Source organism: Rhinolophus ferrumequinum, chromosome 14, assembly GCF_004115265.2.
Source record: "Rhinolophus ferrumequinum isolate MPI-CBG mRhiFer1 chromosome 14, mRhiFer1_v1.p, whole genome shotgun sequence".
NCBI lineage: Eukaryota > Metazoa > Chordata > Mammalia > Chiroptera > Rhinolophidae > Rhinolophus > Rhinolophus ferrumequinum.
The window spans coordinates 8,766,845-8,907,484 of NC_046297.1; the positions used below are offsets into that span (position 1 = coordinate 8,766,845).

The 140,640-nt window shown below is 39.9% G+C and overlaps 4 protein-coding genes, 1 long non-coding RNA gene and 1 pseudogene across 7 annotated transcripts; 3 read left to right on the top strand and 3 right to left on the bottom strand.

Annotated features, from left to right (window-relative positions):
• Window positions 1–17,816: 17,816 nt before the first annotated feature.
• Window positions 17,817–33,770, bottom strand: LY96 (lymphocyte antigen 96). 2 transcript variants are annotated; one of them, XM_033125747.1, is made up of 5 exons: window positions 33,551–33,766; window positions 30,013–30,102; window positions 25,506–25,634; window positions 18,685–18,737; window positions 17,817–17,945 (listed from the first exon to the last, which is right to left on the bottom strand). In XM_033125747.1, exons 1-5 carry the CDS (start codon window positions 33,660–33,662, stop codon window positions 17,847–17,849), a joined length of 483 nt encoding a protein of 160 aa, XP_032981638.1. In that variant the 5' UTR covers window positions 33,663–33,766; the 3' UTR covers window positions 17,817–17,846. The 2 variants fall into 2 exon arrangements, with proteins under 2 accessions (XP_032981638.1, XP_032981639.1); XM_033125748.1 differs by lacking the exon at window positions 30,013–30,102 and having other exon boundaries at window positions 33,551–33,770.
• A 5,267-nt stretch (window positions 33,771–39,037) lies between these two features.
• On the bottom strand, window positions 39,038–45,140 carry TMEM70 (transmembrane protein 70). Its single transcript, XM_033126925.1, has 3 exons — window positions 44,814–45,140; window positions 43,627–43,732; window positions 39,038–39,708 (listed from the first exon to the last, which is right to left on the bottom strand). Exons 1-3 carry the CDS (start codon window positions 45,021–45,023, stop codon window positions 39,251–39,253), a joined length of 774 nt encoding a protein of 257 aa, XP_032982816.1. The 5' UTR covers window positions 45,024–45,140; the 3' UTR covers window positions 39,038–39,250.
• Window positions 45,141–48,445: 3,305 nt separating this feature from the next.
• Window positions 48,446–65,878, top strand: ELOC (elongin C). Of its 2 annotated transcripts, none has more exons than XM_033126724.1 (4): window positions 48,446–49,684; window positions 57,721–57,775; window positions 60,231–60,374; window positions 64,644–65,878. In XM_033126724.1, the coding sequence occupies exons 2-4, from the start codon at window positions 57,772–57,774 to the stop codon at window positions 64,832–64,834; spliced, it is 339 nt and encodes a 112-aa protein (XP_032982615.1). In that variant the 5' UTR covers window positions 48,446–49,684; window positions 57,721–57,771; the 3' UTR covers window positions 64,835–65,878. The 2 variants fall into 2 exon arrangements, with proteins under 2 accessions (XP_032982615.1, XP_032982614.1); XM_033126723.1 differs by having other exon boundaries at window positions 49,682–49,860.
• LOC117034059 (uncharacterized) lies at window positions 57,442–77,893 on the bottom strand. Its single transcript, XR_004425004.1, has 3 exons — window positions 77,768–77,893; window positions 76,585–76,734; window positions 57,442–57,463 (listed from the first exon to the last, which is right to left on the bottom strand). It is a non-coding gene; the product is annotated as an uncharacterized LOC117034059 (long non-coding RNA).
• Window positions 64,390–64,486, top strand: LOC117034231 (uncharacterized; annotated as a pseudogene).
• A 145-nt stretch (window positions 77,894–78,038) lies between the features above and the next one.
• On the top strand, window positions 78,039–120,024 carry UBE2W (ubiquitin conjugating enzyme E2 W). Its single transcript, XM_033126722.1, has 6 exons — window positions 78,039–78,132; window positions 91,972–92,063; window positions 97,654–97,756; window positions 106,949–107,104; window positions 110,659–110,734; window positions 118,863–120,024. The coding sequence occupies exons 1-6, from the start codon at window positions 78,118–78,120 to the stop codon at window positions 118,874–118,876; spliced, it is 456 nt and encodes a 151-aa protein (XP_032982613.1). The 5' UTR covers window positions 78,039–78,117; the 3' UTR covers window positions 118,877–120,024.
• Window positions 120,025–140,640: the final 20,616 nt, after the last annotated feature.

The following is a 140,640-nucleotide window of genomic DNA, read 5'->3' on the forward strand; positions in this document are numbered from 1 at the left end:
TTGTAAGCCAAACATTCTCATTTTCACTCAGAGGAACCCCTGATCAACTGAAATCAAAGGAAATCCACGATCAATACAATCTATCTTAACATTGCCGCCTTATTTCCTTAAAAAACTAATCTATTTCGTACACATTTCTGTGAAATTGCTGGCATCACCAAAACAAGCCACACAGAGTCTAGCTTCCTAAAAAGACCATTGTCATATTTAAATTACAATAAAATCATCGATCCCCCTTTTACCCCTAACGTAGCCAAGGCCAACTTGAGCAACCAGAGGTTGTAGGGAAAACGGATGAATCAGAACTCAAAACCTGTCCTAGAGCACTTGGTCCTATGAGCAAAAAACTGGCTGACCCAAAGCTGTCCCGACTCCATCTCTGTGGATCAATGACTTCAGCAGCCACTCCCCCTCTGGAATTTCATTTCACTCACCTGTAAGTTAGAAATGATCACCGTCCAACTTCACAGGGCTGGGGTGAGGACTGAATGAGAGACGAGACGACCACGCCCCAGGGACGCTGTTGCACACCCACAGCTGGAAAGCCCTGCCTGCTCTCTCACACACGTATTGCTGATCTGCTGACACCTTGGAGGGAAACCGCAGCTGGCCCTGGACTGCCCCACCTCCACCTGCTCTTCTTCGGCCTCCCCCATCCTGCGCCAGGCTTGTGTGTTCAGGTCCTTGACAAATGTCCCAGGCTGCCACAGGAAGCCCATGCCGTCAAGGTCAGGGGCAAGGAGAACCAACGCGGCCTCAGTCTGTCCTGTGGTCTCTAGCTCATGCCTGTGGGGTCCAGCCTGCCCTTGTTTCCCCCGCTGTCCATTTATCTTCCATCCCTGACCGCCTGCCCCACAGATTGCACGCTGCAGCCTGAGGCGACACGGGGATAACAACCTTCCAGAGACCACTTAACCAGCTCTGTGACTCCCAAGGTCACATCCCTTTGATTACCTCTGCTAGTACTTCTGCCCCTCGGCTGGGTCCTGACTGATACACCCACACACTCACCTCCGAACTCACGGTGCTCCCCACCTTCGTCAGAAGAGCTGTCCAAAGCACAGCCTCATCTCCTTCCAGATTCTCCCAGGACCTCCCTACATCTTCGAGCTTTTCCTCTTTGACAGCAACTTTGCCGAAGGCAGTAAAGCTGCTTTGTGTGGATATACCATGATTTATTTATCCGTTTACCTGTTGGGGGCCACCTAGGTCGTTGTCAGTTCTTTTTTGCTATGGCGGACATTGCTAAACGTCTTTTCTTACGATTCCATGAATCTTCGAACATTTCTTTGTTTTTGAGCACTACAAAAAATGTCCCAGGCTCCCCTGGTATCTTTCCTGTACTGCCTGTTGAATCTGTTCTTTCTCCAAGGAGCCCAGGTTTCTTTCTGTGGGGAATGGTCCTAGAGACCAACGTCAGGATGCAAGTGATTTTTATTTTCTGAACAGCTTATGGATGCGTTTTTTTTGTTTTTTAATTTAAAAATATTTTATAAGGCATGTTTTCGGGTTTGTTTGCAGCAGAAGTGTTGTTCTGGGTATTTCGTGTACCATATTGCCAGAAATGAAAATTTCCTTACTGAATGTCCAGTGTCAAGCATTTTTCTACACAATGAAAGCATTTAATTCTCACCTCAGTGAAATATGGTGGGACTCTTACTATCAGCCCCATTTTAAAGATGACAGACAGGAGACTGAGACACTGAGTAACTTGCCCCGGGCCATACAGCAAGCATATGGTAGGGCGGGCGTGGAAGGCAGGCAGTTGGAGTCTGGAAGGTGGATTAACTCCCACTGTATTCTGATGCTATTCAGCTGCTCAGAAGTGTTACTCACGAGTTAATAAATTTTTGCTGTTCTAAGCTGCTCGGTTTAGGGGTCATGCATTAGGCAGTAATCGATAATACAGGAAGTTGTACGTTAGCAACGTAGCGACTGAGCACAAATGCTCAGCCAGACTGTCCGGCTTCAAATTCTGGCTTCACCGCTAATCAGGCCACTACGGGAAGAGACCAGCCATGGAAGTGCTTCAGCTTGATCCTCCGTAAAGTGGAGATAATAACAGACCCCATAGAACCACTGTGAAGATTGAGTTGATACGAGCAAAGTACCCAGAAGGGTATCTGGCACACAGGAGGAATTCGAGAAGTGGTTAGCGGCTGTTATTAATTTATGAATTAATGTAAAATTCAGTGTGCAACCTCCCTAGAAATTAGAGAAACACATTAGACCTATTTGTTCCCCGTAAGATTGGCAGGAAGCATAAACTCTTAGCGCAAGTGAGGCTAATAGGGGCATCCTCACTGTGTAAACCTTCACCAAGATGTGTATGTCTGGTATGTGTGCTTTTGTGTGTGCATGTTGCACTTCTATTGAAAAATTTTAAAAAATAACGCAACACACACAAAAAACCAATCCTTTCGCTCACTCTCCTCTTGCCCAGGAAACACTCCCGTCAATAGCAAGTATTAGCAAAGATATGGAACACAAAAGCTCTCCTTCCATCTTGCTGGTGGAAGCATAAATTGGTACAACGATTCTGGGAGCAATTTGGCAACATCAGCAACGCTGAAAATGCACAAGGTTTTACCTAAATGAAAAGACATAAACCTGCACTACCCATTTCTCTGTATCTTCTTTAAACACTCCTTTCTGTTGAGATGTTGAGGTGGGAGAGTGGGGAAAGCATACAACAACAACCCTAAAATTCTGTGACCCTGGACACGTTTACATTCTTAAAAAGTCTAACATGACAGGGAGGGGAGTGGGGGGCAGGGTGAAAAAGGCGAAGGGATTAAGAAAAACAAACTGGTAGTTCCTAAACAGTCATGGGGATGTAAAGTACAGCATACAGAATCTAGTCAATAATATGGTAATAACTATGTATAGTGCCAGCTGGGGACTAGGCTAGTCAGGGGGAATTACTTCCTAAATTATAGAAATGTCTAACCAGTATGCTGTACACCTGAAACTAATATGGACTGTCAACTGTTACTGAAAAAAACAAATAAATAATTTTTAAAATAAAAATAAAGGAATAAGTCTAACAGTGGAGAGACATGGTCATTTTGCGTACAGCCTCAGGGACACCATGTGAAACGTGCCTAGCTCGCTGAGAACGCTGTCTGTTCCTCTGAAAAGGAGACTTCCTAGATAAAACAGTAATCAGGACTTGAAAAAAGGCAGAAGGACTCAAAACCTGAAAAGGAATTAAGAATGAGTTCTATTAGGGGGAGCAAAGAGAATGGGAGAGGGCATTGTTTTACAATTAATCCAGCACTTTAAGAAAAGATTTTTTATTATTATTATGGTAAAATATATATAACAAAATTTGCCATTTTAATCATTTTTTCCGTGTACAGTTCAGCGGCATTAATTATATTCACAAAGTTGTGCCACCATCACCACTATCTATTTCCAAAACATTTTCATCACCCCAACTGAAACTCTTAGACAATAACCATTAAACGACGAATTTCACACACACACACACACACACACACACACACACACACACACACACACACACACACCGTCCCCAGCCTCTAGTACTTCTGTTCCACTTTCTGTCTCTACAAACTTGACTACTCTAAGTACCTCATATATGTGAAATCATATAATATCTGTCTTTTTGTGTCTGGTTTATTTCACTTTGCATAATATTTTCGAGGTTTATCCATGTCGTACCATGTATCAGAACTTAATCCCTCTTCATGATTGACTAACATTTCATTGTTTGTGTATACCACATTTTGTTTATCCACTCATCTGTTGACGGACTCTTGGGTTGTTTCCACCTGTGAGTAATGCTGCAATGGACATAGGTGGACAATAATCTGTGGAGTCCCTCTTTTTGATTCTTTGGAGTAAATACCTTGGAGTGGAATTGCTAGGTACCTCCACATTTAGTTTTGTGAGGAGAGGCCAAACTCTTTTATGTGGTGGCTGCACCATTTTTGTATTCCCACCGATGATGTACGAGGATTCCAACTTCTCCACATCCTTGCCAACACTTGTTATTTTCCATTGTTTCCATTATTATTATTATTGCATCCTAGTAGGTGTTAAGTGGTGTCTTATTGTGGTTTTGATTTGCATTTCCCTAATGATTAGTGATGCTGGTCATCTTTGCATGTGCTTGTTGGCCATTTGTGTATCTTCTTTGGAGAAATGTCTATTTAAATTCTTTGCCCATTTTTTAACTGGGTGACTTGTCTTTTTATTGTTTAGTTTTAGGAGTTCTTTAGATATTCTGACTATTAAACTCGTAGCATATAGATGACTTGCAAATATTTTCTCCCATTCTGTAGTTTGTCATTTCACTCTCTTGATAATGTCTTTAGATGCCTCCAGCCAGAAAAAGTCCTCTGCTTTTAAGGGAGCATGTCCAGGACCACTAATTTCCCCTATTTTAGGTCTGTCACCTGACTACACCTGTGAAGTCCCTTTTGCCATGAAATACAACTTTTTCACAGGCTGCAGGGATTCGAGTGTGGACATCTTTGGGGGGTGGGGCATTGGGGCCACCACACCTGATGTGTTTTATGCATGCGCCACTCACTGTCCTCAGTGCCTCAGGCAGATCAACTCATTTGATCCTCACAGAAATCAGATGATTTGGCACTTTGAATATCATAACCACCTTACAGGTGGGGAGCAAGGCAAATAGGTTAAATAACTTGCCCAGGGTCACACAGCTTGTAGGTGGCACTAGTGGACTTCAAACCCAGGGACTCTGGCCCCCAAGTCTGTGCTCTTTATCACAACACCACAAACCCTCTGTAGGGCTGCGTCTGCAGCCAAGAGCATGTGTTGTCATCACCAAATATTAGAGGGCCCCATGAACAGTTCAAATTGCCAGAATTATCCTGGACTGGACCAATATAAACTCCTGACACGTTTTTTTTATATTTAACAAGAGTATATTTTCCCTTGTTTTGTATGCCTGAAACTAATTTTTTTTAAAAAAAGTATATTTTCCCTAAAATCCTTCTTCATATAGTAGTTGTTTGACTAAATCTATACCAACCTTATATTTTCAAACAGCCAACTTCTCCAGAAAGGCATTTATTAAAAATTAAACAAGTAAACTAATCATTTTCTTAACTTTAAAAAAAAGAGCAATTTCCTGAGAAATATGTTTGGATGTACTGATTAGAAAGAAATTATAAAAATCTGGCTTTAAAACATATATAGTATGACTTTTTTTATTATTAAGAAATATGTTTCTAGTGTCCAGGAAAAACATAGCTAAGGCTTATATGTGGTGAAAAGAGATTACTGGATGGCATTTCAGTGGAATTCAGGTGTAGCTGACTGGTAGTTTTCTATTACTGAGTAACAAATGACCCCAAAACTTGGCAGCTTAAAAAAAGAAAGAAAAAAAAACATTTCCGTGGGTCAGGAATCCAGGAGAGCTCAGTCTCTCCTGAGGGTGAGGAGAGCCTGGGCTTCAGTGACCTGAAGACTGGGCTGGAGCTGCAGGATCATTTTCCAAGCTGGCTCATGGACAAGGCTATTGCAGGAGGCCCTTGTGCCCCCCATACATACCTCTCAGTAGCGCTGCTTGTGTGTCCTTACAGCCTGGTGCCTGGCTTCTCGCAGAGAGTGATCTGGGAGGGAGAGAATAAGGAAGAAGCTGCAGCTCTGTGAGAGAAGTATTATGTGACACCAATTATATGAAACATCCAGCGTAGGTACTTCTATACAGACAGAAAGTAGATTGGTGGTTGCTTAGGGCTGGGGGGTTGTGGGGAATAGGGAGCAACTGCTGATGGGTGCAGGGTTTCTTTTTAGGAGATGATGAAAAACAATTTTAACGATTGCACAGCTCTGTGAATATACTAAGAGCCACCATATTGAATACTTTAAATAGGTTAATTTTGTAGAATGTGTGAATTATAGAATTAGATCTACATACAGCTGTTATTTTAGAAAGAAGGAAGAAGAAGAGGAGGAGGGGTGGGGGAGAAGAAGGGAAAGAAGGTGAAGAAGGAAGCCGCAATGTCTTTTATGTCCTAATCTCAGAAATCACACACAATCACCATATTGTGGGTTAGAAGTGTGTCGCTAAATCCAGCCCACACTCACTGAGAGAGGAGTTAAGCCCCGCCTCTTGAAAGAAAGAGTGTCAAAGAATTGGTGGGCAAATTTAAAACACTACATGGACCCTCCCCACACTATCTGATTCTATCTGGTTGTCTATTTACTGACAGTAGAAATAAAAGTTAAGATGTAGAAAACTGATAGTAAGGCATGTGATCTTGTCTGTGGCGATGCAAACAAATTTTGTCCATAGAGATACAATTGATTTGCAACCTGTACAAACGATGGCCCAAATATTTCATTGTATCGACCTACATGATGTTAACCAGTTTTTCATTTGCTAGTAAACTCATTTGAGCATTCCTGATTGCCTACACATCTCTGTTCTTCAAATTCCCTTTGAACGGGCTATAACATCTTACTGGGTCTCTCATTAACTAATGAATTGGATCAAATCTTTGACCCACATTTATTTTCTATTTCCATGAAAATCGTGTTTTAAACCTTTTCAAAATCGTACTTTAGTATTATCGTTCATGTGCCTACACTGTTCTTTCTGTCAACGTTGACGGAAGGAGGGCCGTATTCAAATATTCTCAGCACGGTGTTACACAGCCAGTATAAAATGAAACTGGTGTCGTGACCTAGAGGTTACAAATTCCCAAACTCTTCTATTTCTAATCTCTGTATAATGCGTAGCACCTACCCAGAGCCATACACACTACTGGAGCTCATCAGATGTTTGGGGTGGTGTGAGTGACGGCGAACAAGCTATGATAGGGGCAGCCGGATGGCTCAGTCGGTTGGAGCTCTTAACAACAGGGTTGCTGGTTCGATGCCCACATGGGCCAGTGAGTTGCACCCTCCACAACTAGATTGAAGACAACGAGCTGCCGGAGGGGTGGCCGGATGGCTCAGTTTGTCAGAGCGCGGCTCTCAACAGCAAGGTTGCCGGTTCCATTCCTGCATGGGATGGTGGGCTGTGCCCCATGCAAGTAAGATTGAAAATGGCAGCTAGACTTGGAGCTGATGGGCCCTGGAGAAATACACTGTCCCCCAATATTCTGTTCCCCCAAAACAAGTTTTTTTTTAAAAAAAAAAAAAAAAAAAGCTATGATAACCACATCGGGGTCTCAAGTTCTGAGAGGAAAAGTGACTTACCAAAACTATTGTGTTCTCCACAATTTACTTTAAAGTGCTTCAGCATAAACACGGTAAAACATTAATGTGTATGAGTGTTAGTTTTCACCTACACTCAAGAAGCAATTGCTTGCCTTATTAGGCATATATACTCCAGGGCGGCAAACTTACTTTGAAGGAAAAGCATACGATGCAGTGTAGACACCACAAGAGCTTCTGCTGTAGTTTTCTCTCATCAATTGCAGAAGTTTGGCTTACCAGCAAAATGGGGTTACAAATGGCTTTTCAGTGGTGAAACTAGTAGTTCAAGAAGTAGGACCCAGGCTTTTCCATTGTTTTCGTGAACAGGACGTGAAAATCCAGCAAGCCCCAGTACCGGTACCTTTAGAAATGGTGCATGAGTCCTGAATAGTCCCAAGTGTAGCCATCGGTTCAGAAGACTTGGGGTCATCTGACTCCAATTAGCCAATGAACTGGGTCCGATCCCTCTGTTGTTGCATTTACCACAAGATGTTGTATGGACATCCGAAAGAACAAAGAGCAGAGCACAGAACCTATGGAATGACACTTTTGTGCCCACTTTATTCATGAAGGACTTAGTGTGCCCGATAAAAAGTGGTCTAAAACTTGCTGTCATTGTAAACTGACAGAAAAGTTGAAAGGAGACATAGAACCATCACCACCAGTAATTTTGGGAGGCTACTGCTATTTGTCAAAAAGAACCTAATCACCCTACCATCTTCCCACAAAAATAAGACAGGGTCTTATATTAAGTTTTGTTCCAAAAGACGCATTAGGGTTTATGTTCAGGGATTGTCATCCTGAAAAATCACGCTAGGGCTTATTTTCCAGTTAGGTCTCATTTTCAGGGAAACACGGTAGGTGAGATCGCATCTGTATGTGGTGAAAAAATCAAAACCATGTCCGTCTGACATCAAAGTCTATGCTCGCTTCTCTACCTTACACTGCCTCTCAGAATTGTTTTTAGCTGTTTTTATGACTGCCATTAGCTTTTATTAGCTATTGTTAATAAATATTTCTACATCACATAATTTGTATTTGGGGCACATTCAATATATGGAATCTGTGTTTTTTCCCCCCCCAAAAAAAAAAGGTATGTAGTAAGATTTTTTATTCTTCATTTTGCAGAAGGTGTAATAAGCCTTGATTTCTTTGAAAAGAAAGCTCTTTGGGTTCATTGAAAGTATGACTTAACTTATGACAAATTAATATACAAAGAACATGAGCAAAGACAAGGACGTGAGATGGAGGGGATGTTCAAGGAAGAATAAATAATCCAATGTGGCTGGAATGTACAGTTTATGTTGGGAAGTGCTGGAGGTGAGCCTGGAAAGGTAATTGTATTAGAATTATTTATACATAAAACTCACATGTGACTGTGCCTTATTAGGCGACATCTGCTTAGTCTCAGAAGTACCTAATCGAAAACACAGACACAAATCCAATTAAGAATGTATTGATGAGTAATGTAGAATTTTAAAAAAATACTTCATTGTTATAACTTAGATATTATAAAGGGCACATATCTTCATTGTAGAGCTCAAAAGATTTTAAAATGTTTATGTCTTTATAGCCATTACCTAGATCAAAATACAGATCAATTCAAACACCCCTAAAAGCTTCTTCATACACTCCAGTTAATATCCCCCCCAAAATGGGACCACTATTCAGATGTATTACCACAGATTACCACAGATTAAATTTTTTTGTTTGTTCTTGAGCTTCATATAAATAGAATCATACAGTATGCATTGTTGTTTTTTTAATTGGGGAAGGAGAATAGGACTTTATTGGGGAACAGTGTGTACTTCCAGGACTTTTTTTTTCCAAGTCAAGTTGTTGTCCTTTCAATCTTAGTTGTGGAGGGTGCAGCTCAGCTCCAAGTCCAGTTGCCGTTGCTAGTTGCTAGTTGCAGGGGGCAGAGCCCACCATCCCTTAGGGGACTCGAGGAATTGAACTGGCAGCCTTGTGGTTGAGAGCCCACTGGCCCATGTGGGAATCAAACTGGCAGCCTTTGGAGTTAGGAGCATGGAGCTCTAACTGTCTGAGCCACCAGGCCGGCCCCCCAGTATGCATTGTTTTGTGTCTTACTTCTTTTACTCACTTTTATGTCTGTGAGATCTATATTGTTGCAAGCAGCAGCAGCAGTATGTTTTTTATTGGTGTGTGGTACTCCATTGTGCTACACATACACACACACACACACACACTCACACACTCACATACACACACAAACACTCACATGGTACCCTCCTACTGGCCAAAACTACCCATCCACCAAAATCTTCTTCCCTTCTCCAATCATATTACCAAGTTGTTTTTCTTTTCTTTTTTCTTTTCTGCACATTCGGCCTCTCTAAATATCTATATGAGTAAATCTGACTCAGACAGCAGTTGAACTTAAGTACTCAGTAATCGGAATTGAGAAGTGAGTAACATTGAACCTATTAAGGACTTTGCATTCGGAGTGAGAAGCTTCCTATACTAGACTAGGTGATTCATAGGAAATACGTGTGCTTTGGGGCATCTACAGTCAAATGCATTTCTGAGCAGCCCCTGAACAGCATATCAAGAGGCTATTCTCAGCCAGGGCCATCTTATACCAAGAGCAAAACCACCGCGTCCCCAGTTGCTGGACTTGTGTTGATCCTAGGTTATCTGCACGGAGAAGCCTGGCGTGCACCTTTTGTCGGAAAGCATGCTGTTCTCATTAGCGGTAATATCCCTCGCAGGCCTGCTCGTGAACAGTAAGGAAGTGGAAGCTCTTCACTTCCTTGGCTTTGAATTATTGCTTCCTCTCTTGGCTTTCAGAATTATAATTAAGGCTTATACAGGAAACGGGTCTTCCGCACGCTGGCCACATACATACTTATATTTAGAACAGCCCCGCACCCCCTTTCTTTTCTCTATTTCCCATAATATCTTCTAGGTCTTGCGTATTTTTAAAAGGGCATTGCTAACAGAATTGTTTTTGGTGGTTGTCGTTTGGTGAACGTGATGGTAACATGATTAAACTTCATTAGCCACAATATTAAAGAAAACAATGTTAAAATAATAGTATCTCTAAATCCTACCACCATCACATGATCTATCCATTTTCTTTTTTCCATATAGCTCCATTCAGGGCATCTTTATTAGATATGTTACTGTGCATTTTTTATATTCTTATTATCACTTAATATGTGATAAGCCAAACATCTGTAGCTGGTGGTAGTTGGTGTGGCTGGGTGACTATAGGTGAGTTGGCCATCATTCACACCGAGTTTTAATTCAACTTCTTCATTTTTCAATACATTAATCTTTGCTGACTGCTAACGCTCATAGATATTTCTGTAAAGAGCCATTTAAAATACCATCTCTGATATGTATATTTTTTGTACACCAGCAAGCAATTAACTCAAGTCTCTGAGAACACAGACCCAGTACCCCACAAATTAAACTCGGTTCTGACACCATCTACCTGGAGATGGCATCAGATTCCACAGGGTAAGGGCTCAGAACCACAGGACTGTCCCCGCTTCAGATGTCAATTGCAAGTTCCGGTTGTTACCTGTGTTGCTGACCCACTGTCTAAAAGTCAGAAGCTCCCATGACCCCTTCCTCAGGTTCAGTTTATTTGCTAGGGTAGCTCACAGAACTCAGGAAACCAGTTTGCTTACTAGATGACCTGTTGATTACAAAGGATGGAAAGGATACGAATCAACAGCCAGATAAAGAGATGTAGGTGGAGGTTGTAAACAGAAGAGCTTCTGTCCCAGTGGAGTTTGGGGCCCAGCATGCAGACGCCTTCTGGTTCCCCATCCTGGAAGCTCTCCAATCCCGGTCCTTTTGGGTTTCTATGGAGGCTTCATTACACAGGCACGATTGATTAAATCATCGGCCTTTCGGTGATCAGTTCAGTCTCTCCCCTCCCCAGAGTCAAGGGGCGGAACTCAAAGTTCCAGCCCTCTGATCACACAGTTGGTTCCCCTGACAACCAGGCCTCATCCTTCAGGGATTTCCCTAAGTCACCTTACTAACATCAAATCAAGTGTGGGTGAAAGGGTGAAATTTCTACGACTATCAAGACACCGTCCTAGGTCTTCTCACTTAGGAAATTCCAAAGGTTTTAGGAGCTCTGCACCAGAAGTGAAGACCAATGACATATTTCTAATTATAAATCACATCACCACACCATCCCTCCAGATTCTAAACCCAGCATAGAACCGTTAACACTTTGTTTCCCAGCTCGCGTGGAAAGCGCAGGTTTGAGACGCTGCTCAGGTAGAATTGCCCAAACGCCTTCGTGCAAACACGACTCTATTCCACTCCTCACCAACCAAGTCCCTGAGGGCGCTGCCGAACTGTGATCTGATGGCTCTGACTGAAATCCACTCTGTTGAGCTCGTAGTGTAGCTCAAGGGACGTTGATAGGACTGGTGCCATCAGCTCTCAAAGCAAGAAACATAAATGGAAATATGTGAAATTTTGTATAATCTCAAAAGTCATCAAAGAAATTTAAACAGTGCGATGACTGTTTTTGTTTACCAGCTTAGCAAAATTTGTGTGTGTGTGTTTTTTTTATAATGAATGTGTTTTTTTGGATAATGAATACATTACTAGGCAACCACAAGTGGTCGGTTCTAGCTGGAGTATCAAGCAAGCATGAGACACGGAAAAGCAAGAGGTCATTAGAGACCCAATATATTCATTCCTACGCCCCACAAATACATAGTAAGGTCCTACTATCGGCCAGGCACTGGGACAGATAATGAAGCTACAATGGTGAGCAAAACAGATGTGGTCCCTGCGCTTGCAGAGATTACAGTCTAGTGGGGCAGGTAGGTACCATCAAAGAATCACACTAATTAATACATCATTGCAGTCGGGGTTGGCTGTTCTGCCACAGATACCGCTAGGTGTCTCTGTATCCTTTCACTGCATCTATAGATGTTCAGGTTTATTGCTATGCATATGGACCCCAACTAAAGGCTAGTTTTCCCAGCCTCCCTTACAGTTTGGTGTGGTCATGTGACCAAGCTCTGATCACTGAGAGGTGAGTAAAAGTAGTAAGTGCAGGGGTGGCCAGTTAGCTCAGTTGGTTAGAGCATGACGCTACTAACACCAAGGTTGCCGGTTCGATCCTCACATGGGCCACTGTGAGCTGCGCCCTCCTTAAAAAAAAAGTAGTAAGTACAATTCCAGTCATCCTCTTAGAAGGAGGGGATGTGCCGTCCCTTTCCTCTTTCTCCTTCCCACTGGCATATGGTGATGAGTCATCTCAGAGCATGCTGGGAAGGCAACAACCTAGAGACAACTATACCAAGGTAAAGGGATTCTGGGGTCCCAACCGCAAGCCCTGGGCTTAGGCACACACTGTACTGTGAGCAAGAAATAAACTTCTGTCTTATTAAAGTCCCCAGGGTCTCTGTTTCAGTGGCAGATCTATGTCCTAACTAAAAAGAAGAAAGTTCTATGAGAATATACAATAAGGGGTCATGACCTATGCTTCCCTGAGGAGTGGAGGCTAGAGTTCAGGTTGATGGCTGGGCGGATTTAACCATGTCGGAGGTTGGGCTGCAGTGTGTAGGAGTGGCCTGGAAGAGAATTATTTAGAGAACTGAAAGGCCACTGTAGCTGCAGAGCCTAGAGAAAGAACGGGTAGGAATAACAATGTGAGTGGACGCTGGCGTCATTCTGGCTTCATGTGAAGGGCTTGAAGGCTGTATCAGAGATGTGGATCTTTATTCTGGGAACAGTGGGAAATCATTGAAATGTTTTAAGCAGGGGGTAAGAGGATCAGATTTGTGTTTCGGATGCATTTCTCTAGCTGGGGTCAGGGTTCAGGTTAGTGTTGGGATAATATTGCAGGAGTCGAGAGAAAAACCACGGTGCATTTGCCTAGCCCTCGTGAGCAGCAGGGCGTACGTCGTACACAGCTGTTTGTGGTGGCATTGTTTGTAATAGAAAACATGAAGAAGCTACAACTGCTTGCAGCCACAGAATGAATGAGTCTCACAAACAGTGTGCTGGTCAAAGAGAAGACAGAGGTAAAAGAACATATACAGTCTAATTCCTTTCATATGCTTCGAAAACAAGTAAAGCTGTCATTTCTGGACTCACAAGCCCGTGCATGCCCCAAGGGCCAGGGGTATCTGTTTGTGCCCTCTGTGCCAAGCACAGCGCCTGGCGTGGAACTCCAGACCGACATGTTGAATGCATGGAGAATCACATCGACTTGTGTTTCCCCGCAAATAAGACCTAGCCAGACACTCAGCTTTAGTGCGTCTTATATTATATAAGACTCAGTCTTATATTGTAGTAAAATAAGAGCAGGTCTTAGATTAATTTTTGCTCCAAAAGACGCACTAGAGCTGATTGTCCGGCTAGGTCTTATTTTCGGGGTAACAGGGTATCTTGGGTTGTCAAGTTGAAGGATTTCTTTTTATATTCCTAATCATTCTCTATGAACAAAAATGTACTTCAAAATGGCAAATGAGAGTTTGGGTTCCTGCCTCGTCTTTGACTCACATTATACAACCTCTCTGACTCCACTGTGAGAGCCTGTCACCCCCAAGACAAAACGAGAAAGTAAGAGGATTCTTTGTGAGGGTCAATTCTGCTTTAGGTTTTTCTGGTTCCTCAAGCTACGGCCATTCGAGGTGATCCAGTCCAAGCCTTTCACTGGCAGATGAGGACGGTAAAGGCTGCGGTCCCATCGATGGTAGATCACTAGTCTGGGACCTGTGTCTCCTGGCTTCCAGCTGCAAACCAGCTATACAAGTGAGCACTCTGGGCACGTGGACTAGTCCACTGATAGAGAACGCTGCCCTCCTGGGCATTACCCAGCCATGCTTCTAAACCCTCACAGCGGCTGATGGGACTGGCCAAACCCTGGAGAATGACAGGTGGAGCTGGCACAGTGGCAGAAGCAGCAGTGATTGGTGACAGCCTGCAGCCACAGACATAAAGAAAAGGCCTGTTAGGCCAGGCCCTCATTTTTATTCTTAAGCACTGGACATTTCTATCTTTAAATAGTTTAACATAGAAAGAAAACATGGAAAGGAAGTCAGAGAAGGTCAATTTATGGGACACCTACCATATCCCAAGTCTCTCATCTTACCTGAGTGCTACCCTTTTGTTGGCGCTCTTGTATAAAGGGGCAGAAGTTTGAGTTCGTCCACATCTCAAATTCTGTTAGTGTGACTAGAAAGCTATAATGCCAGTGCCATTTCTTTTTTTCAAATTAATTTTTTTTATTTGTAGATCATTTTAAATAAATATTGAAATAATTGCAGATTTAGATAGTTTCAAACTTACAGAAAAGTTGCAAGAATCATTAAGCTCTCATATACCTAGATTAGCCAATTTTTAACATTGTGCTGCATTTGCTTTATAATTTTTTCTCTGTATATGTGTATATATGTATATATGTATATAATATATATTGAAATGCATATATAATATTTTCTTTCTTTTAAACAATTCAAGAGTAGATTTCATACACCATACACCTTTACCCCTTATAAATAAGGATATTCTCTTACGTAACCAAACTACAGTTACTGAAATCAGGAAACTTAATAAGAAATTTGAATTTTATCTAGAGTGAGTCCACGTTTCGTCTCATTAATTGTCCTAATAATTTCCTTTATAAGCAGTTTCTCTTTATTGAGTTCTGGGCCAGGACCCAATCCAGGATTGGTTTAGGATAGAGTTTAGCGCTATTTTCTACATCTATTCTATATCCTGCACTATACCTCTTACAGGAAAATGAGGAACTAAATTATGGTAGAGCCAAACAACAGAAATTCATGCAGCCATTAAAAATAATGAGATAGATCTATATGTGTTAACTTGGAAATATTTCCCAAATTCAAACGAGAAAAACACCATACAGTAATTTCATGTTGAGAAAGGTGCATGTATAGATACATGTATGTAAAAATAGCATTTATATAGTGTGATATACATATGAATGAAAAGTCACACCCCAAACTGTTAAAATAGTTTTGGAGGAGCAGTATTAAAAAAAAATGAAAAGCGGAATTTCACTTGTTGCTCTATGTACTCAGGCACTGTGTGAAATTGTTGTAATGAAATGCATTAATATTTATTATGTAAGAGGCCAGCAAAATTGTTTGTTTTTTTTTAAATCTAAGGAGAATTTCTAATTTTAAAAAGAAAAAGAACTTCAAATTACAGAACTGCTTTATAGATCTTTCCACCTGTCGTTGTTTAGAAGCTTAATGACACCATATGTAGAAGAATTTTAAATTAAAAATAGCAAATAGGTTATCTATAACCCTCCAGTTGTGTTCATCTTAAAGTAATTATCAGGAAAGGTTTTCATTAAAGCAGCTCTGTAGGACTTCTCGCCACCTCCTCCATCACCTTGTACCTGGATTATTTCAAAAGCGTCCCAATTTTCCCCTTCCTAATCTACCTAAATGACTGCAAAAAGTTCCCCAGTTTATTTCCCACACCTGAGCACATGGCTGCCAGAATAAGCCTTTTAAAAAAGTGAGCTGAGAGGCAGCCGGATGGCTCAGTTGGTTAGAGCCTGAGCTCTAAACAACAGGGTTGCCAGTTCAATTCCCACGTGGGCCAGTGAGCTGTGCCCTCCACAACTAGATTGAAGGACAACGACTTGGAGCTGATGGGTCCTGGTAAAACACACTTAAATAAATAAATGTTTAAAAAAAAAAAAAGTGAGCTGATGTCATTCTCCTACATGGAGCCCTGCAGTTTCCCTCTCACTTCATGGCCTACCCACCCCTACATCACGTGCCCACCCACCCCCCACACCCAACACACACCCCCTCGGACCTCATCTCCCCACACTCACATCACTGGAACAGCTCCCTGTTCTTGCTCAAACACACCAGACTCGTTCTAACCCCAGGGCCTTGACACCAGCTGCTCTCTAACCTGCAACGCCTCTACTCCCAGGAAGCCACATGGCTTGTTCTCTCAACTCCTTCAAATACCATCTTCTCAGTAGGCCTTTCACGACCACCCACAGCGGCAACCTTCACCACTTCCCCCAGTCCCTATCCCCGATCCCTGCTTTATTGTTCTACATATCACATATGTGGAAGCATATTTGCTTCTAAAGTACTCTACCGTTTCCTTTTTTTTTTTTTTTCAGTCTCTTCCCACAAAAACCTAAGTTCTGTAAGGGCAGCGTTTTTTTTTTCTTTTTTTATCTTAGTGGTTAAATTCTTCATAACCAGCTTCTAGAACAAGGCCTGACATACATACAACAGGGGCTCGATAAATATTAGTGGAACGATTACATGGATATTTTGCTTTCTACGGTTACATATTGTTTGAATATTTTACAAAAAGAAAATGCTCATTTATCTGTGCAACAAATATGGATGCAGGGCAAATTCAAGCCTACGTACTAGGCTAGGTGCTGGGTCAAGAGTGCTGAGCAAAACTGCACTGATTATGGGGCTCGTGGAGCTTAGTCTCATGACTAAGTGGTTGAAATAGTGATAAAATGAGGGCTACGTGCTGTGCGGAGGGGACACCGATCTATAAAAGCATATCACAAAGAAAGCGGGCCCCGCCTGGGTGAGATACAGGTGGGAGGAGAGAAAGGGCTCTGGGGGACCAAGAGAGCCACAGGAGCCTGGCCGCGAGACTCTGCAATAGGATTTCTCTATGACGTTAACCAGGCTGCCTCTGCCCACTGTTGAAATGTATGCAGTGTACTCCACACGGCCTGCTGGGAATTCCCGAAGTAGCACCTGAGCCAAGAAAGGTCCACACCCATTACAGAGGTGAAGGGGTGAGTGCCAGGTAGGGTGGAGGAGGGGAGCTGAGGCAGAGGGAGCTGTGTGGGCAAAGGCTCCGGAGTGGGAGGGAATATGGCACATTCTGGAACAGACAGAGCAAGGGGGAGGTGGCGGGGGAAGGGGCTGGAGAGGAAAAGGAGGGGCAGGGCCCAGCAGGCCGTCCAACAGAGACCAACGTGGTCCCAGAAGGAATCAAAAGCCACAGGAAGGGCCTTGTTCGCTCTTGTTTCATTTCGTGCCATTTGCATTGTGGTGACATGACTAGACTTGTATTTTGAAAGTGGTATTGAAACTGCCTGTGTGGAGAATACTTTACCTGAAGCACCTGCCCAGGTGCGGAAAGATCAGTCAGGACAGTGGAGAGGTCCGGGTAAGCAATGCTGGTAACCCGCCCAGAGGAGAGGCAGGAAATGAAGAAAGGTCAACCAGTTCTAGAGCTTTCATTACCTGTGTGTTATGGGCTGAATTGTGCCCCACCCCACCACCCCAAATTCATATGCTGAAGCCCTAACTTCTAGTACTTCAGAATGTGGCTGGATTTGGAGAGAGGGTCTTTAAAGACGGGTGTCCGTATAAGAAGAGGAGATGAGGACACACAGAGGGAGACCACGTGCAGACATAGGGAGAAGAAGGTTATCTACAAACTAAAGAGAGAGGCCTCGGAAGGAACCAAATCTGCCAGCACTTTGATCTCCAATTTCCAGCCTCCCGAACTGTGAGAAAATAAATTTCTGTTGTTCAGGCCACCCACTACACGGTATTTGTTATGGCAACCATAGGAAACTAATACACTGTGCAAAAGAAAATTAAGGGAAGACTAAAACCTTTGAAAAATAAAAATATATTCGATTTATTCTAATTGAAATTAGGGTGGTGTATGATTGTAAAATTCAAACAAAAGAGCATTTCTTCAGTATTCCCGGTGATGGCTTCTACAACACATCTGTACAGCCCCTAAAATGGAGAATAAGAAATACAAGGAATATAAAATATTAGGTGCTTCTATTTTGAAAGATTTTTATAAGAAGTTTTTCTTACTAAGAGGAAGTCATTTAAATTGGACTGGTTCTCATTTTCTCAGTTTTCTAATGAGATGAAATTGTGTATGCCTTTGAAGTCAGCAAACAGAAGACCCACTTACTGCCCAGTGATGAAAGGATGTCTTTTAACAATTTTTTTAAACTAGCCTGTGAGATTTTCAAACATCAGATGTCACTTGTAAACAAAATCAGTAAAGAATATACGTTGTTAAAGTTTGTTTTGAAATAGTCACCAAAAAGTGAAATGTGTGCAAAATGTCATTGCCAGGTGTCTGATGCAAGCATCTAACATTCTGGCGTTATTGTTCATGGAGACAATTACAGAGTTCCACACAGGGGTCGTGCAGCGCTTTCTCCCACACGTCATTCAATATGTCGGCAACAGGCATCTGTATTACCTTCAGCCATGTATGTTACTGGGAAAATAGGAAGTGAAAAAGAGCTTCCTTTTGTGTAACTTTTTAATACTTCCATATTCTTCAGAAGGAAGAAGTGGCCAAATATTGAAAATGAGATAAAACTTGAAAAAGGAATCTTGAACATGTGAATCCTGAGTCACAATTTTTAGAAGTTGTGAATTGCTTGCTTCAGATTCTTAACACATCTGTTACTGCAAAAGGTTAAGAAAGTACATAAGGACTCTTGAACAATACCTTAGAGAACAATATTCCCTTGAAGGAGAATGGTATGCTTGTATTCACAGTCTCTGCAAACAAAACACAGAAAGGTATCGGTCATCCCTGGGCGTTTTTTTTTTTTTTTTTTTTGGTAGTATGGCATGCACCTTTTACACTTTTATTACTGGCAGCAGTAGTCCCAAGCAAACTTGGAGAGAAATAATAAGTCTTATACTGGATACGATTCTCCTGTGGCTTGTCTACCATCCCAAGCCTCTCTCAGTGCCAGCCTGTAGCTCATTTCTTAGAGGCTGCAAACTTTAAGTCCCACTGGTCTCAATGATGACTAGGGTGATGAACAAGCTGGTGCTAATATGCTTCCTTTGAAGTTATATATGTGCATATTTAATATTGCTGCTCCTTTAGTAGGGTATAATACAGAAGGCTCTTCCTGAAGGTGGAAGGGAGATTGGGGAAGCAGACGGGAGCCCAAAGCTCCACCACAAGAAGCCTAAGTATTTAGTTACTGTTGAAATGCACAGCGGTGAGCCTGGCTCTGCAGAGCCTGTGGGTCAGTGAGGAAAAAACCACACACCACTGACCTACTCAGAAACAACAGAGGAGTGAACTTAACCAGGTTAAGGATTGAAAGACAGAAATGTTTTGAATCTCTAACAAAAATAATAGTGACCATAAATCTCTTTTTAAGTACACAGCCAAAGGCAAAACTGTAATGGTGCTTGTTCTCAGAACTGGCTAAAGACAATCTTTAATAGCAAATGAATAGATTATGTCTGCATAAGATCAGGTTTTATATTAATTTTTGCTCCAAAAGACGCATTAGATCTAATTGTCCGGTTAGGTCTTATTTTCGGGGAGACACGGTATATGCCTTCTAGTCTCAGACACAAGCATTTATTTGCTTTTGTTTGTATCCTTATTAAGGATGCTAATACACTGAGCTGTTGGTTCTTGAGCTTAGTAAAGTGATTCTGTCCTCATGATCTTATGATCTTTCATTCAAGGCCAACCCAGTTCAAATTTAATAGTTCAACAAGTATTCACTGAAAGCCTACTGTGTAGCAGGGACTGGAGAGAGGACAATTAGTACACACCGCCCTTCCCTCGAAGACTGAAAGTCCACTGGGGATAGAGACAGTGCAAAACTGCGACATGCAATGAAAAGGTGCCGAAAGGATAAAGGCGGTACCTCCTTTTTGATAACAGTGATGTGCCAGAACTGCTTGGATTTTGAAACCCAGCTCCTCTCCTTACCCAGTGGGCGACCTGGGGCAAGTCACTTCACTTCTCTGTGCCTCCGTGAAATGACTGTGGATCCAAGCGCCTACCGTAGAGGATTATTATGAGGGCTATCCGAGCTAATCCATGTAAGTGTCAGAACAACGCGTGGACATGGCACCCATTAAATATTAACAACATTAAAACCTCACTGGTTATAAGATGAAATGTTCCGCCTCCTTTCTAGACCCCCTTCCCATGGCATCTTGCGAATAATAGTGATAATGTTATTATTATGTAGTCATTGATACTATTATTGTTATCATAACAGTTGAACTGCCATAAAGGACAGGAAGGCGGGAGAGGGAACATTCCAGGTGGCAGGAAAATGAGGAACGAAGGCAGAACCGTGAAAATCAGTATGGCTAATGCATATACCTGCACGTGGCTCCGTGTCACTGAAGCAAAGAAGAAGCAAGAGTGCTTCTTAGTAAATCCCTAGATGTAAGTGTGAATGGGCTCAGGTTCTGCATTTAAGACAACGGCGGTGACCGAAAACCATCCGAGAGTGTGAAATGGCCTGATTTGCTTAGAGACATGAGTCCCGTGACTGTGAGGTGGATGGATTTAAGGGGGAGCTCAGAGTCAGGGAGACCAGTTAGAGGCCAGGGGGCCGTGCTGGCGGCGAAGAGAAGAGGAGGTACATCTTACCCATGATAACGTCTCTTGTGACGGTCTCGCTCATTCACCTGCTGCCTTCCTGAGAGTACTCATCACAAACTAAACCTTATTTCGTTATCTTTATCCTAGTTCATGACTTAGTTCTGATCTTGTTTCCTCCATGCATCTACAAGCTCCATGAGGACAGGGCTCATACCACTTCTGAATTTCCAGCTCCTAGTACCTGATTCCTGCATACCTGGCAGGGCCAGGTACAGAATTCACAAGGCCCAGTGCAAAATGGAAACGAGTGCCCCTTATTTAAAAAGCCAAGGAGACATCCCATGAAAGGTACTAAATGATAAAACTTTTCCTTCTTTCCACCATCTCTTTCTCTCTAGCCTGCCTACATTTTTTATTTGCCATTTAATATCATTCAAACGAAAACGAAATTTTAAGTTATTAACATGAATTTTACCATTCATCTTTATACTGCACAATGCCAGCTTTAAATGCCAATATCAGAGCAGAACCACTGAAATTACACAATTTGTATTTTGTGGTGGGAGATGGGCAGGACTTGAGAATTGAGAATAAAAAACCAAGAGCAACTCCTAGATTTCTATTTGGGGAGACTGACCAAATGCTCACCTGTCAGGGGGGAAGAAGGAGGAGCACAAACCCCTCTGCAGGGTGGGCCTCTTTTTCAATTGTTTTGTCTCTCTTGAAAAGTTCGTATCTTGCTCTTATCTCCCATTCTATTCTTATGGGAAGTGAGCTTGAAGCCTCTGCCCACATAGAAGAAGCCAAGTGAGAACCAAGGCAGGGACAGAGAAAAGGAAGACAGAACCTCTGCGTAGGCCCTTCTCTACTCTTCCCATGCAGCTCACGGGTGGTCCAGTCCCGTTGTCCTGGCCACCATGCAGGATGCAGGACCCAAGCCTCGCAGGGCACTATGGGTTGAATTGTGTCCCCCAAAAGATGTTGAAGTCCCACCCCGTGTTCCTGTGCACGTGGCCTTACAGTGGTACCTCGGTTTTCGAACGTCTCCGTGGACGAACATTTCGGTTTACGAAAGCCGTACATGTTATGGATCTATGGTATCATTAGATAGTAAAATTCACGCTAAATTGCTGTTTTAGGGGTTGGTTTTAAAGGTCTGGAACGGATTCATCCATTTTGCATTACTCTATGGGGAAACCGCACTTGGTTTTCGAACGTTTCGGAACTCGAACAGTCTTCCGGAACCGATTACGTTCGAAAGCGAGGTCCCACTGTTTTTGGAAATGACCATCTTTGCAGATGGTCACAGTGAGGTCATGAAGGGGGGCCCTACTCCAATATGACTGTGTCCTTATAAGAAGGGGACATATGTACACAGAGACAGGCATGCATAGAGGGAAGGTGGTAAAGGGCACAGGCAGAAGATGGCCATCCACAGGGTAAGGAGAGAGAACCTGGAGCATCACCTTCCCTAGCACCTCCAGAGGGAGCACAGCACTGCCAACACCTTAATCTTGGCCTTCCAGCCTCCAGGACTGCGAGACTACGAATTTCTGTTGTTCTAAGCCACCTCGTTTGTGGTGCTTTGTTACAGAAACCCTAGCAAGCTCCGGGAAACAGGACGAACAGCAGACTTAGGAAATTTAAGATGCCTTTGAAATATCCACGTATTTATTCATAAATGTGTTTTGGAAAGAAGGAAAGGTATGTGTGTGTAAGAAATGGTACAATAATGGGCAATTTTTCCTTTATGTTTGGCTTGCCCGTATTTTCTAAATAGCATATCCTAAAATATATATGACTTTTGGAATATAAAATATAAAAAGGAAAGTTATTTTAAAAGTAGGTATGTTTGATTCTTACTAATCTTATTCTCAAACTTTCAAGGGTCATCCGTGTGTCCTAAATCAGAATGTCCTGAGCTCTGGGCCCATAGAGTCATCTGCCAGAGGGACACGTTTATTTGAATGTTCCAAAAGTATCTTGAGCTCAACATGCCCATATCAGAACTCGTTATTTTTCTTTTTCAAAATCCGCTCCTTCTTTTGCATACATTTCAGATAATGGTGCTTCCATCCACCCAGTCACCACCCTTCAGGTGGTTCTTGATTTTGCCAAATCTTTGCCTGCCTCATCCAATCAGTCAGCACGTAGTGCCAGGTCTGGCTCCCAATATGCTCCTTTGCCTCCTCCCGCTGAGTCCCAGGGCCGCCGTCTTTCTTCAGCCCTTGCAGCCTCTCACTGCCTCCCAGCTGCTCGTCCATCCACCCAAGTTTCCTGCCTCTGCCAACGTCCATCTCCTTCCAGATGGACACTAGTTACCTGCAAAAATGGACATCTCAGTGGGGCAAGCCTATCCACTGATGACAAACAGCAGGACTTACCTGCCTGCTCCTGCCCCCTTTTCTATGCTCATCTCTGCAATACCCCACAAGCACATTCTGCTCCAGCTACAAAAAAAAAAAATTACTCTCCAAATAAGCCATATTTGTTCATGGTTAGATATGTCTGCATATGTTGTTTCCTCTCCAGGGAACAGCCTTCCTCCTCGCTCTCTTATAGATTCAAGACTCTAAGAAATTACTCTCTGAAGCCTTGTCTGAGTTTTTCTGTCACAGTGAACGGATAACTAGGTATGTAGTTAAACCTAAGACCATGTAATTCTATTCGTGTGTATGACATTTTGTTGTAATTTTGGTTCCCATGACTGTCTTTCCCAGAACTGACAGACCTTCTGAGGAGGAAGACCCTATCTTTCCACTTTGGATCACAAGAGCCTAAATCATGACTCGCTCCAATTAGGTGCAGCAGATATTTGTGGAAGAAAAGGAAGAGGGCAAAGAAGAAGAAGGAAGGTTGGACTGAGTCTGACGCTTCTCGGATCTCAAGAAAATGAAACTTCGAAAATTCAGATAAAACGTCCACATGATCCCATACAGATTATGTGAAGTAATTGTAAAACCGTGGTGTTGACAATCAGTATCCGCCAAGAGGATTTGTTTTCAGAGGGAAAGCATAGCACAGGGGAAGAGCAGGCCTTAACAGTCAGGCGGCTGCTCTGTGACTAGTTCTCCACATGGCCAGGGGCACGTTTCTGAGCCCCTGCAGGCATCGGCTTCCTCACTTGTAAAAATGACAAGACTGTGAAATCAGGAAAAAAGAAGGGTTCCTATTATCCACATGAATATTTATTATTGAATAACCATCATTCCTGAATTCTTACTCTGAGCACTGTACTAAGCTGTTTTACACACATTCTCTAATTCAATCCTTAAAACCATGTAAAACAAGTTTCACTGTCCCCATTTTACAGATGAGGAAAATGAGGCTGACAGAGGTGAAATAACACACCCAAGGTCACATTGCTAGTAGGTGGGACAGCTGGGACACTGACTCAGGTATTTGAGACTCTTTAGAAGCAATGCCAGCTGCATGACTTGTATGTGGCTTGCGGATGGCAGATAAATTAGAGATATGGAGAGATGGTTGGCTGAGAGACACACAGCAAGCACACTGATTTACTTAGAAACTATTTTCTTCATGACTGCTAGCAATTGTGTAATCTTACGATCAAACTGATGTTCCTGTCTAAGCAACTACAAACCTTTCTGTTATAAATTTTTATGTTACTCTCATTCCATTAATTCTCTACTCTTATTTTCCATTTTTGGTCCCATCTACATCTAATTTATGCTACGTTGTTAAATTTAATGTATACTTGTAAATCTTTTTTTAAACAAGTGAGGGCACAAGTTAATGGTAAATAATTACATGGGAAAACATTCAACTGCAATAAAAAAAGTTAATAAAACAATTAAGTATAAAGTTTTTTTTCCCTAATACAGTTTTTTTTAAAAAAAAAAAAAACTTTTTTAAAAAATGATAATACCCAATGTTAACAAGACAGAGATTAAACTGCTATACTTAAACATTGCTGGTAGTACAATGTATAAATTGGTACAATCCTTTAGAAAAGCAGTTTGGCCTCATGTAAGCAAAACCACAAATAACATTAAAACCATTTAAGCTTAGAAATCTCCCTGGAAGTTGTCCATAACTTCTCCTTCCAAACATGGGAATGTTTAAATCTAAAACATGAGAAAAACTATATACAGAAACATATTTATTATAATATTATTTATAATAGTACAAATATGAGAAGGGCACTAAATGTCCTATAGGAAAATGGTTACGTAAACCAGAGTGTACTCACTAAGGGAAATGTTGCACTGTGAAATGTTTGTACTCTGATGTGTGAACCACATGGGTGTGGTTATCTAGTCAAAGAATTAAATAAATTTTTTAAAAAATGTAGTAAGGTTAAAAAAAAATGTAGTAAGGTATACTTAAACTACATTAACAACATGCATAGATTAAAAGATGAGAAGGAACTACTCTAAAATGACTTTAGAAATACAATTCTTTGACTTCTTTATTGTTTATATTTTCCATTTTAGATAATGTGATAGTATGATATTTATAGTCTTTTAAACCATTTAAAATACTATTAATAGTTTAAAAATTATCAAGGAAAAATTCATGAGTTTGCAATAAGTGATCTTCATGTCTTAAACTCTGAAATTTTATGATTCTGTGAATAATTCTGGGGTGGAAAAAAGGGGCGGGGGAAGACTTTGAAGAAACTAATGTAGCTTCAAAGAAAAATCTAGTGAGTTTCTATGAACAATAATAAACGTAATGTTTAGAAAAAGAGATCCATAACCAAGGGTAAATGGGCAGTGTTAATCTGAACAAGGTAAAAATTGTAATATCCCTTCAAGTAAACATCACCTTAATAATAACTGAGTAACATAATTGTACAATGTTTACACTGCTAAAAGTAAAAAACTTTGAACGGAAATAAAGAATCATTATCGGAAAAGGAACTTCACATTTTCATGACATTCATAAAGTCTGAGATTCTATTCTGAGAGCACTGCAACTTGAACGCTTACCTCCCTTCAGAGTTCTGCAAAAAGAATAATAGGCATCAGATCCCCGGCAAACAAATTCCTTGCGCATTGGAAAATTCAAGGAGTTAAAAGATAAATATAGATTGAAATATAAATCTTCTGTGTCTCTTCCTTAAAAAGAAAAAAAATCCCATTAGTCCTCAAATAAGATATTATTTTATAAATAATAATTAACATTTATTATATACTTAAAATTTGCTCTGTGCTTTTCCGACATTATTTCATTCCGTCGTCAGGACTATCTATTGTGTGGATATTGTGGTCCTTGTTTTGGAGATGAAAAAACTGAAGTTCTGAGAGGGTAACTGGTAGAGTGTAATCATACAGAACAGTCCACAGCAAGAATTATCTGTGCTATGCCTAAAAATAGAGGAACCTGGTGTTTTTTTTTTTTTTGGGAAAACTATCAAATGAAGATACAAAATCTTCTGTTCTAGTTAAAATTCTTCCAGGAAGTTCAAAGAAAGGAAAGGGAGTAGCGCTAATCAATTCGTACCCCCTCTTTAGTAGTTTTGATGACAGATTTCTTGGAGACCAAAATTCAACCTTTTGATTAAAAAGTAGATGTAGGAGCTAATTTATTATTTCCTCATGATCTCCCTATTACCGATTAACATGGAAAAATCCAGCAAACAATGCATTTTGCTCAACTCTTCTAAGTTCTTCAGTTGGTCCAACTGGAAAAGATGTACAATCTTTTTCATAAGGAAAATAAATTATAGTAACAGCTACTTCCCTGAAAATACGTATTTCCCTAATAAGGTCCCCAGGACTCATTGTAGCCATAAGCAGAGGAAAACTTTCCCATCTTTAAATTGAACTTGACTGTGCTTAACAGAGCTGCGAGCTCCTTCCTCAAAACTCTCCCCTGCATTTGGCATTGGTTCTTTCTGGCTCTTCTGGTCGACCTCCAACCTCTCTGACTTACTCCTCTCATTGTAGTTCATGGACTCCTCCTTCTGAGGGCTCTATCCTCGGTTTTCCTCAATGTTTACTCTGCACACGCTCCCTGGCTTTATGAACTATCGCAGGGTGGTAATTCCCAGGTCATCGTCATCTTTAGTCTCAGCCTTTCTCCTGAGCACCTGCCTCACGTAGGCACTCAGCATCACTATTCAAATGTTGCTTGTCACCTCCCTCAACAGATCCAAAAATTTATTTCCTCATCGACATCTCCAAATCAGTACTAGAATTCCCCATCCAGTAAATCTTACTGGCCTCCTTCTCCTGCCCGGTACACGGGCTTAAGGCAGGCCCTCAATACGCTGAGCCTAACCTACCACCAAACTTCCTAATTTGTCTTCCCTTCCTCACTGTCAGGGTAAAATGCAGAGGAGAACATCGTAGGGGTCTGCTTCACACAGTGGTCCACGGCCCACTCCATGGACTTTGGCTTGAACCTCTCCGCAAGCAGGGATGTGTGCAGAAGGTGAAGAGCTGTTTTCACAAGCAAGTCCTTGAGAAATGGCCCGGGGCAGTCCTGCTGTGTGTCCAATGACCGTGCAGGACAAGGGACCTTCTTCCATTTTCGCATGGAACACAGCACAGTGTGTTCCCATGAAAGGAAGTGACTCCATGAAAGGAAGTGCCATTGTGGCCTCTCAGCTATTTACATCTTGAGATGCTTCTTGCCCTGGGACGTCACTGTGGTCACTGGGAACCTGAACCACCGTCAATGGGAAGTGCCACTTGCGTGACTCAGCAGTTCCACGTGTTAACCAGGGTTTTGGAGTGAGAGACAGAAACCTGGTGGCTGTCATGTGGTGACAAAGAAGACTGGTTTTGAGCTCACCTAAGAACTCCAGGAACTACCAGAAATAATTTTGAGGGAGGCTTATGGTCCAGCTTTATCTGTCAATCGGCTAGTGGTACACAAATAATTTACCAGCAAGGCCATAAAATCTCAAAATAAATATTTTCCATTCCCAAACTATTTTTGGTTCAAGGTTGTACTTTTAGCTCTATCTGAATATAAGCATAGACAGCACACCCTAAAAACAAGGTTGATTTCTATAATTTGGCCCCACACTTTACACAGACATTCTAGTATAATCTCAGGAAACTCGGGCCCTCATTGCACAGCACTATAAAAAATATGATTGAATAATTCTTTTGTTACTGAATTAACATGATGGTCTAGAAATGTCATATTTAGTGAATGATTAAAATATTTGTGGTAGCCATGGAAGTACGCTACTCAAACCTCCTTCCAAAGCACCTCCCGGGAGCAAGGTGGTTGGCAGACAGCCTCCAGCGGCTGCCCCTTCAGGTCCACCTCAGCCCACATCCAGGGACCAGACTCTCACAGGTCACTTCTCTAATAACTGAGCCCAGCAAGGACACTAGAGCCAGCCACGTCCTGCCTGTCATGGGACACCTGTGACAGCCAATCTTTGCTCTAGGGCTCCCCACTGACCAACTGAGAGGACCTCAGGGGTGCATTTTGGGCTAATGACCATCTCACCAAATTCTCGTTCTTTCCTTCTCTCATGGAATTCGTCTTGTCTAGAGAAACTTTTTAAACTTTTTGACCCTGGCTCTAGATAGGTGGTATAAGTGCATTATACCCTAGGATTCCTACAAAGGCAAACACACATACACACCTATGACAAACAAATAACAACATAATATCTCTCACTTTTACCAACTATTCTGCACTGATTTTTTTTTTTTCATTCTGTTCTACTTATCAGACCTATACCTCAGTCTGAATCCTCAGCTTGCCTGCTCTGGCTTCCTCTTCCCTTTATTGTTCATAAACATTTCCCTTGATTAAATCTCTTGTATGTCTAATTCCTTCTCGGTATCTGCTTTTCAGAGAACCCTGAGTGATACCACTTTGTATAATATTATTATGACTTGGGCCTGAAGGTACACAACTTGCTTCCTGTATGTAAAGGCAAGGGGTTTGCTTGAAAAGCAGGTCATTCGTTATGTAAATAATCACTTCTGCCAAATATCTAGGAGTAAAGCACAGCACACAGACCAGAAAACAAAACCTGAGAAAACAGGAAGAAACTGTAGAGCCTTAGCCAGGCAAATTTTTAGAAAAAAATTTATTTATTTTACGCTTGGCCACAAAAGTGGAGTGAACAGGGTTAATTGTTCTTTCCTACGTGCTACCACTACGCTTTACTGCTACCATTTCACTTATCATACCATATTATCTACAGGTCTGTCCCTCCTGAGAGATTCTTGAAGGCAAGAGATTGTCTTATTTATCAATGAATTCACACAGTACTTGAAACAATACTTGAAATATACTGTGAAATATACTAATGAATACATGCATTTTAATGAATAAAGGAATGCAGACACAAAGCGTCAAAATACAGGTTGAACAATGAAATTCAGGAACATTAAAACATGAGTTTATTGTCTATTATGTCTGGGTTCTCAGCTACCGTTTTTCTTATAAACTGGAGAACCAAAATCAGGGGGAAAACCTTTATTCAAGCTTATGTGTGTGAAAGTACTTTGTAAAGTATAAGCTACAAATATAAACTAGGATGTAGAGAAGACGGTGATGACGAAACCACCATAATGGTAACGAGGATACTTAGAATTGAGGCTTCCTGCGATCCTATGGCCTACACACAACAGAGATGAGTGATAAGAGAGGATAAAAGCTTTATGTATTTTCACAAACACTCAGATCCAGCCTTGTGCTATCACCAGCACCCAATTTCGTTGTTACTAAGCTGATGACAAGCAAAATCACAGAGAAGAAAAATGAGACAAACCATAAAATAAAAAACATTGTCTTCTTTCATCAGATTATCATCATTTTTATTTTTTTAGAAAGGTTATCTTCAGAAAAAAAATCCGGGCTTGCTCCTACACAGATCTTTAACTGGTGGAAACCCAACTTGACTTATCAGTTAAATAGCTAATGATTGACAAAGAATATACCTATTAGATTGTTAAAAGTCTCAAGTAATTTCCATTTTTATCCCCCTGCCATATGACATCCCCCTCCCCATGAGTATGAGCCTAGTGACTTGCTTCTAACACGTAGATACAGCAAAGTCGAGAGAGTGACACTTCCATGGTTAGCCTACATACGATTGTGATTTGCATCTTGTTAGCTGACTGTCCTCCTTGCTGGCTTTGCTGAAGCAAGAAGCCATGTTGAAAGGCCTACCATGCAAGGAACAGATTGCTGGCCAACAGCCTGACAGGAACTGAACATTGTTAACAGTCACATACGAATTAAAATGGATCCCTGTTTGAGCCTTCAGAAGAGATACCAGTCCTGGCAGATACCTTGAGTGTCACTTTGTAGAAGACACAGGTGAGCCATGCCCAGACTCCTGACACACACAGACTATGAGATAATAAATATATACTGTTTTGAGATAGTAAGACTGTGGTACTTTGTTACAGAACAATAGAAAACAAATACATGTACGTTTGGAGCACAATCATTTATCACTGATATTTCTTGAACCCTTTTAACTGATTTAAAACAAAAAAACTTTGGACTTACTTGGAATGTACGAAATATGCAAATATCCCTTGCTTCCCTTCACTTCTAAACAGGGGGTAACATTTATTGAAATAGGGATTTTCATGTTATCTAAATGGAATAGAGATAACATCAATAAATTATTAGAAATCATTTCCAATAAGTATTCTGATATGCAGCCCCCAAAAGATGCCTTTGGCATTAACATTGCATACTGAGAAAAATTAAGGGTGGTTAAAATATCTCCCTCCCCAGGGGAATGACGTCAGCAAGATGGCAGAGTCAGAAGTTAAGACCTTCTTCCCCCCATAAACACACAAATTCAGCAACAATTCTTGGACAGACTGCCTTTATGGAAATCAGGACACTCTCAACAGAGACCCTGCTCAATCAGAAAAAATTCCCCTAGCCTCCAGCTTCACTCAGGAGAGAAGAGGTTGGTTCATGCACCCAGACCCCCAAATTTTCCAAGGGAGATCCCCAAAGGACTGAAGAAATAGAAAGTTTGAGCGGACCTATCACTAGTATGGAGATTGAATAAGTGATCAAAAATTTCCCAACAAAAAAATAACCCAGGACCAGATTCCTTCACAGGTGAATTCTACCAAACATTTAAATAAGAATTAACCCCAACTCTTCTCAAATTCTTTCAAAAAATTGAAGAGGAGGAAACACTTCCAAACCCATTTCTTTAGCCCAGCATTACCTTGCCACCAAAGTCAGACAAAGACACAACCAGGAAAGAAAACTGCTGGCCAATATCCCTGATAAATATAGATGCAAAAATCCTAAACAAAATACTAACAAGATGAATTCAACAACACATTAAAATAATTATACACCGTGACCAAGTGGGATTTTTCCTTCAGACACAAGGAGAGTTCCACATATGAAAATCAATTAATGTGCATTAATAACATGAAGGATTAAAAAAAATAAAATCACATCCTCATCTCAATAGATGTAGAAAAAGTATTTGATGAAATTCAACACCCTTTTGTGATAAAAACAAGCCAGTCACATAAGGACAAATACTGCATGATTCCACTTACGTGACGTGTCTAAAATAGTCAAATTCATAGAGCCAGAGTGGAATGGTGGCTGCCAGGGGCTGGGGGGAGGGAAATGGGGAGTTGTCATCAATGGGCATAAAGTTTCAGTCAAGCAAGATGAATGAGCTCTAGAGATCTGCTGAATGGCCCTGCGCCTATCGTCAACAAATCTGTTATACACTTAGAAGTTGAAGAGGGTAGAGCTCATATAAGGGGTTCTTGCCCCAGCAAAGTAAAATAGAAAATGTTGTACGAATATCGAAAGGAAATCTCCCCCTCATGCAAATAGATGAGTGTTTTAATGTCCTTATATTGTTACAGTGGGTGTCGAAGGTACTAAATTACTTTAAACTGTGTTTGTGGGGGGGGGACTCCCCCAAATATATTTTTATAAAATCACTTGCCCCATTTTGGGACTTTTTAACTGATTCTTTTCTCTACTTTTCTAGTTCTATTGAGAAATAATTGACATACTTTACTATAAGTTTAAGGCGTACGGCATGGTGGTTTGATTTACGTACGCTTGTATATTATAAAATGATTACCACAACAGGTTCAGCTAATATCCATATACGGTCATGTATATTAGCTGAACCTGTTGCTGGGAGATATTAGCTGAACCTATTGTTGTGAGATATATATACTAGGTTGTTTAGGGATGACACAGAGAAAAGGCCATAGGAAGAGATGAAGACACAGCGAGCCAAGGAGAGAGGCCTCCGAAGGAAACCTAACCTGCTGACCCTTGATCTTGGACGTCCACCCTCCAGAACTGTGAGAAGTTAAGTTTCTGTTGTCCACGCTGCCCAGTCTGTAGTGTTTTGCTATGGCAGCCCTAGCAGGCTAATACACCGTACACCCAGTAGCTTGGCCAAGTGGAGTCATTCGCACAGAGAGGATTGAATCAGGGTTGGTTGTCGTCCACACCCTCACGACACTACCGAGTGGAATCAGTGCTTCCCGCGCAGCTGCTTTTTCCGCGAGGATTCCCTTAAGTGGAGAAGGGAGTGGCAGCAGGTAGAGCGGCACTGTAGTCTTGACAGCAGGTGGGCAGCAAGGAAGGACCACTGGATTTCTCAGCATTAGAAAGAGGCAAGATCCTCCCTCAACAATCAAATCAAGAGACACATCAAATTATTGTTACTAAGAGGTGAAACGCTAATAAGAATACACAGTGTTGCACAGCTGCAGGCCATCTGAAACCCAGCACAGAGAAGACATGTGGGGCAGAAGGGCGAAAGGAGAGGGGAGAAGTGGGGGCCGAGGGGACTGGGGAGCCTTCCTGGAAGGGAGCCATGGACAGCGATTTCGTAGGATGGAGACATTTCAGAGGTAAGCTGAGAGGGAATTCAGCACAATCCACGTATGTGAAAAAAGCCACGAGTGTGAGGTTGGCAATCACTCTAATTCTGCAGAAGTAACTTTCTATTTGCATTTGCCGGACTGTGTTGTTTCTCAGGACAGTCAACGCACACTCAAAACATAAAATGCAATACAATTGAAAATCTGGGGACTTAAATCGGTTTCTTCATTGCAGAACTCAGAACTCAAAAGTACATTTGTAAATTCCCCCCAAATGCGTAGACCGTACATCCCTTTCCCCAAAAGAATCTCAAAGAACTAATATTTTGGGAAGCGTCCCTTTAAACCTTGCTGCTAGCAGCAGTGGGCAGAAAAGGCCAGCCAGCCCAAGGCGAGCAAGGCAGGGGGAAGTACCAAACCAAAACAAACTGAAACAGTGGTCAAGCCCTGAAACTGTGCTTGGGGGGGAGGGGAGGTGGTGGAGTCGGGGTGGGTGGGCGGACAGCAATACAACCAGTTAATAGCATCATTAGGCTGATGTAAAAAAAAAAAAAAGAAGTACTCAGGACTGTTTCTATGCAGCTCTGTACTGAAAATGTTACGTCATCCCAATGCTTATAACATAGGTTCTAAAACCACTTTCATTTTACAGATTAAAAAAAACCTGGAGCACATGGAAGCTAAGTATTTTGCTCAAGGTCACACAGCTGTAAGGGATAGAACCAGGCTTATATCCAATTAGGGAGATGAAGCCTGAAACACATAGAGAGCACCCTTTATACACCCAACACTGTGCTGGAAAAACAAAACAAAACAAAACAAAACAAAAGTACAGTTTGGAGCACTCATCAATTCCAGGGGGCAGCGAGGATTGTTCCTCTGTGTCAAGAAGTAGCAAAAAAAGCTCAGAAGCAGACAGTTCCCCTGAAACTCGGAACAATCTGAAACTGGGCACAAGGCAGAGATAGCTGAGCATAGGGAACAACAGAGGCCCTTGCAGGTCAAGTACAAAATGGTTTTAGAGCTGGTGAGGTCTGTGAAGAATCGAAAAAACCCACACAGGGGTGTCCAGCCATCCGTCTTGCAGCCTGCTGGCAGCTGCAAGTAGTCATTTCCTGCTGCGTCCCAGCGACAGGAGAGTAAGGTTCCTGTGAAAAATCCCCCTCACAATAGCTGAAGCGAAGACTTGTTGCTGTTTTACTTACCACAGTAGGTGTACCACACACTCACATCAGAGGAGTTGCAGACCCAGTGTTGCTCCCCAGGGTCAGTAAATATGGAAGAAAACAGAGTGGAAAAGAGCATAAACGGGAACATGATTTACTATCTCCAAATCTTTAAAAAACAATGCAAGGACAGTCAGTAACTAAATCATCAGACTTCCTTTTCAGTAAGTAGAAAAGATTGAACTGAGTCATCAGTCACATGATTTCTACGTTCCGATCCAACTGTTTCCCCTTTTGCGTGTATTTATGTATGTGTGTGTGTGTGTGTGTGTGATATTTGAGCACTTCCTGCAAGAGGAAAACAAAATGATTTCAAAGACACTCTTTTCCAACACTTGATGCACATGAGAGACCAAGAGCTTTAACAATAAAACAAGGGATTTCCCAGTCAGCAGTAACAAAATCAGCGTGTAGGTCTGTTTCAGAATCCCACCCGACTGGCACCGCTTTTCCATCTGCATTGCTATTCTCTCTCACAGGCTCTTTCCACAGTTTCTCATGGCCCAGAGAGCTGGATGTGTAGATCTGCACTGAATAGTTGTATGCAAACCACAGGTTCAGCCACGGGGCAGAGCCGGGCTGGACGACACCCCAGACATGGGACGCTAACTGCGGTTCTGCATTGTGGGCAGGGACCCACCACACTTGAAAATGCACCTACTCAAGCGAGCGAACGACAGCTCCAGGAAATATTTTGAAACTTAATAATAAAATGGCCGCAGCTTTGTGTGTGACATGTATTTCAAAACTCTTCATTCCATTCTAGTAAAAAAGTAACAGCGAATCCTTTAGATGCTTTGTTACTTGAAATTCTTTATAGGATGTAGTTTGGGATTCGTAGCCAAAAAGGGCATGGAGTTGGGGCCTCAAAATCTGTTAAGTTTACAGGAAAATAATCACATGTTGGTAAAAGGTTTCACTAAAGAAGTGTGCTACTTTCCCCTTTTTTAAAAGGCAAAAATCCATGGGAGGGTGGGGACATGGGGAGTTAGTCAATGGATATGAGTTTCAGGTTTGCAAAATGAAAAAGATCTAGAGATCTGTTACACAGCAATGTAAATATAGCAAACACCATACTGAACTGTACTAAACTGTGCTTAACTGTACAGTTAAGATGGCAAATTTTTGTTATATGTTTTTTCCCCATAATTTAAAAATGTGTTTAGAAAGTGGGGGGTGGAGGTGAAGGGAGGAAAAGCCAGGTGAATGCCTCTAGTGGTCTCAAAATACCATCTCCCACTACAAGGAACAAAGACTGGAGAAACTGCTGATTCCGGGTCTGGGGCAGAAAATGTACAAGATGAGTCTGGAATACCATCTCACATTAGAGAATCAATTTGAAGATAGTCCCACTGACCAAAGATGGGTTGCTTATTGCTTCTGTAACAAATAACCACAAACTTAGTGGCTTAAAACAATCCACTAGTGCTCACTTACAGCTCTGGGGATCAGAAGTCTGAAATCAGTGCCACTGGGCTACAGTAGGTGTGGCCAGAGTTGGTTGCTTCTGGAGACTCTAGGGGAACAACCAGTTTCCTTGCCTTTCTCAGCTTCGAGTTTCAATCCTTGCATTCCTCCATCTTCAAAGTTCAGCACTCCCATCGCTGCTTCCATCGTCACATTGCTTTCTCCTCTGCTCTCCCGCCTCCCCTTATAAGGACCCTGTGGTTACACTGGAACCATCTGGATAATCCCGGATAATCTTCCCAACTCAAGATGTGTCTATAAAACCCCCTTTGCCATATGATGTAACATTTGCAGCTTCCAGACCTGAACACCGTGGGGACCACTTCAGCCTACCTGTACACGTGAACATTAAGATAGTAACTGCAAGGCATGGAAATACATCAAGGATATTTAAATCCATGGGCCCATAATAATTTTTTTTAAGTCTAATTAATCACCAGCAGATGCTAGGAAACCAACTCTATTTTGAAAACTGGTAAATAAAAGGGAAAGAATCAAGCACTTATCTTGACTTTCCTGTAGAAACTGAACTACCGGTAACCAAATCGTAGAAAGTGGCAACTTCCCCTTGCCTTCTCATACTCTTTCCTCTACTTTTAGAAATATTTCAGCTATTTATGAGAAAAGAATAATAGGATGTTACCATTTTGCAACACCTAAGGTATTGAGCATCAATGGTTGCTAACTAACATCACAGAGACCGAAGGACATCGTGTACCTCTTAACACCATGGCAGCCAGCCTCCAAGTGATCCTTACTTCCTGGTAGGCAAATCCCGTGTAGTCCAACAGTGAATAAGGTTGACTGTAGAACTAATGAAATGTTGCCCAATGGCAATGTATGACTTCCAAGGTAGATCATAAAAGGTATTGTGGCTTCCATCTTGCTCTCCTGGATCAATTGCTCTGGGAGAAGCAAATAGCCCTAGAGAAAGATCCATGTGGTGAGAAACTGACACCGCCTGCCAAAAAGCCAGCACCAATTTGTCAGTCATGTGTGGGAGCCATCTTGGAAGCAGTTCCTCCCGCCCCAGTTTAGCCTTCAGATGAGAGCAGCACCAGCTCTCTCGACTGCAACCTCAGGAGACACCTGAGTCAGAACCATTCACCTGAGTCACCTCAAACACCTGACCAAGAGACACTGCGCAATGTTATCCATGTGTTGTTGTTTTTGACCTCTGAGTTTCAGGGGCAATTTGGTACACAACAGGTACTACAAACAACATCATCTATGAGTTAGTCTTGTCCACAATCATCGAACCTCAACCGGATGAAGCCTCAAGTGCAACTATCGATTTGCAGGAAATACAGAAGACAAAGAAACACATTAAATGATACCTCAGGGATACAATCGGAAAATCTAGACCATGAAAACACATAAAGGACAAACAAATCAGTTTCTCCAACAGATAATTTGCAAGGGGGGGGGAAAGCGAAAAAATGAAGGGATCCATAATTTGAAGTCTTAAAAGACATTTCAAAAATTGGTGTTAGATGTGAATTTTACTCAGGTCTTAACCTCCCAAAATGTGGGGGGTAATTATAAAATAATCAGATATTTGAACAGACTTTCAAATCAGATATTTGAACAGATATTTGATAACATTAGGAGGGAGGCAGTTTAGATATCATAGTGGTATGTTTTATTTAAGTCCTTACCTTATAGTTATAAAACTAAACAGTTAAGAAAGAAATGTTATGATGTTTGAGATTTGCTTCCAAATAAAAGTAGAGGGCAAGTGGTTTGGGTCTAGATGAAATAATATTGACCACAAACTGGTCATGTTATTTCATTGTACTCTTATCCTTTTGAATGTCTGGAATTCTCAATAAAAAGCTACAATGAAAGTACAGTGTTCTGAAAAAAGAATACAATTTTTACAATTTTTATTGGGGAATATTAGGGAACAGTGTGTTTTTCCAGGGCCCATCAGCTCCAAATCAAGTGGTTGTCCTTCAATCTAGTTGCAGAGGGCGCAGCCGGCAACCTTGTTGAGAGCTGGTGCTCTAACCAACTGAGCCATCCAGCCGCCCCCAAGGAACACAATCTTAACAATGTTTCCAAGCTAAGACTATCATTCCTATCAAATGGCCATTTTGTTACTTTTGCTTCCAAAGCTGAAGTCTTCCAGTATAATAAGATCTACATTGAGGAAAAGGATTATTTTATTGTCTAAGGGTATATTATCTGATGGAACCCAGATGTTAGCCAGGGTCACCCTGCCTTTTGAGACTCAGAAGTGACTCAATGCCTGTCCCCTACATAGTGGGAGACTCATCACCTTCCCTATCTTTCCAAGATCATTGCCTGGGGTGAGGGTAGAGAAATGGCATGGACAGATGTGCCTCTATTTCTCCTCCTTACCTTGGCCTGAGTTGTTTCTGCTGACTTATTTCAGTGATGAATCATGTTATCCTATGCACGCTGATTTGTTTCTGCATCCTGGTCTCACTCCTCTATGCCCTTGAGAAGTCATTTTTCTCACTTTGTCTTTTAATTAAGCTTTTTTTCTTCTCCCTAAATAACCAAGTTGTCTTCTGAAGAATTATTCTAATTAAATTAGGTTTTTCACTCCATTACACAGGCAACAAAATGGTCACACAGATACAGGACATTTTAAACAAGTTATGATGAACATGACCCTTAGAAGAAAACTTTAAAATGTTAACATTGCTGGGGTTTTTTAGGAGTGATTTTTTTTCTTGCTTCTCCTTTCAAATATTTAATAATGAACAATTTGATGGAATCATTTTTTATAGAAAGATATAAATCACATTAACTGCCAAGATAGCAACAGGTATTTATCCAGGTAACGTAGGTCAGAGAATAGGCAGGCAGAGGCCCAACCTGGGGACAGAGACGACACCAGCTTGTTCATCTCTCTATGACCCTAGAGCCTGCCCTCTGCCAGGCAAGCTTGCTGATCCAAGCAGAACGCAGGCTCTAGGTCTCAGATTGGAACTTTTCTTCCGTGCTTCTCCGAAAATAAGACTTAGCCAGACAATCAGCATTAATGCGTCTTTTGGAGCAAAAATTAATATAAGACCCAGTATTATACCGTCTTATAGTAAAATAAGACAGGGTCTTATATTAATTTTTGCTCCAAAAGACGCATTAGAGCTGATTGTCTGGCTAGGTCTTATTTTCAGGGAAACACGGTACTTTGCCTCCTGTAAGCTACTAACAGCTTAGACGTGAATGATCCTTCCCTATGAACTAGTGATGTCCTTGCTGCTTTCCCACCAAGCTCCCTTATACATAGGCAAGAGCAAAGATTAGATTTACCACCATGGCAGGTGATAAAAGATATTAGGCAGCTCCATACACACTGGGTGTTTTCTTAACTGACTGGCAACTAGCATAGTACGCGGCACGCTGTATGTGCTTAATAAGTACCTATTGATCTAAATAGCATGGTTTGAAGCCTTTTGCTCCTGGCTGAAAATCCTTCACAGGAACCAACTTCCATTTTACAATTAGAGGTAAAAAGTCTTAAAATGCCAATACTTGATAAAGTTAGCAAAGAGATTGCTATTTTACAAAAGGTACTGTCCGCCTATTTAGTAGTACATGTGATTTTCCTGATAGGGTGCAGTAAGGGAGGGCTGTACATGACGGCAAATGGGACCACAGAAGACAACACACATAAGTCACCATTTCCCCACAGCTAACCACACTCGACTGTGCACAGACCCTTACTGTGGGTAACTCTGCCAGAAAACCTAGGCAATAACCTGTGTTCAGAACCTAAAAAAGCAGATTAACACTGTTTTCCATAATTTGTGAATTTTTAAAACTGGAGTTTTTAATGTGAGGAAGGATAGTATCTATACACTTAGAAAAATCCAAACACAAAGGAAACATACTTCCTCCGTTTGCTTCTGACACCCGATCCCCAGCTGAGAGGCAACTACACTTATTACATTTTCCATGCATATGCCAGCAAGTACATGTGTTTTCACACCTTTTTTAAAAACACAAATGGTGCAGTATTACATGTTTTGTTTTTCAAACATAGCTTCTTTTATTATATTGGAACATAATTCTCTGAATAGGAACACAATTCTCTAAAAATTAATTCCAAGTTCTGTTTGCTACAGTCCACATTATTTTTAACAATCAGTCACTAACAGAAAACAAAAATAAAGGCAATATTATTATTATACATTGGAACATAAATCACATATAAGCACAAACGTAAAAACAAAAGACTCATTTCTCATCTTTAATCTGTTTCTCTTCACTGGTTTCTTCCATCTCAAAAGTGAATGGTTTGTCATAACCCATTAGATGGTCATAGTCTTCAGGGTTTGGAAAGAGACCTGGATTAACTAACAATGACTTTGTTTTAGCATAAAATGTGGTGAACACATGTGTACTGTTTGGAATCTTCACATCGTTCTGGTGAAACACTGTACTCGTCTCTGAAAGCACAACATTGTAAGTAATAGCTTTATAAGTGTCTGTTGTGGCCTCGTGGTACAACCGAATGACATAGCCTTTTGTAATAAAGTGAAGCAGTGCTGGAGTGATCAACGTAAAGCTCCCTATGACGCCATAAAATAAGATTTGTAAAGGCAGACTTCCAAATATGATATTATTTTGTGCAAAAATGTATGGCAGAAATGCAAGGCTGATCAAACTTGTTGAATAAGAGAAACATTTCACACCTAAATAGAAAAAAAAAATGGGAAAGGATTAATTTTTGAATTTTATACAAGAATCAAGCTATCTAGTTAATTCTTCCACCTTTCTTATTGTATCATCATCAAAACAAGAAAATCAAAACACATATAAAGTGTTATAACATTCCAAGCTGTTTTAAACACGTCACATATTTTATTCATGAAAGCTACAGAAAGCCCTATGACATAGATGCTAATTATTATCATGAAGTAATTTAAGAGATGAGAAAAATGAGGGACTTGCTCAATGTCACAAAGCTGTCCAGTGACAGTTTTGACTTTCAGGCAACCTGACTCCAGAGTCCAGGCCGTTGGCCACTGCACTGGACCAACTCTCCAAGTGGGAAACTCACTTTAGGTTCCCTGGCTTCTCCCCACCTCAGTTCCCCAGTAAAAGATGTAATATTGCTCAACAATCCTTAGGGTCCTTACAATAATTAATTCAGGCAGTTTAAATTCAAATAAAACTCTATTAACAAGCACTTCTACATATTTAACATAAAATCTTCAAATATGGAACTAACTTTACCAAGCTTAAAGCCCAAGATTAAAACAACAAAACACCAAAAAAATAACACCAGTAGTTAAGAAATATATGGGAAAGGTATTCAACTTCTTTACCAAGGAAAGACATTGAACTTAAAACAGTAAGATATTTTCACCTATTGTATTAGAAAGATTAAAACTCAATGACTTCTGAACTGTATACTTAAAAATGGTTAAAATGGTAAATTTTATGTTATGTACATTTTACCACAATAAGTAAATAAATGACTTTAAATGTAAATTTCTCTTAATGTGAATATATGATTTGAACATGATCCCAATAAAAATACCATCTGTTTGGAAAATAGACAAGTTGAGATTCTAGACAGGTTGATTATAAAGTTAATTTGGAAAAACTAAAAAAGTAAAAATAAAAAGGGGGTGTTAGATACTAAAACATAAGATTCTATAATTAAAATAGTGTGGTACTGATGCCCAAATAGACAGATCAATGGAACAAAATGGAAAATCCAGAAATAAGCCTAACAGTATATGGAAATTTAGTATAAACTAAAGATATAATCTAAATAAGTGGGACAAGTGGTGTTGGGACAACTGGATGGCTATGCAGAAAAAGATATAATTTAATCCATCCCTCATACCATATGCCAGAAAAATGCCAACTAATCCAAAGATTTAAATTTAAAAGATAAAATCATAGAGGTATAAGAAAAAAACAGCCATGAAGTCTTTTATAACCTGAGATAGGAAAACTTTTCTAATTATGACTCAAAATACTGAAGCAATCAGGGGGAAAGACTGATAAATCTGATTCCATTAAAATGTACATACGTATGAATACCATAAACAAAGTAAAGAAACAAATGAGAAAAAAAAGTTGCAACTTATATCACAAAGGGTTAGTATCACCAATATATAAAAGGTTTCTAGTATATGAGGGAAAAAACACAACCCTGTACATGCATGAAATATAAGCAGACAGTTCACTGAAATAAAAATGCACAAGGTCCTTCAATAGATGAAATGATATTAAACCTCAATAGTACAAAACACAATACAAACCACAGAGAGATATTATTTTTCCCCAAATTGGCAAAAAACAAGTTTGGCAGCATACTCTGTTGGTGAGGTGTAAAGCAGACACTCACACATTACTGTTGGCTGAAGGCTGTTATCTTGCATCAGTAATTTAAAAATAATTCCTTCCTCCTCCCACTGGTAGTTGCTATGACACTGGTGCACATGGGATACAATGGAGACCAAGTTGCCTCCTATATAAAAGCCTCCTCAGCCCTTTTCAATTACCTTCCCTCCCCCCCACTCCCCACACGACTTTTGTCACATTGTAGTGGTTTGAAGAGCGTCCCCCAAATATTCATGTCCACCCAGAATCTCAGAATATGAACTTATTTGGAAATAGGGTCTGTGCAGACAATTAAAAATTGAGATGAGCTCATACTGGATTAGGGTTGGTCCTGAATCCAATGAGACTGTCCTTATAAGGAGAGAACAGGACAGAGACAGAGAAGGCCTGTGAAGCAGTTATGCAGCTACAAGCGAAAGAACACAAAGAAGCTGGAAGAACTCTTCCCTAGAGCCTTCACAGAACATTGGCCCTGCCACACCTGGATTTCAGACCTCTGGCCTTCAGAATTGTGAGAATAAACTTCTGTTGCTTTAAGCCACCAAGTTTGTGGAAATTTATTACAAGATCCCTAGGAAACTAATACACACATATAATTTATGTTGCCTGGATTGAAGTAATCACTATTTTTAAAACATATTCTAGGCTTTCCCATCTTTGTGGCTTGCTCATACTACTTCCGTGGCTGGGATGCCCTTCTTTCACCCCTGTTCATGTTCAAATTCTACTCATCTTAAAATGAGAATACTATGACATCAGTAATTATGTGTTGCTGAATTAACAAGAACTGTTGACTAAAAGGCCCTTCAAATGTCTTTAAACTAGGACCCATTTGGTTGTTTAAAGAACCTCCAGAAATGGTTACCTTTATGTCTTGATGTCTCTCACTTGGTTTTACGTAGAAAAAAATGTTTCTCTCTGTTTCTACATAGAAAAAATATTAATCCCTGATAAATATACAGGGTGACTTTCTCTTGTAATATTGAAAGAAGTCAAATGTTAAATTCCTCTACAAGTTACAATTCTAGAACTTTAGATACCATGGACAGCTATGCCCTTCCATGAATATGACATCCTACCCACACCAAAATTAATTCCTATTTACATTCTCTCCTTCCCTGAATGTTGTCAAGTGGGAACATGAAAAAACTGATAAGCCTTCCCTGCATTTGAAGAACGGTGTCTGTGTTGAGAAGGAAGGGTACCATGGAGGTCACCTGCCGATCCAGGCAGCTCGGGCCAGAGATGGGACACAGGCTCAATGGCCTACTGTATTGACTTCTGAAGAAATTTCTAACCATCTAGAATTGATTACTTCAATAACCTTAGAACTCTACTCATTAGTAATTATAATCAGTTCTTATTCCTAAAATGTTTTAAATAGCTAAAGTTGTGCTTTAAACATACTCTATTTTAATGTCACACACTTGAGAACTTCCAGATTTCCAGAGTAAATTTTAGATGATGGGTTGATATCAGTGTAATCAAAAACTGAAATGCAAATGTGGGTGCTGAAACTTGTGGCCAAGTTGGCTATAAAGTAATCCTCCAGATATTTCATGTCATACGTTGCTTTAAAGATTACTATAATGAAATACAACCTGAGGAACTTAAATCACAGACCGAAGTTCTGACCTTCCCTACTAAATTGCTCCATGTTAAATCTTAAATTATGATTTAAGGACAGAACTTTAAACTTGTAGCTATCTAGTACACTCTTTTCCTTCTCCATAACCTGGAAAAGCCATTAAATAAACATGTTTGTTGAAAATTCTAAGATGTCCTGAAAAATAGAAACTCAATATATTTTTGAATTATAAAAGTATTACATGCTCATTTCAATTGTCAAATTTAAAAATATATGAAGTATAGTTCTACTCCCCCAAAATAACTACTCCTAAGAGGTATTCTTCCATACATTTATTGAATGTATTTTCAAACATTACACAAATATACACTTTTTGTTGTCTTATTTTGGTGTGAAACATCCCAAGAAGTGACCAAGGGAAGGAAGCTTTAACACCTAGCCACAAGATCACAAAGTTGTAACAGTCTTCAAAAATCTTGAAATCTAAAAATGCAAAGACCTCAACCTCTACATCTTTCATAAACAGGACACAAGAAAAAAATTATCTAATTTTTCCTTACGTCTTGCAATTAAGAGGTGCTACAATAATATGTGACAAAAGCTAAGAACATATTTTACAATTATAAGGGGTAAAAAGGAAATACCCTTATTTCTGGTTACCCACCAAATACTGTCCGGGCCAGATTCCCAGTATAAATCAGCCTTCCATCTTCTGACTTTTCAACTTGTGTACGTAAGCATCGAACACATCTTTCCCAACAAACAGGTATCTATTGAAACAGAGACCATTATAAAGTACGTATTATAATAAATTGCATCTTAAATGAACTTTTAAATTAAAAAAAGAAGTTTTAAGGCAATGAAAAGAGAACTTGTCGCATGAGGTAATTTAAGGGATTCTCCCAAATAATCTAGAGCTTAAAAAAAAAAAAAGAAACAAAGAAAAAAACCTCACACTGGCTAATAGAATGGCTTTCCTTAATCTCAGTCACAAGCAGACACATGCTGAGTTGTTTGAAGATCTAGGTTTGTATCCCAGCTCCAAGCTCTTCAGATAATACAAGTGTGACCTTGAACATGTAGAGTTTAGTGGTCTCACTCTTAATGAGACCATTGCCCTCATTTGATTGTCAAAGATTTAAATGCATTAGCTTTTAAAAAAAATAATTTTAATACAATAATGTAAGTAAACACTGCAAATTCAGGTTGTTTAAAATCCAGACCGTTTTTAATACTTCTAAAATAGTTATGCGATAACTAGTATATATTAAAAAAAGAGTAACTCTGTCCCTAAAGGCCTTGTATCCATCCCTTTGCATCCCTTATTCCTCCTTAAAATATTTTACTTGAAATCCTGTATCAAATTTCACAGGAACAAGGAGTCCCCCGAACATCTCTGAAAGTGAATTTCACAGCACACACTTCAAAAGGCATGACTAATTCCTTTACGCTAAACCTTAATTAGATGCCAATCCCTATGTTAGACATTTCTTCCAAGTTTCAACCGTGTTTGCTAATCCTGATACTTAAGGCAAGATGAGGAGAGAATTTATTCAGATTAAAATGAGAGGATGAACGTCTCCATTCCCTTTTCTCGGGGGCAAAAGAATTCCTAAAGAGAGAACAAACTCCAAGTCTGGTTGTCCAAGGGCTTTCCGTCCGGTCTCCGGGTGGTGCACCTGGTTCCGAGGCCGAGGCCTGCCACTCCCGCGAGGCCGGCAGGGGACTCCTTCCGCACCAGAGCCACCCCAAGGCGCCGGGAAATCTGTCGGAGAGCGGGCACTCCCCGGGCCCGTCGTACGCCCCCCACCCCCACCCTTTCACGGATCCGCAAGCCCTCGGACCGCCGACCTGCGTTCGCACGGGACGCGGGAGAAGCCGCGTGGCTCCGCGAAGTCCCGCGATCCCGCCGCCGCCAGGCCCGGAGGAGCCGCTGCAGAAGGCCGCCCGCGCGACAGCCGCCCTGGGGCCCCGGAGCGCGGTGGCCGCCCACGGCACCGCCCTCTTCCCGCCGAGCCGCAGTCCCGCCGACCACGGGCCGCCCACAGCCAGAAGCAGCATCCCACGCGTGAGAAGGGGCGGTGCACCGCACTGCGGAAGCAGCCGGGAACCCTGGGGACCCGCTCCTCACCGGACCCCGGCTTGGGGAAGCCGCGCACGCCCCGCCCCCTAGAGCCCCGCCAAGCTGGATTGGTCGCTGCACGTGCGCGGAATAAGGGGCCCGCCTGCAACCTTCCTCGCCGCGCGTGTGTTCCCAGCGGGCGGAGCTATGAACGGGCTACACCGACCCCCCGCTACCGAACCCCGCAAACACCCTGCTTGCGCGCGGCTGCCGCGTCCCGAAGTTTGGCGGCCCGTAGGACAGTGTGCAAGGACTGCGGGGAGAGCCATACGCGAAGGACAAAGCCTGGAAACCGGGGTCACGTTTTTCATTCTCGTGGTCAATTTCTAGGCCTCCCCCCCAAAGTATTTTCTTTGCGGAAAATGATTCTAGCCTGTTGGCACAGAGGAATAATACTCTATACGACTTGAACAAAAATGAATGGTAATTTAATGCAACCATTGAGTTGATAGAAAATAAATGGAACTCGTTCAGATAATGTTGATACTTATTACATTTGTCTTGGGGAATCATTCACATCCCTATACACATTCGTTCACTACTTATTAAAGTGGTATTAAGAGTTTACTGCCAGGACTGAGATAGGAGCAGAGGATACAAAGATACTGGATAAAAGTGGGAATCCACAGTGCTCACATAGTGGAGGAAACACCTAAAACTAAGCTTAAGTATAATGCTGTAATATAATTGAAATATACCGATTTACAAAATGCTGCAGAAGCCCAAAAGAGCATGATTAATTTGGCCTCAGAATGTTTAAAGGCTTCAGATTCAACTGTTTTAAAGGATGAGCATCCAACTAGCAGAGACACACTTTTGTTTACTATTGGAGAACTGATTTTGACTCCACGTTTTTTGCATAGGAAGAAAAACAAACTAACAGTCTACAATAACAGCACCTTGACAACTCCAAATCCTATTTTTTCCTGAGTATCCAGGATAAAATTATTACTTCTTTATGAATAACATCATATTCTGAAAGTTATCTTCCACTTACATTTTTAAAACTCTTTGTAATTCATGCTACAATTATCCATTATTTTACAGATACATATTTAAATTTTTCTGTTTATATAGTGTTTTTCTTTAATATAGTTAAAAAGGTAAATTAAGGCATACTAAAAAAATGAGTTTATTTGAGCAAAAGTGTATTCAAATCAGGCAGCACAGTGGCCAACTGAGTGGTGAGGGATCAACCCACAGGCGTTAGGGGCAAGGTTTTTATAAAGCTGCACAGGCAACACAAGCAAATTATTTGATTGGCTGTAACTGAAGGGGTGGGAAAGCCTCGTTGGCTGTTTGTGATTGATTGTTCTTATCCTTGAGGCATTCACAGGAATTGACTCTTAGGTTTTGGTTTGCTTAGACTACCAAGTATCACAGCCATCTCAGTCTAATGGCCTTCTCGTTTGATTACTTCAACAATATGCTGAGAAACCTGCATTTTTATCTTCTGTTAACCTTAGTTTCTTCCTATAAATACTGTGGGCAAATAAAAATAATATTTGGTTTACTTCTCAAGGTTTCTAAATAACTACAATAAAATCATATTCTGAAAACTGCGCTATAAAATCACAGGGAATTGTTATTCATGGATCAATAGCTTTCCCCATTCTACTAATTTAGAGACATTTGTTGAATATAAACTACTTGAATGGAATTTTAGAATGATACTAAGGCTGTTTAAATAATAGCTTTGATTTCCCATTCATATCATCTGAGAAGTTCCCTTTAAAGATGGTGGCTGATGGGAAAATTGAAAATGGGTATCACTTATAGACTGCACCGCCACCATGACTGTATATAATTTTTCTGTGTTTTTTAGCTGACTTTTCTCCCCATACACCAGCGCCCCTTCCCTCCTTTAAGGTGAGGTTAAGGACAGGATTGTATGATGGAATAAAGAAAAGAAAAATTTTGGTAAAGTTAGTATACTGATAAGAACCGTAAATACTTCTTTATACATTACTAGTTTAAAGCAAAAATTGGGAGAATCTTTCCAGATAAGAATTTGTCAACTGATTTTCAAGTGAATCATGGAACATTTAGGCAATGTAATTCTCTACAGACATTTAAAATGATGCTTGTTGAGCTTTTGGTTACAGAGGTTTGGGTTTTTGCAATGTAATTCTCTACAGACATTTAAAATGATGCTTGTTGAGCTTTTGGTTACAGAGGTTTGGGTTTTTGAGATTTGTTAAGTTGAAAAGTAAATAGTATACATAACCATATACAGTGTGTTACATGCCATTGAGTCAGCTTTGACTCCTGGCGATTGTATGAGTAAGTGACATCCACAATGACCTGCCCTCGACAGCCCTGCTCGGCTCCTGTAAACTCACGATGTGCTCAGAGTAGGACAGCTTGTTTTGTCATTTTTGCCCCCAGTGATGTTTCAGGTTTAATTTGTTCTAGGACCCACTTGTTTATCTTTCTGGTGGTCCAGGGTATTTATACGTAGAGCTTTCCTCCAACACCGTATTTGAAGTGAATCAATTCTTTTCCTATCAGCCTTCTTCACATAGGAATTGGGAATATGAGGGTGTGGATGATAATAGCCTTGGTCTCTAATGACACGTCTTTGCTCTCAATGATCTTTCCTACTTCTTCCATTACCGCCCTTCTGAGTCTCAGCCATCTCGTGATTTCTTGGCTGCAATCTCCATTTGAACTGATGACTGAAGCAAGGTAAACAAAATCTTTAACAATTTCAGTTTCTTCATTGTTCCATGTGAAAGTTGTGTATTTCTTCTGTAGTCATGATTTTTGTCTTCTTGATGCTCAAATGCAGTTTGAACATTTTCTCCTTTCAACTTTCATCAGAAGTCATTTCAAATCATTGCTACTTTCTGCCAAGTGTCATCCGCATATCTTAAGTTATTGACATTTCTTCCACCAATTTTCACTCCTCTTCCTGAGTCTAGCCCCGTTTTTGGTATATGTTGTGCATACAATTTAAACAAATAGGGACATAAAATGCATTCTTGTCTGACACCTTTGTCTATTGGAAACCATTCTATCTCTCCTTATTCTGTCCTGACAGTGGGTGGCATCCTGTACACAATACAGGCTACACATCAGGTCAATCAAGTGCATGATCTATGTAAAAGTGCATGGAAAAAACTTATCTGCAATTTTTGCATTTTTATAATAAGCGTGTATTATATTGATTACATAAATAAACATTTAAAATGAAGTTAAATTTTGCACAAAAGAAAAATTTAGGACTAGACTAGATTCTACTCCTAAATCTGCCATTTGCTAGCCTTAGTATCCTCACCTGGAAAAATCTATCATTCTCTAGGCAACTATCACCGTTTAGAGGGTGATAATGCAATAAGGGAAAAAGGGCAAGATATAAGGAGAGAAAAAGACCCTTCTGAAGTAAAGGAGGAAAGGTATGATTGAAAATGGGCCTACAGCCTTCTCTTCTCACCCCAATGCCTCTCTTCCCCACCAAACTCTTCGTACCATTACAACCAAAAAACCTTGTCTAACAATTTTTGCAAAGGCTTTGATAAGTTAACCCAGGACAGTCTGTCTGTAAAAAGCAATACCTTTTATCTGCCAAATCAACTAAAAATGTCTTTCAGGCAGAAGTCATTAATTAGGTCAACAAACTTGGGATCTGCTTCCCTTTGTGGACAGTTACACAACAGTGCCTCGTTGAGGTTCTTGGCCCGATATTCTCTTCGTGCCTCAGTCCTGTAAACAGGGTGAACTTTATTTAGCTGTTTCAGCTTTCCTGGAAGGGTGCCTGAATTTAACCACAAGAAAGCAAGTAAAAAGGAGTGGCGGAATGAGAGAGCCAAGTGAGAGACACAGAGAGACAAAGAGAAAGGGTGCAGGGTCTGGGAGTATGGAGTGACAAAGGTGGTCTCAGAATTGAGTATTGGTGGCAGACGCCTGGAATTTCTGTGAATGCTCTCAGAATCTAGAAATGCTGAGTAAACCGGGGGAGGGAGGAGGCTAGAGAGGTGGGAGAAAGGCCCCAGGGTGGGGGTGGAGGCCTGGTTGGTTTTCAGTAAACACTGAACAGTACCGGGAAGAGAGGAAATGAGGCCAGCCGATTGCGCGAGCAGTTGCAATGCTCTTCCACACGCACTGCAACTTTTCACAAAAGACAGATGCTGCTTCACGATCTTGTTAGCATAGAAACCGCACTCCTACTTTTCAATCTTTCCTCTGCAGACAGTCTCCGACTTCCAGGAGAACCCCCAAAGGAGAGGTAGAGACGACCTCTAAAATTACCAAAAAGCTTACCCAGCGAGAGAAACTACAAGTCCCAGGAGGCAGTGCTGCCTCGGCCAAACGCGGACAGACCCGCCGAAGAAACTGCAACTCCCAGGATGCAGTGCTGCTCGGACCCCCGAGCATCTCTTTGAGGATGCTGTCCTTGGCTGTCCCTGGGGAAGTTGGATCAGGGTCGGCGCTGCATGCTGGGAGCCAGACCTAGGACCGGATTGGTTGCGATTTGTCCGCGATCGTCGTTTCCCCACGCTGGCCTGTGGTACTGTGGCACTGGGAGAAGGCAAGGGCAGCTGCGCGTTTCCTGTGGACGGAAGTGGGCGGCTGACTCAGGGCGTGCCCGCCTCGCCAGGTACTGATCTCCCGCGCGTCGTAGAAAGCGTCCGTGACCCGACGGAAGTGATTCCTCCGATTGCCCCGGAACCTACGGCGGCAGGCATCTGGGGGTGGGGGGGCGGCCCTGGAGTGGGGGCTGTGGCGGTGCGCGGGGACCCAGTGCGGTGGCTGCGGTGGCTGCGGGGCTGACGAGTGAGTCTCGGGCCGGAGTGTGGGGACGGAACTCCGGCTCCGCGTGGAGGACGAGGGAGGCTCGCAGGGGGCGCGCTTGCTGCCCCACTGCCCACCCCTTCCCATTTGGGCGGGGAAGGAACGGAAGCTCTCAGCCTCCCCGGGCCTCCTCAGCTCCTGGTTTGGGGGAGGGGAGAAGAGGGCGGCGGGACCTTTCCTGGCGCCGTTCGGTGGGCTCGGAAAAGGGTGGAAGGAGGGGCGGCGGCCGGAGAGCCTGGGCCTTCTCTGGGCTGAGCGCGGGGAGGGTGGAGTTAGGGGCCATGGCAGCCCTGTCGCCTTTCCTTGTTGCTTTCCCCGTGTGCACTGAGAGGCGTCCTTTTTCTGGAGGCAGCCCCTAAGTCATAGGAGAGGGCCCTTGCTCTTTCCAGCTCCGGGACCCCGGGAAGTTTACCTCCTGGGCAACTTAGTGGGTGATCTCTGCCCGACTTGCTGGTTCGGAGCTGTGGTGCATCTACCTCCCAGTTTTGTCTGAAAGGAGGTATCTAGTGGCAAAGTACAGTGGCCATTGAGGTTGTTTTTTAATATAGAACTAAAATCTCTAGTAACATATAGCTGTGGAGTTCGAGTCATTAGTGGGAGTACTTCTACTCTGCGTCGCCTTCAGTATAGAAAGCAACCGAAATCCTTCAGAGTTTTAAAACCTCATTTTCAAAATGCCAGGTTTGCTTTTTGATCCCTAAATTGTTGTCTCCTTTTCTGTTTAGTGGACTGAAATGATAAATCTCTGATCTCGTTTACATTATAATTCATGATGCTGAATCACAGTTTACACGTGGATTCATTCATTCTGGAGATACAATAGCAAGGAAACAGCTATAGTCCCCAGTCATCGTGGATATTTATTCATTGCCAGGGATTTTGGGGGGTCATCCTTAATTTTTAAATGAATGTCGTTTTTTCCTTATGTATGAGATTTATCTAATTATCTACTTTTCCAATATATTATAGAAATTTATTTCAAATGGAGGGTGCCAATTTCATTACCTTATTATTTTTAATACAATTAAGCAATAGTTTGTAGTCAGAATTACAGTCAGACTTATATATCAAGTTCTAAAGTAATATTAGTTTATGTCTTATAAAATTCTTGTTTGGGGTTTTTTTTTTTGGTAGATTTTTTTAGTACTAGAAAATAATCAGGAAAATCTTTGCAGTTACACTGATAGGTGTTAATGAATTTTAGTTAACCTGCTCTAAATGTTTTCTGTTCATAAGATCTGAAAGATCCCATCCAGTGATGCCTGAAATTTCAAGCCTAGGTGATTAAGGAAACAATAGTACCATTTGTTAAAGACATTTTTATTGAGCACCTGGTATATGCTAAGCACCATACTAGGTCTGCCCTCGTGGAGCTGGAGGAAAGAGAATATACAATAAGCAAGCAAATAAAGTTTCGAGTGGTGGTAAGTGTGAAAGACAATATAGCAAGATTAGTGTTAGATTACGTTTGAGTGACTAGGTAGGGTGGAGGTGTCAAAATTTGATAGGGAAATAAAGAAGACCGACCTCTGAGGAATTGATGTTTAGTCTGAAGACCTAAATAATGAGGAAGATGTGAGGGAAGAAATGAAAGATAGCAGTAACTGCAAATGCAAAGACCTTACGGGAGGAATGAACTTGACCTGTTCTAATACTGAGAAGTCCAGCGGCGGGTGTGTAGTGAAGACTGATGGGACACGAAGTCAGAGTGATTAACAGGAACTAAATAAGGGGGAACGTGGTAGTCATTTTTCTGTCTGTAATGAGAAGCTGTTAGAGGATTTTGTGCAGGGCAGTGAAATCTGATTTAGGCTGTTTATGACTAATTGCTGGGTGGCGAATAGACTAAGTTGGAGAAGAGTGGGGAAAGCAGCTCCTAAGGAGGCTCCTGGTGGTCTGATGGAGAAATGGTAGCGTGAACTGGAGATGCAGAGTTGGGAGTTAGTGAGAAGCGGTCTGAATTGGAGTGTAATTTGAAGATGGAGCCACATGGGTCTTGCCTTCACCCCGGAGGACCAAGAAACAATTTTTTTCTGTTTTTGTTTTAAGAAGCAACTGTCCTTTCCTGGCACCTGAGTGAACAGTAGTGCCATTTACTGAAATGAAGGCTGCGGAGCTGCACTGGTTCCCGAGGACTAACTCAGAAGTTCTGTGTACAATGTCCTGAGTTTGTTAACTAGTATACAGCTCCGAGCATGTGCAGTGGCCAGGCTGTACATGCACTCCTGTTTCTCACCAGAGATGTTGAGCTAGGGAGGTCGTCTGGGAGCCCTGCTACAGGTGGTGTTTAAACCTGTGCGCGTCAGGTAGGCAGTGTTCACAGAGAAGAGGGCAGATGACTGGCGCATTCTGGTTAGAAGAGGAGCACATGGTGATGGAGCAGAAAACAGGGTGTGGCGGCCGTATTCTAAGGGAGGAACACGTTTCCGGAAGGAGAGAGTACTTAACTGTAAAACCCTGCTGTGAGGAAGCTGGGGATTCAAATTGGTCACGTAACCAAGTCAAGTAGTTGAAATTTGATAAGAGCCCTTGAAGTGAACTGGTGGCCAAAAGTCTGATCAGAGTGGATTAAGAAGGGGATGACAGTGATGATCTTAGCAGCATTTTGAAGCCCTGATGGGAATAATGGCAGGACAAAGCCCTTGGATAGGTAGGTGTGCGTAAGTGGAAAGGTCGGCCTTGGATGGAAGAATGGTTTCTATTCAACTTTTGAAACGGGGATGGACGTGCAGGGAAGAAACAGGCACATGAACATGCAGGTAAGAAGCAGTAGGAAACACAAGGCAATTGAAGTGACTCGTGTCTGTTTTCTTGATGAAATAAGTGAAGTTGTCAAAGCAGGGAGGAAAGGGGTGTTGGAGGTTTAGGAGAAGCTGTCAATTTTCTGAGAAAAGCCAGGTTACCAAGAGGACCACTACCACGCCAAGGGTCCATTTGAAGTGTGTGGACATACCTTTACAGTTAAGGCCCGTCAAGACGGTTGTGCCTTTTCTCCAGCCACAGGCATCGGTTTGGTTGCGGCCTGAGCTGGGCGGAGTTGGGATTTGGGTGGGTAGGTGCCTCACCGGAGAGGGCAGGGAGTAAGGCGTACGCGGACGAGATGTGCCTGTGCCATTCCCGATGAACTCTGAACAGTGGGATGAAGCCAGGTCCGAACTTACTTTATAGTTTCCATATTTTTAGCACATCATTCTAAAGGTTCTTTTAAATTATTTTATAATTATAGCGCCTGTAGTACACTATATAGTGGGAGTATTTGCTTATAATTTTTAAACCAAAACAAAGGTGCTTGGAGGTCATTGAGGGAGATTGAGTTACAGGAGTGAGACAGAGCCTCGGCCAGGACACCGCCCTGGGGCCCTGTTCTGCGTGCTGTGTGAGAGCGACTGTGCCTAATAGCGATGGGAAATCGGGAGCTATGGATATTTGTTGTAGAGGGAGGATGAATTCCAGATGGATTCGCTCATGAAATGGCAGAGCTGGAAGGGCCTTTTAGACCCAGGTTAGCCCAATTTCCTCATTTGGGAGGTGAAACAGAAGTCTTATCACTTAACGTATCTGGGCGTCAAGATAGAAATGCTGAGATAACTGAATTCTAGGAAACAGGAAATTCCAGAAATCGTGTTGAGGAATGCATGTCTCATACACTGGCATCATAATTATCAATTGATGGTACTGAGTACAAGATTGCGAGGCTGATGTTCATGTTGTAATTTCATAAAATGTAGCTATGCCCTGGACGTCTTTAAAATAAAATAAAATTGTTTGAATTAGAATTCATATGGACTAAATTCTGCTGTGAAAGATGGAATAACATCTCCTTCCTTAGTCACTCCTTTCCCTTAATATAACCCAAAATATTCCAGTAAACTTAAATAGATGTTTCCTAGAACGAACAGTTTACATTGTGGTTGTCTAACAGTTCTAAGTTTGTTACATGCCAGCACCAGGGAAAACCATGAAAAGCATCAATCTCGGTCACAAGCATCATGCCATTGAATAACTGTGTTTCCTTGGGACTGTGTCTGGGGCACGGACTTCATTGTGGGAGGCCGCCCTCAGTCGCAGGACCACGTGACTGCCATTGGGCTGGATATGTGGGTCACAGAGAGCCTCCCTGCCTTGTGGAAACTTACAGCTAGTTAGGGTGACAGGGAGATCTAAAAAGACGTGAGGCAGCTGTGAAGCATTTGTAGCTAACAGCGAAGAAAACTGAATTCCGCAGGATAGACAGGGAAGGGTACCCTGTTTGCTAAAAGTACTCAGACTGTCTACAAAGAGGAAATCTGGGAGCATTGTTAAAATTGAAAAGGCCAGAAGGAGAATTTTAACTCATCCTGAGGGACACGAATTCAGTGGCACTATAAGCACATGTTAGGCAGGATAGTTTGATGTTAGCACAAATTGGAACGGTGTCCTAACTTCTCTCAATGTGTATCCCGTGGCCAAAGCCTCTTCAGAGAGGCCTGAACGTGAGATGATTGGGGGTTAATGTAATTTTCTTTGGTTTCCAAATTAACCATACTCGTACATATCGTGAAAAACTAATCACCAGTTCTCTGTATGAGCGGCTTGGTTCCACACACTCATTTCTTCTTAAAAGTCAGTTTTAAATCATAGTTACACTTTTGAATGTGTAGTCTTTGTATTTATTGATCTGCATAAAACAGATAAATAGGCAAGCCACTTATTTCACATAGCATCGAGCTGTACCTATCATTCTAATCTGCTTTTTAAAAACTGAATAGTTCATCTTGGTATTTGCATGTCGTTATAGATAGATTTAACTTTCCTTTTCACTGCCCCATAATATTTTCTAAGTGTAGATACACTGTATTAATTTAGCTCCTTCCCTGATTGGTGAACATCTTAGGGTATTTTCAGTTTTTCATTTATACACACATCATGGTGAAGAACCTACTTGCTTTTGCACATGAGGCTAGTGTTTCTCTGAGTGGATACCACGGAGAACGGCGAGCCTCTGGACGAGTCTGCTGCTACGTCCAAGACTGTTGTGCCCTTTACTTGGTATCGTCCATTTCCCCTCCCTGCCAACACTGATTCTTAGCAACACTGAGTAAAACTTCAACTTCAATGCTTAGGTGTGCATTTTACCGTTGGGACCAAACATTTTTACAGGTCTCGAGCTATTTGTATTTTTTTCCTGCTATTTTTCCAGAGTTCTGTGGTTTTATATTTGGCACTTGAATCTGCAGTGTATTTTGTGAGTGATGTCAGACGTCTAACATTTTTTTCCAAGTGTATGCCCAACGTAAAAAAACAGAAAAGATACAAAGAATAAATTTGCAGTGGTTGCTATCATCTACTTAAATAATCCAAGCAAATTAACTGAAAAACTGTTAGAATTATTAAGAGAGTTCTGCAAAGATGATGGGATATAAGATCAATTAACTGAACTTAAAAGCTTTTCTTTAAAAACATCAGCAATAACCTTTCAGAAAGTATAGTAAGAAAACATCCCATTCGTAATAGAAACTATACCCAAAAGTAGACGTAGTAAGAAATGTGTAATAACAAACGCGGGACTTGCCCAACCATCGAGCAAATCATGTTTATCACACGATTGTCACTGAAACTGGAGATACTGGTGGGGTATAAACAGATTGACGAACAGAATGTAGTAGAAGTCCATGGAGCAATACAGTTTATGATGAGGATAACATTTCAAATCAGGAATAGGTTGGGCTGTTTCAATGGTCTTTTCAGTGTTCAATGACACTAGAGTCAAACCTGATTTCAGTGTAGGCCCTCGGCTCACCTGAATTTTTTGTTACCAGAAAAATAAAAGAACATAGAGGAGTAATGTTGATGTATATACACACAGCACTCCCAAAGCACAGTGACAGCTCAGGCCTTTGCTCATCTGTGTCTTCTGCCTCGGCTCGCTCTCCACTGCCCCGTGCCCACTCGCTTTTCCGACCTAATTCATATTCCCAGAACTTAGCTCAGTAATGGACCGGATGGTCACATGTTCAGTCTGAGTTGTTTTGCCACCCTAAACTTAGATTTCTATAGGAAATTTGTGGGATAAGTCCACATTTCATCATATTTCAAATATTTTTATCTTCTACTTAGCAATCGCTCTTCACTCTTACTGCTGATTTACTCTTTCGTTGTTAGTGATGGGGAATCTTCCCCCCAAGCCTTGGATAATGGTGGAATTGATTTACTATATTAAGAAGTCTGTAGAGAAATTGTTGCTACCCAAAGGGCTTCCAAGATGTGACTTTGTATGGTTGCTTAGCTGCTGCTAGTTAAGCAAACATTCTAGGTGTTTTGCTCTGGAAATTTTCCCGATAGAAAAAAAGTTGGTACTTGAAATTCTTGTTCTAGCTTTTCTAGCATTTTGTCCTTTTTTTTTTTTTTTTTTTTTTAGAATTATTAGAAAGCAGTATGAACAGAAAATAATAATGACTGATGGATTTTTAATTGCCTACTATTATCATACAATGCCATACTACTGTTTTTAAATTTTAGAGAATGAGCTAAGCATTTATATCAGCAGCTCTTAGCAGAAATGGAAAAGAGGTTTTAACTGGAACCAGAATTTTTTTTACCATCGCAGTATGAAATAATGGAAGGAAGTATGGGTTGTAAAACCAACCAACCTTGGTTGAAATCCTCACGCTGTCACTGAAGCTGTAAACACCTTGAGCAAGTAGCAGCCTCTTAGTACTTTCTCGAATCTTTAAAATGGAAATCCTAATTCCCTTGTGAAAGTGTCTTTTTAAAATAAGATAACGTACGTAAGGTATTTAGTGCCATGTTTACCGCTTAGTAGGCCCTCAAATTGTTGGTAATAATGTTACATTGCCACTGCTGCCCTTATCTCACATTAGAAATGGTGCTTTAAATATCTCCCTCCATGCTTTTCCGCGGTCTAGACTGACATTTCATTTCCACTCCCACTCTTGTCAGTACCTGGGACAAGTCATTCTGCCTTTGTATCCATCAGTGATGTTACCATTTTTTAAGGTGAGGGATTACACAGGTTATCTCCAAGTTCCTCTCTTGCTCCAAAATGTCATGGTTTGTTTTCTTGACTCTTCCCTTAAGGCTAGAATTAAAATATTGCGCTAGAATTTCTTAGAGAATATGATAATTAGGATATGCTGTTTTTTCCTGAAACATAAGAAATATTGGTATTAAGAAAAATCCTCCTTTGAAGAAATGCTGTTAAAATACAGATTACTGAAAGCAGGGATCCTTTTCCTTCAGCAAATTTAAGATTTCTCAAAAAATTAGAAATTTTGGTCCCCACTCTACCGTTAAATTTCAGAACTTTGCTTACCTCCCTGCAGAAGGGATGGAACAATACAATGTATTAAAGCTGTGCATGTCTACATAAGCAGAGGGCAGGTCTTGTCTTTTTCTTTCTCATGAAGCCTACTTCATATCCTTGGATTTATCACGGCATTCATTCAGCAAATTCTTGCTTTAGTGTGAACTGGTATCAAGTAGACGCAGTACACAAAGACGATCAAGGCCCAGGGTCTCCTTCGAGCTCAGTTCAGGTCCTAAGGAACAGCATCTGTATTTTTAAAACTGGTGTCAGAAAATTTGCCTTAAAGGAAAAGCAAAGAAAAGAAACAAGTCTGTTTTAGACTATTGCCCTGGAAATGGTCATCTTGTGTCAGATGGTGAGAAACTTGAATCTATTCCATATTGCAGTGGCTGAGAAACTCGCGTGGGGGTGGGGGTGAGGGGGGGGGGGGGCGAAAGAGACCTTAAACTTGTAACACCAAGGACATTATCAAATAATAATGGGTGAAAACATGTTATCTCAGCATTATTCTGAATATAGCACTGTTATACTTTCAGGAAACTACTAAACTTCCTGGTGGAAGCAAAGTAGAATTTCATAAGAACATAATGGGTAAGTTTCATAAGAAAATAACGAGTAAGTATTTCAACTAGTAGACGCTGGTTTTTTCTTCTCAAAAGATAGAACTTCCGTGAATGCAAGTAAGAAAATGGTCAGACTAGACCAAAAGTCATTGTTTAAATCAACGGCTTATGTTTACTATATATTCCTGAACGACAGATCAGTAATGTTATTGGTGCCAAATATAATTTGTGATTCCTAGGAGGTAATTAATTGTACCTTAAGATATTAGAAAATTTTCCCAACAGATATAAAGAGTTTAGCTTGCAAAAAAAAAAATACTAGAAAATGCAAATTTAAATAAATGATAATTATTTTTATTCTTGTTCTCAGAAGTTGGCAAAAACTGCTCAGAATCTAGGCTTGGGTAGTGTATAATTTAGAAGTTACTTGCATCTTTATGAGTTCCCCAGGTTTTTATAATGGAAAATTCAAGAATAATACACTACATAGCCTTTACCAATTGTTAATGCTTTGCCACATTTTCTTTCCCTCTGTGTGTGTTATATATACACACACGCACATACATATTATGTACCATTTAAGATTTAGTTGTACACACCTAAATACTTTGGCATGTATCCAATCCATATTCTAGGTTTTCTAGTTGTTTCAATAGTGTTCTTTACAGGTTTATTATTTTAAATACAGCATCTAATCAGGATTACTTATTGTATTAATTTGTCTCTTTAGTCTCCTTTAAACAGTTCCCTATTGGGAGAGGTCAGTGAGGAATGAGGTCTTCCATTTTTAAATTTAGATTTGTGTCAGTTTTCTCCTATTAAATTCAGATTGAACATTTTGGTAGCAGTGGTACAAGAGTGTTTTTTATATTTATGAATCATAATTTTAGGGATTTCTAAATTAACTATTGAGAAATCAGTAAATGGATTGTGGCTGATTATCACTTCAGCTTCATCCTCTGTACTTCTCCTTTCTAAGGCTTCTGGAATTTTGAGAATAAGCCATAAGATACTTTCAGATATGGGTAATCATAAAAATTCAAATTCTGTCAGTACAATATTGTAAAACTTCAGTATGTGGAAAAGATCTTAAAAGGATGTTACAACAATTTCTAGTCCCCCCGAGTTACGTTGCGGCGCTCCGGTGGCCGGAGCTACATGGAGGCCCTGGGGGGAGCTGGTAGGGAGGAACATCTACGCTCGAGCTCCTCCCCGCTCCTGGGAAGTTTTAAAGACTGCATTTTCTGTAGTTACTACTTTCGTCATGCAGTAATTTAAACTGAACAATACAATATTTTTCTCATCAATTGATGGATCAGAGTAAAAGCTAAGTATAGGAAGCCCTAACTTTTAGACTTTGGGCTTGTCAAAAGCAGTTGCTCTCACATGACATGTAAACAATTCATTCATAACACACTATGCATCTTGTTTTTGGTTTTGTTTTAATTTTTTTCCCCTCTTCTTCCATCTCCCCCCCTCCCCCACTCCGGTTTGCAAGCTGCTGTTTCTCAGTCTAGCTGTGTAGGACACAGCTCCCTGGCCCACGCGGTGTTAGGAGCCTTGCGCTCCTCCCCGGCTGAGGCAGTCAGTCGGTCACCAGTTGTAAGTGGGCCGCTGACAGCAGCTCACGGTAGCTCTCGTCGGCTGGCCGGCCACTCCTGGCAGCACACGGCAACCATGGCAGCTCACAGTGCTTTGGTTGCTGGCCACTCATGGTGGCATATGGTAGCCCACTGCAGCACTCAGTAGCCCACAGCAGCTCACACTGACCTCCGGCTGCTCACGGCAGCCCAGCTCCAGGAGAGCCGTTGGTCACAATCTTAGCTGTAGAGGCGCAGCTCACTGGCCCATGTGGGAATCGAACCGGCCAACTTCGGAGTTAGGAGCTCAGCACTCCAACCACCTGAGCCACTGGCTGGCCCCCTTATTTTTAAAATGAGTGTTTTCAGGTGATATAATTAAAGTTTACTATTTGAATATTTTGTCTTAGTCTTCGGATTTGAATGTGCCGCTGTGTTCACAAAAAATATTGTTAATACTTCTTGAAAAATACAGGTGAATTTTCATCCGAAGTATCATACTCGAATGTAGAGTTTATTCTGACATAGGAAAATGTATAGAGAATAAACAAGTGGTATCTCGTCATGATTTTGATTAGCATTTGCCTAATGACTAATGATGCTAAGTATCTCTTCGTGTGCTCTTTGGCCATTTATAAATCTTCTTTGGAGAAATGTCTAGTGAAGTCTGTTGCCCATTTTGTAATTGAGTTGTTTTTCTTTTTGTTGTTGAATTGTAAGAGTTCTTTATAAATTCTGACAGTGGAAAATACGTAGAGAATAATAAGCTTTAAAATCTTGCTCACTGTTGCCGTCCAGAAATGTTTCTGGTCTGAGTTCCTCAAATGTTTACCTTGGTAAGCCTGTTTATTTTTTAATTCATTTTATGATTCAGAAGTCATTTTAGTACTTACTTTACTTTAGATGGAGAAGAGAAAACCTATGGTGGCTGTGAAGGCCCTGATGCCATGTATGTCAAGTTGATATCTTCGGATGGTCATGAGTTTATTGTAAAAAGAGAACATGCATTAACATCAGGAACAATAAAAGCCATGTTGAGTGGCCCAGGTAGGAACATTTCTTTATTTTCTCTTAATATATCTTTCACTTGTAATGTTTGATGAATGTATTTTTGTTGAATTAAATTACTCATAACTTTTAAAGAAAGAGACAGTCACTGAACATGGCATGATTGGTAAACAGTTGGTTTCTGCCATTACCTGTGGTCGGCTCTTTATACCCTAGTTTCAATAAGGACCAAACTGATTGTTTTGTAATAGGAAGGATCGTTTCCCTAGGTCAGTTTCCACGGTCAGCTTCTTCAGCACAGACTCTGGTGATTTGTGCTCTTAGTTACATACTACAAAGTTTATCTGTCGAACTTACCAACTGCCGAATATCTATTCTTACATTTTCTTTGTCTCTTTGAGGTAATTTGTTTTTCAAATTTTCTTGAGGATTGGAATTTTTGGAGCATATGGTAATCCTATGTTTAACTTTTGGAGGAAATGCCAAACCGCATAGTGGCTGAACCACTTTACATTCCTACCAGCAATGTCTGCAGTTCCTCATGTGATTTTTCTCCACACCCTCACTGACCCTTTCTGTTTGCAATTTTTTTTCCTAGCCATCGTAATGGGTGTGCAGTGGTATTTCATTGTGGTTTTGATTAGCATTTCCCTAATGCCTAATGGTGCTGATTATCTCTTCATGTGCTCTCTGGTCATTTATATACTCTTTGAAGAAATGTCTGGTGAAGTCTGTTGTCCATTTCTTGATCGGTTTGTCTGTCTTTTTGTTGTTGAATTATAAGAGTTCTTTATAAATTCTGGACACCAGATTCTTACCAGATATATAATTTGCAAATATTTTCTCCAATTCTGTAGGTTGTATTTTTCTTAATATTGTCTTTTGATGAACGCAAGTTTATTTTGATGAAGCCCAATTAATCTCTTATTCCTTTTGGTGTTTGTATTTTTTTGGCGGCCTGTCTAAAAATCCATTGCCAAGTCCAGTGTCATGAAGCCCAATTAATCTCTTATTCCTTTTGGTGTTTATATTTTTTGGAGTCCGGTCTAAAAATCCACTGCCAAGTTCAGTGTCGTGAAGATTTACCCCTATGTTTTCTTGTAAGAGTTTTGTGATTTTAACTCTTAAATTTAGGTTTTTGATTTCAAGTTAGTTTTTGTATATGGTATAAGGTAATGATTAACTATTCTTTTGCATGTGGACACACCGGTACCATTTATTAAAGAAACCATTCTTTACCCAGCTGAATTGCCTTGACTCCCTTGTTGAAAATCAGTTGACCATAGATATGGGGCGTATTTCTGGGCTCTCAGATGTCTTCCATGGATCTACATATCTGTCCTTACACCAAGTAGCACACTGGTTAGATGACTGTAGCTTTGTAGTAAGTTTTGAAATTGGGAAGTGTGAGGCCTCTTAACTTTTTCTCTTTTTCAAGATTGTTTTGACTCTATTTTTTACTGTGGAGGTTTTAAAACATACACAGAAGTAGAGAGTATTGTATAATAGATCTCCATGCACCACCCATCAACCAGCATTAGTAGTTATCAACGTTATGCCAATCTTGTTTCGCGAATTAGGCTCACTTTTTTAAAGAGTATTTCAAGCATATCTCTGATATTGCGTCATTTCACTTACAAAATCTATGATTGTCCCCCCGCGCCCTCCTTTTTTCCCAGACCATCAGTTTTATCAACAAACAAGGTTATTTGTATAATATCCCATCCTGATTAGACTTAACGTTTCATCTTGTAAGCTCATAATTATAGAATTATAGAGGCTTGATTAGAATCTGGTTCATTTTGCTAGGCAAGAATACTTCATAGGCACTATTGTATCCTATTGTAACACATCTTTTAGCAATGTCAAGATTGGTTAGCGGTTCCCAGGTTTATCAAGCTGATGGATCCGTCAACAATTCCCCAGTCAGACTTTCATGTAATGGTTTTAGCATTTGTTGTGACTATTGTTGAGATTTACTTCACTTAGAAAACAAAACAGTGATTTTCTAATTCTATAATATCTTCTGCTATCATTAATTAGAATTCTCCTTTAAATAACTATTTGGTTACCCTGAAATACAGTCTGTATAGGAAAGGTAAATGCTCGAATTTTTTCCTTGACATATTTTTCAGAGTAGTGAATTGGTTCTCCAGCATCCTCCAATAGTAAAGTGTGTTTTGTTTTGATTTTTGTCTGGTGTGTGTGTGTGTATTACTATCAACTCATGACTTTATATACTGGATGGTTTTCAGTCCAGTGCAGTCATTCTCACTGGTGTTCAAATTGCTCCATTTGCTCCATTTTTATGCCAGAAAGCCACATCACGTGGGCTCCTGTGTCTTTTTGACATGGCTCCATTGGTCTTGGACAGCTGTACTACTTCTATAATAACAAGCTTTCTCAGGCTCATTTTGTACATTTGTGTCCTGAAAACGGCCATTTTTTCCAAAGAGCCCTGTTTTCTTTTAGGAAAATGCTACTTAGAGACCCCAGTCTGGGTACTAGCAAGACTCATTCCTCCTGGGTTGACTTGCTTTTAGACTTTTAAACTGGACAGAGATAGGATATACTTTAGGGGAAGAAAATCATGGACACCAACCAAATTTTAGTTAAAAATTATAGGAGTTTTGCTTTTTGTAAGCTTGATCTCCTTTAATTTAAAAATAAGAGCTTTGTCGTGAAGATCACACTTTCAGTCCAAAACGAATGTTTGCATAAAAAGGAATGAAGTACTGATACGTGCTACAATGTGGCTGCATCTTCAAAACATGACACTCAGTGCAAGAAGTCACACACAAAAGGGCGCATGTTCTAGGATTCCATTTGAATGAAATATCCAGAATGATAAATCCATGGAGAGAGAAAGGACATTGGTGTCTGCCAGAGGCTCGGGGTGGGGAAATGGGAGTAGTTGCTTAAAAGGTACAGGCTTTTATTTGGGGGTGATAAAAAACGTTTTGGAACTATAGATAGAGGGGGGTGGTTGCACAACATGAATATGACGTACACTTTAAAACGGTTAATTTTGTGTGATACGAATTTCTTCTCCAAAAAAAAAAATCCTAATGTTTGTCTAGTCTCAAGGCTTAATGAGTGCCTGATATTTTGTGCATACATTCAAGAAAGAGAATTTTACTTATTGGCAAACCAGAAGTTACCTTATTGCTGTGAATCCTGATCTCCTTTCTCTCCACCCCACCCCATCCAATACACAATTATTTAAAAACTTTTCTGTGATTATTTTTAACCTTTCAAACTGCAGTTAGTTTTGCACCAACCTAGTATATAGGTAAAGAAATTTTGAGAGACCACTGAAAACTTGATGAAGTGTTAGTATGTAAAGGGAAGTGGCTTATAAGGAGAGCTCATTCATGTGATCATATTTTTAAAACCTAAAGGAGGAAGCAGTAGATATACCTTCCTGAAAAGATTTTTAAAATAGTATTTCGCTTATGATTTATTTTTACATGGCAGTTCAGTATAGCACAGGGCTGCAGATAGACTTGATTCCCTAAGCTGAGTCTTCTAAAAGATTGGGCTTTTTTACGTCCTGCTCATCCTCCAGTGATCCTGCCGGCAAGATTCTTAAGAAAGGCTACTTGAGTGTCCAGACTTCTGGGAGAGAATTAGAATTTTAAAGTTCAATCTCCATGATTCTCAAATGCTATCTTAATAAAGATTTTTTTATGTTTATACTCAGAAATCAGAGTTAGATATTTTGTTTCATGCTAGTTGGTTTATTCATTTCATGTTATATTTGCTTGGGCTGCCATAAGAAAGTACCATAGGCTGAGTGATTTAAACAACAAATTAATTTTCTCATGGTTCTAAAGGGTCGAAATTCAAGATCAAGGTGTCGGCAAGGTTGCTTTCTTCTGAGGCCTCTTTCCTAGGTGGCCGTCTTCTTCCTGTGTCTTCACATGGTCTTCCCTCCGTTTGTGTCTGTGGCCTAATCTCTTCTTGTAAGGTCACCCGTCACACTGAATTAGGGCCCACCTTCATAACCCTGTTTTGCCTTCCTTAATTACCTAATAAGGAGTCTGTCTCCAATTCATTTTGGCAGTGCCTGTACTGAAATTGGAACGAGAAAAATAGCATGGCCCCTGCACAAGGACGGCATGCAAATTTGTTCAGCGCTCCATATTTTTAAAATGCTTCCTGAACAGAAAAGCAAAAATAAAGACCCTGTCTCCAGACACAGTCACGTTCTGAAGTACTGGGGCGGGGGGTGAGGATTTCAACATCTGAATTTTGGAGGAACACAATTCAGCCTGCAACAAACATACTTCTTTTCTTGTATTACAGGTCAATTTGCTGAGAATGAAACTAATGAAGTCAATTTTAGAGAGATCCCTTCACATGTGCTATCAAAAGTGTGCATGTATTTTACTTACAAGGTTCGCTACACTAACAGCTCCACGGAGATCCCTGAGTTCCCAATTGCACCTGAAATTGCACTGGAACTGCTGATGGCTGCGAACTTCCTAGATTGTTAAATAAAATAAATTATAATAAACTGTTAACTTTTTTCAGTATTTAATACCTGTAGTTCAGTTAGTAATTTTTTCATATATAGCATGTTGCCTGTGTGCAGTGGAACTTGAAAGTTCATTGCGGTGCAGGTTATCTTCTGTTCTTTTGCATAGCAGTCAGAGTTGAAATTCGTTTGCTGCATCAACAAATTAAGGACATTTTCACAAATTGAGAAATAAACAAATATGCCAGTTCGTAGATAGTTTTGCCTTATCCTTTGGATGTGATTTTTTAAAATTAGAGTGGTGGTGATAACAGTAAATACTGAAATTTAGGCATAAATGAACACGTTCTACAGGTAAATAATGGGGCTACGTATTTTATGTTTTTAGTGTTTTTTTAAAAACCTATTCTGATCTTATAGCCGTCGTTAGCATTACTAGAATTATGCAAACAATTGCATTATAAACATGTTTATAACTTAGCCAAATATTGATTTTTATAACTGTCAAAGACATAAGAGTTGAAATTTCTTATGTGTCTTTTGATAAACTGCAGTATTGTTTAAGTATATCTTGTCTTTTTGTTTATTGCTACAATTTAAGAACTTTATTTAAAAGCAATTTTGGACGATTACCAGGTACAGCTTTTGGAGCACTGACTTTTTGAACTGTAGCCACGTGGTCAACCAGTAAACTACATGACCTTGATTTCATGTACACTGTACATTTTGGCCAATCCAAAGTACTGTACTTTCATTGACTATAAAGCTTCCTTTGCAATATTCATTATTTTTACATAGTCTCTTGTTGTGATTACACTTCTGATTATTTAACTATGTCTTAAAAGACTCACTATGAACTTCATCCAGATCTTAAAAGCTAGACTTTTCTGAACTATTCTAGTCTTCCTGCATCCAACTGAAATGTTATAAACCATGAAAACCATATGGAGAGATGCAGTGCAAATCTTATAAGGCACTTTGATATAATATATGAATTATCTTCTATTAATTAAAGTATGTCCCTAAAAATAGGATGCCCATAATCTGTGGGTCTTCTACTGAAGTCTACCTTATAAAGAGGTCATTCAACTTTTCTACTAAGCAGATGGAAAAATTTTGAAAAACTGACAGAGCATCTCTGCTTAGGCATGGGAAAAAGCAGCACTGTGGTTTGGTTTATTGTCTCTATCTTAGTAGTAAAACAAAGTTGTCATTATAGGATCTATAAATTTAAGTTTATGAATTCGGCTCAGTTCTTCAAGACTGGTTTAACATGGACCAGTTTTTCTGGAAACTGCTAAAAACCATAAGCAACTAAGATCTATAAATAATACTCCTCGTAGAAGACCTAACATTGTACTTTCCAGCTTATTGAAAGCAGTTAAATATGTTAATTGCGTATATTTTAGTAACTTCTAAGACATACTGGTACATAATTTAGTATAGAAGACTATCAAGTACAAGAATTTTATTCCGCTACTTGGTGACAAATAATGCCAATTACAAACCTAAATAATGATCTTAAAGGTGAAGGTGATAACTAGAATAAAGTTTCACTTGACGGACTGATTTGAGTAGGTTACTTTATGTGTTAGATCCACAAGTAACCTTAAGTTAAAATATTGAAAAAAGATGAGGAAAACGTGTATATCTTGTGGCAAATGAGACTTGCATGTTAATAAAAGCTCTGCTGACTGAAAGGTTTGATGGACACTTGGTGTTTGATCTTTTTAGCCTGAATTTTCTTTTTCTGAGGATTCATGAAACTATTTGTTTCGGGACATCTTACTATATGAATGAATAGCAGGGATTTTTATTTGGTTGAATTTAACAGAATTTTATAGCATTGAAACCTTAACACTGATACTTGGTAATTAGTTTACTTTTTTAAATTATGGCAAATCTCAATTTTTTTTTCCTGCACAGAAATTACTACCACAAAATCCTTTGCTTTATTCAGTTAATGTTTCATTTTTGTACTGTCTAGATTCTGTTTTCTAGATGCTTTTCTTTCATGTAATTATTATTTATAGAAAACAGTCGTCTTTTGAAGACTCTTGTTGATACTGAGAAATACAATTTACTATAAGCAGTAAATTCAGGTCATGTTAAAAGAGAAATACATTTAGAGACAACTTGCTATTATTCATGAATCTGTCATCTTAGTGAGTCATTTTGCTAAATTTATCAATTAGTATTCTTTCAAAATAGTGCAAATATTCTGAGAAATAATATGAACTCGCTGTTAAAGATTAAAGACTGTTTAAATTACCTATAGTAATTCCTTTCTATATAAAGGAAATTTCATACAAATTAACAAAGCTTGGGTGTGTCCAGACATAGCAGTGCCAAGTTGAGCTTCTGATTGGTTATATCTAAGTTTGGTAAAACACGATCTGGAAATCCATAGAGCCATTGACTTTATATAGGTGGTGGTTTATTTGCAATATATAAATCTGATTTAATTTCAAGCCAGTTGTGTTCGTGCCAAGATTTTATGTTCGTACTGGGCTAAAGTCTTAAATATTGTACCTAGTAATGGTTTGTTGATTTAAAAAGGTTTATTAGCCAGAAGTATTTCGGTATATTAGAGCACCAACTGGGAGTTAGAAAGTCTGAAATCTTGTGCTAATTAGCCATGTGATCTTGCACAAATTACTGCGCCTTAATTTCACATCCAGAATATTAGAAAATTGCGTATACATAAAGTGATGTTGACCATGTTTTTTTTTTTAACGAGCAAACAAGATTGTGTTTATGGATGTTGCTTAAATCTAAGATTGTAACGTTACAGATGATTAAATTAGAAGAATTATAAATACGAAAATAGCTTTCTTGTTGCATCTTAAATGTAGATTTCACTTTTTGCTGCTTTTGATTAGGCATTAAATATTACACATCAGCACTAAATATATTAACTAGATTAATTTAGGATCCTTGTAGTTTCTTTATTGCCTGTCATATAAAAAAATTAAATTTTAGCTCTAGTTATCAGTAATTGTTGATAGAAAGGGAAATTTATGTGCTGTTTTCAGACAGTATATGCAATGCCAGACTGACCTGAAACTCATGTTTCTGTTCGTGCTCCAATTTAGTAACTTACCGCGAATTACCTACATACGTAATTTCTTTCTCTACTTAATGAATCTTTAGCTGAAAACAGAAGACTTTTTTGTTTTTAATGCCCTCAGGAATATTAAGTTTCCTTTCTCCTAAACTGGGAAATTTTAAATTTGCTTTGACATGCAACTTACAGTCTTAATTACCAAATTGTTCTATAAGTTTTGTGTTTATTTTTCTCATAGGACACCAGGATTAGATTTCCCCCGTTTATAGTACTAGATGCTCAGTCTTTTTTTTTTTTTTTTTTTTACCTTCCCTCAGTCTTTTTAAATAGAAAATGTTTTACATTTACCTAGATACATATTTATATGCCAAGACCTTTGTTTGTGATAAGATCTGTGGCTTCACTGTTTAGAGAAGCAGGTATAAGATGACAGCTTAGGATAAGAAACATTAAAATTTCTTGACTTATTACTCAAGCAGAATTGTTGAAAATCTTTTAATCAGAGTCTCCTTTTACATCATGAACTAGAGCTTGTGATTAATTCTGCCTATGAATACCAGCTGGCCCAGATCCACTGTTAGAATTTTTAAAAGTATATCACTAGGATCTTAACTCTAGGTGTGGTAACTTGTGATGCATAGTTATCAAATATATTTTACTTTTGAGTCAGTGTAGTGTCAAGTTTCTTTTAAGTCAATGTAGTATCATTTCTGTATCCATCTCAAGTATAATTTTGAATTGGGAAGTACATTTTCATCAGACCATCAAAGACAATTTTTGTCCTTCCATAATTTTAACAATTTTTGCAAATGCATGTTTCGTTAGTTTTTTACAGCTGCCATTTGAATCAGCCAGTATATTTTGTTTTTCATTTTAATGAGGCTCCAAGACAAAACATGATAGTCCAAGGTCACAAAGCTAATTGTGGGGAGAATATAGATCCAGATGGTAGTTCAAATTAGAACAAACATAGTGCTTAGATTCTAGAGACAACCAATGAATGCTACATCTAGATGTTGTGTCAGAATATTGAAATAAACTATACAGAATATTAAAATGGTGGAATTGAGATGGAATTAATGCGTGAGGTGTGCCTATAAATAAATGCTTTGAGAAATATATAACTTTCTATCCAATGAACATCATCCTTCATTTAGTAGGGCTATTGTGTATAAAAATGTTTTTGGAACTGGCTTTAGAGCTTATAATGTTCTTTTGAATAGCCTCAATAGAGGGAGATTAAATGTTTTGCAATAAATGTTTTTGATTCAATCCTGTTGAGTAAATGTGAGTAGCCAGGCTGTGTCAAGAAGAAGGTATGTAACTAAAGAAACCCAAGTAGCTTTCTCAGGTAGCCAGTAACCTGGCTCGGTTAACGTGGCATATCACAAAACCCAGTTTGAGAAAGTTAGCTGCGTCAAAGTTGGGCCTTTTATGGCTTTACTACAGCCGTTCCACCAGTTGACGTAACTTCGTGGCCTCAGTTGTTCAGGAACAGGTTTTCACTGGTGAGTGCCTTGTGTATTTAAGGATGGGGAGTGCTTCCCAGAGGCCTCCTGGCTCCAGTTTAGGTTGCTCTTTTGGCAATAACAATGCCATTTTTCTGTTTTTCTTTCCCATTTCCCCTCCTATGGAGAGCTTTCCTTAGCATCAATGATCAGCCACTCACTAGGAAGTATCATTGGTCTGTCATTAAAAAAACAACACTGATCCCTCATCATCCTTCCAGTAATTGCCTGTTCTTGGCCGAGGCAGTTCTAGTTGATTTCAGTTGCTTTTGGTTAAGAACTATGGCCCTTACAGAAATTGATATTGAGGGTAGGTTGTACACAACAAACCCTCAGGAAAACGGGGGAATCTGATTACCTCACCTCACTAGGGCCGAAAGCAGTGGCAGTTCCATAGTATTCATAGGTGGGAATCTTAAAGCCAAGAGCTCCGGAGGGTTAGAGAGCTATTCAAGTGACCTCTTGCCCAGTGAGGGCAGGGCTCTGGATGCTTGCACTGTACCTATCAAAGAACAGGTTGGAGGACATGAAGAATTAACAGTGGGGATTTATAGCCAGATGAGTGGAATGGTTGCTTTTAATGGTATTGGACAGCTTAAAGAAAAGACTATTGAAATCCTGTTTCTTTTCAAGGCACAGTTGGAATCTTAGGAAATTTCTAGTATTTTATTCTTCAGCTTTCTGACAGTTGTAAAACCAAACTTGAAGACTGATCCAGTTAAGTTGCTGAATTAAAATGTCACTTGAATTGGCAGCTGGTGGTTACATATCTACCGTGTAAAATTGAGAATATTGAGAAAAGAGTGGGAACCCAAAAAATAAGCAGGGATCATTTTTAACCCCTCACGACCTTTCTCAATCTGCCACCATCTTCTAGCTGTAACGAAGCAGGGACTCTTCATACCTGGATATATCCTCCCAGGTAAGCAAAAGTGAGAAGGGACATCCTTGCCATGTTCCTGAAAACATGTTCCATGTTTTCTTAGTGGGAAAGCTTCCAGTTTCTCACCATTAAGTATGATGTTAGCTGTAGGGTGTTTTTTGCTGTTGTTATTTTCTTTTCTTTGTATTTCTTTATTGCTGTAGGTTTTTTTAGGGATAATTTTTATCAAGTTGAGGAAGTTCCCGTCTTCGTAGTTTTCTGAGAGCTTTTATCATGAATGAGTGTTGGGTTTTGTTACATGATATGCTCATGTGATTTTCTTTTAAAGTTTATTGATAGGATGGATTACTTTAATTGAATTTGAATGTTGAACAGCCTTGCATATCTGGGAAAATTCCCTTTTGATCATGGTGTATAACTTTATACATTGTTAGACTAGATATGCTAATATATTGTTGAGAATTTTTGCATCTACATTCGGGAGATATATTGGTCTGTAGTTTTCTTTTAATGTCTTTGTCTGGTTTTGGTATTAGGCTATTGCTGGCCTCATAGAACGAGTTAGGAAAATTCCCTCTGTTTTTATCTTCTGGAAAAAATTATGGAGGCTTTTATAATTTCTTCCTTAAATGTTTGGTATAATTCACCAGTGAACCTATCTGGGCCTGGTACTTTCTGTTTTGGAAGGTTATTATTGATTCAATTTCTTTAATAGATGTAGACCTATTTACATGTCTATTCTTGTGTGAGTTTTGGCAAGTTGTGTTTTTCAAAAAATTGGTCATTTCATCTTGGTTATCAAATTTGTGAGCATAGACTTTTTCATAATATTCCTGTTATGCTTTTAATGTCCATGGGATTTGTAGTGATGTCCCCTCTTTCATTTCGATATTAGTAATTTGTGTCATTTTTTTCCCGTTAGGTAACCATTTATTGAAGAAACTGCATCATTTGTCCTGTAGAATTTCCTATGTGACCAGCTGTTTGCAGCCTCATGTTGTGTCTGTTTTGCACCTCTCTTCCTTATTTCCTATAAACTGATCACGAGATACAGTTTGGATTAGTTTTTTTTTTTGGCAAGAGCATTTCATGTTATTTACTATCATACCATCTACAGGAGGCACATAATATCTGGCTGCCCCACTTTTACTGATACTAAAATTGATCAGTTGGTTCAGGTGTGTCAGCAGGATCCATCCATTATAAGTTCCCCCTCAACTTTTCACTTGATCGTCTTAGCACCCAGTGATTAGCTGATTGATGCCAGCCTCCATTATTCTTCTAAGGTTTACAAAATTATAATTCTTCTTTCTTTGTAGCTTCCATGTGCAATAGCTGAAAATTTTCTATAAAGAACTCCCTTTTATCAATCATTTGGTTACCTTGAAAAAAATTTTTTTTTTAATTGGGGAATATTGGGGAACAGTATTTTTCCAGGAACCATCAGCTCCAAGTCAAGTCGTTTTCAATCTAGTTGTGGAGGGCGCAGCTCACTGGCCCATGTGGGAATCGAACCAGCGACCTTGGTGTTATGAGCACTGTGCTCTAACCAACTGAGCCAACCGGCTGCCCCCTTGAAATATAATTTACATAGGAAAGGTAGAGAAAGGTTAATTTTCCCCCCGATGAGTTGGTGACTTAGCAAACCAAAGGTGACCGATGTGGGGTGTTTTGTTAGTATCGTTATGAATTTATGACACAATATGATTGTGTGTGTGTATATAGGTAGATTATATCTAGATATACATACACACACATATATTTCCATGTATATAATTATGTCAGTTTATAGCAGTCCTTACTTTTTTGTTGCTCAAACCTTATTTTTAGCCAGAAGAGCCCCTTCAAAGTTGGCTTCTCTAATTATTTTAAACTCTTTTGTTCTTTTTATTTGAAAAAGACAAGCAAAAGAAGCCACCAGTAGGATGAAGTTTAATATTTACCTCAGTGTTTCTCTTTAGTTTCCACTGAAGTAATCCTAAGTATGCACTTGAATGTCAAGGAGTCTATTTGAAATAACTTACCAAACAGTAAAATTCATGCTCTAGGAAGATGTACTGAATTTATCTTCTGGTTTCATATACTCTGTCATATCCCAGCATTATATTTCCCCCAGGCCTATGGTATTATGATTTAAGAAGCTATTAGGAGCTTTCCTCAAAATCTAAACATACATGACTCAGCCTTCCCTCTTTAAATTCCTGTCTCCCTCTATTTACTCCCGTTAGCATATGAAAATACTCAAATCTCTTTCAGAAAACAAACAAGAAACAAGTCTCCCCTACTCTTGACCTTGCATTTGTCTCTTATCTGGTACAGTCTAATCTCCCTGTTTCTTGTCTTAGCTAAGCCTCTGGATATCTCTGTATCTTCACTTACCAGTTCATTCCACCATTCAAAAAGTAGTCTCTGGCAGATCACAGATATACCACATTGCAAGTTCAGTTTTGTTTTGTTTTTTCTTTTGATGTTGTTTTGTTTTTTTACAAATCATTTTGGATGAATTTATGTTTCTGGTAACCTACTCCGCCCTCTAGACTCTTGCTTTCTAGGCCACTCTCTTCCTCTTACATATTGGTGTTCCCTTAGTCTCTGACCTCAGCATCATGTTCTTTCTCCTAAACTCGCTCTTGGGGGCGATCTTCTCCTTTTCATGCTTTCAAATGTAGTCATTTTACTGAATGAGCGGGACTCCCATGTGTAGCTGTATCCCACTGTGCTTTCAAACCTGCTTCATGGGCTTTCCTTGCTTGCCCTGGATGAAATCTCAGGAAGGTCCCAGAACTTCTCCAGTCCCTCTGTTACAAGAGTAGTCCTATCAGTCATTAAAAATTGCAGGCCACCTAATGTTACAATCCAAAACTTCACTTAAATGAAACCTCCCGACCCTCTCCAGTTTAAGGCCTATGATGTAGAATTGCCTGTCTAATATATTCCCTTTCGATGTAGTAGTGGATTTCCGCACTTTTTATCTCTCTGGTGTCTCTCTTTTTACCTCCCCTCATTCTAGTATAAGCAGCCTCTTTGTCATGGGAGGTCTCATGACATGTGATTTGAGTGGGGCTGACCCCACTCCCACCCATGCTACGGAGAGTCAGCCCAGGCCTAACCAATCAGAGTACCTCACCTCTTTCATCACTGATTGGTTGAGAGATGGAGCTGATTAAAGCTAAGCCAATCAGCCTCTCCCAGATCTTTGCTACTAGAACTAGCCGCTGGGGTTACTGAGCAGGATATTTATAGGATGGATATGAGTCTGGAGATTAGAGGCTATCTTTCAGCACAGACTTGAGAGAAAAAGTCCTCTATATCAGTTAAGCCTCTTCCTAGGATTTCCTAGTGAATTCATTTCAGATAAATTTTACAACTTCCACTTGAAAAGGGTATGACAGATGTCACAGGAAGCTTAAAATCCTCAAACATGTCCAAAATGAATTATTTTTTTCCTTTACTTTCATTCCTTCTACCAACTTCTGTATTTTCAAATCAGAAACATGGCACCCCACTCTTTCCTTGTCCCCTACATACAACAAGTCTCAGTCCTGTCTGTTCCCCTTCCTAAATATCTCGAGAATCCTCCTTTGCTTCCTCTGTGCCCTAGTCCAAGCCCTCATCTTCCATTGGTCACACTCTTATAATGGCCTTCTTTTCTGATTTTTGTTTTCTGATCGTACCTGATCAAATCTGTTCAGCCACCAGAGAAGTCATTCCAAAACACAAATCTGGCCTCACCACTTCCCATTTGAAAAGACCTCAACTTTGTCACATGGTTTCTAAGGTAAAGTCTGCCAACCAAGCCTGCCGTGACCAGGTCTTGCCTGCCTGTCTTCCACCTCCTTCCATCAGTTTGTTGGGCAATAACAAATTGTCATCCTCTGTAAACACCAATTACATGGTTAACGCTCCCTCTGCCTGGAAAGCCTCTTCTCCCCTTTCTCCTCTGCTCAGGCCTTGGCTCTTCCAGGAAGCCATCTTCAGGTCCTAGGCAAGACCACGTGACCCTCCCTTATGATCCCCTCATGGCCAGTCAGTAGCTTTTGTATCAAAATCCTGATTGTAAGCAATGTGAACATGGGGACTGTATGTTACTCATCTTTATATCCCCAGTGCCTGCCATTTAATATATGCTTTTTGGTCAAAATTGCCACTTTTCCTTTTTTTTTATATTTTGTCAAATTATGAATATTCACCAATTAGATATATTTGGGGGCATCAGATATTCTGGGTGAAATGTAAAATCCACCTTGCCTGTTAAGTTTCATAGTTTAAAATGAATCGATTTGATTAGAGTTACTTTTATTTTCACACCTCATTCATATGGGTCATTAAGAAATGGAATTGGAAGGACAGGATTGTGTACTAGTTAAATAATTCAATCTGTAGAGTCATGGAGTTCGAGTTCCCAAGGTAGAATTCTGATTCTGCTGTTCATAAGGTGGGTGTCTGGCAAATTCCCCGGCCTCTCGAAGCCTGTTTCCTTCCCTAGAATGTGGGAATCGGTTTATGTACCTCATAGTTCTGTTTTAAAGATTAAATAATACAGGAAATACAAGTGCCTCTTATGGTGGCACATGCAAATATTCAATCCAAGACAGCTGTTATCATTATTGCCCTTACTAAGGGCAGGTCTGGGAGGATGCCCCATGTGGGTGAGGACACTGGATGGGGTGGGGAGAGGCAGCATCCCGACCTTGCAAGTTTATCAATGGCAGGCTCAGTTCAGAGCAGAGTGTCTGCCCAGACTCTTCTGTGCTCACAGTGATGGGAAATTTGGGGATCTTGGTATGGGTATTTCTCAGTCACTGCCATATACCCCACTTCTCATCTCTAGCCAACATCACATCTGCCCACAGAAGAAAGAACAGAGTCATCTGGAAGATAAAGTAGGTACCGCGTCTCATCTACGTGGTGCTGTGCACTTCATGAAGTTCCTTTACACATGGTCTCATCAAGACTCCTCCCCAATCCATATGCTGGCATTTTTATCTCCATTTTACAGATGACAAAACTAAGGCCCAGAGAAGTTTAAATGACCAACTCCAGGTCACAGAACTGAGAAGTAGCAGAGTTATGATTCAAATCTAGGCCTTTTGATTGCAAGTCTAGTGCCTTTTTAACACATGGGTCCTTCAGGTTACTATGACTGTTTGGTTTCCCATATATCTTCCAGTTTTCTGCCAGAAAATGCAGCTGCTTTTAATCCTCTATCACAGGCTGTGCCTTTCCTTGAAAGGGAAAACTTCAGGCACATACACAGCTTGGGTCTATCCTGGTTTTTTTTTTTTTTTTTCTTCCAGGGAGGCAGAGGTGGGGGTAGTTTCTGAGATAAGAGAGAATCACCTCCTCTAACCTGGTGGCCATTTCTAATTGCTGTGTAAATTTAAAAATGAATATCATTATCCAATCTAACAAAATAATAATTATTCCTTTGTATCATCTAATATCCATTTTATATTTAAATTTCTTCCAGTTATCTCAGAAATATCTTTTTACAGTTGGTTTGTTTGAACCAGGATCCAAACAAGGTTAACATTTGTTTAATATGTCCCTTAAATATCTTTTATTGCAATTTATGCTATTAAAAAGAATCTTTAAAGGTATGGGAAGTTTTAACTTTACTGTTGCTGAACTGTTTACAAAGTGATTGTACCAATTTCTTTCCTACAGAGTTTATGAAAGCTCCACTTCCTCTCCCACTTTTGGGATTGTCAGACATTTTACCTTTTGCCTATCTGATAGTAAGCCCCACTCTAAAGAAATGAGATGTGAGCCTAGTCTTCAAACATTGTGTAATCAAGTGTTTTAGATATAAAAATTTCATGCCCTTTGGCTATAATTACATGTCCCAACCCCATCTGAAGGTCACTATTTTATCCCGAGTACATTGGGACTTTCTATTATATATTACTGAAAGAATGAAGAAGATAGTGAAGTAATTATGTACTATTTAATATTTCCTAGGAAAGATAAGCCTGGTACTGACTTTCCCCTCTATTACGATCCTTTTTAACACACAGAAAATTCAAGGGACCAGATGTTGATTTCACTGTGAGGACTGTCAAGATTCCTGTAACCCCTTATTAGTCTTTGTAATGGCAGGTTGTTGGTTCTGATGATGTCATAATGCTTTGCGGGGTCACCTGATGTCACTTACACCTTAGGGAGAATTAGCTTTTAAACAGTGAACCTTAGATGGTAAAATCTGATCTTCTGGAGCCATTTTCTGACATCATAGGAATAAAAAAATCTCCAGAAGAAAATAAATCTGGAAAAGTTTTCCTCTTTCGTTGGAATATATGGGTTTTACTCACAGTTGAAATGTTGCCAACACACTGGGCTAACACCTGATGTGCTTCGGGGTGATTCTTGGTTGCCAAGAGCCTCCAAACATTCCTTAAGAACACAGTCGTTTCGCACAACAAAGGGAAAGCCAGCCCATTTCTGGCAATGAGGGTGGAAGTCTGAGAGAAAAAAGTAAACCAATATAACTTCCTCTGTACTGATGAAGAATAGTGTGTTTATTATTATAACATAGAATAATTGGTGTATTTTAAGATCTTTTTCCTTTTTGAACACACTTTACGTTAGGGAATTTCAAAGAACATAATCTAGCTTAAGAGTGGAAAGGATGATAGCCTACACTGCTCTTATATTTAAATATTAACTTCTAGAAATTTCTAAAAGATCTCCGAATTAATGAAAGATTTGAAGCTTTCATTCTGGTAAAGTAAAAGTTTTCTATGTGTCAGCTACCTTAATTTTTTAGAGCTAGAACACGAGATGCAAGCCTTCGGCTACCATTTTCCTCTTGTAAACCAACATCCTGAATTCTGTAATAGCTTTTTTAAAACGTGGCTTCTGATAAATGTTGGCAGAACTGGTGCATTCCCAGAATAAATTCCGTATGTTGAGCTTTCCCTACTCAGATACATCCCTAGGTCGAATGACCACAAAACTGCCCACCATGAGACAGATTGAAGTTTGGATGTGATAGAAGATATGTGTATATTATAACGTGACGGTGGTACTAAAAAAAGAAATTCATGTCTAGGGGCAAATGTCTCATCAAATGCCAATGCTGTGACAACCGTAACTATTACTGCTACACACGTGAATTTTAAATGGAGGGGATGGAGTGAAGGGGCGGAAATCGCACACAGACGAAAAAACTTCAAAATTTTCCCTTCCCTTTTGGGCAAGTTACAGCGCTACAAATCTACCCTTGTCTTTAAAGCAAAATGCTGTTCTGCTCTCAATTCTCATCCCATTGTACAAGGAAATCTGTGTCTCTCTTCCCCGAATAGGAATATGAGAAGCCCTTCAGATTCGAAAAGTCAAAAAAGCCCCGCGGAAAGTTTTGTCTTGCCCCAAGGGTCTGAAAGTGGGCGCCGTAGTGTGGAAAAAACATACATCCGAAAGGGAAAATCTGTAAACCATACACCTGTGGTTGGAAAAACAAAACAGAACAAAACAAAACAAAACAAAAAAACTCACAGTCCGGACATCATCAAGATCTCGAGACACAGACAGACAAATAAAAACAACTGTGGCCAGGTCAGAACGGGACCCGCGTTTCCCAAGCGATCCGCATGGCGGGTGGGCTCACAGCCGGCGCCAGGGAGCGGGATGAAACGGGTGACACGGACAGCGCGGGTCACGGCGCCCCGCCCGCCCCTCCCCGCGGGGGCCCAGCGCGCCAGCCAATCCCGCTTACGCCACGCCCATCCCTCGGAGGCCCCGCCTCCCGCGCCCGGGATGCTGGGCCCCCACGGCGTGACGTAAGCACGGCAGCTCCGCCCCCTGCGTCTCTGGCCTCGCCAGCCCTCGGGGGGGATGGTTCCATCATGGCGTCAATGCAGGTGAGAGGAGTTTGCAGCATCTGGGCGGGCGAGGGAGCCGCGGAGAGGATGGGAGCGTTCCGTCGGGGGCGGCATCTGGGACTCGAGGGCACCCCGGCGGGCTCGGGAGCGGCCCTGGGGGCGAGTCCTTCCCCAGCCTTAGGGCGTTGGGGAGGGGTGAGAAGCGGCGAGAAGAAGGACGTGGGGGGGGGGGGCGGTATCGGTTGGCCGAAGCGGACACCAGCCGGCCGGGAAGTTGGGGGATAAAGAAGGCGAAGGGAAGGGAAGGGCAAAGTTTGACGTTGGCTCGGCGGCAGTAGTCTGGGAGCCGTGTCCCGCTCGGACAGACGGCCGCTGCAGGCCTGCCCGCCGGACCCAGGGATGCCTTTTCCTCCGCCGTCCCCGGCCTGGCGGAAACAGCTGCTCTCGCCGTTGTCGCGCAGGGAAGGGCGGCCCTGAGAGGGGCTGAGTGTGGGGGAGCTGAAAACGCGTTCCGGGAAAAGACGGCTGGATGCAAGGGCTCTCGGCGGCCTCTCCTGAGGCCTCCCACGCCGGCCTCTCTCACTGCGCGGCCCCCGGCTCTCTTCCCTTTGACTCTTAATCCTTTGCCACTTGGGTACCTTCCTCTGCCAGCCTCCTCACTCTCAACGAACAGCAGCCCACTTTCTCACTCTCCCCGAAGCTGCCCTTCGCCCGTCGACATCATCGCCTCCTAATATGCAATGTCCCGGAGAGCCGAGTCACCGACCCCCTTAGAGCTCCCGGGATAGAGAGCTCGCCCTCAATTTTTTTTTTCCCCCTAGGGTGCCCCACCCATGCAGTCGCGGTCCGACTACAGCCCTTTGCCCTTCTTCCCCTGATCTCTAGTGGAACCTTAGTTTGGTAGAAGGTGTTTGTTAACTCGTGTCATAGCTACCTGGCTTGGCAATGCATGGTTTTCTGGCTTTCCAACTTAATGTAACCCTTTTTTTCAAATTCGAGGAGTTGGTTTTTTTTTTTTCTGGCAAAGATGGCAACCACAAGTGCAGTGTTTTAGAGATTGACTCCGCATTATCTATGGCCTGCATTTGATTTACAGATGAAGACTACCTGTATCAAAAGACATAGGAAGAGAAGGCAGAACTCCCGTCTGGAGTGTCAGCCGAGCGCTTTTTAGAGTTTTTCTCGAAAGGATTTTGTGCTTTTGTTTTTAGAAGAATAAGCAAGCCTCCCTATACACCCCTCCGTTTTTGTTTTTTTTTCCCTCCTTTCTAAGCATAACAGTGGTTTTCTTTTATCTCTTTTATTGCATCATCTTCCTCTTATGCACGTATTTGCTTCACATTTACTTACGTGCTTTTGGGTTATCCCCTTTCAACCTGTTTGCCACACGGTATTCTTTTGACTTTTGCTTCTCCCTCTGGACTTTCCTGGAGAATTGGAAAAAAATGTATATAACATTCCTCGTTGAAAAGATGTCAGCGAAATGGTGCAGGGAAAAAACAAGAACAATTTCAGGAAACATACTTTACACTAATCTCCCCAGAGACGTTAGAGAAGTTTCGTCATTTGAGACCAAAAAAGGAACTGTGAAATACTCGTTGAACAGTAGATGGGCTATACGACCAATTTAAGATTATTTGTGTTAAGAGTAAAACTGTTTTAAGACTAAAAATTAAGCTTACTATTCATAATATTTGTGATTATATTTCACAAGAAAATAATAGGGATAACTTATTAGCTAGTTAGATTTAGGCTTCCAGTCTGGAAAAGGCAGATTTCAGTTTTTAAGAGAAAAATGAGTCAGTATGGAACTTAATGTTGATAATCTTGAATTTTATGTGACGACTTAAACAATGGGGAAAAATACTTGCCAGTGTAATACTGCATTTTTCTGTGCCCCAAGTACTACCTTTGTCTTATCGCCTTTTATTTCTTTGTGTCTTCTGATGAGAGGAATGGAAAACTGGTGTTCCCTGGTGTTTTAATTCAAGTAAAACTGAGTCTTTTATTTGTATTTTAAAAACATCTCGTACAGATTTTCTGGTAGTATCTTGAAAACTATTTTAATATAGATAAATCCAGCTTTTTGAAACACAGCACTCCTTCCAATGTGGTTCTTCTGTCTTTGGTGAACACATTTTTTTTCCTGACCATCTTAATAGCAAAGTTGAACTTTTTTCCCGAAATAACTGTTACACATAAAATTGCAGCCAAATTATGACATTTGTTCATTCGCTCATCAGTTATTTTTTGAGGGCCCACTCTGTCAGATACTCATCGAATTGCTGGCGATGGAGAAGTGAACAAAAGCAGAAAAGATTTCTGCCCTTGTGGATGTTAACAGTCTAGTTGGGGAAGTCAGAGAAGAACAAAATATTTAAGTTAATTGTGTCCTGTGTTAGAAGGTGATAGTGCTGTGGGAAAAAAGTGTGGAAGGAGGTTAGGAAATGGATATTTTGGGGTTTCAGTTAGAGTGCTTGGGAAAAGATGTGCCATACATGAATGCGTCTCTGACCCTGCCTTTATCTAAAAAGTTTTCAGATTTCTTACACCAGGATATTACTGCTGCTGAAGAGGTTACTTAAGCTCTACCAGGAACTGTATTTTAAAAACATGCATGTTATACAAATGTAACATAGGATTTGACTACTTGAGTTGATAAAAATGAAATAAATTAGTCTTTAAGATCAATAACATCAATTAAGGATAGACTTTGAATTTCTCGTTCAAAAAATATTTATACTCGGAGAGTATATATTTTACAGCTGAGGTTATACCTGCTTTAGTGTACCCTATCCGTGCCTCCCAACCTTTTTTCCGGTTGTGGTACACGGGGAAAATAATTTTTGACTGGCATGCTGAGGTGGGTGGGGTTGTGGAGGTTGGAAGCATCTGGCTAGACAGTGAGAGTGGTTGGAGACGGTCAGTGTCCCAGCACACCTGTAATGCTGAGAAACTGCTCTAGAACATTGCTGGAGTTGTTCTTTCATACCCAGTTCAAGATATGGTGACTTTCAAACTGATGTGAGGCTTGGAGATATTCATTCCCGTTTTTTTCTCTTTTTTTCCTCCTAGAGCAAAGTCACAAATCACCAAGTAAGATTATGGTTAGATTTTGTTTTAAGAAACCGTTTTTAGAGAATGGTGGGCTCATGTTGGTATTTAAAATTGGCAGGAGTTAGGAGAAAAGAAAAAAATCTGCATTTAATTTTGATATCCCCAAACTGCAAAAGCATTATTAGAGTGAACTTTTATGTGATTCTAAACATTCTTAAAAGTGTAGCAGTATTATGGTATTCTGTTTTCACCTCAACCGTAATACTGTGTTTTGTGTGTGATGTTTCATTCTCATTTTGTATTTAATCTTTTTTTTCTTTCCCTGTTGGCTCATTTCATTCACAAGTATGTGTTGTGAAATATTTAAATTGGCCTCCTTGATATATGTTCTGATTTTAGAATTAAATGTTTCATTCGGACTTCTCTTACGTTGCAAGTTTTTAAGTATACTTGGTATACTTTTGTAATTTGACCATCTAGATTTATTTATTAACTTAAGGTATGAACTCTCCTTACGTTATATGTGAAGATCTTAGAAAGTCAGTGCATAATAGTTGATATTTGTCAACTCTAAAAACAGTGATATAATTGAGAGAAATGGTCAATTGAATTACTCTTGTGGATTTTCTGCTTTTTTTCCCTCTCGAATCTTAGATTACTGTCTGTTAATATGGCTAGATGAAAGGAGATTGAGGTTTAGTAACAAAAGATGGGTTATGAATGTGTTCGTATTTTCAGATGTTTTAGGAATAAATTATTTTGGATTATTCACAGCTCTGCATTGCTCTTTACTCAAGTAATTGGCTCTAACGATTGCGAGGTGGAATATTAACTCTTACGGACGTTATTATTATTGTAGTCATGTTGCCTTGGCAGTTAGATTCCATATGACTGTTGATCTCATTATGAAGGCTTACAGCATAATCAAAAGTTTAAAAATTGATTGTCATCTTGGATCCTGAGGCTTACTGAGTCCTGGGAACTTGTAGGGGTATAGCTAGAATTACAGTATTTGAGAAGATTGGCTAGATACTCCAGTTAGGAATAGGGCTATCGGGGAGTTATTGGAGCAAGTGCCAAGGGAACGGGAACGGGAACAGGATACAGTAGAGTTGAAGGTGTTCTGTGAGACTGATAAACACAAGTAGATAGTAGATTCATACGTGGGTGAACGAGAGCGAACGGGCAAAGCGTAAAGCTAGGGCAGTCAGATTTTCTTAATCCTTAAAGCAGACATTGTACTGTTTTCTTTTACTATTAATCACTTACTGCTTTAGGAGATGCCTTCTATTTTTGTCCCAAAGTGTTCGTTTGGGTCTTTTAGTTAACTCTTCCATTCCCCTGGGCCATAGATCCCATGAAAATAGGAAAAATGCTTTGTCTCTGTCCCGTAAATGTGCACGTGGTAACTACAGTAAGTGTGCGTCACGTGACATTTGAAAAAGCATTCCTAAGTAGCAAATTCTGCATCAGTTTCATTCTATTCTGGAGAAATTAAGCAATTCTGTAATAGTAAGTTTGAGTACCTGTACATTCATATTTATATATATATCCCCCCCCATGGGCTTATTTTCTTGATTTATGTGTTTGTCATAACTTGAATGTTTTTCAGTGTATTTTCATATTCTTTTTCTCTGAATTCTTATCCCAACCTTGTAAAATGGAAAGTCAGATAATCCTATTTCATTGTAATAGAGTGACTTTTGGTAAGTAATCACTTATTTGGAAGGTGACTTATCCAAAACTTCATAGCAAAGGAGTAGTGAAGCTGCGCTTAGAAAAGCCAAGCTGTGAAATCCACTGATGCTGTGAGTTGTAGGTAATGAACATATTAACAAGTTCGGCGTTACAGAGAAATCATTGGGATCGGTATTTAACTTTTTAGTCAAGCAATTACTAAAGTAATACAGCTTCTATAGCTAAGAAAATGAAAGGAAAATATCCCTTATACTTTATAATACACAGTTACTTTATGCATCACATTTTAGAAGAGGTTCTTTATGTGTATACTTGTGCACTGAGTAAAATTATAATGGCAAATCTTTACTGTTCAAAGATATTTATTAGCAAGGAGAGTTAAAAGTAGGGGTGATCTGGCATTTTTCTAAAAGTATACTCTTTGTGTAGTATTTATGTAAATTGAGCTTTTGTTAGATGAATTTTATTTCATTTTTGTATCACTGCTGTCTGCTTTATTATTAATTTTATCTACAAAATACGTGTTCATATTTGTCAGGTGTTTTAAAATGTTGATTTGATAGCCCTTATTTTTGTGAATGCAGTTTTTGGATCACCAACAAATGATGCATGCCTTTGAATTACTTTATTCTGAGAAAAACTCTACAGTTGTTTTTTGGAGAAAGTCTGCTGACGCTGTGCTTTATTGCTCTGGCGGGGAGGTGCTCAGGAGCTGGGTGGGCGAGGCATCACGGGCTTCTGGCTGTGCAGGATGGTGCTGGCTCTGCGGATGGCAGCCACGCGCAGGTCCGGGCAGTACTTGGTCTTGTGGATCACGTGCGGGGTGTGCGGTGTTCTTGTTGATGGTGGTCCGCGTGTAGGAGGTGGCCGGCTTTGGCTGGCCGGATCTCCGCTTTATGAAGACCACCACACCTTTGCCTTTGCCCTCTGCCGCTGGCTCCAGGCCCATCGACTTGCGGTGAATCAGCCCCTTGTAGTGGAAGGAGTTGTGGGCCTTCAGATCAGTGGGCTCGGTGCTGTACGTCTGCTTGTTCCTTGTGATCAGCCAGCTGGAGCAGTTGCGCACGACCATCCATTGCAGATGCGCCGACATGGCGACAGCTCCTCGTGGCAGCAGCCTGAGACAGAAAGAGCGAAAAACTCATTCGGTTGCTTTTGTAAAACTTCATTAGGAGTAAAAAAGCACAGGACCTGGAATCGGAAGGCTTTTGGATTCAGGTTGTTTCACACTTAACAGCTGTGTTGTACAAAATCAGTGTGTAGTGGAGTGGTTAAGACGAAGGGAGATTAGCAGAGGTAAACATGTATAAAACTGTTTTTTGTAAAAAAAAAAAAATTTATTGGGGAATATTGGGGAACTGTGTGTCTCTCCAGGGCCCATCAGCTCCAAGTCGCTGTCGTTCAGTCCAGTTGTGGAGGGCGCAGCTCACGGGCCCATGTGGGAAGCAAACCGGCAGCCGCGTTGTTCAGAGCTCGCTCTCTTAACCACATGAGCCATTCGGCCGCCCCTAAAACTGCTTTTTTGATTTTCCTTCCTCAAACCTGTTCTTTCTGTAGTATTCCCCATGTTTCATGACAACTTCAGTTTTCATTTGTTCAGAGACTTTGGTTTCATTCTGTTCCTTAGTCAAACCATCAGCAAATTCTGTCCAGCTCTACCTTCCAAATAGGTCCACAATCCAACTTTGTCCTCTCTTCTGAATTCCTCCCTGATGTAAATCATCACCCTTCATCTGATTATATATCAACAGCTTCATAACTGGTTTCCCTGCTCCTGCCCTTGTTCTCTTACTGTCTTTTCTCAATCTATTATTTAGATTCTTTCAGAACAGAAGTCAAATGTCACTTCACTCACATCCCTTCTGTGGCCTCCCTGTTTTGCTCAGAATATAAACCCAAATCCCTGTCATAACCTAGAAAGCCTTACATCACCTATCTTTGTGTCACTCCCCGTCCCTTTGTAGCCTCATTGGCCTCCTTGCGTTTTCTGCCTTTTCCTTTATTATTTCCTCTGGAGTGATGTGCAGATATTTTCCTCTAGTCTGTGAACTGTGTTTGCACATTCTTTTTTTTTTCTTTTTTTTAATTGGGGAATATTGGGGAACAGTGTGTTTCTCCAGGGCCCATCAGCTCCAAGTCTTTGTCCTTCAACTAGTTGTGGAGGGCGCAGCTCAGCTCCAAGTCCAGTCACCGTCTTCAATCTTAGTTGCAGGGGGCGCAGCCCACCATCTCATGCGGCAATTGAACCGGCAACCTTGTTGAGAGCTCGCGCTCTAACCAACTGAGCCACCTGGCCGTCCGTTTGCACATTCTTGATCTCCTTTAAAGCACAACGTTTTTTAATTTTGATGTTCAGTTTATCTACCGTGTTTCCCTGAAAGTAAGACCTAGCCAGGCAATCAGCTGTAATGCGTCTTGTAATGCAGCTTGTTTTCTTTTTCAAGTTGCATAGGTCTAAGCTGAGAGTCCATTGAGTTTGACAGTATCCTGCTGAATTCAAGTTAGAAGCGAATGGAGTTGTTAGCTGTTTTTTGGATGAGAATTTATATTGCAACCCTACTACTACAAAACTGTGATTGTAATCCTAATAAGCTATTATTGAGAATACTTGTGTATTCGTAGGTTGACTTGTATTGTAATTAAAGTAGGCATACTAACTTTGATTTTTAGACATACAGAAGCTTTGAGTCATAGGGCATTTTTGAGGTCATGTAGTCCAACCAATACCTTTTCTTTAAGTGATTGCTGCATTTTGTAATTAGAGGTAGTTAATATAATTTGTTTACTTTTTTACTACATAAAAGGAATATGGAGCAAATTGATTGTATAGATTTTTTTTTTAGTATATAGATTTTGATGTTAGAAAAATTGTTATATTCTTAGGAACATTAAGGATTCTAGTGGAAAACATTACATAGCTGGGCGTATTGGTGTCATCTGGGCTCTAGATGTTGTTTAGTAGAAACCTCAGAATTCATTTCTTTGCAGCAGTTAGTTTGACTTAATGCTTCTACAGTCCATCCTCATTAGTCATGGATTCTGTATTTGTGAATCCGCCTCCTCAGTAAAATTTATTTCTAACCCTAAAAATTAATATCTGTGATGCTTTTGTGGTAATTTGTACAGCAGATTAGTGAAAAAAAATAATTTGAGTTGCTGGATTTTCCTGGTCCCAGCTGATGTCCAACAAGGTAATGCCTTGCCTTGTTTCAGCTGTCATACTGTAAACAAGTGTCCTTTTCTCAGTCTGTTTAGTGCCACTTTTTCGCATTTCTGTGTCTTTGGTGATTTCACTGTTTCAAATGGCTCCCAAGAGGAGTCTGAAGTGCTGTCTAGTGTATCTAACTGCAAGAAGACGGTGTGGCCTTATGTAGGAAAACGTGTGTTAGATAGCCTTTGTTCAGGCATGTGCTGTTGGCCTTGGGTTCCTTGTTAATGAGTCAACAGTCTGCAGTAAGGAGTCTTTAAATGGGAACACACAGAAACCAAGATTATTGTCGATTGATTGTGATTAGGATCGCAGGAATCAAACCCTGTATTTCCCCTAGAAACAGTGGTTCAGTGTCTGCTGTGATTTTGTGGAGCATAATTTCTGCGAATATCGAGGATTGACTGCATTTTGATTTAAGTATCAGCCCACTTTTGATTTGAACTGTATTGAAGCCAGGGTAAAACAAGTAAAATGGAATGTTGCTGCTGTTCTATATCCAGATTCCTCCTTTGGCTTTTCCCATTTCCTGGTGTCGGGCAGTACCTTCCCCAGTTTGTTTCTTGAGTTATCCACACAATTCAAGTTAGTGATTTTCAATTTTGGCATTGTATTGAGATTACCTGGGAAGCTTTAAAAAACAAAACTGTCCCCAGAGATTGGTCTGGCATGCATCTTGGCTATAGCTCCTCGGCGATTCTAATGCAGTCGGAGGTGAAAGCTAGCTTGTCTTCACCACAATGGTGGAATTGAGGTGTGCAAAGTTTGTAAGGCGCATACAATGTAATTCATCACCTTGGACCAGATTTAGAGTTCAGGAGATGGTAGACATATCAAAGTTAAGAACCAAATTTGAGACTAAAAATGTTTACATATGTTCCTGCTTGTCTACATAATCATATTTCTATCAAGAACATCCATTTTATTGTACAAATGTTGACTGCCTTGTTAGTCTTACTGAAGTCTCTTGTTTGGTAGCTATTTTACACAAAGAAACAAAGTAGCTGCCATGAGAGTTCTCTGTGGAGGAGGATTAGTGAAGGAAGTACATTAAGATAAGGCTGCTGAGTGGGCCCCTGGGTTCAGTTGTGAGCTGATTCTTCATGCCAGCTGTGTACCTGGACAAACTTACCAGTTTTAGATCATGAATCTTTGGAGTTGAACATGAATAACAATCTCAGCTTGTTGTTGTGAATAATCGTAGGATCCCTGTACTAAAATATGAACAGCCCTTGTTTTTAGGCTGTTGGCCCTTCATTGGCGTCCTCGTTGCTGCCTTGCATCTAAGGCCTGTGCTGAACGCTTTCCAGGCCGTTAGAATCCCTGAGAGTCAGCTGGTTTTATGAGTCTGGGTCGTGGGTCTGTCCTCCTCCTTGTCCTTAGGTTGAAGTGGACATTCCTGCCAGTTTGTACATTCTGTCAGTATCCTTGACTTGATAGGAATACTTAGCAACATTTTTTTGTCACTTTTTATATTGAAATTCCATTTTGAATTGTGCCTAGTTTTGACAGCTCCCCTTCTTTTCATTGTTCCTGGGATTTTTATTTTTTTTAATCTAGCAGGTTATTTAGTTACTCCTTTCACTCTTTGTACTATCTTTCTGAATTCGTATTACTCAAAACCCACTTTAGTTCTTTATCACTTTATACCTGAGATCATGAGTCCACCAAACTTAGCCTCAGTCTTCACAGTTGTACACACACGTTTTCTTATCCTGTGTGCCCTCATAGCACACTTCTTTCGTAGGATTTTCCGTTTCTGCCTTGCACTTAAAACAAAGGTATTTTGTCTTTTCGATTTTTAACTCACTGAGGGCAATGCTCTGCTGGTAGCAAGTACTGAAATATTTTTTGAGTAAATAAATAGAATAGAGACGCAAGTAAAAAAATACTTTTTTTCAAAATAGGTCAGAAAAGATATAAAAACCTTGCTCTCTTGCCCTGTCTGGATTCCTTTGATGTCTTTTGTTTCAACTTCTGCCCTGGCTCAATTAAAGAAACTAAAGAATTGAGTTGAATAGGAAAATGTAGATAGCATTTTAAAATCAGTGTAAATTTCCCATGAAGCATGTGCTTCTTTTTCAACCAGGTTAATATTTGTTTGGTGATTTTTTTCACTTTGTAGATAATGCTTCAATGAAACTTTTTTTTTTCCTTTCCTTTTCTGATTGTAGGGTTTTTTCCTCTAAGCTTTCCATCTACAGCCCTTACACTGATAGCAAACAGTCTTAGGTCTTGCTTTATTGATACTAAAATTATGTGATTGTTTTCTCCCTAAACACAAAGACGCTGTTGTTAGTACACATAGATCCACATAATTCTTCATGGTTGCAATTGTCTTATTTGCATATGCCATCATGTGTATAACTCACCTGTTGATAGACACATATATTGTTTCTGGATTTTTCTTACAAACTGAAACTGGTCAACGTCTTTATTAATTTTTTAAAAACATTTACTGAAGCAAAAAAACATTATGCACCGTGCACAGTTTTGAATGCTGTGAGTACTGAGATAAATAGACCGTAATCTCTGCCTAGAGTTCCTCACACTTGTATAAATGCTGCAAGAACATAAAGTAAATTAATTGGGGATCTGGTGCTTTTCCAGCTAGGGAAGATAGATTTTTATGACATCAGGTGTTGCATGCTATTGTCTTCTGAATAATTTCTCATTTGGTCCTTATTAAGTTTTTATGTATCTTTCTAGATCCTGAAAAATGAAATTGTTGCCTCAAAGCATAGAACTTGTATTCCTCCAGGATTTCTGTTTGCTTCTGTCAGTTGCCTAGGGCAATACTTCATGGATCACTTTTGATCAAATTCTTGCCTAAGGTTTCTCAGGTTGCAGTTGGGACTGCAAACCCATGTAGGTGTCCGCTTGAGGTTATGACATTTCATGGAAGAATTTTTTCTGCCGCTCTACCCATTTGCTAAGTTCAAAACAGGCACATTTCAAACCTGTCTTCTTCGCCACCCTTTGCCTTGTTCACCCTTACACTGAGAGGTCATAGTTTTGATGTAGGTCGTCTTTTAGATTCCTCGTTTTTCGGTCTTGACCCCTTTTCGTTTGGTCGACAGCCCCAAGGTGAAATTTCAGAGTTCCTGAATTCACTTTGTTTTTGTTTCCTGGAGAATTAGAGTCTTTACCGTTGTGCTGCAAATGAAATTCTGTGTAGTCTTTGAAACACTTCCTTCCATTGGCTTTCGGTATACCAGTCCTGGTTTTTCTCCCTTGTGACCACCTCTCCTTTTGGGCACTACTGTACCCTGAAAGCATGTAGAAATTATTTACATATTTGTCTCTCTCCTTAGACCATGGGCTCTTGAAAAACAGGAATCATTTAGTCTTGTCACTTTTTGCATCCCATTTGATTTTTGAAGATGTTAGTTTATAATAAGACTGAATGCCTCCGTTTGTTGAAGGCTTTCCATTTCCTAAAAGGAGGGCAAGTTTCAAGAAGTAACTGTTAGGAATTAAGGTCTGTAGAAGTGTTCTTAGAATTCAGAAGGAAAGTAAATGTTTCCTAATATGCATACATCAAATGTTAAAACAAAATTTCATTGCCTGGTATTCACCCTGAATGAAGAGAAATGGCTGTTGTTATAATTGCTTCTTAATATTGTTGCGGGGGGAAGGAATAGTGGTTATTTGTTAGTGTCATGATATTAATGTGTATGGTATTATTTTTTTCCTATCGTGCTGGGCTATTGTTAACCGTCCACCTTAAGTTTGTTGTTAGATAAAATTGGAGAAAATATTGTTGGCCATTTTATGTACTATTACATTAGCAACCATTGTCCTATATCTCTATATTTTTAATGTTTTTTCCCCTCTCTCATTTATATTTCTCCCTATGCTAAATAAGGATTTCTCAAATTGTCAATTTGAGATAAAACTTCACAAGATGTGAGGCCTAACTCCCTGACCCTTTAACTTGCTCCATCTTTCATTTCATTTTAACATCCCATATACTTATTTCTTTTGTTATTCTTTATTGACCATCTCTTCCTCCACTAGAATTTAAGCTTTACAGAGCCAGTAATCCTGTCAGTTTGTCCCTTGATGTATGGCCATTATTGGTATTAAGAGGGATATATTCCGTTCTGGTTTTGATTTATAATCACAAGAGTATCATTTAAATTTTTTCTGCCTTTGTTTCAGCATATGTTAGTGTGAGATAATACTTATGGAAATGCATTAGTTTAAAAGCTGAGCTGGTTTAGATATGAATGACCTTTTTAGGATCCTTTTTTTTTTTTACCAGGAGCATTTCATTTGATATGGTTGGTAGTCTTCAACTCAAATAGTAATGTTCACTATAAAACAACCGTCTTAGTACTTTTTTATGCCATCATACCTGTCATCCTCAGCTGTCTGAAAAAGCAGAAACCTTTAATATACAACAAGCCTTGGGCACTGATGAAAATGATCAGGAGCTGCTAGGCAAAGACCCTGTACGGGAACTCCATGGTTTCACCCTGTGCTGGGCCAGGCGTGGGTTGTGGACTGTGGGCTGGTCCTGGGCCGTGCTTGTACTTTATGGGGACTTGGAGAAGTCGTTCCTGATTTCTCCAGTGTGTTTCAGGGAGGCGGTAAGTAGTCCAGTTTCAGAGCACATGAAGCAATAAACGCTAGCTAATATTAATGCCAGTGCTGCAGATGAGTTGGGATTTGTTACACCAAAATAATGTGATATATTTGCCAAAATAAATAAACCCTCTTGCTGGTTACTGCAGGGTAGGGTCAGAATGTGGGGGGTCAGAAATTGCAAGTAGTTGATATTTTCATTGTTGCTAGCAATTATGATACTGCAAGATGTGAGAAAAAGTTTTCATTCTTGGCAACTGAAAGCGCCATTTATTAAAGTTCTATCAGTGATTCTCAACAAAGAAGGGGACGTTTTCTAATCGGTAGTGGTATTGGATGATATTAACCTTATTTAAAGGTGTCATAAATTGAAAAGACCTAGAAACATTACTCTACTGATAGTAATATTTCACTGTCCAGAAAAAGCAGAAACTACCTTTTAAGCAGTGAATTCTTGAGTTCTGAACAGATTTCCATGCTTGTCCACTTTAATCCTAGAAAAGATGCTCGTTAAGACTCTTTATAATGTTGCATGCAATTCTAATAACATGGGCTATTTGGTTTCTAAACCCATAAATTACGGGCTGCTGTGGTTTTTGTTTTGCTTGGTTATGTACTGAAAAAGAATGTCCGCTAATGATTATAAGGGAAGAGTTGAACGATAAAAGCTGTACAAACAGGAATGCAAAACACAGCCATTTGGAGCATCTAATATGTGGAAAAATAAGTTTACATATCTCTGGCCCTGATATGTTATATTCTGGTGTTGAAAGATTAAATTGTGTACAGGTAATCCTGTTTAAGAAGGCAGAAATATGGGCTGTAAATTGTACACTAAAATTATTTAGAACTTTTTCAAAAGGCCTTTTGCATGACAAGTTACTTGTATCATTCCTCTGGAAAGCTTGTCTGTCTTAATGACACATTCTTTAAGGATTATGGAGGACTGGTTTTTACAATTGAAAAAGCAGTAAAGGAAGTGCTGCTAAAACTTTTAAGCACTTGTATGTGACCTAGGCTCAGATCTGATAACCTCAGTGGAGTAGCTGTGAAGTTTTGTAGATAGCTGGCTGCTCTCCATAACCACTTTACAGTATCAGTGTTTGCAAATATATTTAGAAATATTTCGACATTAGATTGTGAATTACAGGACAGGCAATTAAAATTTGTGAATTAGGCTTTAATAAGATATATAGAAGATTTAGGGGCTTTATAAAGGGACACGTGAGTATTTGAGGAAATCTAATCAAGGATTTCAGACTCTATAACTAGAATGATATGTTGTAACAAAAAAAGTACAAATTATTATTGATATTCTTTTCTAGAAACGACTGCAGAAAGAACTGTTGGCTTTGCAAAATGATCCACCTCCCGGGATGACTTTAAATGAAAAGAGTGTTCAAAATTCAATTACACAGTAAGTAATTTTTAAAGTAGTCGTTTGTCTCTTACTATCAATGTAATATATGAACATATACTCGTTTTTTAAAATACAGAATTATTTTTGTATTCATCACATTCTCTTCCACCAAGAGGTAAATACAGTAAACAGACCTTACTGTATGCATGAAAAGGTGAAGGGTGGAAGGAGGACATGGAAGTATTCTAATTCCTTGGGAGGGGAGCAAAAAGAAGTCTCTTCCCACATGTGCCAAGAAGAAGGGAGATACACGGGTCCCCTCTCTTAAAAATGAACGTTTGAATTAGTTTGAAATGTTTTCATGAATCTCATCCTAAGATCTCACAACCCAGTATGGACTGTTCTTACCGCTCTTTGATTTAATAATTCTGTTAGATAAGGATAAGTGTTCTGAAGTAGGGGGGAAATTTAAAATAATTGATCCTCTCCTTTAAAACAATTTCCCAAAATGTAGGAAGAAATAGGAGCCAACAAAATAAAAGTTTACTATACGCCAACTTGTAGCACAAATAGGACAATTCAAATAGTGGCATTCTAGGTCTAGAGAGCAGAAGTGAGCACATTCACACAACAGAGGGGACATACTTGTCCTTTCAGAAGAAACAATTTTGGTTACCTATGATGCTGATGTTTGAGTCAGTCCTTAGGGCAGGAATCAAGCTTCAAGAATAGATACATTGGTATTCGAAAATGCAGTGCATGTCGCTAGCTCTGTTGGCCTCTTTAAACACTGCTGGGTTCTCTATTCAGCATTTTTAGGTCCGCTGCAAAACTGAGCAGAAGGTGTAGGGATTTCCCACGTACCCTCTGCTCCCACAGCCTCCCCCATTATCAACACCCCACACCAGAGGGGTGCGTTTGTTGTCATTGATGAACCTACGCTGATAACCTCATAATCACCCGAAGTATAGTTTACGTTAGAGTTCACTCTTGGGGCTGCACATTCTGTGGATTTGTACTTATAATGACGTGTCATCATTATGGTATCATACAGGGTATTTTCTCTGCACTGAAAATCCTCTGTGCTCTGCTGCTTCATCCTTCCTGCCCCCTCCTTCAAGCCCTGATCTTAGTACGATTTCTGTAGTTTTCCCTTTTCTAGAATGTCATATAGTTGGAATCATACAGTATGTAGCCCTTTCAGATTGGCTTCTTTCACTTGGTAATGTGCTTTTAAGGTTCTTCCACGTCTTTTGATGGCTCTCAATTGGTATTTCATTTATATCAAACTTTGAAAATGGAGCATACATTTACAGTGTATGTCATTTGATCTGTATAATTGCACAAGTGACTTTGTAATCATGCGGATGGATGATACTCTATTTTCATCTTTTTCCTCTCTCCCTTTGTTCACCTACCTCAGAATATCCTAGAATACCTAGCCCTATAGTTCTCAAGGAAATTTGTATTAATCTATTGCTTCCTCTTTCAACATTTACTTTTTTGGGGAAAGGGGGGAGCCACACTAATTTATAAAAAGTTAAAGGAATTTTTTACACTTTTATAAATAATCATGTAGTTATACCACAAATTATAACTTTTAAAACAGCATTATTTTTTTTTAATTAAATTTATTGGGATAACATTGGTTAATAACATTATGTAAGTTTCAGGTGTGCAACTTTGTAATACAGCATCTGTATATTCCATTGTGGGCTCACCACCCAAAGTCCAGTCTCCTCCCTTCTGTAACCAAATATTTGACCCCCTTTACCCTCTGTATCCTTCCCCCAACCCCCTTCCCTTCTGGTAACCACCATACTGTTGTCTGTGTCTATGAGTTTGTTTGTTTGTTCTTTTGTTGCTTTTTGTTTTATATCCCACATATGAGTGAAATCATATGGTTCTTGTCCTTTTCCATCTGACGTAATGCACTCAGTATGATACTCACAATCCACCCATGTTGCCTCAAATGGCAATATTTTGTCTTTTTTATGGCTGAGTGGTGTTCCATTGGATGTATGTACCACATCTTTATCCAGTCATCAGTTGAAGGCCGTTTAGGTTGTTTTGATGTCTTGACCACTGTGACTAAGGCTGCAATAAACATAGGGGTACATATGCCTTTATGAGTAAGTGCTTTCAAATTTTGGGGCTAGATACCCAGAAGTGGAATTGCTGTGTCATATGATAGGTCTCTTAGTTTTTTGAGGAACCTCCATACTGTTCTCCATATAGGCTGTATGGAATTTACTTTCCCACCAGCAGTGTATGAGGGTTCCTTTTTCTCCACAGCCTCTCCAACACTTGTTACTATTTGTCTTGTTGATGATAGCCATTCTAACTGGGGTGAGGTAGTATCTCATTGTGGTTTTTATTTGCATTTCCCTACAGCTAGTGAGGTTGAACATCTTTTCATAGATCTGTTGCCCATCTGTATATCTTCTTGGGAAAGGTATTTGTTCAGGTCCTCTACCCATTTTTTAATTGGATTGTTTTTTGTTGTTGTTGAATTACAACATATTTTGTTGTTGTTGAGTTACAAAATATCTGAGTTCTTTAGATATTTTGGATATTAGCCCTTATCAGAGGTATCTTTTCAAATATCTTCTCCCATTTGGTTGGTTGTCTTTTTGTTTTGTTGATGATTTCTTTTGAAAACAGCTTTATCTTTGTTGTAGAATAAACCTGTCATTGAGAGATGTTTGTCAGGCAATACTTTTTCTTCTAGAATAATTTATTTGTAAATGAATCACAAAACTTTTACTGTCTTTGGACCATCATCCAGAATATAAAAATATTCTTATAAATATCAGGTCTTAAAATAGTTGTGTAAGTGGGAATTATATGGGATGTGGATATGGGTAAGGAAATGATGAAAACCTGTCAAACTTTCTGAAAGACAGTTTGGTAGCATGTATTAAGACCTTTAAAAATATGAGTGTCATACCCTTTGACCTAATAAATAAACCCCTGTGCTGTCCTAAGGAAGAACAGAGATATAATTTAGAAATAACTACAGTTGACCGTTTAACCACACAGGGGTTAACGGTGCAGATTCCCCATGTAGTCAGAAATCTGAATAGAACTTGTGACTCCCCAAAAACTGAACTAATAGCTTGCTGTTGACCAGAAGCCGTACTGATAACATAAATAGTAAATTAACACGTTTTGTATGTCATATGTATTATATAATGTATTCTTAAATACGAGAACAGAAAATGTTATTAAAATCATAAGGAACAGAATATACATTTACAGTACTGTACATATTTATTGAAAAAAAATTCATGTACGAGTAAGTGGACCCGCACAGTTCAAACCCGTGTTGTTCAAGGGTCAACTGTGCGTTCATTTCAACATTACTATTTTTAGGGACGACTTTGGAACAAAGTAAATAATACGGAAATGGTTTCTCAAGGTAATAGAGTGAAATGGCACCCTTGGCACCCTTGAGTTATGGTATATAGTCTGCAGTCAGCAGGAAAGGCAAAAATGTTGTGTAGTCCTAATTACCTTTGAAAATCCCTTGGAGAGGCCATATTGCTATGTGTCCTGTCTTCACACATCACACATCCAGCTAAGCTAGTTTGTCCGTCAGAGGGGAATAGGGGGCTGTTTCTTTGATTAGGAACCATGAATGTGTGAAAAAAACCTGTTTGAACATTGGAATCATAGAGCAGTAGCTACTCACAAGAGGTTAAGTACTGAGACGTCTCTCACCTCATCCTTCCTCTGGGGCACATGCTCATGCCTGGAATCATAAACTCTGCTGCTGGACGTTCCTGTCATTTAGCTGTGCACGTAATGCACCCCTCCTGGACCTCGGTGCCATCCATCAGAAACTGCAAAATGACTAGAATGAAATGCACCCGAAACAACTTGAGCAGTGATTATCTTTGGTGATTTTTGTTTTATTTCTACTTTTTCAAAATTTTCTATAGTGAGCATATATTACTTTTTAAATAGTAAAATGTTATTTAAAATTATCCTGCACACTGTTGACCATCGAGGCTTCTTTGACCTATCTCTCACCTAGCTATTAGAATTACTGGGATATTTGCTTGGCTAGTATTTAAACGCTGCGCTTGGATAGATCGCATGTAAATTTATGATACATTGTGTGCCCTAAAAATGACCTTATAAACAGAATGAAAGGGTGCCAGGAAGTCCTGATTGTTTTCCTCAGATACCACTCTGCATAGTGAGTGTCGGGGAGGTATAGCGAATTGCATGGCTAGGAAGCACCTACCTAGTATGTAACGAGAAGAGGTTTTAGTTTCTGCTTTTTAGTGCAGTTTTTGGCTTGTGTTGTATTTAATGTACTGCGTTCTGGCTCATGTCAGGAATGTGCTAGGGTTTTTGCACAATGTAATGTCATTTATCTTTTCAACAGTACTTTGAAATGAATCTTTTTTTTTTTTGAAATATGTGTTTTACAGTTGAAGTAGTTAAAACTGAAGAGGTAAAACAGCTTACTCGTGAGCACACAGCTAGCTAAGGGGCAGGCCTATCTAATTTCACTGTAAAATGTTGCCTCTTGGGTCTGTGGTCGTCCTTCTTACCACGTGTGGTATGCAGCGTGCATTCTGAGGGGTCTGATTGCTCACAGAGCAGGCACATCTATGATTTCATATACGCTTTAATCCATAGTATGCAAGGTGATCAATAGAGCCCCCAAACTGTGCTCTCAGTCTTACCGCCTTTTGTATCCTTGTACGTAAAATAATAAATTTTTATACCTGAAAAGTGTCAGATGAAAGGAATTGACCAGGCGTGCGGTAATTACTGTTCAGTGGCAGGGCCATAGTTAGGAACTCATTCTTAAGACTCTGGTCCACTTTTGCTTCTAGATGCTGCCCCATCATCTTTGCCGTCATAATCCCTGTTCCGTAACTCCCTCCCCCCACCCTTTTCTCTTAAAGGGAAGAACAAGATATAGTGTATAGAATATACTTGGAAGCAAATTTATATTCATAGTTGTTGTAGATGGAAACAAAGTAAGCTTGCACAGATGCCATAGAAACTCTCTTCTGGGTTTTATTAAGCAATTGAAACATAACGAGAGACAAAGGAAAGGTCACATAGAGCCTTGAATACCAATCAGAGTAAGTGGACTGATGTCAGCTTAGCTTCCTTCCCCTGTTTAGTCGTCTCTAGAATACTGATGAAAAAGTTGGCCTGACCACGGCACTTCTCCGTAGTTATTGCTGGCACCTACTTCTAAAATAATTGCTATCAGAACAGCACTTGATTAGTTTGATGTTATCTATAAAATCTTGTGAGTCGTTGTAGAAACTGTTGAAAAGATAAGATAACATAAATGGAGTAGCAGCAGCGCAGGCTTTGGTGTCAGCACACCTGAGTGGGGTTTTGGGTTTTTCAAACCCGGGTTAAAATTCGGCTCCGTCCTTTGCTCGCTGACTGACCTTGAGCTAGTTATTGAACCCTTTAGTGTCCGAGAGGAGAATGGGGCCAGGAGTGTCAATACCTCCTTCACGCATGTCGGGAGGATGGAGTGTGCTGTTCTGCGTGCGGGGCTCCTATCCCCGCGCCCGGCGCACAGGAAGTAATTGCTGTTCCATATTCTGCTTCTCACCCCAGTCCCTTTCCTCTGAAGTTTTCAATTTGTTTTTTTCTATTCTAGGTGGATTGTAGACATGGAAGGTGCACCAGGTACCTTATATGAAGGGGAAAAATTTCAACTTCTATTTAAGTTTAGTAGTCGATATCCTTTTGACTCTCCTCAGGTAAACTGCCTTGCTTTTTAAAGTTTTATTGTACTTTTAGATTATAGCAAAATGCTAAAATAGTGATTTTTGACTAAGTAAAAATTTGTAAAATAAATTCATTATAATTATGTGAATAGATCTGTTCCTTTATCTTACTGTAATGCAATCATTATATTACAATATTACTTTATTGAGATTGGGGCTTTGTTGCTTTTGTACTCCCAAGAATTTAAGACTTTGTTATCCAAAGGTGGTAGTAAAAAGGGGTGGAAATCTAACTAACCCAGGTACGTGGGTTGTGGGAGAACTTAGCATTCCAGGTTTGCTGGGCACTCGTTCCTAGATAAGATACAGAACAACATTGTGGAGAGGGGAGTGCTTTGTTCCAAGGAGCACTTCCTCGCCTTGGTGCTGAAAGCTGTCTTTGCAAGGGCAGAGTATATTACAGGCTGCTAAATAGCGAGCTATCCGCCCCAGAGCGGATTATTACAGTCTGAAGCACTGTCAGTTTAGTCAGTGGCTTAATACTTGGACAAGAGACAATGGTGGTAAAGGAACATTTTGAGAACTATGGTGAATGATTAATCATTGGAGGTTAGAGAAGGGGAGACTAGGGTGAGGTCCAGATTTCTAACTTGGTAATATGGGTAAATGAGTTACTAGTAGTGGCAAAATGATAAGACTTACTGCCAACTCTATGTAGTATTCCTAGGTAATGAGGTGTTCTAGATGACGACATTTCCCAAATACCTGAAATTCAACTTGGTAGGTGCTAAAATATGCTGTTTTTAAGGAAAATCATATCTCATTGTCACTTGAAATACAATATAGCAAACATAGCTTAATCTTTGCCTGGCCATGTAGGTGTAGATGGAAGTCAGTTATTGTACTGTGCTATAGATAAAGAGTTCATTGTTTCAAGGCATAGAATTGAAACAAGTTCTAAAGTTCTCATTGGAGCAGAAAACTAAGATTTGGGTGACTCATTTTTATCATTTTTAAAAAAGTAAAGCAAAGGGGTATGTGTTGTTATGAACTCTGGGCCTCTCCCTAAAAAGCACCTGTTGGCTATAATCAAACAAAAGCAAACAAAAGCAAAGAAAAAGAAACAAAAGCAAATGTCTTCCTTATCTCCAGAAAATGATCTTCACTTTCTATGATTGCCTTTTGGCTTTTCAGCACCATTTCTGTTCGTGCCTGAAGGCAGTGGGGTCTCAGGTATGTGAAGGGAGAATAGGAAGCTTTTGACCAGGGGACATTGGAGGCTTACTCTGGGAGCTCAGGTCTTTCATTAGAGGGAAATAACATTTATGTAAACGTGAAACTAAGTCAAATGTGTCCTCTAATCCTTAGCATTTAATTTTAGATCAAACATCAAACTTAAGCATCATTTGAATTTCATCTTTAATATTTCTGTAAGTTGGAGCATTTATAATAAATTCCCTCTATCATCTTTTCTCATGTTCTTTTTATTCTCCTTCCCTGGTTGTACTTGCCCCCCTTCTGATTTTGGTGTTCTCCAGGGGGTGGGGTGTGTGTTCAGCACTCCCTTCCTCTTCTCACTTCGTTCTCTTGCCACTTCCACCATCTCAAGCAACTGACTCCTCGATCTGCAGTTCTGTGTACAACCTCTTCTTTCTGAGGTTTAATTTCACACCCTTCTTGGACATCTCTACTTGAATACCTCCAGACGTCTCAAATTTAACACATCTAAACTCAGTCCTTTCCAATAACAAAATAAGGGGAAATTTCTTTTTTTCTTGTTACCAATTACCTATCTGCTCATGTTAAAATTCTTCCCTTTCCCTCACTCTTAAATGCAGTTTTTCAGATCTTCTGCAATCCTGAAGTCAATCCACTGCTGTGGTCTAAGTTTTTATCTTTCTTTTGGACTATTGCAAAGTAACCTCTAGTTCTTTCCACTCTTAGCCATCCTTTCTCAGTGCCATTAGATTTCTTTGAAGGAGCCATTATCTCATTGGTTTTCACACATACACACACACCCACTATCCCCACCCTTCTCAGTAATATCTAATGGTTCTTTATTTCCGGAGAGGTCAGGTCTGAAAACCCTTTAGCTCAGCAGTCGGGTCCCTTTATGGTCAAGTCCAAACTTAATCATTTCAGCCACACATGACCTCCATGCATTCTACGTTATAGGAATATTTAGTTCATACTTTATAATGTAACATCCATTCTGATTTTATCTTGTAACAACTCTTAATGAAGTGGTTATGGGAGATGGGTTCATCCTCATTTTATAAGTGAAGAGACTGAAACTTATAGAAGTGAAATGTCTTGTTTGTGGTTTTAAAAGCTAGTTAGTAGAACAGTCAAGACTCAAACCCAAGTTACTTCTCTCTCATACTGCCAATTAGGAGTGAGTACCAGCATGGGAAAAATGCGTTTATCCATTCAGTAATGTTATCTCTGTAACTGAAAGATTATATATAGAATGATGCCTTTGAAAGCTCTTAGGGCACTTGTTCCCAATCTTTGGAATATAAGGATTCCTTTTTTAACATCAATTAATTTTATAGTCTCTCCTATGTCATAGAAGTTATACGTATATTCTAATACCCATGGTTGAGAAAATGACAGCGATACTTTTAAATTATTTAAAAATTTTTATTAATCACATCGTCTATATTGTTGTAAAATAATTATAATGGGCCTATAGATTTCAGGATTTTTCCAATAACAAACTTTCCCGAGGTCCATTGCTCTGGGGAAGTGGTTGGACCTGCTGTGGAGCAGTAAAATTCCATACTCACCAAAGGTTTTATTTGATGAGACCTGGCATCGTTAGCCCTGGTTAGATAAATAGTTTTCATTTTCCTATGCAATAAGCAGCACTAAATTACCTCTGCTTACAAGAGTAGACTTTGGGGAAATATTCCTAGAATAAACCAGTGAAATTATTACTTTTTTATCTGTGAGATCTGTAAGACTATACATAAACTTTATAGTTGCTATATTTTTCCCCCTACTTCTTATAATTGATTTCTCACATTGTCTCACTTTATAGTGAAAAGGCTACATATCTAAAATATGGCCCAGTCATTTGCTTTAAAAGAAACAATAACAACAGCAAAAAACTTTCCGTTAGTGTTTGGGGCAAAGATGAGGCCCCTTTTCATCAGTGTTTTGTACTGATGTGCACTTACGCCTCAGCCAGACAGAAAATCAAATATCTTTACATATTCTATTTTCTTATGTTAGGGTACAAGTAAGAAATTAACAAGTAAGTTAATTTTACGTGTATTAAGCACAGCTTGTGTACCTGATACTCTTCTGTGTACTTTAAAGATGGAAGAGAGTACAGAAGTTAAAAAGCATTGTTTCTGCCTTTAAAAGTAAATCTGTTTACTGTTGGGAGAGATAGGCATTTATTCGTTCATTTTGTAAGTATTTATTGAGCACATAGCATGAGACAGACAGCGTACTAAGTATTGGAGATTCAGTGATGAACAGAATAGCAAAAATCCTGCGTATGTGTAGTTTGCATTCTTGTAAAAAGAGACAGAATAAACAATAAGTAACATACATATGGTATGGAAAATGGTGGGAAAAAAGTAGAAAAGAGGAATGTTGTAGCTTTGGAGACGGTGACATTGGAGCAGAGACCTGAACGAGGTGAGTGAAGTGAGTGAGGCTTGTGACGGAGGTGCGGGAAGGAGCAGGTGAAGACAAATGCAGAGGCCGGAATCCGGATCCCGAGTGGCATGGCAGCAGGAGGGCGGTGGGGCCGCAGGCAGAGATCCTCTGGGTGGAGGAGCCACCACAGGTCGGGTAGGACGGTTACCGCCCGTGTAAGCATTTGGACCTAACTCTGACTGAGATGGGACGCCCTCGAAGATTTTGAGCAGATCAACGACGTGATCCTACTTAACATGAAACAATAGAATCTGGCTGCTGTGTGACAACTGTTGGCAGCACAAGGGTGTGGGGAGACCAGATAAGCCACGGAGTGATCCAGGTGACAGGTGGCGGTGCCTGCGCCCGAAGGCTGTGGCGGAGGTGGCGGAGGCGGCCATAGTTGGACCTATTGTAAACATTGAGCCCACAGGATTGGCTGATGGACTGATGTGGAATGTGAAGGAAGGAAAAGAGTCGAGGAAGCCTGCTTCATTTCTGGCCTATGCAACTGGACACATGAGTTATACACCTAGGAAGCAAAAGAGAAAGCAGCCGCCGACTTAGAATAGACTGAGGGGGCAGAGGAAAGCCTGTTTGCACCGGGACTTGAAGGACGAGAAGAGTTATGTGCCAGTGGGGCAAGGCCTGAGATTTGTGAGCATACGCTGTTCTCGTTTTCTGTGTGGCTACATCGAGGGCTGCAGCAGGAGGTAAAAGGGGAAGGAGGTTTGGGGGCCTGTCAAAGGGGGGCTCGCTATGTGAAGGAGTTGGAAATTTATCTCAAAGGAATTGGGAGGTGTGGTCAGTCGCCATCAAAACGATGACATCTTCCAACTTAGTCTCTTTACTCTTTCGCTTCTTTTCCTTTCTGCCTCCTTCCTCCCTCAACGTTAGCAGGTTTTCCTTCCTGCGAGTACTATCTTACACTCTCTTCCTCTGTCAGAACATCCTATTTGAAGGAAACAAATCGGAAACGTTATTTTGTGAATGACCTAGTTATACTTGTTTTTAAGCTTTTCAACTCTAATTTTTGCTGAAGAAGTTTTAGAAACAGGAGGGGAAATATTTATTTTCAGGGGGAAGAGGACACTATTTACTCCTGAAACCATATCGATGCTGAGCCCTGCTGAAAATATACTTGCCTTGATTATAACATGGGGGAAAAGAGTAGTCCTTTTCCCCTCGTCCTTATTCCCCCTCCTACGCATGCGCCCTTAACACGGACCTGTTGGTTCTGAAACCTGGGAGGTAACGCAGGAGAAGGCTGGTAGGCCGGAGCACAGGGCATGAAGGAGAGAGTGGCTACCACTCGCGGAATCCAGGTGTGGTTTCATTGTGTCCAAGAATTTGGTCTGCATGTATAGCTGCATGGTAGTGCTAATTATGAAAAACCAAGAAAACTATTAATATTGATAGTGTGATACATACTGGCTGACAAAAAGGGAAGAATTGAAAACTGTTGAAATTCTAATTCCCAGTCACTTTTGTCATAGATTTGCTGTTTGTACTAGACTACCTAGATCGTATATTATTCATAGATACCCCATGTAGTTTATTAAAATAAACTCTCTGCTTGTAGGTTCAGTTTTTAAAATTGCACAGTAAGTATTGTCATCTACTTATAATTTTAATCAGAAAAAAGCCATCCTCTTATATTGTCCCTGGAGAAATTTTGGTATTGCCTTTCATAATTATAGCCTATTTTGTACTGCTCATTCTGCGTATACTGGGTTTTGACCTAGCCTGACACCATATCTTAATTACTTCTAGAGCGCTAGTCTGAACACAGTAGTGTGCCTTCCTTGTGGTAAGGTCTCAATGTTGTGAGGTAAAGCTTCATGTTTGGAAATCTTATGTATGTACCGTGAATTTCATATTAGAAACAGTTAGCTAATCTCCATCCTTTGTTTTGTCACGATTGGTGGCTTTCAGTTTAGATTTTAGTACCTTTATGAAACACAGTACAGTCTAGTACCCAAAAGTCACCCGGAGGTTGGCTTCCTTGGAATTTTTAGTCGTACCTGGGATATGCACACTTACAAAATTACAGAGGTGCTGAGCATGGTTCTCTCTTAGATCTCACCAGCTCTTGAAAATGAGCCACACTGATCGGGAGATGTCTGCAAATGAGACACATGTGAGGGCTGCTTCTGATGCAGACACAGAACTTCAGACGTGGTTCACAGGCGTGCGGTCCAGGATCCTTTTCTGAAAGTGACTTTTATTTCCATCAAATAGCTTATTCTTAAATCTTAAAAGTTTGTCATTCTGTTTTACTCAGTTTGGTTTATACCGTGGGGAATGAGTGCAGTCTCCAGTTGCTGACTGTTAAATCTCTATGACTAGTTTGATTCGGAATAAATTATTTTTAAAATAAATAATTTTAAAAATAAATAAATTAGCGACATTCTTATTTAGTCCCTTTGGTTTCAAATTTGTTGTATTTGGTTGTCTTGTCAGATCTGTTCTAGATAGTTTTATCATCTGCTTGAGACTCTAAATAAGTTAAAGTTTTTGAATTCTGAATATAGCTTAATCATCTCTGAAGTTTTCAGAACCTAGTTGGCTGCATAAAAAGCACTGAAATCCCCCTTTGGCTTATACTGCATATTAAGTAAATGAGGATGGCTAAGAGTGATTTTGAAGAAATTCAGCCTTGGTTATTCTCTCCATCACATGCAGAGAACCAGAATAGCCAAGTTTATTAAAACAGTCTGTGGAAGCTGCTTACCTTCCTTTTACATGAATAAACTGTTGGAAAAAAGTGTTTTCTTCTATTTTAGGAGTTCTCTGGCATGTAAACTCAGCCTGTCCGTGTTTAGGCAAACTTCTAAAATCTGTATCTGGCAGGGTTGGCCCTATGGGCTATACTATGTGTAACTAATTCATTCCCGTTTCTGTGGTCGCTAAAAGTTTCAGGCTGGCTGTGTTTGCCCTGCATGAAACATATTAATAAGCCCCTACTTTTCTTTTTTTTTTCTTTTTTTAGGGTTATTGAGATCTGATTTTTTATTTCAGTTCCCTCAGACTTCAAAGCTATTTCTGTCTTAATTTCTGGCTACCTTCTCTGCTTATAGAATGTCTGCTGCTTCTGCTGTAGGTGTCTTTTACTGCTACTCATTCCTGTTCTTTCTTTTCTCTCCTGATTTCCTTTTGGTTCATGCATACTTCTTGACTCCCAGGCCAGATGATGTCGTTTTATAATCATTTCTGTCCAAGAATACTGCTTTCCTTCTGCTCTGAATTGGGTGGTCAAAGCATGCCATGGTAACCTTTGTATTTGGCGGGCTGTGTGTTTTCCTTGATGGTTGCGGATACATTAATTCCTTTTTGCCAAAGAAGATAAGTTGGCAGTTCTTAATTTTTGGGGGCTTTCAGAGCACTGTTCTGCTTGACTTCTTCAAAAAGGTATGCTACTGGAAAAGAGATATCCTTTAAAAAATCATTGTGGTCAGGGAATAAGCTCTTGGGCATTGCTTTTGTTCTTAACGAATCCATCCACTGGTCAGATGGTATTTTGGGGCAGAATGAATACCCCAAAGCAGATGCATATTCTGTGAGATTTACGAACTCCCACTCTAAACCTCTGTAAAACATTTGTGGGAATATGAAATGCATATAATGTAATAAATTGTAGTTCATATTTATAAAAATAACATTTAAGAAATTATTGTGGATAAACTCAAAGCGTGGAACTGCAAAACCATTTAAGCAGTCATTTCTTTTTGCAGAGCAGTACTTTTTTTTTTTTAAGCAAAAAGTGATGAAAATGGCACTAGCATAGATAGATAAAATTGAGGTAAATGGTATGCTTCTCAAAAAGCTGTGCCAAAGTCTTTCAGTGGTGGGGAAGCGGGGAAAGTAATTTGGTATCTCTTATTTTGAGACCTGACTTTTATTTTTCAGCTTTATTTTAGCTCTCTTTAGTGGGAATGGAGGGTGGATAGCCAGAATTGAAAGGGAAAAAAATATGTGCAAATGTGTGAAGTCATTCCTTTGAGAAAAAATTCCTTTTCCTGTCTTATATTAGCTTCAGCCAAAGAAATGACTCCCATATGTAGTAGTATATTTGAAATATTAAAGGACTCTTACAAAAGAGTGCTTCGTTAAAATGTAAATATTTGTAAAATTGTAATAAAATTGGATTTGTAGCTACATATTTAAAAATAAAAGCAAAAACCTAGCTGATGGTAATTTTCCATAACATATCCCATATTAAACTATGGCATATCTTACTCTGGCAACACTTATTTCACTGGCTCTGTTTTCTCCTCTATAAAGGGAAAAAAGATATGCCTAGAGCAATATATATTTTGTCAGTTCCTGTCATAAATTAAGGTAGGGTTTCTCCTTACTGAGGTCCTGGTATATTCAAGTGTGAGGCAGTTTTGCAGGGCTGAGAAAGATACTGTTAAGTCTGGTTTGGGAACTACTGATTTATATTTGATGAACTTTATAAAAATCCCAACATACCCACCGAATCAGAATATGTAAAAGTGGGGCCCTTGAATTTGTATTTTTTAGCCAGATCTTCGGGGCATTTTTTTTTTTCTTTTTAAGGACAGGCCAGTAATTAGGAATTAGTACTAAACAACAGAATAAAAATGGTATGTATTATTGCAATGTAAAATTCACTGAAAATTGGTGGGTTTGTTTTTATGCCAAAATAAATAATTTAGTATGAATTAACATATATAAACATTCTTAAGTATAGGACTTCTGCTTTCTTTGAGCTACTTTGGGCTGTGCTTACAGATTTGGCAAGATACATGAATTTACTCTCCTGCTTATTCAGATGCTTAGGTAGTATGTTTAAGAAACACTACTATTGGGATATTTGTTGAATTATTAGGGCGAAGGAAGGAAATAATAGATTTATTACCTTTTAAAACAGTGCTGAGGGAAGATGGATGGAGAAAGGAAAAACTGTTAGAAGAATTGAGTAAAAGAAAAGACAGAAAAACAGCAAGTATTTGGGAGACTCATTCAATCCTTGTTTTTTGGTCTAGGCACACAATTACTTGCTGATTGATTAATAAGTGTAATTTGTGCCCATCATGATGGAGGTGTGAGTTTAGAGGAGGTGGAATATACAGGAGTTATTTTCTTTTGCATATAGTACCTGAGGTGACAGCATTGTTACAGGCGGAAGGGCTGTTCTATCACCTATTCCTCATATTGTCTCAAAATTGAATACTTTCTGTTTGGAATTTGAGTGTATTCGGTTTCTCTATGCAGGAATCAATGAATGGAATTTGAAAAAACGTTGTTATAAATGGAATTGTCTTTCACTAATCTAGAAATACATGGTAATTTGGAAACTTTTATAAGGGATTTGTGAAAAATAACAGATATACAATAGATAATCTGGGGTTTTTTCTCGGACATTCATACAGTGAAACCGGTACTTACTGAGTTGATGAGAATAAACAGCAAGCAGTTTTGTTTATCTTGTTCCTGGCACTAATTTGTTTTTGATTTGGTTTTAAAAATATTAAGTTATGTGGAGAATATTTTATTTTTTGGTAATACAGAATATTTGAGTGTTAATGGAATTTTATTTTTTCTTAGGTCATGTTTACTGGTGAAAATATTCCTGTTCATCCTCATGTTTATAGCAATGGTCATATCTGTTTATCCATTCTAACAGAAGACTGGTCCCCAGCGCTCTCAGTCCAATCAGTTTGTCTTAGCATTATTAGCATGCTTTCCAGCTGCAAAGAAAAGGTAGGACTTTTCAGAATTATTCCAGGTAATACCTCTTCTTTTAGTTTAGGTAGAGAAACTATTTTAATGCACATTTTATTTGAAGGAAGGACTTAATGCTTTTTATTATAAAGTTATATGGGGAATGCCATGTTTAGTAATCGATTGGGAAATGATTTTGATAATCTTTCGTTCCAAATAGAAATTCGACATTGTTTTCTATTTCTTAAACAGGAAATTTCTACACATGTTCTTAAATAATCTGAATTTTATTTCTGCAAACACTCACAGGGCAAAAGTGTGCAAGAAATTCTTGTTTCTAGATTCCACGATGGAAAGCCCCAGGAACAAGTGGCACAGGCAATGAGTGCCCTTCCCCCCACCCGCTGGCTCTCACCCCATCTGCCTCTTTCAGGGCGTTGCCCAGGAACCAGAGTTTGCCTAGCGTAATGATTGGCTTGAAGGAGGAAGACTAGATTACCAGTAGAATTTGTAGGACTTTTCCTCTAATTCTCCTTTACAAAGCCACAGATTCTATGTCTGAGGGAGAGGAGAGAAAGACCAGAAAGAAAAATCGTATGAGTTAAATTTAGTATACCCTTTTAAAGTACCTAAGTTCCCCTGCATTTCTGGTCTTTTTAGCATTCCTGCATGAGGGTTAGTATAGCACAGGGTTCATATATTTCTGTATTTTTAAAAGCCTCTCTTCTCCATGAAGGTTTCCTTTTGTGTTCTGTTTAAAGGACAAACTTTTAGAGACTAAAGAGCTGTAGGGTTATTTATTCTAGCAGGCCTTTTTTCCTGTGTTCTCCGAATGGAAGTGACTTTTTTATTGTATTTAGAGAAGTTTTAAGATAGTACTTCATTTTTAAATGGTAGGTTAGTGAGACTCAAACACGTTAAGTCACTGTTTGTAAAGTAAGTTTCTTGGAATGTTAGTTCCATAACAGGTTTCTTGGTATTAAAAAAGAAATGGTTTGAAAAAGAAAAGATTTCTTTTTCAAATAAGCATGGGACATAATGGGTTAAATTATATATATGTGTATATATATATATATACACATATATATAACATACATTATATATAAAATTTATAATATATATATTAGCATTAAGAGCCTTTAATACACAATTTTATATACCATATAAAAAAGAAAATGAAATTCTGGCAGTTAGACTGTGTTAACACACCATTGGTTAAAAGACATGTAATCCCCATTCAGGAATATTAAAATGTGCAGGGAAAAATGCACACCTTAGAAGAGATGAAATAGAGTACATTTTATATTACCTGATGTTAGTATCACTTTTTAATACTTCCATATTTTTTATTGCTTCCATATTTTTTCCTCCCCTACCACCTCCCCCTAGCACACATACACGTTTTACACTTTGAAGTGTAGAGCCCAGCAGTTTGCAGTTACAAGGGCTTCTCTGTCCCCGCTAATGTTTAATGTCTACGGAAAGGTGACACAGTGACATCGGATTTCATAAGAAAAGTTACGAGATGAACACCAGCAATGTCTGCACGTGCCTGTGCATATGCCTGATGATTAACTTTTGTTTACATTTAAATGTAATGATTTACTATTAAAAACTAGAAAATGACTATTCTGTATCTCCTTCATACTTTTCTAACCCTCATTATTCTCTGTTCTCTGCTGCTAATGCTTCTTGCGTACTTAGTATAAGACTAATCATTCCACTTAAATTATTGATAAACTACATTATATAATAAAACTATAATATATTTAACCAAGGTGGTAATCTGGAAGTCAGAATTCTGGCAGCCTTAGTTCTGTGAAATATGATAAAATTCAGCAAATATTTATTTTTACGGTGCTAAATACGAGGTTACAAAGACAAAGAGGAAAACTTGCTTTGGCATTGAGGGGACCTAGTTCCAAATAAGCTTTCAGAAGTCTTTTAAAAACTCACTGAAAGCTCTTCTATTAAAACAGGTGAATTTTATTCTGTGGTGGACATAGTTGTAGGAATTTCACTTTAATAATCGATTCTTTGAATACAAATGTTAATTTTTACTGTAGGCATTTGGGGACTTTGATTTAGTCATAATTTTTTTGTTCCAGAATTTTTTTTTGCAGTCAAGAATGGTTCCCTAAACTGAAGGCATTTAAATCTATTATGTCAGTAGATTAAAGATAATTTCTGATACTGAGACCAGGGGCTTTTCAGTAATTTATGCTTTATTCTCAATACCCTTATAATATAGGTAATCCAAACTTGCCAGCTTGTATTCTATTTCTAAAACAATTTTGGTAATCTGTCTTTTTGTATAGTTATTTTACTTTTTCTAAAAACCTTATCTCTTTGGTCACTTAGCAGTTTGGTTATATTCTTGACTTAAGCAAATAGAATCAGTGGGTTTTTTTTTCTTTCTTAAATATTTATTGTTGAAAATTGGGTTCTAATAAATATACAGATAAAATGAGTTTATGAAATTATTTGCCATAGTAGTAGCAGTTTATTCCACACGAACACCAGTTACAACTTTATAAGACAAATAACAGCAGATCGTATTCTTTGACATAGTCAGGCATCTAATTTCATAATACTAAATTTTCAGGAATTTTCTCAAACTATATTAACAAGGTAATCTTGGAATAGTTGTTTAACGTCTTACGCTCTACGCTTCCCTTTTGTTAAATTACTATTAACTCATAGAGGCATTAACTCAGAGGCTTAGCTGAGATCACAGTTACGTACGTGAGCTTTAGACCAGCCAGTGTACTGCCTGCTCTCCTTCCTGCTGTCTGTGGAGTCTGTCTGCTCACCTGCTGTTTGCTTACCCTTGCTTTCTGGTTGGACCCATTGTATTATCTACAAACCTGCCCTCAGTGGCTTTAATAGAGCTTTGACATGTTTCCAAATCTTTGCAGTGTCACATGTTTCATATTTCTTGTGTCTGATCAATATCCAACAGTTTGCAGGACAATTCTCTTCCATAATGTACCTTCAGTGTTGTTGGCATCTCTATTTCTGATGTGGCTCCCTCGCAGAGCTGCCCCATGTTTTTAATATTGTGCTACGTAGTCAGGGCATGTGTATCGCAGAAATGCCAATCAGTATATCTTTTCCCCTTTTCTTATGTATTGTTTGGAAACGGAATCCTTTGGTCTGTCCTTTATGATACGATCATACAGAAAAACAGTAATCCTTTGTGGAGGCTTACAACTTGCTATAATTTTTCAGACAAACCTAGTTAGGTAGACTTTTTGTTTTAATTAGTTCACAAAAGTAATTACCAAATTATTTCTAGGGAGATGAGAAATGAAACCAAAATTCACTGCTGCCACTTTTGGTTGATAATCATTCTCTAGTAACCCCACTGGAACCTATCAAACCACACATGCACACCCCTATTTTTTTTAAAGACAATTTCAGCGTTAAGAGTCTGCATTTCCTAGGATATATTATTTTAGTTATGCCATCAGCATTTATATTGTTTCTAGAATCCTGTAATAGTTTTGCTAATGCTCTTATTGAAACTATTTCTCCCTTATGTTTTTTCTATTTTTCAACTTCTTATCTATTTAAATTCTTTTTGGTTTCAGAGACGACCACCAGATAATTCTTTTTATGTTCGAACATGTAACAAGAATCCAAAGAAAACAAAATGGTGGTATCATGGTAAGCAGTTTTATTTTAGAATAATCACGTTTTAGTATTTTGGTTTGAAATATTGTATATTTGTTTGCTTGAGAGAAAGGAATATATAACTGATGTTGTATTTTTATAATATGGGGAAAATTTTTAAAAATATTTTAAGGTATTTTATGGATAAGTTAGACTAGCTTTTTAATGGGGGCACATAAAGTCCTAGCCATCATACAAGTAAAATCTAAAATTGCTTTCACATTCTGAAACTCTTCCGTTTTATTACAAAAAAGAAGTCCTTAATGATCTTTAGATCAAATTAAAACTAGTTATTGGGAAACCTGTTATTTGAAATAGAAATTTTGATGCCTTGTGTACTCATTTAGTTCTGATACGGTTCTTTAGGGGAGGAGTGGATTGCAGTGGTAGAGATGACCCACTAAATTAAAGAAAGCTCTTCTTTCTAATAGTTATTCCTCATGAAAACTGAGGGTCTGCTGATTGTAGCTTTATAAATACAATACTTTCAATAATTTTACATTTCTGTTGCTTTTGTAATTGAAAGCTGCCAGCATCTCTTGTATGTATTGACCTGACTGCTTTGCCAAAGAGATGTTTGACATTAAAAACAAAATGTTTATATTCCTTAATGTACTTTTTGAAAGCAAATGAACAAAAACCACCCCCTGTAATTTTGTATACATAAGAGTATTTCTTTTGTTTTTTGTTTTATTGTTGTTTTTTTTAATGTTATCCTAATAAGAAATTAGAACTGACAAAACTAATTAATAGGAACATGGCCTTTCCCCCCTTATCTTTCTACCCAATATGAAACCTGTTACTACTTCAGTTAATTTGAGACAATTAGAAACTTAAAAAAAAACAGTCACAGGAGTTCTCTAAGTATTGGATACAAGAGGACTAGAGTCGATACAATGTCACTGTCCCAGCAGTTACAAGGTAGTAAACACAGTGACAGAAGAATGCCATTCCTTAGAGCCACAGAAATATGCATATTTGGGATAATGTTGAGGAGAAATATAGATGATCTAGGGGAAGAAATAACAACTTTTAAGAGCTGTGAAAAAATAGAGGTATTTTGATGAGAAACCAGTATTATAAAAAAAATGTATTATTCTTTACAAATTACATGTTTAATGTAATTCAGTAAAATTTTAGTGGAACGATGGGGTGGGTGCTTGAAATATTTGGAAAAAAATAAAGGTGAGAAGATCAGTTTGAATTTTGAACTAAAGAATAATGAAGGTGAATTAGTCTACGAGATACCAAAACATATTAATGCAGGAATAGACATTGAAATAGAATTACTCTTTTCTAGGCCATTTTGTATATAAGATTTGAATATATGGTAAATAAGATGTCATAAATCAGTGAGAAGGGAAAAATTATTTAGTAAGGAGCCTTGTTAGAAAATTGGTAATCATTTTGGGAAAGAAAAATTAGCATTTTTATTTCATACATAAAATATTTCCTGTGGATTGAATTAAGTATTTTTTAAAAATACAACAATAGAAAAAAAATTTTTTTTTTTCAAGTTGGATATTAACTGTGGAGGAAGGAAGAATTTCTAAAAAGGAAATCACAAAAAATTAAACATTTGGTTACATGAAAATTTAAACCTTTTATAAAAACACCGAAAAACCTCAAATGTCATGTAAAGTAGAAAAAATAAAATTATGAAAAACATAGCTTATTAAAAATAAAGGTTATGAAAGTTGCTTAGGGATAAATACAATTAATTAAAAGCGTAGGCTGAAAAACTCAACATACTGAAATAATTACAAAGTTAATAGTTTGAAACTTACTGAATTGACAGAGTTTTATAAAATGAGTGCAGTGCAGGAGGAGAGTAAAGGGCAGAACAAAACAGTGTTTTCATACTTGCTGGTAGTACAGCGTCTCTGTAGTCCTTTTAAGGAATAAAGAAGCAGTTCAGCAGCATTTAACCAGCTGAAAGTTCAAGATCAACCTTTTGTCTCAGTGATAAACTTCTGAGAATTCTTCCTAAGAAAATTATCTTTAATACAAGAAACATTTTGTGCGTGAAATGTTCAATGGAGCGTTCAGTGGACACCGTGTCCTCCAGGTGTTCCCTCTCCGCGTGCTATTTGCCCAGAGAGCATCCTTCCACACACGCCTGTCTGTGGGGACCTCCTGCACCAAAGCCTTGTTGATTATTCCCTCTTTTAAGGAATCTAATAAACTTTATTACTGTGCCTGGACCACTCATTTTGTTTTAGCTTTGTAAGAGTTCCTCAGATAATTCTGTACAGCTGTTCTCTTGAGAACTTCTGTCTCAGGAATTCTTAGATAGAAAAGGACAGCTTTTCAAATAAGATGCACTGCTAATCAGAGCTTTGGAATACTTTCTGGGCACTGAAGTACCACTCAAACTTTTAACAAGACCCTACTTGAATTGAACGGCCCTTTGCTTCAGTTTACATTGCTGGCTTCCATTCGTTTGCATCCTGTTACCTTTTGGGACCAAACGCTGTGCTACTTCTTCCTTCTGTGCCTTTACAAGGAGCCTTTAAAAAAATTCACTGAGGGTCACAGACCCCTTTATCTTAGTATAGTAAATTCCCAAATTCATCAAAAATTAACATTAGTTAGTCAAGAATATTGACAAACTAAATGAAACATTATTTTTAGTGTCAGAGTTCCTAAGATAGTGGTCATTCTATTTCAGACTCAACCTCACTAATAGAAAAATTCCATTGTCTTTTCTATAGTGCTTTTAAACCAACTTTTAAAATTTAAGAAGAAATTGTCTTAGAGTGATGAATTCTAACAATACATCTATGTTGAAAGTATAACTCTCTCTGCCAGTATCCCACCCCAGTGTTAGACCTTTGTTCCTGTTTCCCTTCCTTAGTCTTTGCTAGGGATATTTCAAAAAGATAATCATCTTTCAAGCCCTCTAATGCTTGCCTTATATAATTGAGAGGACTTAGGAGACATCCTTTATCTAAGAATACTTCCCGAATTTCTTATTACCTGCTTTTGAATAAAATGGAGAAAAGTGACATAGTGATACTAGAACTATAAAAATTCTTTAAAATAAAATACAGTTCATAGAAGTTATTTTTGATAGAGTTAATAGTTTTTATGTTACTGAAAAATCTACACTTTCGTAACTAAACTGGAAAACTCTTAATAGTTTGAGGATGGATCATCTCCAAGTTAGCCAAAAAGTACCAAGAAAAGAGGCTTTTCAAACAAAATTAACTCTCCTTTAATGTGACATAGTCCAGGGTTTGAGTAGGAATGACTTTTTCCAGTAAACAGATTAAACATACCGCCTCTTTTATCCCCCCGTATACAAATGAGCTGATTTTTAAAGGCACTGGATTCTAATTCAACTGAATTGTGACTGTCCTAGTCCAGGTTCAGTCCTGGACAGTGTCCTCATCCCAGGTACAGATGTTTCTTCATCCACCAGTAATTCTGTTTAAAACATCCTCAGTTCATTGACTTTCAGTGACTATTCTTACCTCAATATGTTTTCTGCTCCTGCTTGAACCCTGCATGTGTAAGTCATTCCCTCCCCACATTTTCCCTTCAGTGGGCACTTTTGCTCCATGAATGAGCCTCATATGAAATCAAGGAAGGTAATATTAGTTTACACTTTGAGACAGTGGAGCAACTCCTGTCATCCAGTGGAGCAACTCCTGTCATCCAGTGGACGCGTGCAGGGACCTTCATTGAACTTTTCCTTTCCCTTTAAAGAGCTAAGGCTTTTCAGCTGTGTCACGTATTATTGTCTTTCTACATTTTACAATAGCAGTTACAGGTAATGTGGAAAATAGCCCACCGTGGCATTGTAGTTCAATTTGGAAAAACCATCTCAAAAAGGGTAATCATACTCATAATGCGGAACACATCAGGCTTTGTTTTCATTTTCCAGATCTTAGGTTATGTTTCTCTGCGTAGCTGCTTTAGTTCCAAAAGATCTTCATTGATCATCCTCTCTTTGTAACACCAAGTTACCAAGCGATACGGTCTTTTGTTATTTCTCAGCATCATCTGGTTCTGAAAGGATTGCAGGTGTGACCTGCAAAGCTAAACAGAAAGATCAGATTGAACAAAGATTTGCTTGGAATTGGATGAATCCCTGAAACGTAACATTTCAGTTTCTAGAAACCAAGCAGCGCTGTAAGCCTGGGGGTCAAGCTGCACAGTCCTGTGTGGTGCTAACCGACATTCCTGGCGCAGTGTTTGTCAGGTGTGTTCTGAGAGGCAAGAGCAGTTTGGCGTTCAGATTAGTGGTACCTGTGCGCTTCAGAGGGGCTTCTGGGTGCAGGATGGAGGCACTGTTGATGAAAAACAGCGAATGTGCAGTGGAGTTCGTTTCTTGGCGTTAGAGGAGGAGGGCACAGCTGACACAGCAACATGGAGCTGCCAGATGCCAGCACTGGGTTCTGGGGGGGGGGGGCGGCGGGGACTAACCTCTCGGCTTAAAGTTGTGATCTTCCACATTATTCGTTAGTGTCCCTTGAAAACTGGGCCATCCACTGCTTCCGTCCCGGTGCATGTCTCTGTACATCCCACCTCATCAGTCAGGACCTCCCAACCACGTCCAGTCAACAGCAGGCTGCACGGAGGACGGGCTTCCTTTGAGAGGAGTCTTGTCATTTATACCACGTTGTTGCTGTGCCTTTGCTCTGTGTAGAAGCAGGAATCCTTCCCACTGGGTTACAGTGCGGTGACGTGCTGTACAGGCTTGTAGCCCGGAGCATTGGCCACGCCATACAGCCTGGCTGTGTGCCGTACACGTCGTTGATGGGTGAATCCGTGCTTCTCATTACTGCTTCCTTGAAGTGGACTAAGGGCCTGCCTGCATTCGAATGCACACGTGTGTGTTGCCAGTTAAATCAAAGTGATTTGAATCAAGAGAATAGGGTTAAAAATAAAGGAAACTAACCCAAACGGGTATTTGAGCAGGCAGTTCATCGCAGCATATACAGGGGCTGAGGGATTTACCAGTGGTTCAGGGCTAGAATCTTCCATAGAAAACAGATCTGTCTCCAGTACAGTGTACAAATGAATAAAGTTCTATATCATAAAATAGACATAATTGTTCTTCAAAAGGATAAAAAGAATCTTTTTTCTGAGATGAGAAAACCATTTCACTGAGATGGCCAACTAGAATCCATTAATAATATCCATCTATTTTCTGGGATCAGTATTAAACATTTACAACTTAGTTTCAGAAATGGTTGCTTTCCAAGGTTGGGAATAAAGATCTGTGGTTCCTGAAGCATTTTCTTGAAAGCGATAGAGAATTGAACGATATAGCTTAAGACTGCTATTGAGTATTGGTTCTAGAAAACTAGGCTTATAGGAAGCAAACTGGCATGTTTAGATGTCATATCCAGTAAACTGATGAGTTTGTAATTTGTGGAGTAGAGGACTCTCTTTTTTACAAAACTGTGGGCTGTATTCTGGTTCCATTTAGCCAAAAACATTTCCTGTAGAATTACAAGGTTTATAAGGAGATAGGAACATAAAATTATCTTAGACTAGTAGTAACAAACTCTTTTTCTCCTTGCCTTATAAATGCATAAATTTATCTCCATTAGTTATGAGCCTTATTTGTGCTATTTTTTAGGGTTACAAAATCATTTTCAAAATTCATGAGTCCAAACTTTATTCAGCCTTTGCCTTTTATTTCCTGCTGGATATCAATTCTGTTGTTTACTCTGAAAGCTTTCTTGAATCGGTTTATCAAAGGAAAGTAATTCCCTAACCTATTGAGAGAAAAACCTAACTGTAAAGATTAATTTTTGTCTTTTTTGGAGGTAGCATCCCACTTCATATCTACTGACTTATTACTGTGTTCCTTTTCTTCTAGTCTTCTGTCCCTGGGAATATCCAGGGAGATGGTTTCCAATATAATGTGATGGTTCTTATACTCTGGGGAAAACTAAATGACCTTCTAATATAGTTCTCTCTCATTCACGTTTTCCAGAAGCCCAGTGAAGTTAGCCATGGTAGGTGTCACTTCTTTGGAACTGGTAATTTGTATATTCTATTTGAGGGTATAATTTTAGTAGGGCTTCTGCAGTTCCAGAAAAAATTAAAGTGGTTAGTAGTTTTCTTTTTTGTTTGTTTGTTTTTTGTGTGTGTGTGTTTTTTTTTTTTTTTTTTTTTTTTTTGAGGCCATCATCTTGCCACAAATACTTTAACCTGAAGGTTAAATACATATTTTTCTTTCAGGACCTTTTGTAGACCTATATTTGTCTTGATCCAAGATGGGTTTACCATAACAACTTTCTTTTGCAAGCCACTCCCAGTATCCAATAATCCTTTCATCTAGCCAGGAAACTGTGTTCCTTCGTCTAACAGAAGAGAATTTTTGCTTCTTAGTGATGGCCTTTTATTTGAGGGAAAAGGTGGCCATGGTTTTGGCTCATAACTGTCTCCATGCTTAAGTGTTTGCTCAGAGACTCTTGATTACATACAGCCATCATGGATTTGTAATGTGTAAGTTCCTGTGAGTCCACCTAGCAGAGATACATGAGATACTTGAATTCTTACCTTCAGAACTTTAGTAAGTTTATTTCTCCAAGGATACAGTATTTAAGACAGATAGTATTGTATTAGTCCTGAATTTCTTTTAACATCTGACCCAAGATGGGAACTGAGATAGGGCAAGTGGCTTTAGAAGGCTCTCCCAGTAATCCAGGAGGTTGGTAGCATAGTCTACAACAGTTTAATGTATTGAAAAACTTCCAGAATGAACAAACTGATAAAGATACATTCGTGGTAGACCCATCAAAGATGATATGTCTTTGGAGATAACAGCTTATTGCTGGGTAACATTATGTTCAGTTGAATATTATCTGTCACTTAGTGTGTCACCTTGTCATGTGGTGTGATACTAAAGTGTATCCCTAGTAATTTGACATTAGGTAGAGTTTAGTGCCATCTCTTAGCTTAGAGATTTAAGTATGATTAATTTGGGTATTAATTTCAAGGGCCTTTTTGTTATAAAATATTCTACTGGAGAAGTGAAATTTTAAGGAACTTGGAAGTTTGTTCTACATCCATGACTAATATATCCTCTTTATTTCAATTTCCGCAGTGATTTAAGAAGCAGATAGTTTCCCGTGACTGAAGCTATAAACTATCCACTTGTTTTCTTAAAGACACTCTTATTTGTTTAAAGGATTCTAATGATTAGATATTATTTATTTTACAAATCTGGTCTGTTTCACCCTTTAGAGTACCCTTAAGGTGTAGGGTCATGCAATATTCCACTAGTTTGCCCGGGACAGAAGTCAGTTTACTGGTTTTTAGCTCCCATTGAGTCTTTCTGAATTTTACTAGCAATATATCGATCTTCACACGGGATGGTTTGTAAAATACTTTGGCCAATTTTTCAGAATTTTGTCCTTAAGAGCTTTTACCACTTTCGGGTAGTTGCCACTAGTCTAGTTTCTTTCTGAAGAATAACCAGTCCTTAGAATAAATCCTTCAGCTATGTTTTGTGAAATAACTTACGTAAAATAAATCATGAACCCAAAAGATTATGCTATGTGTTCCATAGATACAATGTGTTGAGGCTTCCAGAAGGCATCACTGAATAATTGTGTGCGATTTTTTTGGGATGACCTTTTTGCATATGTATCTATACTTGCTGAAAAACTTCTTTTCTAAGGAGAAATTAATAACATGATTTGATTGATTTGGAGATTGTACCTCACTTGTGATTTCCTTCATAGACTAAAGATGTGACTTGTATTCTGTGTTAAATAGCATGGCTGTGCTGGTCAGGAGTTGACTTCCTGTCTCATTACCTTTTTCAAGGTTGCCCGTAAAAGAGTTCTCTTAAGACGATAAATCCTGAATATGTGCTAGCACATGTCAATGTATTATTTTAAATAAAACTGACAATAACAAATACATCATTTTAAGATTTGTGTGAATCACCATTTTCCTGGAAGAATAGGACATGATTTGTTTGTCACTGTGTAACTGAACACAAGTTGGACTTCTTATTTGCAGGGATTGGGGGAGGCAAGTCAGCCGTGTAAACCATATTCTTCTTGCTACTTGAGATTATGTTGATGTTGGACTGTACAGATGTTACTTACACATGCTTGACTTTTTCTCCTTTTTTCTCCTTTTCTTCAAGATGATACTTGTTGATGCCACTGTTCTCCTCCTCCTAGCAGAAGATAGTCCTACTGAGAAATGAGCACTTTGATCATTCAGTCTTTGAACTTTAACCTTTGACTGGAAGTGACATATAGGCAATGAAGACTACTTCCTTTTACTGCATTTCTACTCGTGTGCGTTCTGGGCGCATGTTGATCGCTGGTTCAATCCAGGCAACTGACATGCTTTTATTAGTCATACGGTATTAATGCAGGTGTCAGGAAATGTCAAAGATAATTCCATTTTTTATTTTTATTTTTTTAAGCTTTTGGAAAAGTTCCAGGTCCTCATGTATTGTGCAATAACAATGACTTCCTTGGCGGTTTGGGGACGTTCATTGCCGGCAATGGACGTCGTAACAGGAAAAATTTTCATTAACTCCTGCCACCCAGTGATTAATGCATGATAGGGCCTATGAAATGAACTGACCTGTTATAGTGGGATTGTAATAACGTGAGGGATCCAACATTACTTTGCAAGTCACCCCAACTGTTCGTATTTGGATTCTATGCACTGTGATCCTGAGGGTAACAGCATGAACTGACATGCATCTTTAAAGGACTGTAATGAAAGATCATTGCGTATTTATTGAATTGTTCATATCTGCTGTCAAATTGTTTTGACATGGAAGATTTTCAAGTAACATTGGCAGAAAGGTACAATATGTTATCCCTATGGTGAAAATAAATCCTTTGGTTGTATATAGTTCCTCAGTCTCTGAAGTAAAGGTATGAGTAATAGAGGGTATGAATGGTTTAATCAAGGCTTTATTTTGGAAGTAAGAAAAATGGCAGTGATGATTAAACTGCTGCAGTCCATAATTTGGGATTGTTATTTGTACATTAACGATTTTTCCAAGTAGACTACATTCTGTTACTTCCTGCTAGCCATCAGCATGAGCCCTACTGCCTAAACACTATTTCGTTTATTTATGTTTGGAAAACCCATAAACATTTTTGTTTGCAATTTTGTTTCTTTTGTTATGTCTTAAGTCAAGTTTGAATGTTACAATACTTTAATTGAAAAACTTTTGTCAAGTTTTTTCTTGTAAATTTTCTTTACTTGTAAGTATCATCTTGTCCTTCAATCCTGTACCCTAAAATAAGAAATACATTTTTGACAGAGGCTTAATGTTTTAACAAAAGAGTGTGGACATTTTTATTTTAAAATTTAGGCAAAAGTACACTGTAGAATGGTATGTTTGCTTATTTGTCTTACACACCATGCAGTTATTCCTGGAGGGATTTGTTTTGTTTTCTTGTTTTCATTTTGCTTACAGCTAGATAAAATTTTTCTATAGAAAAAAATTGTTGGAAGGTCCAATTCTCAGTACCATGTAAGTTAATGATACTACAACTAGGTTCTCTTTTTAAAAAGTGATTACTGTATTTTATAAATTACCTTTTCACATATGCAAAATCTGTTTCTACTACAATGTTATTTTTACTAATGCCTATTGTTGCACTCTTTTTGACATATCCTGCAGTGAATTTATGGATCAATTTGGGCTTAAAAATAAAAGCCAGTTGGCTGAAAGGTTTGAAATATGTACCCCAGCTAAACTATCCAATCAATAATTGGCAAAGAATATTTTAAAAATTGTTTTTAATCTCTGTATAGGTGACATTTTGTAGCTTTGTACATGTTAATTAAGGGCATATAATTTTACACTCTAAAGTATAATTGCTGAACTCAGGGGTGGGTAGACTTCAAAAATATGTCTGCTTTAGAAATAACTTGAAAAAAATTTAGAACTATGGCCAGCCACCAAATTGTGGACACTGTTTATACTGCTAGTTACACTTTTTAAAATTAAAGACATTTATGTTCCATTTTGACTAGGTATACCTAAGTTCTCACAGTAGTCTCTATCTTATTAGTTGGCCTGTTTGACCAAGACAGAAAATGTTCTTTGGAATGCTTTGAACTACCCTTAGTGTTAAACTGCTTTTTAATATGAGAATTGCAGCTGTAAATTATGTATTTTTCATATTTTACATAACTGCTCTGAACTACTGACTGACTTGATCATTTTCTGGAGTGGGGGCGATTTCTCTTCATACTGCTGGTCCTTTTATAAAAAACTGACCTGTGACATTTATTCACCAAAGGAATTGATATACCAGGTTAAAGATTAACAATGCTATGCTATAGATTAATAGGTCATATAGAGCCTCAATTGAGGTTTTTAATATGAATAACAGTACTTTAACATACCTCTCTACAGAGATACCATAAAATAAATTAAAATGAAGAGGAGGAAAGTAAAGGAAAACCAAATAATTTTGGTACATTTTATGGTTTAAAGAGAAGAAATTAAGAGGAAATACCCTATAAGATAGAAACACCAACCATTCAGAATTAGCAATCAAATAACACCGTATTCATTACTCCCTTGAACTTAGGAATCATTGAAAATACCTTTGCACTTAGATTTAATCAGTTAATTTGAAAAGTAAGCTACCTTATTAAAAGACACATCTTTACCCGAGTCATTGCTCTAGAGAGGACGATTAGTGGCTTTGTAATAATAAAACAAATTTCTCCATACTATGTTGAATGACAACCGGAATGCCAAGAAAGTGTACATAAGAACATGGTCCTTCCCTCTTTCCTGCGTGGGCGTGCCTGCAGAATCGGGCTTTCTTCTTCTTTCTTTCTTTCTTTCTTTCTTTATTTTAAGGCCATTCTCTGGATTGCCAAATTCTGTTAAGACAGTGATACATTCACTTCCTTATTTTGCATGTTTAGATCAGGAACTTGGTGCCCTTTCAAAAAGCGACTACATCAACTAGGTATCAATGCCGTCGATTTTAAAGAGAGAAACGGTTTTCAGTTTTTTAAGGTAAATTTTTAAAAATAAACTTTATGGATGTTCTCTTAAGAAATTTAATATTCACCTCTAAAGGACTTTACTTGTAATGTGTAAATTCCTCCTTTTAGCTAGCAGGGAAATGAAGCTGTTTTTCATCCCCAGAAAAAAATGCTAAAAATAGCTTTTCTATTACAGTTCATCTGGAGAAAGATCGTAATCCTTATTGTTTTGACTAGGTATACAAATATTTGGTATAAAGTAACTAGAATAGTTTATTACTTTTTCCCTTCTGAAATTTTAAATATATGCAAATATATATATCATTAGATTCCTGTGGTGGATAATAATTTTTTCAGATTCTAAAACAGGTATCTAGTGATTGCTTGATGGTTCCCAGATTGCATCAAAGATGAATTAACAAATAATGGAAATGAGTAGTGATATGAAAATGGTATGTAACCACATATTATTACTTGTTTCTGGTACTCGAGTCTTATTTTTTAAAAAGCCTATTGTTTTTAAGAACTGAGATATTTAAAACTTGTTAAAGCTTCTTCCGAAAAACAGAAGAGAAGAGGAGGTACTGTGTGTTCAAACAACTTTTTTAAATAAAGAATTCAGTGTCACTAGTTCTAAGCCTTTTATGATTACTGCTGCTTATATTTCTCGACCTCACTTTTATTTAGTTTTTTGTACGTATTTTAGCTGAATGCTTCAGGTTTATAATTGTGTACATAAGTTGGGTTTTTTTCCATAAAGAACTGAGACTTAATTTGAGGATTCATTCTCGTGAAAACCAGCTGGTAACTGTTCTGTGTTTCCTTTATACCTTTGCATGAGTGGGATCTGTGAAAGAGGAGTCTTACTCGGAATCCTCTTTGCAGTCGTTTTGTTCTTGTTGTGTTTGTTTGTTTGTTTGTTTGTTTTTATCCCTTTTATTTTTTTCCTTCCTGTCTCTTCACAGGTGTGCAGTGCATCAGTCTTCAGCAGTTTCTCTTTCTGACCTCTTAAGTTTTTCTCCCCTCACTCCCTTTCTTCCGTTCCTCCCCCATCCCTTTCCCTTTTCTTGTGGTCAGGGAATCCCGAGAAGGAGATTATTAAAATGTCCACTTCTCATCAGAAATTTTTTTAAATAAAAAGATTCCTTCCCACAAGTAAAATACAGAGAATTTCTGATACATAATTTCAGTTCCTCAGTAGATGGCTAAATTTGTTGACCAGTTGGCTAGGTAAATGAGCTGTTAACTCTAGTTTAGTTTCTTTAAATCCTAATGTTGAGGGAAGTTTGTTCACTTTTTGGATGGTGACTCTCCCAAAGACTAATTATTGCCCAATTGAATTAAATTACCTGTTTTCGTAAAAGTGTATTTCCATTTAAGTTTCTAAGCCATTTTGAGATTTGGAACTCCTTTTAAAAATAATAGTTTGTGGGAGACCTGCTTTCTCAGCATAACTCATGCATTCATTTAAACATAGGCTTATATTTATCATTAGCGGCCCGTGGGATCTAAACATGTCCTTCAAACTAAGATCTCCCCCTTCAAGTTGAAGTTCGGATTCTGACTGTGGTACTGATAATTGAGGTGTTTATTGTGATTTTAATTCTCAAATGTTAGTATTGGGACTTCTATTTGGGGCTGAATCTCCAGAATGATTACATGAATATCTTTTTTCATGAAAATACTTAGTTGATTAAAAAATATAATATCAAGTCATTTTGAATATGTGGAAAGAGTGCCAGAGTAAAGCTGGCATATCCTTACAAAGCTAAAGACACTGGCTTTGCAATTTGAGTGCACTTGACCGGGAAGAGGAAAAACAGTTTTTGTTGTGTTTCTTGGCACATACAGTGTCAGGGTTTTGAGGAAAGTGTGCTGCTGCAATTCTAAGCTGTTTGCTCAAAGGCAAAAGCATGATTTCAAACTTACTGGGCTTTGGCTTGTTAGATGTGACGTCATTTGTCACATTTCCTGGTACATGGAAAGAGTAAATAATCCTACCTCTCTAATTTTAAAGCCTGAAGCAAGACTAGGAAAGAATTTGGTAGATTGTGTCAGATAACCTCGAAAATGCAAGTCTCTTCATATAGTTAACCAGATTGTTTATATAAATACAAATTGTTGTCAGGCTGGAGGTAAAAGGGTTATTTCAATAGATGATTAGATTCAGTCTAGTAGCCAGGAATTAAGTGCATGTTTAAGTTAAAATGGATTTGATGGGAGTTTGTGCGTGAGGATTTGAATAGAGTGGATGTATATATTTTATAAATTCAAGTTGTAAAATATGTAAAGCTACAGCTTTTTAAATAGAATATAAATGTTAAGACAGATAAATCTATATATTATATATTTTTAAATACATGTATCAAACTTTTGTTAGTTTAATATAAACTACATTGTGTGCTTTATGGGATTCGGTAACTTTTGATAATAAAGCAGTTGTCGATTTTTTCTGTAGACTTGAATACTAAACTGGATAGCTATTAAACCTCTTTGTAGTTTGTAATAATGGAAAAACTTCTTTACATACAAAGACTGATCTTTAAAAGATTACGGAAATAGTAACATGTCCATTTCTAAAGTGAGTGTGACAGAGTGAAGATAGTCACTGAAGCTGCTTGTTTGTTCATGTAACAGATCATCCTAAGTAGTGTCGCCTGGTGTGTTTTAGTGGTTCTTCATGCTTTAATGAAATAAGTCCTGATTCAAGACTGAGCATTGTCAGAAAAGATGGCAATTGAGAGCCGGGCACTTGCTTAGTGTTATCAGGAGCCCGTGTTGCTGACCTTCAACCTGTATGGTTAATAAGGACACACTGTAGAGGACTTCTGGATGCTTTCCAAAGGACACAGTCCTTAACTGAGGGGCTCCTGAAGCTGTGAGAAGAGGGCAAGAAAGAAGCAGAAGAAGGGGACGTCTCCACATCCCAGGTGCTCCAGCAGGAGGAAATGCAGTGTGCTCTGCTGATACGCTGAGTTTTCTTTTCACAGGGGGTCGGCTTGCCCCGGGAGCGCCTCAGTCCTTGTTGCGGCAGCCGTTATACCATAAAACGGTGTTAACAAGCTGTTTCTGCAGCCGTAACCAGCTCGGTCCATCTTTTCCTGTGTACTTGGATGGCACGCTCTCCCTTTATTATAATTCCTAAAATAATGTCTACCTCTCATAGCAGTTGCGACTTTTCTCCACTAGTTTAAGCTACTGTGGATAAGTGAAGCCCTGTCTATGTTCCTTAGTACTTTTCGCACTAATACAACACATAGCAAATTAAACATGAACTGACTTGAAGGGTCAGATGACACAACTAAGGGTGTCCTGTGCTTGGATTATACCGTGTTTCCCCGAAAATAAGACCTAGCTGGACCATCAGCTCTAATGCGTCTTTTGGAGCAAAAATTAATATAAGACCCAGTCTTATTTTACTATAATAGAAGAGCGGGTCTTAATGTAATAGAAGAGCAGGTCTTATATATTAATTTTTGCTCCCAAAAGATGCATTAGAACTGATGGTTCGGATAGGTCTTATTTTCGGGGAAACAGTACAGGCCAAGGCCATAGTGCTTCTATACCTGTCCTGTGAGGAACCCCGCCAGTAAATCTCTTAAATGCTTATGAGATTTCTTTGTAATGTTTGCTAAAGGCGAAATATATATATATATATATAAAGTACCAGTGTGCCCTTTTCAGTTCAGTGGAGTATGAAAATATTTTAATGAGGAAAGTTGAAATGAGAAACTAAGGTAGATAATATATGTACTTGGCCTTCGAGGACCCAACGTGGGTAGATACATGCCATCAGGCCAGAACCTGATAGGGACGGCTGGATTCTACAGAAGAGGTATACAGCCAAATGTTAGAATTTTTCATCTCCACTCTCATCCCCAGAACCTATTTCTCTTACTTTTCCTGTCAATGGCATTTTATCCAACCTAGTTATCCCAGTGAAGACTCGCACACTATTTACTAGTTCTCTCTGACATCGTTAAGTCCTTGGGAGCCTGTCTTTAAAACATCTCTGACTTGTCTCCCTTTTCTCCAGTCCCCTTGCCATTACGGCCTTGCACTGCTCGGTCCTAGAGTTTCTAGGCTGCTCTTCTGCTGTACACACACCTTATTCCATAAGTAGTAGCAAAACAAGAGTCAAGAGTGTGTCTGTTTTGCTGATATTCTTCCCTGTTCTGAGAATGTTCCGTCATCTGCTTTTCTACCTGAAAGATCCAGTTAAAGGTGGTTACGGAGTTACCATCTTTGTCCCTCCTTCGCCACCCCCTACCAGTCTTCCGTCCTGAACTCTTAACAATAGGAAGTGTCTCGATTGCATTCGTTTCCCCAACACAGCACATAGTCCGATCATTGAAGCTTTTAATAAATGTTTGTTGAATTAACTTGATTGTACTTGTCTTTTTCACCGAACCTTAATGAGGCGCTAGCAGATTCGAAACATGCATCTAAGTCACCATCTATGCGAAATGTTACAGCAGAATATGCTACCCTTCCTGGCCTAGTGAGTTATAAAAAAATTAAGTAACTTCATTTGGGTTTGCTTTCATTTAAAAAAAAAAAAAGATGTTTCTCATATCCTTGCCTTATCTCGGATAAATTGCTTGTCTTGAATATTTTCACAAATTAAGAACATGATTGCTTTAAACTAGATGCGTCTGAGAAGCCTTGAAATTATAAGAATGAGCCTGATACTCATGAAGGTTAAAAATGGTCATTAAAAAGTACAGACACTCCCCGACTGCAGTTTTTCAACTTGATGGTGTAACTGTGATGCACATTCAGTAGAAACTATACTTTGAATTTTGACCTCTTCACAGGCTGGCAGCAGGCAGTACAGGATTCTCATGCTGGGCAGTGGCAGTGAGATGATTGTGCCCAGGGGGCAAGGCTGTGCCACATGTGCTGTGCTGTGCTGTTCAGTAGTGTAGGTGTATTAAGTGCATTTTCTCCTCACAAGATTCTCAGCTTATGAGGGTTTTATGGGGATGTAACCCCACCGTAAGTCGGGGGTACTTGTCCTCTGTGAAGGATGGCGTATAAGAAGCCTGCCTTCAAGTTGCCTATGTAATAAGGGAGATGGGGGATAGTATAAAAAGGAATGAGCCCTAAGAGGTGCAGAGAGAAATGCCGCTTTCTCATAATCACAGAAATGAGTTTGCAAAAAGTACTATCATGGCTGGAAACTTACAAACTTTGTAGATGAGTTCTTTGTAGAGGAGGCCAGTACAAAGATCACAAGTACCAAAGCCCGAGGGCAGGACTTGTATGAAGGTCAGCCCAGAAGATGTGGCCGGTTCCCAGTGAGCCAGTGAGGGAGCAGGGGCCAAGGCCAAGGGATGGGGGGCCTTCTGAGTCAGGGTAAGAAATTGGTCTGAGTTTTCACCAAACAGAGAGATGAGCCTAGCAGTCAAAGTTCTTTTATCCTCAGGACATTTACCAATAGGGAGGAAATTATGAAACTGAGTCACCGTTGGGCAATATCACAGGGAAGGTTGCCCAGAAAACAGCCCAGGGTATGTCCCCAATGAGGGAGCGACTGCACCAATATCCCACCCATCAAAACTAGCTTAAAGCTGGACTCCAGTAGAGCTCTGTCCCCAGAGTAAACAGCTCTCATTCAGACTCGCACCCTGGAGGGGTTCGGAGATGTCAAGCTTTGGACTTAGATTTGGTGAGGTCTCGAACTGATAACTGTCCTCAGGAGGTGACCAGAAGCAAATGAACGTCCTCTTCTAGGTCTCAGAGAATCTCTACAGGGAATTCCCTTCAATACAGTGACCAGTACACAAAACTTATCACATGCTAAGCAAACAAGACACCCTGATAAAGAAGCAGCAGAAAAACCGACCTACAAAGCACTGGAGGTGGGTGGGGAGTGACACCATCTGACGTACTTGACTGCTGCATGCCACACTGTTGGGAGCTTCTGAAGAGCAAAAACCTGTCTTGTTTACAATCAAATATGGAGTGCTTGCCGAATCCCAAGCAGCTGTGGTCTGGCAAGGAAGACAAATGGGAAATTGAAATAATGTGACACTTGGTGTGACTGGGTAATAACAGCACTGAGTGAGCATCAAGGCGGGAAGAATCAAAGGCAGTCCAGGAAGGTTCCAGGGGAAGTGAGGAGTGTTTGCTAGGCAACAGGAGAGTGAAGATGAGACACACACAGCAAATGCAAAAGCCTGGGATGAAAGAGAACAGTGTGTGTGTAGCATTGAATTTGGGTGTGAGAGTGGTAAAAAATAAAACTAGAGCTAGGACATGCAAGTCCAGGTTATAGACTTCTGATTTTATCTCCTGCGCGACAGGGACTGATGAAGTCAGATCTGCACTTCAGAAAAATTACTTCGGCCAGGGTCTGAAGAGCATGGAAATGTCACAAATCTGGAGGGGAAATTAAGAGGCTTCATTGGTGATCCAGACAAAGTTGACAAATTTATTATAAAGTAATGGCATTAAAGATAACCACGTACACCAATGGCACAGAGGGAGAGTTCAGTAACAGTTGATTTGACTCTCAGTTACTGGTTTCACAGATGTATATGTCTGAGAAAAGAAGAGTCTATTCAACAAATGGTGCTAGCGCATTTGGAAAGCCATCTGCAAAAACTAAAAATAAAAACCTTACCTCACACCATATACAAAAATGAACCCAAAATGAATCAGACCTAAATTAAGAGTAAAAACTTAAATAAAACTTCAAGAAAACAGGAAAAAATCTGAGATCTTAGATCTGGCAAAAATTTCTTAGTTGTGACACAAAAACAAATGATAAACCAGAATCAAAATCTAAAGCTTAGATTTTGAAAAGACAGACTGAAAAGGCAAGACATATATTTGTGAAATACACAGTTGATAAAGGACTTCAATTTAGAATACTTTTTGAAACTTAGGAATTTTTGAAATTAGGAATAACGAAGCAAAACTCAATTTAAAACTGGGCAAATTTTGTCAATGAACGTTTTGACTTGAACTGGTACTTAAGACAATACAGAGGTGGCAAATAAGTACACGAAAAGGGGCTCAGCATCATTAGTTACGAAGGGAATAAAAATGAAAACTACGAGATACCGCCACACACCCACGGTGCTGACCACACCAAGTTCTACACTTGATCTTAGCCAAAAGGCCGAGAATGACCACACCAAGTTCTGGCAAGGACGTGGCGCAGCGGGAGCTTTGCTGCCCCCCTGGTGGGGAGGTAGAATTGTCGGCCCACTTTGGGAAACAGTTGGGCAGTTTCTTAAAAAGTAAAACACGTACCTGCTATACACACCAGCCGTTTCACCCATAGGTATTTACTCAAGAGGAAAGAAAGCATATGTCCACAAGGAAGGCTTACACACATTCTATCCAGTTTGTTTATAAAATGCCCAAACTGGACACATCCCAAATGTCTATAAATAGGTGACTAGGTCACACTTTGGCACATCGCTACAATGGGATACTACTCAGCAATAAAGAAGGAATGACCTATCATGTTTCCCCAAAAATAAGCCCTAGCTGGACTATCAGCTTTAATGCATCTTCTGGACGCATTTACTATAAGACCAGGTTTTTATAGTATAATACAATGTAATATAATATATAATGTAACATTAATATACCGAGTCTAGTATAATATAACAATATAATATATAATATAATACAATACTATACAATACAATATAATATAATATAATAAATACCGGGTCTTATATAAGACCAGGTCTTATATTAATTTTTGCTCCAAAAGACGCATTAGAGCTGATGGTCTGGCGAGGTCTTATTTTCAGGGAAACATGGTATTGACACTTGTAACATTGATAAACGTCTGTTATGCTGAGTGAAAATACCCAGGTAAAAAAGTACAAACTGTATTGTTTTATTTGTGTAAAATTCTAGGAAATACAAACTTCGTTATAGTGACAAATGTTGGATAAGTGTTTCCCTGAGGATATGGGATGGTGGGGAGGAGCACGGGTGAACTTTTGGAGGTGACGGATATGTTCTAAATTATCTTGATTTCACAGATGGATATGTATTATCGGAACTATAGAGTATGACAAAGCGGGCAAGTTCAACCATCATCAACTTGCTTAAAAGTAATCGCAACTTCACAGTGAAGGAGCTGGAATTGAAACCTGAGTCTGATCCAAAATCCACGTTCCCTCTAAGTCAATATGCTTATACTTAGAATAACCCCCATATTTTTCACTAGGACCCCTGAGTGGACAGTGATGACATTCGCCAATAAAGAAGGAGAAGCAGATTTAGGAGAGGAGATACAAGTATTCCCCTATAGCACCAAGAATAATAACTTCTGTAGTCAGTGAGTGGGTGGAGGTGTGAGCTGACATTTTTAGGTGGCAATGATAATGAGACATTTAGTGTGATGTAATGTCACCTAGTTCATGAGCTTATCATTGCCTATTGACTAACAGCTGGAAAGGAATTTAATATTTTCTAGTCCAGTAACCTAATGGTCGAATTAATTATTTCTCAGCATCTTTGAAGTGATCACCCCTAACCATCTTTGCTAGTGGGAATTAACCTCTCAGAGAGAAAGTTGTTGCACTTTTGAATAAATCTCACTATTAGAAAGTTATTCCTTCCGAACTGAAATATGCTCCCTACTATGTGTTACAGATCGAATTTTGTCCCTTAAAAAGGTATGTCAAAGTCCTAACTCCCAGCTCCTCAGAGCGTGGCGTATTTGGAATTAGAGTTGATTGGTTAAGGGGAGGTCATCCAGGAGTAGGGCGGACCTTCACCCAATGTGAGTGGCGTCCTGAGAATTGGAGAAGACAGACAAGCGGAGAACACCGTGTAACGGAGTGATGCATCTGCAAGCGAGGCAACACCACAGGTGGCCGGGAACCACCGGAAGCTGGAACAGGCAGGGAAGGATTCTTCCCCAGAGCCCTCAGAGAGACGACCATCCTGCCGGTACCTGATCTTAGACTCTTCGCTTCCAAACTGTGAGAGAATAAATACCAGTTATTTAAGCTACCCAGTTTGTGTAGCTTAACTTTTTATGGCAGCCCTAGCAAACTAACACAAAGGGTAAGAAATGTGTTCTCACTGGAATATCACTTATTCCCTGGGTGTTGGTTTCCCTTTTCTGCCAGCAGTCAGCCAGCCAGCATCACTGTCTGAGGTCTTAAAGAGTGTCTGATCCACAGGCGGGATTCCACACAACGTACTGTCCGACCACGGGCGTGGGCCCGTGGCCATGGGAGCAGCTGGCCACATCACGTGTACACCGTCCAGAAGTAACTGGCCCGAGAGCGCATTAGAACAGCCTCCTGAAGGGACAGCTGATGTGTCACTGTGGAGGCAAAAGTCTGCAAAGGTGGGTGCCATCTTCCAGGATGCTCTATGTGCACTTGAAACAGACCTCTCTATTGGGGTTTGTCTCCAAATGGAAGAATACATGGGTCCTGAAACCATCTACCCCATTCCCGCCAGGGGACACAGCACGAATCCCATTGTATACTTAAGTCATAGCTACTGTCTTAGCACTTTGGATTCCTTGTATCCAGGGACAGGCTGGCAAGAAGAAGTGATTGGTCCTGATATCCAGGTCAGGAAACAGAAATAAAAATAATAATACCCCTGGAAACCTGACTTAAGTCATGGAAATTTACTTGACTTGGAGCTTGAAGTAAAACATACGTCTTTTTACTTCTCTCTCCCGTTTGCTTACATATTGCCTGCTGTAAATCAGGAATTCGCTAAATGTTTGCAAAATGATTAATGAAAGTTCTGAACTGAAGTTCAGAGAGAATTTCCCATCCTCATTTTGATATTCTTGAAATGACATCTTCAGCTCAAACTTTTACCTGGCCGAAGTGTTTCCTCTATTCACAAAGCTGAAGACAGACTTCCTGCACTCATATATGCCTGCCCGTGAAAGGAAGTAAAGAGAGAACGTTTTGTCTCTGCAGTAAAAATACACGACTTTGTTCAATATACCATTGCTGAGTGTTCAATCAGTGCAGCTCGCTCTCTTTACAGTACGACTTGAAATGGAGCCAGAATTCCTACTTTCGGGGAGTAAAGCTCACCCAGATGATTCTGACACAGAGCCAGGTTCAAGGATGACTGTTTAACTCAGTTCCAAGTTTCTTAGGTTACAAGCAATGTTATTTCTCTTTCACACATCAAACCAGCAGGACGGAAGACAAAGTAATTTTCAGCTGTAACTCAGGAGTGTAAATAGTTGTCGAGGAGAATACAGCAAGGGAATAGCAGCAAAATGTACAAAATGTATTCTCGCAGAAAGGGGAAATAATTTAACCTGCTAACTAAAAATTAACAGGAAATACAGTTCCTGTTTACAATGAATGTGGAATTTTAGTTGAGAGAATTGTTTTGCGATCCGTGACAGATTGCCCTTGTCATCAGAAATTTCAGATTATGACATTCTTCCCCTTTCTCCACATTTCATGCTGGACCTGGACCTCCAGGGTTATTAGGGTTATTTTTCTTTGCAAGTAAACTAGCTTAAGCTAAAAGGGATTTGTTGGTTCATGAATCCAGAGAGTCGAGGGAGGTACTGGCTTCAGAATAGCTGGAGGCAGGGTTCAAAGAGGGGAGTCAGGGCTCTGTCTCCCCACCCCAGCTCTGCTTGGCTTTTTTTTACAAGCAGATTCTCTCCGAATGGTGGGCAAAGTGTCACTGACAGCTCTGCCTTCCCAGCCCAGCAACTGCAGTGTGTGTACAGCTCTCGTAGAGCAGATTTTGTATCGTCTCTCTCTCTCATTCCTATTTCTTTTTTCTTTCATTTTGATCTCTTTAAAATTAATTAATTTATGTATTTATTCAGTATTTATATTAATTTCAGGTGTACAGCATCGTGGTTAGACATTTGTATAATTTAAGAAGTGATCCCTCTGACTCGTCTACTGCCCACCTGGCACTATGCAGTTATTACCGTATTATTGACTAGATTCCTTATGCTTTACATCCCCATACGTTTATTTTTTAATTCTCGTTGGCATACCACATTGCTGGTCTTTGTCTTTCCTGTTAGATGCTTTCTTCCTGTGTCAGAAGCACGGAAAGCTGCTGAGGTCTCTGCTTGGACCTGGCTTCTGGACGTGTAGGATTTACTGTGGTGTGATCAGTGAGTCTGGTGCTTGTTGCTGTTGAGGGTGACTCCAGCAGGGATTTCTCTTGCAGCCGGCCAGGTTCTCCAGAAAAATCTTTCGTTTCTTGCCTGGGTGTCCAGCAAATACAATAATATTGAAAAAGTTTGCAATATTGCAAGAATTCCCGAAATGTGACACAGACACAGAATGAGCAAATGCTGTTAGAAAAATGGAACCAGTAGACTCTCTTGAAGCAGGGTCACCACAAATCTTCAATGTGTAAACAAATGTAATAACTGAAGCTCAATAAAGCAAGGACAATAAAACGAGGTGTGCCCGTACACATGGGCACCTCATATAATGAGTGGCATTCTTTCAAGATTAAATTAGCAAAATTCATTGAACTATGACTTTGGAAAAGCCCTGTATATTGAATACTGACCTAACATTACCTTTCATTTCTCTTTTAAATTAGGGGCTGGCAAACCTTTTCTATAAAAAGCCAGATAGTAAATATTTTCAATTTGGGGGTGCCCTACCATCTCTACTGCAACTACTCAACTCCACAGAGCCCTAAAAGCAGCCATAGACAGTATGCAATGAGAGGGATGATTGCACTTCACTTACAAAAACAGGCAGCGGGCCATTTTTGACCTGCTGTCAAGCATTGAAACCTATCTTTTCAGACAAAGGACCACCATCAGTGGTCCTCTCAAGATGACATTTTAATCTTGGAATAAGAAAATAGAGCTACTGGGGAATGGAGATAAAGGCCTATAAAAATTACGATCAGTTGGTGACAAATATGTGCATTTGGTCAAACCCATGGAAAGTACAACACAAACGGTGAACCCTCATGTAAACGGTGGATTCTGGGTGGTAATGACGTGTCAGTGTCGGTGCATCAGTTACAACAAATGCCCCGCTCTGGTGTGGGGTGCTGATAACGGGGGAGGCTGTGCGTGTGAGAAAGCAGAGGCTATCTGGGAAATATTTACACCTTCCGCTCAATTTTGCTGTGAACCCAAAACTACTCTAAAAAACTAAAGCCTATTTTAAGAAATGATCAGGTGATGATGAAAGATGCAGGGGGAAATGAGCCCTGTAAGGACTGTCCTTATTTCACCAGAATACTTTCAGTTCCCGGCTGGAACTGGAGCCTTTAGCTCCATCTATACAGCTGTGCCTTAGTGCTTCCCCAAAACGTCTCCATGGAGGGGCTCCCTGCCAAAAAGTTCCGACGGTCACGTGGGTTTGGGAGACAGAGCATACCCTACCCCTTCTTGGAGACCCCATCTGTATGGGCAGAAGAAAGGTTCTGAGAAATTCTTCAGTGAAAGCTTCTTTAATTTGGTTGAGCTCGTAGCTTCTTAGATGTATTTAACCAAAGAATCCTTTCCACACATAACATCTATTAATGTCTGTTGAAATGGTGCTGTGGAATTGCAGTGCGTGACACTCTGGGTCAGTCCTATTTCTGGTCTGGAATTTGAGATGCATGGGTACAACTTTCCATGCTCGATGATGTTAATCCTATTTGAGACTGGCTCTGGCTTTGTCTTCTGGATTTAGGGGATCTGAGGATAATTCTGACAGTATTCATGGAGACTGCAGCTAAAAGAAGTGCTGGGAAAACTGTGACCTGACAGGCCTTAGTGATGAGTGTTTCAATTCCTTTTGTCCTATAAGAAGGATTGGAAAGCGGCGCTGGAAAAGTGGCACTAACGTGGGAGCGCTTAGACCATTTCAGACCTCCGGGTGGGTAGTATTCAGTAAACCACCAGCTGACTTAAGGGAATTTGCAGCATATCGGGTCTCTGCCCTCAGTCTCTGACACACAGCTCCTAAAACCCCTGTAAATTTCCTGCGTGATAGAGGAGATAGGAGCGTCGTTTGCTAAAATATTTAAGATACTAATTTTGTTGTCATATTAAGATCTTTAGAGTCTCAGAGTGATGAATGTCATTGTGTATGCTAATGAGATGACTGGTGGCTGGGGCCCCTAGATTGCTTCAGGATGGAGGGGCGGGGTGGGGTGTGTGTGTGGGGGGGTGGGGAAGGGTCACCAGGAAAACCAAGACCTGGCTAGAGGGTTGAAACTTTCAGTCTCACACTGCCACTTCCCTCAACCCCCAACGCCCATCTGGGAAGCGGAAAAGGGTGAGAGGTCAATGATTTAATCAATCATGCTTATATAATGACGCCTCGGGTTCCGAGAGCTTCTGGGTTGGTGAGCAAGAACCCATCCACATGCTGGGAGGGTGGCGCCCCAGCTCTGTGGGTTCCTGTGCTCGGTGTACCTCTTCATCTGGCTGTTCATCTGTGTCCTTCGTAATAAACTGGGAAACAGAAGTGTTTCTCTGACCTCGGTGACCTGTTCCAACAAATTACCGAACGGGAGGAGGAGGTTATGGGAACACTCTATTTGTAGCTGAGCTGGTAGGAAGTACCCCAGGCCTAGAACTTGTGATTGGCGCCTGAAGTGGGGGCAGTCTTATGGGACTGAGCCCTTACCTGTGGGCGTCTCTGTTACCTCGTGGCAGCTGGTGTCAAAAGTAGGACACCCAGTAGGCGTCCGGGGAGTTGGAGAATTGGTCAGTGTGGGAAAACCCTCACAAATTGGGTGTCAGAAGTCCTGAGAATAGAGAAAAAGTTTCCCTTTAGTTGGGGTTTGTGAAGTGGGGTGTGCTGGAAGAGCACTGGCTCAAGGTAACGTGTGGTTTGGGAAGAGAAAGGATGAAAGGGTTGGAGATGAGGAACGTTTGATTCCTGGGCGGCCGCGTGGTCACCCACGGATGGAACAGCAGCTGTGCAGCACTCACTTACCAAAAGGTAACCGTTACCAGTGGAAACTGGAGATGGACCCTCACCCGGCGTGGGGGAGGGACCAATTCACTGGATGCATGAGGAAACGCACACCAATAAGCAAACGGTGAGACACAAGCCCTTGGTCCTTGTAATCCGCAATAACTAAGATGAGATTAAGAGCTGGGTCGGACCTTGATGCTGGACCAAGCTCGGATTTCAATTGCTCTGAGCGTAGGCCCCCCCACAAAGGGAAGAATTATGCGGGGACAACAGAGAGTACCTCTACGACCTTTGCAGGGAGCCCAGTGTGACCAGTCCCATTTCATGGATCGCCACCATCAGCTTCTTGAAGAACCTTCACTAAAATGGGTTGTGAGAGTAATTTAGGGAAGTGTCTTTGGTTTTGAATTCTGCAGGCAGAGGAGAGCGTTTGGGTTCATGCTCAAGATTGAATAATCCCAGATGGCCATACATGATCCAGACACAAAGCAGCTTGCTCCCGAGGGAACAGCCAGCCTCGGGGACTTGCTAGAAGCCACTGTGAGACCAGCATACCCTGGGAAGGGAGACTGCCCAGCTTCCCCTATACTTGCAAGTGGAACAGCCCAGGTGAAGAAACTGAGAGGCTTTCTATGCCAGCCGTGTGGCACTGGATTCCCGATAATCAGGGCATTCACCTACTAACTGTGCCCATCACCCCAGTCACGGGAAATGCTGTGGGTTAAGGGGTCCTTTTTTGCACGGGCATCTTATGTAACCTTAAAGCTGCACAATTGAGCAACAGCCTGGAAGCCTTATTAAATTTGCCGTCTTAACTTCCCCTCACGGGTCGTACTGATGATTATAAAGACATTCGGTTAATTAACAAGAGAATGGAGAGAGGCTGAGGGAAGAGTCCAGGGACTGGTCTTAGGAAGATGAGAATTTTAAAATGGTTATTAAGATAGAAGGCGAATAAATAAAACATTGATAAGAGCGAAACAAAGAGGTGGAAGAAAGAGGAGAGTCTGGGGACTCATCCCAGCAGGCTGGAAATCTTTAGGTGGTCATTTAAAAATGAGTTGCTTAAGACGGATGTAGACGGGGTTAAAACAAAGGTCTTACTACAGCTCTCTGGAGGTTGGGCAGGCCAACGGGGCCCCCTGCTGGCCCCCCTGGCAAGTTAGCTCTCTTGACTCCAGTTTGGAGAAATCTTAAAAGCTGGAAAGCAAAAGATTCGGATGAGATCTGACCTGCAGTCACGTGTGGCAACCGTCAGGGGTTGGAGAAGAGAAGTTTTCCGGGGTCCTGACAGGGAACCTTAGGCACTGTCACCCACTGTCACTGGGTTGGTGAAGCCCTGCCTCCCGGGCCACAATTGGGTCAAGAGAACGTAGAAATGTGTTGATCAGATGATGAAGATTGAAGCGTTTAATCGGGTTTCTGTGGTGTCCTCTTTACCGTCGACATTGTTTGGCCTAGTGGAGGCCCTGCTATGTGACTCTTGGAAAGGTACGCTCCTCGCTGCAGTTGCTAACAAATTAGCAGCTAGGAATGTAGGTTCCCAAAATGTTGGCAGAGCTCTGAGGAGGTGTGGTAAGCTCCGTTCAGACTCAGTAAAGGTTGGTGGGCCAAGGTGGGGTGGGGGAGGGAAGGAGAGGAGAGGACCAACAGCCAGGCTTTGAGGCAGCAGCGGTTTATTCTCTGAGAACACCCTGGGGGAGGATATCCTGCGAGGTGAGGGAGCCCTGTGGGTGCAGCCCCTATAGGCCAGCAGGTACTAGATAGGAAAGTTACATGTCAGGTCTTAAGAAATGGGGTGTGAGCGTGTGTGCACGTGTGTTGCAGGCAGTTGGCAGGATGGGGAACAACAATACCAGGAACTTGGGCAGATGGGCAGATAAGGGGTGCAGAGCCACCAGACCATTTCTTAATGCACCCGGAGGCTCGCTGTCACCACCAGGTGGAGGGGAGGGACAAAATCTTTTCCCCTGGGCTTCTAAGTGCCCCACGGGGGCCCTGTAACCAAAGACAGATTCACAAGAGAAAAGCATACACGTTTATTTCATGTAAGTTTTCCGTGACACGGGAGCCTTCCTAAGGAAATGAAAATGGGCAGAAACCTTTAAACCTGCGTGTGTTTATGCTAGGTTTGGTAAGACTGGAAAGTCACGGAAAGTTATAATGGGACACAGGTCATGAGGTAAGTGAACTGGGGGAAACTCAGCAAGACCTGTTCCTGCAGATTCCTGTGTGTCTTCATCTTTGGAGATAAAGATGCTGCTTTCCTCCGGGGCGAGGGAGGGCACCTTTGACATGGGGTTTTATGACCTGTGATGGGGGAAGGTCAGAGAGTTTCTGCATCCGCCATTTCTCAAATTCCTGCAGCTTAGAAGACGCAATATGCCAAGGTGCCGTATGTTGGGGGAGCGTGTTCTGGACCTCGTCATGGGCATTATGTGCTTTATGAGTAAAGGAATGAGTAAAGGAACAAATGGCTTGAGCCTGCAGGTGGGGCTGGGGTGGGGCTGGGAGAGGAGGGAACAGCCTCTCCTCCCCCTGCCCCCCCCCCCCCCCCCCCCCCCCCCCCCCCCGGTGATAACCAGTCGGCCTGACCTTGTCTGGCTGCCTTCTGCTGGTCCCTCCCTAGGTCACTTCTTACCCCCTCACTGGCATCGTGGCCCACTTCCAAGTGCAGAGTGTCCCAGACACAGCGTGATTAAATGTCACCACTGCATGGCACTGCCCAGGAGTGTCCTCCAGCTTCCAACGTACCCCTCCATCTCTTCTGCTGCTACAACTGCTGACTGCCTTCGCTCGCCCAAAGCCTTTCCCTTGACCTGGGGCGAGGATGGATTGAAAAAGCACAGTAAGCCTTGTTCCTCCTGCACCTGATTTCTGTAATCTCCATAATTCAAGGGTGCAGCTGTCTTCTGTGGGCAAGGAAGGTGTTAGATGAGGAAAGTCAGCTGCCCTGCGTGATTCGTGCAGACCCAGGGAGCCATGGAAGGAAAATTTCAGCGTCACCTTTTTTATTAACATTCGGAGCAATACAGTAAGACAAGGTGATATGGTTCAGAGAAGGTGTGGAGTTTTCAATGGGACCCTAAAATTCTTTGACATGCGTCCCATGGAGAGTTGGGGCCAGGTCTCCACCCCTTCAATCGGGGGCCCTGTGACCACTTGACCAATATGGCCAAATTTATAGCCTATCTGTGCCAGCTTGTGGGCCCAGGCCTCAAACACTGGTGTCTTTGACTTCCTGTTTCCTGGAACGAAGGCACTATGCTGTGATAAAGACAAGCAGCTACAGAAAGGCTTCAGGTAGGTACTGGGTGTTCTGGCTGACAACCCCTGAGGTCCCTGCAGACGGCCAGCATCAACCGCAGATGGGAGTGACGAATCCTTACACACTTACACACTCGCCGTGGCTCCCAGCCTGTGAGCTGGCCTAGCCGACACCACATGGAGCCGCTGAGCGTTGTCCAAACTGCCTGAACAAGTAAATTGGTGCTGTTGTAAACCACTACATCTTGGAGTGGTTTCTTACTGCAATATCTTACCAATTCAGAATGTCATTGACCAGTACCAAAGAGAAGAAACAACGTGAAGGAGTCAGTAGCTGCAGGTTTCAGTTTTTTCCCTTCCCGTATAAATGGGAAAGGGAGAATGTTTGATGAATGATGGAGTCTTTTGAAAAGGTGGACCGACGACAAGGAAAGATTGAGAGGCGATTGCTAAGAGGATGCCTTTCAAAATAGTTACATTGAAAAAGTGTTTGAAGAAGTCATTGAACTTATTTAAGAAGCAACACTTGCCTTTCCTCCCGACTTGTTTTAGAAATGTTACAAATTTATTTTCATTGCAAGGAAATTTAAATAATTATAAACAAGGCACATTTCTAGGCTTTGTTACACACACACACACACACACACACACACACACGGTTCAAAGTAAAGTATCAGAAATTTAGGGTAAAGATGGTGAAATAAAACTAAGTTATAGATTCACTCTCTGGAATGTCTTCCCACACCACCGACCGATTCCCCAATTTTTAAGAACACCAACTTAATGGGAAAAAAGTTTTTCTTTTCTAACACTTCTGACACCAGAAGTATAGATTGTCCACACCAAGCAGTGCAGACCCCACAGGTTAAGTAAGAGCTCAGTCCCACGACCTTGCCCCACTCCCCACACTTCAGATGTCACTTGCTAGTTCAGGTTGTCACCTGTGCTTCTCACCAACTACCTGGGTGTAAATCTAGGGTTTCCATGACCCTTTCCTCAGCTTCAGTAATTTGTTAGAGCAGATCACAGAACTAAGGAAAACAGTTTACTTGCTAGATTACAGGTGTATTATAAAAGGGGACAACTCAGGTACAGCCAAATTGAAGAGATGCACAGGACAAGGTATGGGGACAGGGACATGGAATTTCTTTCACTTCTCCAGGAATTCCACTCTCCCACCCTTAATGTGTTCCAAAACTTGGAAGCCTCTCTTTGTTTAGATTATTTTTTAAATGGAGGTTTCATTATGTAGGCATAATTAAGTAAATTGGGCCTTGGTGAACTCCAGACCTTCTCTCCCTAGAGGTTAATGGGTGGGGCTAAAAGTTCCTACTGGCTAATCACATGGTTGGTTCCCTTGGCAACCAGAGCTCCCATCCTTAGGGGCTTTCCAAAAGTCCCCTCAGTAACACAAACTCAGGTGTGGTTGAGAGGACATTGTTCTGAATGACAAAAGACACTTCTTTCACCTTTAATACTCTGCAGCTATTTCAGGAGCCTGCAACAAAAACCAAATATTATAACAAATGATGATTCTATCACTCTTTTTTTTTTCCCCAAGTCAAGTTGTCTTTTCAATCTTAGTTGTGGAGGGTGCCGTTTAGCTTCAAGTTGTTGTCCTTTCAGTCTTAGTTGTGGAGGGAGCAGCTCAGCTCCAAGTGCAGTTGCTGTTACTAGTTGCAGGGGACGCAGCCCACCATACCTTACGGGACTCGAGGAATTGAACTGGCAACCTTGTGGTTGAGAGCCCACTGGCCCATGTGGGAATCGAACCTGCAGCCTTTGGAGTTA

Coding starts and splice junctions, on each gene's coding strand:
- TMEM70 (XM_033126925.1), bottom strand. CDS start 45,023: ATGCTGCTTCTGGCTGTGGGCGGCCCGTGGTCGGCGGGACTGCGGCTC. Junction 43,733..44,813: donor CGCGTCCCGTGCGAACGCAG/GTCGGCGGTCCG, acceptor CTGTTTCAATAG/ATACCTGTTTGTTGGGAAAG. Junction 39,709..43,626: donor TCTGGCCCGGACAGTATTTG/GTGGGTAACCAG, acceptor TTTTCTATTTAG/GTGTGAAATGTTTCTCTTAT.
- ELOC (XM_033126724.1), top strand. Junction 60,375..64,643: donor AGCCATGTTGAGTGGCCCAG/GTAGGAACATTT, acceptor CTTGTATTACAG/GTCAATTTGCTGAGAATGAA.
- LY96 (XM_033125747.1), bottom strand. CDS start 33,662: ATGTTCCCGTTTATGCTCTTTTCCACTCTGTTTTCTTCCATATTTACT. Junction 25,635..30,012: donor GCATATTTCGTACATTCCAA/GTAAGTCCAAAG, acceptor TTTCTTTTTAAG/GAAGAGACACAGAAGATTTA. Junction 18,738..25,505: donor TTGCAGAACTCTGAAGGGAG/GTAAGCGTTCAA, acceptor TTTTGTTTGCAG/AGACTGTGAATACAAGCATA.
- UBE2W (XM_033126722.1), top strand. Junction 92,064..97,653: donor GTTCAAAATTCAATTACACA/GTAAGTAATTTT, acceptor TTTCTATTCTAG/GTGGATTGTAGACATGGAAG. Junction 107,105..110,658: donor TTTCCAGCTGCAAAGAAAAG/GTAGGACTTTTC, acceptor TTTTGGTTTCAG/AGACGACCACCAGATAATTC.